This window comes from Tachyglossus aculeatus, chromosome 23 (assembly GCF_015852505.1).
Source record: "Tachyglossus aculeatus isolate mTacAcu1 chromosome 23, mTacAcu1.pri, whole genome shotgun sequence".
Lineage (NCBI taxonomy): Eukaryota > Metazoa > Chordata > Mammalia > Monotremata > Tachyglossidae > Tachyglossus > Tachyglossus aculeatus.
This window is the reverse complement of record NC_052088.1, coordinates 25,380,146-25,524,324: the sequence shown is the minus strand read 5'-3', so window position 1 is coordinate 25,524,324 and position 144,179 is coordinate 25,380,146. Positions and strand designations below refer to the sequence as shown.

Genomic DNA, 144,179 nt, shown 5'->3' with positions numbered 1-144,179 from the left:
TTAGTTTTTTTAATAATAATAATAATAATAATGGCATTTCTTAAGTGCTTACTATGTGCAAAGCACTGTTCTAAGTGCTGGGGAGGTTATAAGGTGATCAGGTTGTCCCATGGGGGGCTCACAGCCTTAATCCCCATTTTACAGATGAGGTAACTGAGGCACAGAGAAGTTGAGTGACATGCCCAAAATCACACAGCTGACAATTGGCAGAGCCAGGATTTGAACCCATGACCTCTGACTCCAAAGCCCGGGCTCTTTCCACTGAGCCATGCAAACTTGTACAACTGCATAGAATCCCACTGACGGTAGAGTTGTATCATACACAAAAGAGAGTTCTCTTTCCCTACGTCATCTCCATCTTTGTCTTTATTATACTTATAGGGAAATTGTTGGTGAAGCCAATAGTCCAGTCATCTTTGAGAGTCGCAGAACTTTATTTCTGAAACTGTTTCAAAGAACAATAACACTTGGGGGGGCTCAAAGTCAGAATGATTGATCAGTAATTCAGTTTGCCTGTTTGAAAAAAATATATAGAAAAAAATCCTGGAAATGCCTAAATTGAATGGAACTTATTTTGTGACTGTATACTGTAAAATCCAGGGCAGGCTGAGACATCCCCTAGTCAGATGCACTAAGGGAGGCCGAAAGACCACATGAAAATTCATTTTATAACTGGAAAAAATTCTGCTTCCTAATCTTTGGCAACATAACAAATTTTAAAATAAATGCACAGCTATAAACCTTAACCCCAGTGTGAAGCGTAGAACCCAAATAATATAGCTGGACACTTAGAACCAAACCAATGATAAGCCGATAGAGCATTGTATATCTCTCATTTTGAGCTAACAGAAGGGGAATATTTTTAAGATACTGTCTTGAACTAGAATGTCAGAGTTATTGAACTGCCAGAAGGGGTGAAGGAGCCAGACCCAACAGACTTCCTTGAAAAATGGATCCCTAAGGCTCTTTATCTCGATGTGAGAAGAGACCCAATTTACTTAGGTACTTAAATATTCCAAGAAACAAAGGAGCAACTACACAAAGCAAAGTAGAGCTCAGATTTTTAAAGTCTCCAAATGGAGAAAACCTGAATTATCATCACTGCATACATCTGCACTGTCTAAAGAATACAAGGCACTTTGCGTTCTCTCTGACACCAGGCATGCACTGTAGGTAAAAAGGACAAAGATTACTATCAGAGTTTCATAGTGGTTAGAGAGAATGGTTAGATTCTAGGCAAGTGCTGAGCTAAATCTTGATAAAGAGAACCCTACAGAAAAATGAGGTAAGCCACCCTAGACGGCAGTTCCAAAATATTCCCCACTGAATATGGAGATCATACACAGAGCTCTTGTTACAGCTGGTCTTGGATTTAAAGTTAACAGTTCTGAGAATCTTCCTTGCAGTACTGACAACAAAGGGAACGGCGATAGTCTTCTCATGTGAGCTGCTCGTAGGCATGGAATGCATCTACTACCTTTTTTTTTTTTTAATGGCATTTATTAAGCGCTTACTATGTGCAAAGCACTGTTCTACGCACTGGGGAGGTTACAAGGTGATCAGGTTGTCCCTGGTGGGGCTCACAGTCTTAATCCCCATTTTACAGATGAGGTAACTGAGGCACAGAGAAGTTAAGTGACTTGCCCAAAGTCACACAGCTGACAATTGGCAGAGTGGGGATTTGAACCCATGACCTCTGACTCCAAAGCCTGGGCTCTTTCCTACTGAGCCACACTGCTTCTCTGCTTCACTACCTCTATTGTGTTGTACTTTCCCAAGCACTTAGTACAATGCCCGGCATAGAATAAGCACTCAAAACATGCCATTGATGGACTGAGTTACAAGGTATGATAACAGCTGACAGTCCCATACTTGCATCCCTCTAAAAAACTACGACAACTACATTCAGTTTTGCCGTGACATTTTCTTTTCAATGCAGGTGTGGGCTAGAATACAATTAGTAGTAGTCAAGGTATTTACTGAGTGCCCACTGACTGCAGACTGTGAGCCCACTGTTGTAGGGACTGTCTCTATATGTTGCCAACTTGTACTTCCCAAGCGCTTAGTACAGTGCTCTGCACACAGTAAGCACTCAATAAATATGATTGATGATGATGATGAAATGTACAACAGGAAGAAGAGACACATTTCCTGACCACAAGGAGCTTGCAGGGGGAGGCAGACACTGGAGAATTTGGGAAACAATGGTACTTATTAAGTGATTTTTAAAAATCGGTACTTGTTAAGTGCTTACTATATGCCAGGCACTGTAGAAGGCTCTGGGGTAGAAAGAAGCTAATCAGGTTGGACACAGTCCACGACCGCAATGGAGCTCAAAGTCTTAATCCACAAGTCACTTAATTCTCTGTGCCTTGGTTTCCTCAACCGTGGGGATTGTTGCCAACTTTACTTCCCAAGAGCTTAGTACAGTGCTCTGCGCACAGTCAGTGCTCAATAAATATGATTGAATGAACGAAGGAATGATTAGATGGCTGTGCTCCTCCTTCTTGGGCTGTGAGCCCCATTAGGGACAGGGACAGTGTCTGATCTTGTTTGGTGTCTACCTCATTGCTTAGTAATGTGCTTCACACATGGTAATGTTCAACAAACACTACAATTATTATAATTATTGGTTAGTTTTGATGTGCTGCCTTATTGAAAAAAACCGCTCGTGCACATTTGAGCGGGTCCTTGCACTTAACATGAGAAAGGGTAAACACTACAGCATGAGGTTTCCTTAAGGTGAGCTTTTGTTAGAACACAACTCTCACGTTATAAATAGGAGAACTGCATGACTGACTCTCCTTTCCTGGTTTTTCATTGCTATATTGTTGTGCTTGCCATTTACAAAATTGTTGCTTTTTTCAAATCAGGCTTAATAGGGCCCTGGGGTTGGATACAATTGAGATGCTCTTAAAATAGTGACTCTATTCCAATTTTCAAGAACAGCCTGAATTTCTCTTCACCGATTGCAATGTCATGCACCAGGGTGCGTACCAGATGAAAATTAATTGACTGACCCTTGATTGACTGCTCTTCAACCAATATTTTGTGGATGGTCCCAAGTATCTGAAAAAGCCCAGTCCAACTATTCACCTTGGTTACATATCATAATCTGTTATCATCATTAGCCCAGAATTCTCTGGCCTAATCAGTAGGCTGTTGCAATACTGTCTGTCCTTTGTGTTTTGTTTACTAATTATCTTCAATTTCTTCCTAGCAGATTAACATTGTCTACTAAACAGAGCTTGAAACTCTTATCACACTAAACAGTCAAACGTTTTTCATGTCCTATGACATGCGTCCAAGAAAAAGGATGAAGTGAGAGAAGGCGGTCCACTTTAAGCCTAATTTATGAGTGTGCCTCACCACCTGTGAAGATTCAATTCTTCATTTCTGTAAACACATTCAATAATTTAGAGCTTCTTTGATGTCCTTACTCTAAATGCACTAAATACCTCTATTTTCAAATTATCAATGGTATTTATTGAGCACTTAACTGTGTGCGGAGCACTGGACTAAATGCTTGAAGAAGTACAATAGAGTTAGTAGACATGATCCTTGCACAGAAAGACCTTACAGTTTTACATACAATCCATCTTCTTTTTGAAGTCAATGGATTTCCCAAACCATTTTTTTTTGATGTTCCATCTGCTTTGCACACAGTATGCTGAACATGAAGATCTGTTGGTTATTTATCATTTCTTATCATCTGTGTTTGAGACATGTGTTTTCAGAGGATGAGCATCTATTTATTTACTCTAGAACAGAATAATCTTACGATGAAATAACATGTTGTAACTCAGTGGTGTTATTATATGTGTTTCAGGATGAGACATTGGATGCTGCAGTTACTCCAGACCAGGAAGAGGACAATGCAAAACTTTACCATGTCTTCCCAACTGACCCCCTGACCACCACATTCCTGTGTCTCCTCTTGCCACAGTTCCAAACTACCAATCCTCAGTTACATATCCTGTTAAATAATAATAATAATAATAATAATAATAATGGCATTTATTAAGCACTTACTATGTGCAAAGCACTGTTCTAAGTGCTGGGGGGCATACAAGGTGATCAAGTTGTCCCACGGGGGGCTCACAGTCAATCCTCACTTTACAGATGAGGTAGCTGAGGCCCAGAGAAGTGACTTGCACAAAGTCACACAGCTGACAATTGGTGGAGTCGAGATTTGAACCCATGACCACTGACTCCAAAGCCCATGCTCTTTCCATAAAATGATCAGGCTGTCCCACGGAGGGCTCACTTTAAAGATGAGGTAGCTGAGGCCCAGAGAAGTTAAGTGACTTGCACAAAGTCACACAGCTGAAAATTGGTGGAGTCAAGATTTGAACCCATGACCACCGACTCCAAAGCCCATGGTCTTTCCATTGAGCCATGCTGCTTCTCCAATCACTCCCATTCAATTAATCCCATTAATCAGTGTTTAATCACTCCCATTCAACTTGGGAAGCAGCATGACCTAGTGGATACAGCACACACCTGGGAGTCAAAAGGACTTGGGTTCTAATTCCAGCTCCTCCACCTGTCTGCTCTGTGACTTTGGGAAAGTCACTTCACTTCTCTGTGACTCACTTATCTGTAAAACGGGGATTAAGACTGTGAGCACCATGTGCGACATGGACTGATTACTACCTGATTACCTTGTATCCATTCAATTGTATTTATTCAATCAATCAATCATATTTATTGAGTGCTTACTGTGTGCAGTGCAATGTACTAAGCACTTGGGAAGTACAAGTCAGCAACATCAAGAGGCTGTCCCTACCCAACAACGGGCTCACAGTCTAGAAACGGGCTCACAGTCTAGAAACGGGCTCACAGTGTAGTATCTACTCCGTGCTTAGAACAGTGGCTGGCACTTAAGAGATATCGTTAAAAACAACAACAAAAACCAAAACCTGTCTCTCCTTCCACACCATCCCATCCCTATTCCAATGCCCCATCCCATTTCCTCATGAAGGTGCAAAACAGAGATCCCCCCACTCCATCATGGAAAACTCCCCTTCATCTTCAACCTTGCATTCATATTTAGGTAATAGAGCCTGGGCTCAGCCTATTCCTTTCCTGCTAGATTGTTACCCAGATTAATCATGTCAGCTAATTATATTGCCCAAGTACTTAGTGTAGGCCTATGCACATAGTAGGTGCTTAATAAAATCCTATCGATGGATCCAGTCAAGAAGAAGCCAGGCTGCTCCTACAGAGGGAGTCCTTTAAGAATATGTCCAATAAAGTAGAAATGTACAAGCCTAGAGAATAAGATAGAAACATCTATCTATGGAGAAGATGTATATGTTTGTACATATTTGTTACTCTATTTATTTATTTATTTATTTATTTATTTATTTATATTACTTGTACATATCTATTCTATTCATTTTATTTTATTTTGTTAGTACATTTGGTTTAGTTCTCTGTCTCCCCCTTTTAGACTGTGAGCCCACTGTTGGGTAGGGACTGTATATGTTGCCAACTTGTACTTCCCAAGCGCTTAGTACAGTGCTCTGCACACAGTAAGCGCTCAATAAATACGATTGATGATGATAGAAATCCATGAGGCCTAGAGAGATGAGGGAGCACCAGCTCAGTACTAGTGAACTTGATTCTTCCAGGAGAGCGGCAGGAGAATCTGCACGGTTAACAAAAACACAAGGTGACCTGAAAAAGGGTAATTCCTCCTCCCTATCTTCTTCTCCAGTACAGTGCTCTGCACACAGTAAGCGCTTAATAAATATGATTGAAGGAATGAATGAATAGTGACATTCCTGGGTGTATCAATGAAATACATAATAATAATGGCATTTGTTAAGTGCTTACTATGTGCCAGGTACTGTACTAAGTGCTGGGGTGCACACAGGCAAATTGGTTCTTCGATAACATGTGTTTACATTACACAGTTGAGATAACTTTAAGCTCATTGTGGGCAGGGAATACACATTCCCTGTTACTGTTGTATTGTACTCTCCTAAGCCCTTATTACAGTGCTGTGCACACAGTAGGCACCCAATAATTCTTCTAGGCTGTGAGCCCACTGTTGGGTAGGGACCGTCTCTATATGTTGCCAACTTGTACTTCCCAAGTGCTTAGTACAGTGCTCTGCACACAGTAAGCGCTCAATAAATATGACTGACTGAATGAATGAATAATTATGATTAAATGAATGAATAAATGAATAACTTGCTCTCAGGAAATGAGGGAATGTTCTTCCAGAAACCTGAAATTGAACCTGATTAAATATCAGAATAAAATATGTATGTGCAAACACATGGTGTCAGTCAAGCTACACAAACCGTTACATGAACTTTCCTAAACATGGAATGTAACCCCTATGATTTAGGAGATCTGACTATCTTTTGTATAGAACTTGGTTTTCCTGAAGTCCTTTCACATCTATAATCACATAATCACACCTATAATCCATTTTACCCTCAGACCATCCCTTTGACATTGAGAGGCAGAATATATCATGTTCTCAAGTAAAGTAGTCACAACCTCAAGATGAATCCTGGCAGTATCAGTTTCAGCTTTTATACCTTGGGAGCGTTGCCGGCAAGGAAAGAAGACAGAAGCCAAGTGTTTTAGTGGACCAACTCTACTTTCTACCCTCTTTGCATATTGGTGGAAGGATGAAGTTGGTAATCTTGGACCTCTAGTTTTAGCTGCTGCCAGGATACACAGTGTAATGCAGCTTTAAAATATTTCCTAGGTTCCATCTTGTCCTGAGCAACCAGTTATGATGATTGATTCAAACATCCTTTCAACAGCACAAAATAAATCAGTTATTTTCAGGATCAAGATACTGCTTCATTAGACACAGGGTCTTCTAAAAAAAAATCTGTTTTTAAGGATGCCAAATGTATCAGTCGATCATCCTCGAGATGCCACTTTTCTGTGCTAGAAATCTGTAAAATATATTCATTTCCATACATTCATGTTTTCATTCTCCTTCTACAATTCCAATTCGGACTTTTCTTCTAAAGTTTTCTGCAATACTTTTCATTCAAGTATTTGGGCTGGATTATAAATGCTATTGTATACTGAACAGCTTTAAAATTAGGTACTGTACAAATTTATCCATCCACTCATTAATCCATGAGGTGGAAGTTGGCCATCACTTTAATTCTTTGAGTGGATCCTTTTGGTGGTTTGTGGACTCATGTCATCTGGCGGGTGGAAGTTCCAAGAATAAATCATTAATGGGAAATACTTACGTAAAATTGCTTAACTGAAAGAGATTTTTTGGAAAATAAAATAAGAATTACATCCAGATGGAAAATGGTTCTCTAGCATCCTAGGCAGTGCTTTTTACTGAAACAGTAATTTATTACTCCTTTCAACAAGTCAATCCTAGAAGGATGGCAACGAAAGGCCTTTTTAAAGGTAAACATTTTCTGTGTGAAAAATAAAATAACTAATGAAATTATTGCAAAGTATCCTGATAACATATGTTGCTTATTCTTGTAAATCTAAATATTTCTGGATGACTTTCACGTAGTAGAATCCACTCTGTAGCTTTTATTCATGCATAAATTACATTTCAGTAACTTGTAAAGTAATTAGCCCAAATCTTCCCTTGGCAGTCGGGGAACACAAATGATCAGAGACAAGTAGAGGGATGAGGCATCTTACTGTGCATTTAGAAGACTATCTCTGGCTTATGCATAGTATGATCTTGAACACTGCTTGGCTTTATGTTAGGGAGTGGATAAGGAATGGGAATGGGAATGGGAATTCTACCATTTACTGACACTGCTTTCCCTCCAAAAACTGTAGGACAACTGTTAGGGTGGTAAGCTTATGAGCTGAACTCACTTTGGCTACCAACCTCTACTTCAGGTAGAGAATACGATAGATAGAATATGAGTAGAGCTAAAATATAAACATTCCTCTCCACAAGCCGAGTTTACAAGATGAATGACTGTGAAGTTTAACTATCCAAACTTCATTCATCTAAACTTTTCCCCAATTCACACCATCCCATATTACAAATCAGAAAGTCTCACTTTTGTTCTTGTTTTATATTATCACCAAATCCATAGTAAACAAAAGATATTAAATCCCATTTTATGATTATGTCATATATCTCTATACTAATGATTAAGGCACTTACTAGATGTATATTGCGTTCTTAGTCTTGGGATATGCAGTTATCAGATTGGACATAGTTCCTGTGCCACACAGAAATAATTATCCCTAAGCACTTAGTATAGTGCACTGCACATAGTAAATGTTTAATAAATATGATTGAATGAATGAATAATCCATTTTTCTCCATTTACAGATACAGAAACTGAGGCTCAGAGAGGTTAAATGACTTGCCCAAAGTCACACAGCATGTCTGAGGCCAATCTGGACTAGAATATTGGTCTCCTGATTCCCAGTCCTCAATCAATCGATTATTCAATCGTATTTATTGAGTGCTTACTGTGTGCAGAGCACTGTACTAAGCGCTTGGGAAGTTCAAGTTGGCAACATATAGAGACAGTCCCTACCCAACAGTGGGCTCACAGTCTATTCATTGAGTGCTTACTGTGTGCAAAGCACTGTACTAAGCGTTTGGGAGAGTACAAAATAGCAATATAACAGACACACTCCTTGCCCAAAACGAATTTACAGTCTGGTGCTCTTTTTGTTAGGCCAAGCTATTTTTCTTTCTCAAAAGTTGTTTAGGTTCTCTCCATGTGGAAAAAAAAGGGATAACTGTGGGATCCAATACAATTTTCCATGTACAGATTTATTTACTAGCTTATCTGAGTAATAATTTGACCAAAGGCTTCCCTGCTCAGTCCACTTTAATAGGATGCCTCTTGTTCATTATTAAGCTGATTCAATTTCCAACAATATCAATAATATATGTCAATGGTAAATATAGGCAAAAAGTACAATGTTCTTCCTTTTAAATTCTCTAGGGATATTTAATAAGTATTAAGTCGTCATATCTCCGATAACTGGGTTTTTCACTACTTCCTCAGCAACTTTTGTTTAATGTTACTTGGTTAATATCCATCAAGGCCTTTCCAATAACGCAATGAAGTATTGGTTATAGCTTTAGAATACATTATAAAACTAACTTTGCCTTGACCACAGCCACCACAAAAGCTCATCTGAACTTCCTCTCTTTCCTTCCATCAGTCAGCAAGTACTAATATTGAGTAGTCTAAAAAGTTCCGAAGACACAGTCTTGCCATTATATACACTGGCACATTCACCCCTGAAATATCGTATTTAGGTCTGGTCACCACATTTCAGGAAAAAAATTATAGACCTTAGGGTTTAATGATGAGGAGCAATAACTACAAGAATTTTAATCAGTTTTCTTCTGAGAATGCAAATAACTGACCAGAATCTTTTTGTCGGGAAAGAGGATTGTGGACAGAATCTCTGTGAAGTTTTCCCAATTGTGACTAGTGCCTTTAAAGAGACAATGGACTTGTTAGGCAACAAAGTCTATGAAATCAGATGATGGGGAACCCTTTGAATTTTGAAGATGTTCAGTTCCAAACCACCCTAACAAGCATTTCTTCAACCAGTGGATAAGAGGGGTATGGGATTTATTATTACAGGTAGCTGTGCAGACCAAAAATATCATACAAATGCACGGATGAAAAGACTAGAATGGGTTTCTAGAAAGCTAGGGATGTTACAGGGAAACTCGATGATAATAATAATAATAATGGCATTTATTAAGCGCTTACTATGTGCAAAGCACTGTTCTAAGCGCTGGGGAGGTTTCAAGGTGATCAGGTTGTTCCACGGAGGGTTCACAGTCTTAATCCCCATTTTACAGATGAGGGAACAGGCACAGAGAAGTAAAGCGACGTGCCCAAAGCCACACAGCTGACATGTGGCAGAGCCTGGATTTGAACCCATGACATCTGACTCCAAAGCCCGTGCTCTTTCCACTGAGCCACGCTGCTTCTCTGTATAATAATGATGGCATTTATTAAGCACTTACTATGTGCAAAGCACTGTTCTAAGCACATGGATACAACATAATCAGGTTGTCCCACGGGGGGCTCACAGTCTTAACCCCCATTTTACAGATGAGGTAACTGAGGCCCAGAGAAATGAAGTGACTTGCCCAAAGTCACACAGCTGACAACTGGTGGAGTCGGCATTTGAACCCATGACCTCTGACTCCAAAGCCCATGCTTTTTCCACTGAGCCATGCTGCCTGTTCCTAGATGATGTTTCATCTAGACTCTAAGTTCCTTTTTGGTTTTTTTTATGGTATTTGTTAAGGACTCACTAGGTGCCGGGCATGATTCCAGGTGCTGTGGTAGATACAAGATAATCAAGTTGGACACAGTTCCTGTCCCACTTGGGGATCACAATCTTAATCCCCATTTTACAGATAGGCAACCGAGGCCTAGAGAAGTGAAGTGACTTCCTCAAGGTCTACCAATTTTATCATATTGTACTCTCCCAAGTGCTTAGTATAGTGAGCTAACACAAAGTAAGTGCTCAGTAAATCCCATTGATTGATTAATGTTGTTAGAGAAGCAGCATGGCTCAGTGGAAAGAGCACGGGCTTTGGAGTCAGAGGTCATGGGTTCAAATCCTGGCTCTGCCAATTGTCAGCTGTGTGACTTTGGGCAAGTCACTTCACTTCTCTGGGCCTCAGTTACCTCATCTGTAAAATAGGGATTAAGACTGTGAGCCCCCCGAGAGATGACCTGATCACCTTGTAACCTCCCCAGCGCTTAGAACAGTGTTTTACACATAGTAAGCGCTTAATAAATGCCATTATTATTATTATCATTATTATCCATAAACATTAGGAAGGCTATAAAGTGATTAACCATCACATTGTTTCTGCAGTCATCTGTTACCCGTGCTCAGAGACAGAATGCTGGCCTAATCCCCCAAATCTGGTCAATTACATTATTATTACTGATAATACACAGTAATAACAGTTATTACTAATAATAACTAGGAGAACAACTGTTATTATTAGCATTTAATAAGTGCTTAATATGTGCCAAGCACCGCGTTGAGTGCTGGGGCAGAAAAAAAAATCACACTGAACTGTCCCTGCCTTACCCAGAGCTCACAATCTAAGAGATAGGGGAGTAGCGATCTTATCCATATTTTACAAGTAAGGAAACCAGGGCTTAGAGACATTTGGAGATTTGCTTAAGATGACCTGGCAAGGCAATCTATCAATCAATCAGTTTAATTCAGTACTTGCTGTGTGCAGAGCACTGCACTAAGTACTTGGGAGACTACACTAAAACAGAGTTGGTAGACATGCCCCCTGCCCAAAAGGAACTTACTGTCTAGAGGGGGAGTTTATAATGGAAGAGCTGGGATTCGAACCAGTGTCATATCCCTTTCACTATAATAATAATAATGATAGCATTTATTAAGCACTTACTATGTGCAAAGCACTGTTCTAAGCACTGGGGAGGTCACAAGGTAATGAGGTTGTCCCACAAGGGGCTCACAGTCTTAACCCCCATTTTATAGATGAGGGAACTGAGGCCCAGAGAACTTAAGTGACTTGCCCAAAGTTGCACAGCTGACAAGTGGCAGAGCCAGGATTTGAACCCGTGACCTCTGACTCCAAAGCCCGTGCTCTTTCCACTGAGCCACGCTGCTTCTCTTAATCAGGTTGGACACAGTCCCTGTCCCATTTGGGGCTCACACTCTTAATCCTGATTTTACAGATGAGGTAACTGAGGCCCAGAGAATTTAAATGATTTTCCCAAGGTCATGCAGCAGACATGTGGCAGAGCTACACTGCTTCACTAATTGTAGACTACAAACCTTGTTTAATTCCCAGGATATAATATTCAGTTAGACCCCTTGGCTAATTTTAAAAACTGTCTGACTGGCAGACTGTGGATACTTTGATCTAGAGATGACTCTGTAATGGGGCAAGTAGGAAGGCAGTGTGGCTAGCAGAAAGACCACAGCCCCTGGAGTCAGAATATCTCTGTTCTAATCCTGGATCCATTACTTTTCTTCTGTGTTACCTTGGGCAAGTGACCTAATTCTCTGTGCCTCAGTTACCTCACCTGTAAAAACTTCTGCCCCAAGGATTAACGAATGGATGGATAAATTTGTACAGTACCTAATTTTAAAACTGTTAAGAATACAATAACATTTATAATCCAGCACAAATACTTGAATTAAAAGTATTACAGAAAACCTTAGAAGAACAATCCTAATTGGAATCATAGAAAACATGAATGTACGGAAATGAATATATTTTGCAGGTTTCTATCATAGAAAAGTGGCATCTCCAGGATGATTAACTGAAATATCTTGCATCCTTAAAAACAGTGTAAACATTTAACAAATGCCATTAAAAAATGGAAATTCTTCTCCTTATTCTGCCTGGGAGGATGCATTGTTTGTGGGAAAAGAGGGGAATTGAGTTCAAGTATTTAAATAGGTGAAAACACCACAGTGCTCTCTTTTTATTTCCTGGAGCTGAAACTTCCTCTATGGCAAGCAAAAAGAAATGAACATGACACCAGGGATTAAGTAAAGTTTAAATTAATCAATGAGGGCTATTCACTGAGTGTTTACTGTGTGCAGAGCACTGTGCTAAGTGCTTGGGGAAATACAGTGAAATAAAGTTGGCAAGCACAGACCCTGCCCACAAGGAGCTTACAGTTTACAGTTTAATCAGTAAGGCTGATTTACAAGGTGAAAAATAAAGTTTGGGAGGCAGACTAAAAGGTCACGCCTAAAGTAGAAATTTGGCCGAGAATATGAAAAAAAATACCTTAAGGAATATCCCATTTCAATACATGAAAACTGTTGTAGAAAGGTGGCTAAATGTCAGTATATAATCGCATAATGCACAGGAAATTGAAGATACAACAGGCTACTTGCAGATGAATGTCATCATTTAGCAAATTTTCCTTAAACTATTCATCCACGTTTTGGCAAGCACTGAACCGAGTTACGCTGTTCTTTCCCCACGTGTTCTTTCGAAGAGCAGCTGTTCCACAGCTTTGAAAAGCTATGGACATAAGACTAATGTGGGATCTAAAGCAAACCCAGGGGTGGTCAAATGGTCGATTACAAGTCAGTTAAAACACACTGGGCAATCTTCCAGTCCACCAGATCTGTGGAGCCTAACTGCAAAACAAGAATCAATGGGAAGAGAACTACTTTTGCTGCACTGCCTTGGCTTGGTGTTTTTTTAATCATCTTTTAATCTACAACATGGGAAGCAGTGTGGTCTAGTAGAAAGAGCAGGCCTTAGGGCAGGCCAACCTCAAATCTTCACTCCCTTCCTACAAGGAGTTTATAATCTAGTTTTATTTGACACTGATAATATATAATCTATTATTTGATACTGAAGATGATGTCACCCCTGTATAGAAAAATCTTGACCCTAGTCCAAGGAGATGAAAGAACATGTATGCTCAAACTCTAAAAAACATTCCTCCACGTGGCTGGTTGGTGAGGTGAATTAATGAGGAGGTAGATTAGGCTTCACAGGAGAAAGTTAAATTCACAGTGCTGTGCATGCTATAACTAACCAAGACCTTCTTTTCAATTTCTTCCACTCAGCAAATTTCCTCCCGTTTCTGGTCAGCCTCAGATCAGAGCTTTGATCATCCATCAGAAATTAAATTTACAGCCCAGGAAAATGATAAATAATTGTGCTTGTTAAGCGCTTTCTATTTGTCGAGTACTGTAATAAGCAGGTGAGACACAGTCCCTGTCACTGTAGAAGGGGAAGGAAAACCCCCCAAAAAAGTCTAGATCTGACTCAACCAGAGCAACAAAGAGCATAATCCCAGAATCTACTCCTGCTAGGGTCCCCTTTTCTAGGACACAATATGCTAAAGATGATCCAAAAATCCTTTTGCCCCACATTTAGGCTGTACTGGAAACCCCTCCAAATCGTAACCTCCTGGCTGAGACGGAAGCACAAATGACACAAAGAAACACAAGGCCTTTTTCAAGTTCCCTTCTCCAAGGCCTTTTTCAAGTTCAGTTAGTGGAGTGATTCCCAGTATCTCCAGGGTCTCTTTGCTGTCTCCCTTCCTGATCTTCCTCTATTTTAGAATACTTAGTAGCAAAATCTACAGAGAGCAGATCAGATGAGGATCTTTGGATGGAAGAAAGCTGCAGTTTTAGTAGTGCAGTTTATTGACCCCTGAGTTTAAGAACCTGGGAAAGTACAACAGAATGTAGAGTGATGAATCCCATCAATTTCATCAATGTGGAGTTTTTTCAATTACTCTGCCACAAACATGAGCTATGTAGTCTTGGGGAGCTATTGCATGTAGCTGGGACTTCTCAAAGTGAAGGAACTTCATTCATTCATTCAATCGTATTTATTGAGCGCTTACGGTGTGCAGAGCACTGTACTAAGCACTTGGGAAGTACAAATTGGCAACATAACTTGATAACTTGGAACTTGATAAATACAATGCAGCTAAGTGGACATAAACTCCCGAAAAATAATCCATTTTTTTGCCCATGAACAGAAATTACTTTGAACCCTATAGCTGCTTGCTAATCAATCAATCAATCATATTTATTGAGTGCTTACTGTGTACAGAGCACTGTACTAAGCGCTTGGGAAGTACAAGTTGGCAACATATAGAGACAGTCCCTACCCAACAGTGGGTAATCTGTTTCAGTAGTTAACGCTCCTGGTTGTTAAATCTCAGGTGATTTTAAACTTACTCCATAAGCACATCTTGGAGGAACTGTAACGGACATGAATGTCAACCAAAAGTGAACTATACGACAATTTGAAAAAAAAGAGTAAGTTAATGGAGTCCATATTTTTCAAATGTTAGTTTGAGGTCATGGTGACAGGTTTTTGGGTTTTTTTTTTTACTGGAATGTTCTTTCCCTCTGATCAAATTTGAGTAGAAGTGGTTTGCTAAGCCCTTACTAGGGTAAAACTCTATTCTAAGGACTATATACAAGAATGTCAATTCAGATGCAGTTCCTGGCTTAAAGGGGGCTTTCCCTCTAGAGAGGTAGATTGTAAGCCCATTGTGGGTAGCGATTGTCTCTATTGCTGAATTGTACTTTCCAAGCACTTAGTACAGCGTTCTGCACACAGTCAGCACTCAATAAATATGATTGAATGAATGAATGAATAAATGAAAGGATAGACACAGAGGAAAATAATAAATTGGGAAAATTCAGCAAAAACAACCACTCAAGAAAAATAGGAACAATTCAACTAAGAATAGCAGAATAAATGCCAGTACGGAATAGTGCTCAGGCTTCATATGGTTCAAGTCAGGGTTATCTCTCGTCTAATCATGATCAAGCAGTGTGCCCTGGGATAGCATGAGCCTGGGAATCAGAAGGTCATGTGTTCTAATCCCACCTCCACCACCTCTCTGCTGTGTGACCTTGGGCAAGTCACTTCACTTCTCTGGGCCTAAATTGCCTCATTTGTAAAATGGGGATTGAGATTGTTAGTCCCATGTGGGACAACCTGATTAACTTGTATCTATGCCGGCTCTTAGAACAGTGTCTGGTACAAAGTAAGCACTTAAGTACCATAATAATAATAATAATTATTATTATTCTAAATTACGGGGATATAAGGCCTTGCCCATTCCAAATCTTTGGTTCTTGAAGAGAAGTGAGGCCGCACCATGATAGTATGTGCCAAAATATGGGGATAATGGGGGATCAAGGATCCAAAGTTGTAGAATCTCTTTGAACATCCCAGTTCTCCTCCTACACCCTCTACATGGCTGATGAATTTTTCCTGAAAGACAGATCATTGACAGTTGTTGTCCAGGGAGTCCTGGTGGAGCTGTTTTCCTTTCCTTAGAGTGTAGTGATAACAATAATAATAATTGTGGTACTTGTGAAGTGCTTACTTTGTGCCAAGAACTGTTCTAAGCACTGGATTAGATACCAGCTAATCAGATTGGAGACAGTCCCTGTCCCACACACGGATCACAGTCTTGATCCCCATTTTAGAGATGAGGTAACTCAACCCCAGAGAATAATAATAATAATAATAATAATAATGGCATTTATTAAGTGCTTACTATGTGCAAAGCACTGTTCTAAGCGCTGAGGAGGTTACAAGGTGATCGGGTTGTCCCACGGGGGTGCTCACAGTCTTAATCCCCATTTTCCAGATGAGGTCACTGAGGCACAGAGAAGTGAAGTGACTTGCCCAAAGTCACACAGCTGACAAGTGGCGGAGCCAGGATTTGAACCCATGACCTCTGACTCCAAAGCCTGTGCTATTTCCATTGAGACTTGTCCAAGGTCACACAGTGGATCAGCGGCAGAGCAGGGATTAGAACCCAGGTCCTTCTGACACCCATGCCCACACTTTATCCACTCCACCACGCTGACATCCCTCTCAGTAAGCCAGATGGCTACGTTATCGGGTGGCTCCAACCTGCTTTTCAAATGGCCTAAGATGTCACAGTGTGGTGATGCATCACATCCTCACCAGGAAGAGAGGGATGGTTGTAGTGCAGCCAGCTGAAAGGGGAGGCTGCCCAGACATCTTCTTCTCTGTCTTTCCTTCAGCAGCAGCAGCAGCTCTTCCCGGTTCCTGCTTAGATGGAAGAGTTTGGAGCAGCTGAAACAATATGCACCTGGCTATGAATGCCACCAGGAAGATAAAATAGATAATATCAAAATCATAAAGGACAGGCTCAAACAACATGATGTAGCCGTGAACTACTGGAAGACAGCGGCAGGAGTCAAACTATTTTGGCAGGCAGCAATTTTGGAAGGGATTGCATTCCTGTGAATATTGGGATAATAATGATAATGATGATGATGATGATAATAATAATAATAATAGTAATAATAATGGCGTTTGTAATAGTAATAATAACTTGGCACTTATGTGCCAAGCACTGTTCTAAGCACTGGGGTAGTACAACGTCATCAGGGTGTCCCACGTGGGGCTCACAGACTTAGAGAAGCAGCGTGGCTCAGTGGAAAGAGCACGGGGTTTGGGGTCAGAGGTCATGAGTTCGAATCCCGCACCACCACATGTCTGCTGTGTGACCTTGGGCAAGTCACTTAACTTCTTTGAGCCACAGTTCCCTCATCAGTAAAATGGGGATTAAGACTGTGAGCCTCACGTGGGACAACCTGATCATCTTGTATTTCCCCAGCATTTAGAACAGCACTTTGCACATAGTAAGTGCTTAACAAATGCCATTATTATTATTATTATTATTATTCATCCACATTTTACATATGAAGGAACTGAGGCCCAGAGAAGTGAAGTGACTTGCCCAAAGTCACACAGCTGACAAGTGGCAGAAGCGGGATTAGAACCCACCACCTCTGACTCCCCAGCCAGGGCTCGAGACAGGCTTGGAAACAGAGTCAGACTGGCTAAATGAGAAACAGCGTGGTGTAGTGGTTAGAACCCGGGCCTGGGAATCAGAAGATCATGGGTTCTAATCCTGCCTCCCCCACTTGTCTGCTGTGTGACAATTGGGCAAGTCCCTTCACTTCTCTCTGCCTCAGTTATCTCATCTGTAAAATGGGGATTAAGACTGTGAGCCCCAAATGGGACAGGGACTGTGTCCAACCTGATTACCTTATATCTACCCCAGCACTTAGAACAGTGCTTGGCACAAAGTAAGTCACTAACAAATACCATTATCATTATTTACCCAGCAAGGATCTGTCCTTAAGGACAAGAAATGTGACAGGGTGTGCTAGTCTTTTCAAACCACCCTTAGAAACATATAAACTCGTCCCCCTAGGCTGTATGCTCGTTGTGGGCAGGAAATGTGTCTGTTTATTGTTATATTGTACTCTCCCAAGCACTTAGTACAGTGCCCTGCACACAGTAAGTGCACAATAAACATGATCGACTGACTGATCTTACCACTAATAGCATCAGCATCAAAAACAAATGATAGTTATATTATTATATTTCCTTGGTATATCAGTTCTTGTATATTGCCAGGGTTCAATCTTGAGCAATTTGTCATTAAGGAGCACAGGATTGGGATTCAAGATATAATAATGACATTTATTAAGCACTTACTATGTGCAAAGCACTGTTCTAAGCGCTGGGGAGGTTACAAGGTCATAAGGTTGTCCCACGGGGTGCTCACAGTCTTAATCCCCATTTTACAGATGAGGTCACTGAGGCCCAGAGAAGTTAAGTGACTCGCCCAAAGTCACACAACTGAAAATTGCCAGAGCGGGGATTTGAACCCACAACCTCTGACTTCAAAGCCCGGGCTCTTAGCACTGAGCCACGCTGCTTCTCATGATATCTGGGTTCTAATCTCGGCTACCCCATTAGCCTGCTGTGTGACTTTGGGCAAGTTATTTCTCTGGGCCTCAATTTCCTCTTCTGTAAAATAGGCACTAATGCCTGCTCTCCTTTCCCACTTAAGCCGTGGTCCCCATGTGGGACAGGGATTGTGTGATCTGATTGCATTCTCCAGCATTTAGACCAGGGCTTGGCACGTAGCAAGTGCTAAACAAATACCACAGTTATTATTATTAGGCTATAGCTCACTGTGACTAGCTTCCTGGACATAACCATTTACTTGATGTCAAATTTCATTCGATTCAGATAGATGCACATTATTAGAGGAACATTCTCAAGTTTTGTAAAATCATCCTATCCAAAATGTGTAGTGAAAACTTTGCTATGGAAAAACAGTATACGTGTTTCTCAAAAAATCAATATAATCTTTGCAAGTTCTGCTCACATGGCAAGAAACCTTCAGTGTACAATTGGATATATGTCTATAGGCATATATGTGTGCTAATTCTGGCATTTTGAGTACTTACTGTGTGCCAATCACTGTGTTACATACAAAAAACAGTTCATACATAGAGTAGGTAGCTATTTTGTCTGCATAAATGTGCCACTGTATTATGTCCTCAGAAGATATATAACTAACACACAGAGCCGGCATCATTACCAGAAGTACCTGGGTGTTTATCAGTTTCCTTATTATTAAGACTTAATTTCTTCATTTTTATGTTCAGGGTCACTGAAAGACCATTTTCCAAATGGGGGTGACGCTGAAATAGATTCCTCCAAGGAGGAAAAATAAAACAGGAACATTTTCCATTCACACTAATTATAAAAGGGTTCCAGGTCACTGACCTGCACCGAAGGGTGTAAATTAAACTCCGCCTCTCCTTTCATGATACATTTCTTTCCTGAGTACTAAATCTCCAGCGTTTCAGTGGTAACCTAATACACTGGGTAGTTCATCTCTAGGTGGGGGAAAAAAACAGCCTGAAGTAATGTAATTCCAGCGAAGCCACGGACCTATGGAAATATGAAAATTGGTGCTGTTTAGGGATGTTGAAGAAGGATGCTTCTTTGATGATCATGTGAATTCAGAAGGGAATTCCTGATGGTCAGCCATCATTAGCTGGAGAGGATGGAATACTGGAGTACAGTTTAGCTTACTAGAAGGGCAAAGGTTAAAATTTAAGTTCCAAATATTTGGCAATGGTCTCTCCCATTCAGTAATGATCCCACAGCTGTGAGTGAAAACACGACTTTATCTGAGAATTCTCTATCTCAAAAACTTGATAAGTTATTACTACAAATGGAAAGCACGATACTTAAGCGGTGTGATGTGGGAAAGGCTTTCATTTTTTTTTTTTAGTTTTTAATGAGATCGTTTCAAAGGATTACTACTACCTCCTCAACCTAACCAACTTCCCAACCACTGCTCCAAGGGAATCACATGAGTACTTGACCTCAGTAGGTTTTTAAGAAGAAAAACAAACTTCATAAAACTTAATCACATTAGTTTAAGCTGTAAGGATGTTTTAATGCCCTATCTAAACCACCAACTTCCATTACCTGAAACCCATCAACATAATCCTTCCTAAGGAAGAAGAGAATGAATCAAATTGAACAGATTTCTAATTGAATTATCCTTAGTCTCAGGGCCAATTAGTACCATTTTTTATTGGAACACCTAGATATAACCTTGACTGTTTCTAATTAGCCCATCAACCCTGATAATAAGAAAAGGCAGAAACTCTTTTACGGTGTTGTAAATTGAAAGAAGTTCATATTGTTGACTGCATGAATGCTACGTACATAGTTGGAGGGAGAAATGGAAGAGAGGAATAGCTGGAAAAGGAAGAGAACACATTTCTGCTAGTGAGTGGAGATGTAATATTAAAATATTTTCATTAGTGAGCAATGAGGATCATTTCTTATATGAAAAGGTTGTTTTCTGTTCTCCTCCACTGCGTATTATTTGTAAGCCACTTGGCACTTAGTCTCTAAGAAAACAAAAGTCCAATGAAACTGTGTCAAGATGTATGAAAAGCAAAATGAAAAGAAGGTGGTGTACTTTAATGGAAGGAGAAATCTAATAAACTCAGGTAGCTAGAGTCATTCTTTGGTGGGCTTTGGGTTTATATCTTAATAGTACTATTACTACCCAGCAGCATAGGAAATTTTGAATTTCAAATGTTATAACCAAAAAAAAATTCAGGAATAATACAGTAGCCAAAATGTAATAAAATAAGAAATAATCACCTGCTTTCCTCATTATCCCTCTTCTCAAAGCAAGAAAGCAAGTTTTTTTTTCTTTCTCTACTACTTGTCTTCTCTGCTGCCTGAAATACTTGGTGGTACACAGATGTAATCTTATGGAATTTGATTTTAATGGATTGATTGCTTTACCTATTGTTACTGGAGTGAAAGTGATATTTCTTACAATTAGAGGTCTGAAACCAGTGTTGGGTTTGAAAACACAATTTCCATACCATCAATTTCACTGGAGAAGATGGGATTTTAGAAGGGCTTTGGAACTGGGGAGAGCAGTGGTCTGATGGATACGAAGGGGGAGAGAGTTCCGAGCAGGAGGAAGGAAGTGGTGAAGAGGTTGATGGAAGGAGAGATGAATAATATAAAAAGTATCTGGTGCAATTTTACTAGTTCATTGAGCCCGTGTTTACCTACACCTCATGAACTGCCAGTGATTGCCCATCCACCTCCGCATCAAACGGAAACTTCTTACCATAGGCTCTAAAGTCCTCTATCACCTTGCCCCGTCCTGCCTCACCTCCCTGATTTCTTACTACAACCCAGCCGACACACTGTGCCCCTCCATTGCCAACCTGCTCACTGTACTTTGATCTCATCTATTTATCCTCTGACCTCTCATCCACATCCTGCCTCTCGCCTAGAACTCCCTCCCTCTTCGTATCCAACAATCACTCTCCTCACTTTCAAAGCCTTATTAAAATCAAATCTCCTCCAAGGGGCCATCCCCGACTAAGGCCTCATTTCCTTTTCTTCCACTCCCTTCTGTGTCGTCACCTTTGCAGTTGGATTTGCACCCTTTATTCACCTCTCTCACCCCCACAGCACTTATGTAATATCCATAATTCACTTACATTAATCTCTGTTTCTCCCTCGAGGCTGTAAACTCCTTAGGGAAGCAGTGTGGCTTAGTGGAAAGAGCCCGGGCTTTGGAGTCAGAGGTCATGGGTTCAAATCCCAGCTCTGCCAATTGTCAGCTGTGTGACCATGGGCAAGTCACTTAGCTTCTCTGTGCCTCAGTGACCTCATCTGTAAAATGGGGATTAAGACTGTGAGCCCCACAGGGGACAATTTGATCACCATGTATCCTCCCCAGCGCTTAGAACAGTGCTTTGCACATAGTAAGCACTTAACAAATGCCATCATCATCATTATTATTATTATTTGTGGGCAGGGAATGTGCCTGTTATACTGTTACACTGTACTCTCCCAAGGGTTTAGTACAGTGCACTGCACAAAGTGCTCAGCAAATATGATTGACTGACTAATCATTGGGTAGAAACAAGACATTCAGGTTGGACACAGTCCCTGTTCTACATGGGGCTCACAATATAAGTAGCAGGGGAACAGGTATTTAAACCCCATTGATAAGGAAACTAGGGCACAGAGAAGTTGAGTGAGTTCAGCCAGAGGAGCACCATGATGTAATGATGATGATGGCATTTATTAAGCGCTTACTATGTGCCATGCTCGGTTCTAAGCGCTGTGGAGGATACAAGGTCATCAGGTTGTCCCACGTGGGGTTCACATCTTCATCCCCATTTTACAGAGGATGTAACTGAGGCCCATAGAAGTTGTAACCTGCCCAAAGTCACACAGCTGACAAGCGGCGGAGCTGGGATTTGAACCCATGGCCTCTGACTCCAAAGTCCAGGCTCTTTCCACTGAGCCACGCTGCTTCTTGTAACAATGCCTACAGCATGGTCTTGGGAGTCAGAAGATCATAAATGCTAATCCCGGCTCTGCCACTTTTCTGCCGTGTGACCTTGGGCAAGTCACTTAACTTCTCTGTGCCTCAGTTATCTCATCTGTAAAACTGGGATTCGGACTGTGAGCCCTACATGGGCAGGGATTGTATCCAACCCACTTTGTTTGTACCCACTACAGTGCTCAGTACAGTGCCTGGCACATAGTACTTCAGAAATACCTTAATTATTATTATTCATTCATTCATTCTATCGTATTTATTGTGTGCTTACTGTGTGCAGAACACTGTACCTTAATTATTATTATACATTCATTCATTCAATCGTATTTATTGTGTGCTTTGTGCAGAGCACTGTACTAAGCGATTGGAAAGTACAATTCAGCAACAGATAGAGACAGTCCCTACCCAGCAACGGGCTTACATTATTATCACACAGCTGGAAAGTTGCGTGGGGAGGGGGGGAATGTGCTCTTTCCACTAGATCTCACTGACTTAATAATAGTGATAATAATAATTATTATGGTATTTATTAAGCGCTTACTATGTGCCAAGCACTGTTCTAAGCACTGGGAGTAGAGGTACTCCATCCTGGCAACACCGTCTTCACTGTCCTTCAGGCCAAAACTATGGCCAATTCCAGAGCAGGTGAAGCAATGAGGATTCTAATCTAGGGTACATTCAAAGTTAAATGAAATGTCTCTGAGCACCATTCAAGTTTTGCAGCCTTGGTGTCCAATCTCTATTTCCAAACAGGAAAGGGACAAATTGGGAGTGGGGAATTGGGAAGGAGAAAAAAATGCAAAGAACTGGCTGAATGACCCCACAATCTTTGGCTGGCAGCTCTCATCTGTTGAAAGAACTTGCAGTGACGAGACAACAATTCCAGGTCATAGACCTTTCCTCCTCCTGACTCAAGATCTTTTAGCAAAGAATCTGTTCACACTAGGCCATGCCCTTTCCAAGGAGATAAAGGTCAAGTTCGGCCTCCTGATGTCATTCCCTGGAGCCTGATTGCCATATATGTCAATTATGGAGCATGAATTCATAGTTTGCCCTTGGGGACGGAAAAGAAATATGCAGAGATATAAAACTGAAATGCACTTTCCTCATCTCCTTCCAAGGGAGTGGTTCCATTGCGATGGATGTGTTTGGCCCTACAATAGCTATCAGTAAGGCAACAACTTCACCCCTTATCAGCCTAGGGACATGAATTGCCTGAAGCATGTTTCCTCAAAAAAAGGCTTTTAATTTTGCCAGTTACACTTACTTCATCAAAGAGTAGATATTCGTTCAGAATATCAGTAATACCTGTAAATAAAAATAGGCATTAAAAAAACTTAAAGAGGCAGCTCCTCATATCGATGTTAGCCCTTTACAGACCTTAAAGGGTAGAATACAGTTTATTGAGTAAATGATATTTCTTGACTGCTTACTGTGTGTGTAATAATAATAATAATGGCATTTATTAAGCGCTTACCATGTGCAAAGCACTGTTCTAAGCACTGGGGAGGTTACAAGGTGATCAGGTTGTCCCATGGTGGGTTCACAGTTTTAATCCCCATTTGACAGATGAGCTCACTGAGGCACAGAGAAGTGAAGTGACTTGCCCAAAGTCACACAACTGACAATTGGCAGAGCCAGGATTTGAACCCATGACTTCTGACTCCAAAGTAAGAGCTCGGGAGAGTACAGTACAACAGAGTTGGTAGCCACATTGCCTGTCTGTCACAGGAGCTTTACATTTGAATCCCTGCCAAAAAGGAGATTAATAATTAAGGAACTTATTAAACACTTACTATGTGCCAAGTACTGTTCTAAGTGCTGGGGTAAATACAAGGTAATCAGGTTGGACACGGTCCCTGTCCCACTTGGGGATCACACTCTTAATCCCCATTTTACAGATGAGGTAACTGAGGCCCAGAGAAGTTAAATGATTTTCCCAAGGTCACACAGCAGACATGTGGCAGAGGTGGGATTAGAACCCAGGTCCCTCTGACTCCGAGGACCATGCTCTATCCACTGAGACACACTACTTCTCTAGATTACTGATGGATGACAATATCACTGGGCAGCAGAATTTTCAGAATGGATGTGAAAAGTTTCTAGGGCAAGTCTCTCATTAGCCATTGGTACTTTAATGTCTAGAATTTGTCTGTATAGTACAGGAATTTCCCAAGGAAAAAAAATGGGCTTAGGAAAAAGTCCATTTTCTAACCAGAGAAACATCAATATGCCACTTTTATTTTCCTCTGCTGACAAACTGTAACGTGCCAAAAATACCTCATTGCAATAAAATCTTACCTTGAGGTTAGATGCCATCTATCTGTAGCTAAAACATGAAGAAACAATATAGTCCTTACCAGTACAGAAAACAGAAGTCAGACTGCTGATGCCCTGTTGACATTTTTCATATTGATATTAGAGTTATCATTCCCTTCCATCTGGTAGTCCAGCCAAGGCCCCTACTTCTTCATTAAGGGTGAGGTTATTAATAGAACCAGGCTTCTTAATGACACAATCAAGTTACAGTAAAATAGCATTGAACACAATAGAGATGAGGGAATAAATACTAATAGCTTATGTTGATGAGAAATGGTTGAAGAGTAAACATGTTGTGGAATTTGTGTGATGTTTAAGGTCCAGGGTTTTGAGATCCATATCAACATAAAGCAAAATACAGATAGCCCATGTCTTCTCAATTTTAAGAGGCCGCATTTCTATATGCTTAGGCTTGAAAGGAGACAGACACAAACTGACAATATAGGTTTAGTGTGCTTAATGAGTATTTCAGGGCCTTAAAATTTAGGGCATTTTTGCAGGAGAATTTCAGAAATGGTTTTGTTCTCATTCTGGAAAGGGGAATTAGGATAAGTAGGTTGGTGGATTACTTGAACATTCTCCCCTCCCCTTCTAATTTAAACTGCTGTCTGTGAGGAGGCATTTTTTGTAAATTGTGGATAAGGTTGAGGTACAGCTCAATGGAATCAATGCTCCCATCTTTACCACTTAGGAGGGAAAAAAGGAAAACAAGAACCCCCTGACCGAATTACTTTGATATATTTTATGTAGTGAATATTTTACCCTACCATGGCTGCAGTAACATTCTTTTTTTTTTTTGAGGCATGCTGACTTGAGGCCTAAATAAAATATATTAAAATTCCACGAAATGCAAGCTCTGATTTCAGGATTGAGTCAGAAAAGAGATACACACACATCTATATGAGCGGGACAGATAAGTAGATCATAAAAAAGTCAATACACATCATAACCCTGAACACCTAGCCCAGAGATATGGGGACAGTTACAGATTATTACAGCAAGGAAAGCACGATAATCTATGATAAATCTATGTCAAATCTCAAATTATAATGAACACAACAACTTCTTTTAGGAAAGCAAAAAAATACAAAGTATAAGACAACAGTTGGAAGCATAAATTCAGGTGTACTTTGTGCCACAGAGACAATATAGTTCAAAGTCAAACATTATGTGAAGTGCTTTAGATTGCTCTTGTGAAAGGCACTACAGAAATGTCACCTTATTATATCCCACTGTATTTAAAAATTAACTACAGTAGTACTGGCCCTGGAGATGAATATATACCGATGCCATCAGCCCTATCTATTCCTCACCAGCAGTTAATACAAGGCACTCTTCCGAAAAGAGCTTGAGAGACAAAGAAATAAACACATTATTAGACAGGATTTTATTTAATACCAGGATTTTTTTTCCCTCCTAACAGACTCTTACACTATAGTATTTTCTCCCTAATAATAGGAGCCTTTCATTTAAATGATTCAATCAGTATGCCATAAGCAAATTCTTTCTTTGGGAGGAGGAGTTAGCAGTCCTAACGTTCAATTGACCTGTTTCCAAATAATCTACGGGGAAAAAATGAAGATTAAGTCCTTTAACAAGAGCAGTTTTCACAGTCTAGCATACAAAGAGAAGGATTCGGTAAAAAGATGACAGAGCAAGCCGCATTGTGCTGGCCCACTTAAATCTTATTTCCAATTCACTAAATGTGTTATTTGACTTGGCAAGTGAGCTGGTATGTGTATTAAATCAGCAGGGAGCCCAATCAAGGAGTTGCCAAGTTTGCTGCAGTCCTGTGCTGCATTAGCCTCAACTGGTGACCTTCCACAAAGTGGGTGGCTGAATCCAAAAGAGAATAGCATTAACTTTTGCTTGAAGTTCAGCCTGATTTGAAGTCTCCTTTTGTGCATTATCCCCCCCACCCCCAAATGCAAAAAGCATTTAACAAAATTGAATCTAGTCTGCTCAGCAGCATCTTCACATGCAAGGCTTTATAGACGTTTGCCTCCATAATGCTGACATGCAAAAGAAATGAAAAGCATTAACTCAGCTAAGGCCCTTGATTTTGCAGCTGCAGAACAATTCACTTTGTAACTCACTAACTCAGATGGTTTTTCTCCATGCAGAGAAACTGCTCATTTGCTAATTGATACAAAAAGTATTTTCAAATATTAAATAAAGTGCACATAAAGCAAAAAAAAGGACATCAAATTATAGAGCAATGGGGAAGATTTGCTCTTTTGTCCAAAATGCTATGTGGCACAGAATTCAGACCTATATTTTAAGACTTCTTCTGTCTCATATTTTTGGTACAGTTTAGTGTCGCTGCTCGCCTCGGTGTCTAGTTTTGTGCGATAGATTCGAGAACAAGGGAATTGAACAAATCCAATTGAATACTAAGCAAACAAACCATAATAATTCTGCACATCAAATGCTTTTGATAGAAATGCAGTTGATTTATCACCCAAACACAAAATTATCAATCATCTTAAACAACGTATCTCTGGCTTTAATTTCAATTTAGTTTTGCTCAAATAAGTTCCTTAGGAAAAATTTTGGATCCTTCTTTTTACTCTTAAAATCTACACTCAGTGTCTTACTGAATAAAAATGCACAGATTTGAATGCATGAGATTACAATCAAGATTCATGTAAGAATGATTCAAGGATTCTCCTAAATACTCTCCGGGCTCAAACATTTTTCTCTCAAATATTGCTGGCCTATGGAGGTTACCTTTGATTATTGTCGTCAGCCTTCTTTAGCGGTTCTTCTCAGGTCTCAGTCGAACTGTGGAACTAAGAATCACCACACCTCTGGAGAGAGTCTGACAGTAAGAAACGGACATCATTTTTCCCACAGAAGGCTAGCATTTTTGCTACATAATTCTACTTTAGAGGCTGTGGTAAGTTGAAGAGGGATTTTACTGGAGCAATTTAAACCCCTGCCCCTCAGAAACAAAAACAACAAAACAGCCCCACCACCCACATCAACCAAGTTCCCAGTAGGCCAAAGCCACCCCTGAATGTTTTCCGGATAATGACAAAAACATTCAGAAAAGTGAAAACTGATTTATAAGGGGGAAGTATGGCTGGCCAGAAATCTAATGCTAAAACATAATTGACCCTGACATTGCTCTTTTTACTCAGCCATCTCCAAATATTTTCCAAACATTAATAGTAACAGGACTCTGGTGGGGTGAACATTATTATGCCTATTTTCCAAGACCATAAGCAGGCAATACAGGGCCCATTTCTTAGTAATAATAATAATGATGGTATTTGTTAGTACTTACTATGTGCCAAGCACTGTTTAGTCTTACTCCTCATCCTGTAGAGCTCCCTTAAAACTCCTGATGCTTTCTTTGGTGACACACAGAGTGATTGGCTCTCGCAGATTTAAGTGATTTCTTAGGACATATGGCAAATTGGTGTTGGAATTTGAGTGGAATGTAGGATTAATTCCAATTTTTAGTTTGATTAATTAATCTCACAGACACATTGGTGGGGTACGAGGTGGGCAAATTAACATTAATTCGTAGAAAATTCCAGCAGCTTTATATATGAATCAAGCTTTCTTGTGTTATGAAATCTGAATATTTAAAATACATAAGGGGTCATCAACAGCCTGCATCTACGCCATATTTTGTCAAGAGTAAATTGCCACACCAAGTGTTAAGAATGTGCTGAAAAATTCTAACAGTTTGACTTACCGTGGTTTTCTTGGATACCACTCCCATATGAGACAGCATGTTATAAGAGAGAGCCCTATACAGAGGGTAAAGAGAGAGGCTAAGAGTCACACCAACCATGCTGGAGAGTCCCGCAGGCTTCTCAACCTTTATTCTTTAATTGGGAGGAGAAGAGCTTTTACTAAAGAGGAAGTTTACAATGGAGGCCGGCAGGCCTACTGGGAAACACCCTTGATTTGAACACTTTGCAGCGGTTCTATTCGAAACTCTTTATATAGATCCTCTTTCAAACCTGGTACACTTTTTTTTAGGCAGAAAAGTATTTTACTAATTTTTTAATGAAGCTCTGACAGCTAGGAATACTTGAAGTAGGTAATCATTTGCAGACTCCTTTCCTCTTCTGCCCTGCAGGATTGAGGGATGTTGCCCAGCTGGTTGTCAGCATAGGTCTTATTACCAACACCAATTATTAGTTTAAAAAGGCACTAAGTATTATGTTACAGTACTTCACACAAGATATCTATTTTTTTTTGTAAAGAGACTCTTCCATAGGTAATACCCATGTTTTTAAAATGCCCCTGTTTTTAGACTTTATCCCAAACCAGCAAACTTAGTCTTATTACAAAATTTAATTTAAGAAAAAAATCCTCTACTCATTTGATTTTCCTAGCATGTATTATAGGAGAAAACAAATGAAGGTGGGAACAAAAAGGAGAGAGGGATATAAATAATAATAAAAATGGCACGTATTCAGTAATTACTCAGAGCCAGGTTCTGTTCCAATTGCTAGCATCCACAGAAGATAATTGTATCAGACCCAATACCTGTCCCACATGGGTTCAAAAATCTAAGAACAAGCAGTGTGAGCATTATGGGGAGGCAGAGTGGCATGATGGAATAATAGTAATGGCAATAATGATGGTATTTGTTAAGCGCTTACTATGTGCCAAGCACTGTTCTAAGCACTGGGCTACATACAAGATGATCAGGTTGTCCCACGTGGGGCTCAAGGTCTTAATCCCCATTTTACAGATGAGGTAACTGAGGCACAGAGAAGTTAAGTGACCTGCCCAAAGTCACACAGCTGACAAGTGGCGGAGAGGAGATTAGAACCCACGTCCTCTGACTCCCAAGTCTGGGCTCTTTCCATTAAGCCATGCTGCTTCTGGACCTGAAAACTGGAGGTCCCTGATTCGAGTACCGGCTCTGACACCCATTTCCTGTGTGGTTTTGAGCAAGTCATTTAACCTCCCCATGTCTCGGTTTCCCCAGCTGTAAAATGGGGATAATACTACCTGAACCCTACCTCAGAGGGCTGTTGTGAAGGGTAAATAAGTAGCTCATGTAAGGTGCTTTAATAATAAAAGCACCACATAGGAACACAGGTAAGAGAAGCAGCATAGCTTAGTGGACAGAGCACGGGCTGGGAGTCAGAAGGTCATGGGTTCCAATTCAGCCTCCCCCTGTCTGTTGTGTGACCTTGGGCAAATCACTGTACTTCTCTGTGTCTTAGCTACCTCATCTGTAAAATGGGGGGCTAATACTGTGAGCCCCAAGTGGGACAGGGACTCTGTCCAACCCAATTTGCTTGTATCCACCCCAGTGCTTAGTACAGTGTCTGGCACATAGTAAGCACTTAACAAATACCACAGTTATTATGGACCTTCTCCAATCAATCAGTGGAATTTATTGAGTGCTTATTGTAGGCAGAGGACTGTACTAAATGCTTGGGAGAGCACAATGCAACTGTCAGTTGAAGAAGCAGGGTAGCTTAGTGGAAAGAGCATGGGCTTGGGAGTCAGAGGTCATGGGTTCTAATCCTAGCCCCATCCCTTGTCAGCTGTGTGACTTTGGGCAAGTCACTTAACTTCTCTGAGCCTCAGTTACCTCATCTATAAAACGGGGATTAAGACTGAGAGCCCCATGTTGGACAACCTGATTACCTTGTATCTACCCCTGAGCTTAGAACAGTGCTTGGCACATAGAAAGTGCTTAAAAAAGACCATCATTATTTATTACTCCCAGCCCACAGTGAGCTCATTCTGACCTTCATTCCTATGTGATTTCTAATCCAAGTTGTCTGAACATCAGTTTTCCACCTCAACCTAGTAAATATACCTGCTTTCCTCTGTCAGCTAAGGGTTGACCTAACTCTTTGAACTTCATGTGCCACACCTCTTCTTTCATTAATATTCTTTTTGCATGCAATACTCTGCTCAATACTCACTTAAATGTTTCTGCCCCAGAAAGACACTCACTAAACAGCAGAAGTGAGGTGGAGGAGGGTCATCTCTCTGCAGGCATTGCTGACAAGCCCACCTGGCTCCAATTATACCAGTCATTTCAAACTCCATCATTTCCACTTAACCCTGAGAGAGGTATTATATTTCTGTTACTTATGTTTAATATAAGCTTATCTTAACTCCTACCCTCTCAGGGTCACACGTGGTGAATTGCCAGTACTATACCATTCATTCATTCATTCAATCATATTTATTGAGCCCTTACTGTGTGCAGAGCACTGTACCAAGTGCTTGGTAAGTACAGGTTGGCAACATATAGGGATGGTCCCTACCCAACGACGGGCTCACAGTCTAGAATGGGGAGACAGACAACAAAACAAAACATGCAGACAGGTGTCAAAATCATCAGAGCAAATAGAATTAAAGCTATATGTACATCATTAACAAAATCAATAGAATAGTAAATATGTACCAGTCTCCACTACAGGAGGGAGAGTCAAGCAGAGGCATAACTATTTCATTCCTAGTTTGGGCAGTGGATAGCGAGTGGAAGGCAACCTGCTACAAGTCATGACTCCCCTATGCTGGGCAGCATCGGCACGGGAGAGAGTCGAGCGCGGAGACTCAAGTTTACAGCACGGAAGGAGGCAATGGTAAACCAATTCCGTATTTTGACATAGAAAAGGCTATAAATACACTACCAGAACAATTTCAGATGGAGGTGGGGCATTCTGGGAGAGATGAATCCATGCTGTTACTATGGGTCAGAGATGACTGGACAGCCTAAGACAAAGATCCTTTACTCCCTTTTTTTAGACTAAATCTTCCGCCTCTAGACTGTAATCTTGTCCTCTAGACTGTAAGCTTGCTGTGAACAGAGAACATTTCTGCTAACTCTGTTGTACTGTACTCTCTCAAGTGCTTACTACAGTGTCTGTACATAGTCAGTGTTCAATAAATACCATTGATTGATTACTGATTTAATAATTCTCCATCTTGTTTAATATGTTCTCTGGACCTCATGTTTACTTGTTGAGCATTTTTGACAGACTGAAAAAGCCACCATTTTGTGTCTCTTAGAGGATGAAGGGTAAAGGGGAAAATGTAAACATCAGAGTAATAGCTCAACTTTCTGCTTTCAAAAGTCAGGACGATAGATTGCCAAAAAATTGAGAAAATAACAAATGAAAGTCCAAAACAGAGTAGAGAACTGAGCTACAATGGAAGAGCCTGATTCTGAATGAGGATCAGATACGTTGGGCTATTTTTTTCATTGAAATTTTTAAAATCAGTGCCTTGTGATTTAATCAGAAAGAAATAACTATTATTCATGAAGCATTTCCTTTTCTGGAGCTATCCTGGAAAATGATCTGAGGACCAGCAAGCTGATCCATTGTATTGGAAGAAAATTAGGGAAATATCACTTTAAAGCTTAAAAAAACCTGTGCTCATCTCCAAGAACACGGCACCAGTGTTAATACCACCTGCAAGGTCAAACTAGTGCCTCTTTTTTCCAGTGCTTTTAGTAAAATGTCAGCCTGATGTTTTAGTGTATATAGAATGGCTACTTTGGCTGTAAAAGTGGCAGCCAGCCCGTGTCACAATGAGTTGGTATGTCAGATCTTAACTATCATCATGATGAAGAAATTAAATACTCCAAACTATGAGACTGCTAGTTTATGGGCAAATAAGCCAAATGAAAGAATTGCTGCTATAAAACCTTTTTCATGCTAGAACTGGGGCCAAAATATTTTGTAGTTGTGAACTTGTAAGATTTACCTCTGTGGACACACAGTAAGGGCTCAGTAAATGCCACTGATTGATCGATTTAACTATTTTTCGTTCCAAATTGCTACAACACCAATCCTATGGAATTTTCATTGCCTTGTTCCAGAAATAGATCCTGAAGGCTGTGTGGGTTTCAAGATTTTAGATAGAGCATACATCTGAGAGAAAGGCTTTCATGAATAAGATTATGTCTTGAACGCATTCAGAATCACTGCTACAAAAATGTTATTCTTTAAATAATGAGGATGTTGACCATTTAACTTGACAGTCTCTGTCACAATTTATCAAAGACAAATTAGCATAGTTAAGGTCACCTAAAGGAAATTATTAAAACATAAATGTTTTCACTTCTTGTGATCTGGTACTTTCCCTGCAGCACTATATATCACGTTAGGGCGTCCTAATTAAGAGTGATGTCTTCTTCTCACTCCAGTTCTCAATGCGAGTATTTGCCTGTGCTGTGGGTCTTTTGATTTACAGAGTAGGAGGATATAAGTCTGGATTCTATTATCTCATAATCAAATCAACACTTATTTGTTGATGTTTGGAATTGATTTCACAAGCAATACATGTCCAGGTGCATTATTTGTTCAAGTGTTATAAATTCTCGTATTCGCCTTCAGTATGCATACATGAATAACACACTCCTTTATAGTCAATCAATCCAAGTTATTTACTGAGTACTTTTTGTGTGCAGAGCTCGGTCCAAAGCTCTTTAGAAGAGCACAATTACTAGTGTTGGCACATACTAATCCCCACCTACAAGGAGTTTACCAACTCCTTATATTAAGAAATAAACCACCCAAACACAACTTGCCTTCATTCTACTGACTTTAGGAAATATTTGCATATCATATTTCATCACATCGTATATTGCTATCAGATTTTGAAATCATATTTTCCTACCAGAAACTTTTCTTGGTGCTTATACTTTTGAGTGTTCAACATTGAAAGAGATCCCTCAATTTCACACCTTAATGGGAATTCACAAAATTAAAGGATAATTGGTGACCTATATATCCATTAGCTTTTTTATAGAGAATATGAAAATAGGCTCACTATTATTACTTTTCCCATGGATTCTATCCAACTAAGAAAGAACCACTTCTTTCTCCAAAAGACCCAATTCATAAAAAAAATCTAGAAAATACCAACTCATGAATTCACACCATCACTTCTAATTATACGTTCAAATAAGGTTGAGAAATATGGATCCTTTTTCAGAGTTTGGAGTATCAGCTCATTAAGAATAATATAGAAGAACTCCTGTTTGAAAAAGGCACTGACTCAAATCTGTAATGATTTCCCTTTCAAATTTCTTTTATCTCAGCTGCTCCTACTCCAACAAATACAAGTGCTTCAGATATAATAAGAAGGCTAATGAGCATTGCATCTGATTACTAAAATATTATAATACTTCTCAAGGCATAACATATTTTTCCAAATTAAGAAAAAGGAGTATTTTTTTTCTTTTTGGAAAATACACTGCCAGAATATGACCTCAATCTAAACTTCACGTCTCTGAAACAGAAAGCATTCTCCGAACCGATGATTCAGTTTCTAAGCAAACTTCTGTAAAGTTGAGCTAATTCTAAATAGTCATCGCAAAGTCACTGTCTTTAAAAATATACACTGGAATGGCTTGCTCATAATCTGGGTATCACTAAGGGGTCATTCTGGTAGCTTCCTGATCCGTTCACCATGAATTTTTGGATATTCTTTCTGTGAAACTGATGCGAGTCCAGAACTTTTGACATTATAGTTGGGTGCAATAAATGCAAGTGTTGTTTTCTAGAGAATACCTTGAGTTTGAGAGTCAGAACACAGAAGCTCTTTCATCATGGGCAACTTCAGAGTAGTATATCTTATGGGATGGAAAGGATGCAGGGAAACTGACTCACTCCAACAGCCAACTTGTTGTTTATGTACAGGATGGTGGCAGGAATAAGAAAAGAATTCCTAACCCTCATTTTACAGCATAATTAAAAGAAACAAAGAAAATCTCTAATATGACCCACAAAGGAGACATCTGTGGCCCACTACAGCAAAGAGTACGGCTAGCGGTATCTCCAGGGTCCAGTCATATAATTCATAGTGCTTTTTTCTTTTTTTTTTGGCTCTCCTTCATTCTAGGTTTAAAGACTTAAAGACGGATTGCTTTACAAGGTACATCAGCCTTCAGGGAATAGTAATTTCCTTTTTCCTCCACAACAAAACAAATGTAACTTTTTAAACTGTCTATCTTTGATCAAAAATATATTACTTAGTGCACTAAGTAAACAGCCCTATAATTTGTCCTAGAAATTATGGCTTCCTATGGCTATTCTTAGTGTTTTTCCATTTGCTGGGCAATTGGTAATGAGAGCTGATAACCCTACCATTTGTTTTTTATTTTTGTAACGATCTCAGAAAAAAACAGTTTTGAAATATGAGCTGTTCTTTAATGTAATGGATAAATGACTATGCTGCCAGGAATTATACCCAACTTCCTCCCTCAATAATCATGGGAACTCAAGCAACAACCACAACCCACACACATAATGCAAGAAGCCATACGAAACATATACATTACATTTTGGTGGTAATGTGTTTACTAAAGGATCCCTCTTCAGCATTTCTTGAATCTCTCAACAAATTCAACCATGTGGAGTCTGATTCTGGAATCACCAATATACTTCAATTTTTATTTTATGGAATTTTAGGAAAAATGTCATCATGCATCATGCTGATAGTAGTTGGGACTGCTTTTGGGGGATAGTGAAAAATGTATAATTATTAGACAAGAGTACTTAAATTGTCATTAATTATCTTTAAGATGAATTTAACACATAAAACAGTTGTGGGAAGCTGTGTGACCTAGTGGAAAGGACTGTCTTGGGAGTTAGGAGACCTGATTCTAGTCCCATTTTTACCACTTACCTGCTGTGTGACCCTAGGCAGGTCATGTAACTTGCCTGTGCCTCACTTTTCTCATCTTTAAAATGGAAGTAAGATACCTATTCTCCATACATTTTAAATAGTGAGCCCTGAAGGGGACAAAGACTGTGTCCAACCTACCCTGTATTTTCCAAAGAATTTAGCACACTTCCTGAGTCATAAAAATCACTCAATAAATACATCATCATCATTTTTATTATTATTACTAATAAGTTGAATTACTAATTCAACTTGTACTTCCCAAGCACTTAGTACAGTGCTCTGCACACAGTAAGCACTCAATAAATAGGACTGACTGACTGACTGAATGAATAATAATACATATAAATTCAAATATCCCTTAAAATTTAACCAGACAAATCTAGTTCATCTATGAGCCCTTTTTGGTACATATATCAAATGGAATGTAACCTTTTTATCCATGTCACCATGGTCTTAGATTGTGAGCCCCATGTAGGACAGGGAGGGCTCATTATCTGATTATCATGTATCTGCTCCAGCATTTAGCGCAGTGACTCGGACCTGGAGAGAGAAGTAGGGATGGGAAATTCCCAAATCCTTCAAATAGAGACTGTGTTCCCCTTGAGGTCAGGAATCCCACTTTACTACTACTGTATGTTTCCAAGAGTCCAGTTCCCTGCTCTTCTCATATACTAATTACAGAGGAAGTAGTGTTGTTGATGAGGTTGAGGTTGATGATAATGACGAGTAGTCAAAGAATGATACATCAAAAGGATCCAATTGACTATGAGCTAAACCACATCATGGAGATCGTGCTTGGCATGCAGTAAGTGCTTAACAAATGCCATAATTATTGATTATCATTATTATTAGATAGGCCTACAAGGGAGCATTTATATCTAGAGCTTGAGAAGTCAGCTAAAATTGGTGGAGCCAATAGCATGGATGGAATGAGCCTAGAAAGAAGAAGATGATGGAAGTTGTCTTGGCCAAAGAAATGGAAAATTGTATAAAAAGTCAGGTCAGTTGAACAGTTTACCTGATTTGGCAAAGCACTGGAAATAACAGGTAGTTATAGGCTTAGTAAATGCTTTTGATAATGATGAGAGTGATTCCATGTAACTTGCCTCGCTTCTGTTCAACATCAGAACTCTTTTATTCCAAATTACTGATTTTGATCAATTTCCTTTAGGAAACAGAGTTGACAAGATGTGTAATATGATAATGTCTTTATTTTCAATAATAATGAGTTGTCAAATTCTAATGAAGGGTATTTTCTCTAAATCCACATCTACAGATTAATTGCAAGCACTGTTTTTTTCCTAGGGAATTCCCAATTTGGTTAGCTCTAGTTCATTTATTTACTTGGTTGCCATTTATAAACCTAGATCACTAATCTTCAATTGGGTGAAATAAACTGGTTCTATTTTATTCTTATCGCTGAAAGAATCCTTAAAGTGCATCTTTGAAGCTTGAAAAGACTGAGATATATAGAAACCTATGTGTATCACTGGGTAATGATTCTAGACATTTTGAATGATATTTTCTATGTGAAATGATGAGGTTATGGAAGAAAATAATCACATGTATTCTGCAACATATTTTCAAAACATATTCAATAATGCATGCTCACTTTTTCAGTGGCAAGGGAGAAAAAAATTAAATCATAATGCCCTCTATTTTTGCTACACAAGTCTCCTTAGAACCTCCTGACATTTCTGCCTTTTCAGCCTTCCCCATTCCCTCTGACCTCAAGGGAAAAAAATCACAATTTAAGGGGCCTCCATTGTTTACTTTTTTAAAATACGGTAGAGAAAGTAGTATTCCTTCTCTTTCAATTAACCATATACACCTTGCTGTCCTTTATCACACGTTTCTGTCACGTGATTTATCTGGAACACAACTGAAGAACAAGGAAATGTTCTAATCTGGACAAATCAGGGCACCAAGAGGTCGAGATTGTCAGTTCTGGACTGTAAGCACTAGACTATAAGCTTGTTGTGGGCAGGGAATGTATCTACCAACTCTGTTGTATGGTTCTTTCCCAAACTGTTAGTGCAGTACTCTGCACAAGGTAAGCTCTCAATAAATACCACTGATTGATTGATATGTGCAAGAAGAGGTGACTGTGCTCTGGGTGTATGTCCACCCAAGTTTCGGGACTATGGCATTTTTTTTCCATCATGAAAGGTTCTTCAAGAACACACTGTGTTTTTGGATAATTGGCTATATTCTCATTTGGCTTATGTGTGAAACTGACCTATAGACCTAAGAAAGACCTCTACAAAAAATGTAGTACTGAAGGACAAAAATAAGTATTATTTCTATCAGGTCATGAAAGAAAAGAAAAGAAAAGAAAAGAAAAGAAAAGAAAAGAAAAGAAAAGAAAAGAAAGGAAAAGAAAAGAAAAGAAAAGAAAAGAAAAGAAAGGAAAAGAAAAGAAAAGAACTGCATCCCAGAATAGGTTAAAATTTAAGACCCATCCACTGCAATCCATCAGTCAAAGAGTCAGTAACATTTATTAAGGACCAACTGTGTAAAGGGGGAAGATGTTCAAAGGTATGAGACTACAAGGAGTTTGCAATCTACTGGGTGACAGAATTTAAATAATTTACAGATAGGAGGAAGAGGAGAATAGATATTATTTCATGAAGAAAAAGCTGAGGAAGTGAAAGCACAATGAGGTATCACTTCTAAATGGTGTGTACCAATAGCGTGTGAATCATTAATAATGTACTAATGCTATTTATTAAGCTACATTCTGGGGTAAGTATGAGATCATTAGATCTAATACTTCTAGACTTCTAGACTGTGAACCCGTTGTTGGGTAGCAGTTGTCTCTCTCCGTTGCCAAACTGAACTTTCCAAGCGCTTCGTGTAGTGTTCTGCACACAGTAAGTGCTCAATAAATATGACTGAATGAATGAATAAATGAATCTAGTACAGTCCTTTTTTCACAGTCTCACAGTCTACGAACAAGTCTTTTATGCCCATTTTACACATGAGGAAATTGAGGCACAAATAAATCAGATGATTTGTCCAAAGGCACATAGGAAGAGCCAGAACTACAGCCTAAATCTCCTGACTCCCAACCTTATTATACTCTTTCCACTATCACCATTACTTAGGATGCTGACAAACCCTAATGAAAAATTTGATTGAAACACTTTTCAGTGGAAAAAATTAATAAAACAAGGCCTTAGATCAAGGTTTTATAAAATTAGGAAGAGAACACAATATTTCACATCTGTTTATCTCCACATGAAGGCATAAAAAAACAAATTAAACAGAACTTCAATAAGGAATAAAGACCCATTGAGATATATGTCTGGGCAGAATAGTCCAAAGTCAAAAACCTCAACCCAAGGCAACAGAAATTTATGAGTAAGTGAATTATGGTCAAGTGAATCCTTATGGTTTCTGGACTCTCCAACTGTGTCTTGTGTAAAAGCCTAGGAAATCACAGCTCCTAATTGTCAAAATGTCTTAATTTTGCAGCATTTTCTGTTTCTCTTACAGTCTTTGTAATGAAAACAAGAATGTGTATGAAAAATTTTGCAGCATTTTCTGTTTCTCTTACAGTCTTTGTAATGAAAACAAGAATGTGTATGTCATGAGTGGAGCAAGGAGACAGTAACATTCAAAGAGAATGGCCAAATGAGGAGAACAGGGTGTACAAACAGGCTCTGGTCTAAGACAGACATAGAAAGGGAAGATGTCATAAAATTAGTTCATTTCCTTGATTGCTTTCCAGTTGTTTCCTTAACTCAGCAAGACCCTTTTACGACCTGCTTGCTCCACTCTAGAAGTTACTTTCAGCAGCTTCATTGTCAGAAGATTTGGGAAAATTTCTTAAATAGGTGAAGTCCAATTTTTTTTTCAAATCACTAGGCATTAAGGCTGTCATGCAGAATTTCAAGAGAGAATATGACTCTCCCATATTTTTGCTTCCAGACAACCACTCTTTTACATTCAGAAACATAAAAATAGATATATTTGCAAATAAAAATACTAATGTAGGTATTTATAGAGTTCTTACTCTGTGCCAAGCACTGGGGTAGATGCCAGGTAATCAGATCAGTCACAGTAGCTGTCCTACATGAGGTTCACAGACTATTTCACATCTGTTTATCTCCACATGAAGGTATAAAAGGCAAATTAAACAGAACTTCAATAAGGAATAAAGACCCATTGAGATATATGTCTGGGCAGAATAGTCCAAAGTCAAAAACCTCCAAGGCAACAGAAATTTATGAGCAAGTGAACTACAGTTTGAGGGAATAGGTATTTATTCCCCATTTTACGCATGAGAAAACTGAGGGACAGATAATTCAAGTGACTTACCCAAGGTCATATAGAGAAGCAGCATGGCTCAGTGGAAGGAGCACGGGCTTGGGAGCCAGAGGTCATGGGTTCTAATCCCAGCTCCGCCACTCGTCAGCTGTGTGACTTTGGGCAAGTCACTTCACTTCTCTGGGCTTCAGTTACCTCATCTGCAAAATGGGGATTAAGACTGTGAGCCCCATGTGGGACGACCCGATCACTTTGTATCTCCCCCAGTGCTTAGAACAGTGTTTTGCACATAGTAAGTGCTTAACAAATGCAATCTTTATTATTATTTATAAAGTAGGGCAAGTCATGGAGCTAGGACTAGAACCCAAGTCTCCTGACTCCCAATCATTTCCTCTTTCCACGAAGCCAAGTTGCCCTCCGTAAGTGTCACCAGTCATGCTACACTGCCCATAACAAGACTATAATCTGATTTTTTTGGTAATACAATTAGCCTTCAAAGATAATGAGTGGATGAAATCATTGGGAAAAAAATGGTAATGATTCTAGGAAAACTTGACAGAGACCGGTAGTGGTTTATGAATTCAGTATATTTTGTCTACGCACACAGCACCTCTTTCACAGATGGCATAGCCAAATGATCCAGGCAGAAGAGACCCAGGCAGAAGACTGGCTTTGGTTCTACAAACAGCTGCTCATCTTCCCACTTAGCTGGAGGTAAGTTGTCACTGTCAGCAGCTGCTAAAAGCGAGGAAAGGGATACACCAATAAGCAGACACAATAATGGTGATTAAAAAAGGAGCAGCAATCTCATGTGTTTCAAACAGATTGGGTGACATAACTTCTAATTTTCCTAAAATGAGTCAGTTGACTGCAAGTTAATTTGGAACAAATAAATGCTTCGAAATGTAATTCAGAAAAGCTAAAATCAAATAGGTCACAAAAATAATAAGATTCCCAGAAAATTATGATCTCATCGTTGGTTCTGTGCTCTCAGAGCCAAGTTCTTGCAATCATAGTTATTTGTTCTTGGTTATCTTGAAAATATGAATCTGGTTCATGTGAATAACATGATCTAACCTGGTTGTTACTCATACTTTGATGAATTTTAAGTGCTGCATTTCTTATTGTGCCACAATATGAAGAGATAAGTAGTGACCACAGCACAAAGATATAGAATTCTCCATAATGCTTTTTTCTGGACTGTCAGCTGGAAATGGTTGGATTGCCAGAAACATTGAAGGCATCATTGCACAGTTCCTAATTATAACAGATATTTGAACTCACTCAATAGATGGGAACACACAGTAACAGCTTCGGACTTTCTCCTGCATCACTTCATCCTGCTTTCAACTTTCAGCCAGGGTTATGACCCTTAATCCTGTTAAGTGAAAGAGTCTTGAGTTTCAAACTAGAAAGAAGAAATACAGAGAAGAGAAGACCAGAGTCTGGACTCACAGAGTGGAAAAATTACATCGGAGGCACCTTTGGCATTAGTGTTCTCCTGATGGTTGAGTAAAGCAATTGCTTCGTAGATCATTTAAAGAAATATTCAACCAATGATTTTATTACTTTAATGGGCCTTTCACCGCGTTCCATATGCCCCAGTAGGAACAAGAGTGGCAGGGATATAAGAGTGGAGATTGTTAATGGCCCTGTATCACTATACTTAGAGTGTCCCTTCACACAGGTTCTTATGCATGGATTTTGATGGGATGGGATACTCTATCCCGGGAAAGGATTTAACAGTGAAAATAGGACTATTCGTTTGAATTTAGGCTGGGAAACTAACCCTAACCCTAACTGTCCAGTGACAACGAACACACTCTACATGTTCTCTCCTCTCTTACCATCAACCTCTAGTTCATACCCTCCCTCCTGCTTGGAACTCTTTCACCCTTCACTTTCAGCAGACCACTGTTTTTTCTTCTACTCCAAGTCCTATTAAAATTGCTCAACTGTAGGAAACCTGTAACTGATCTCTCATCTCCCTGATCTATTTCACCATCACCCCATAACCCTATCATGTATGTACTTCAGCTCTTGAACCCTGACCACTTCCCCCCACCCTCCCCCAACCACAGAAATTTTGTTCATATATTTAAACTCTGTAGTTCCTCCCTAACTGGAATTGGTTTACTGTCTCTCTCCCCCACTAGACTGTAAGCCCCATGAGGGTAGAGATTGTGTCTACTAATTCTAAAGATTGTGTCTACTAATTCTAGAGATTGTGTCTACTAATTCTATTGAACTATCCCAAGAGTTCAATACAGTACTCGGCACAGAGTAAGCACTCAGTCAATACTACTGATTCATCCTGTAACAATTATATTGCTAATGTAACCCATAACCTTGGCATTATTCATTCTCAACTCATCTCTCTCATTCAATCCACTTTATTCAATCTTTCAGCAAATCCCATCAGTTCAGCCTTCACAACATCACGAAAATTGGCCTTTTCCTTTCCACCCAAACTGCTATCATTAATCCAGGCATTTATTCTATCCCTCCTTGACTATTGTATCAGCCTTCTTGCTGACCTCCCTGCCTCCTGTCCCTCATAACTCCAGTCCAGTCTCCACTCTGCTGCCCAGATCATTTTTCTGCAAAATCATTTGGTCCATGTTTCCCCACTCCTCAAGAACCTCTAGTGGTAGCCCATCCACCTCTACATCAAACAGAAACTCCTTATCAGAGGCTTTCAATCACGTTACCCTCTCCTACCCAGCCCACACATTATTGCTCCTCCAGTGCCAACTTAATCACTACAGCTCAATCTCTTCTATCTCGCTGCCAACCCCTCCATACATCCTGCCTCTGGCCTGGAACTCCCTCCCTCTTCACATCTGCTGGATAATCACTCTCCCCACCTTCAAAGTCTCATTAATCGTACATCTCCTCCAAGAGGTTGTTCCCCGACTAAGAGCTCATTTCCTCTCCCACTCCCTTCTGCATCACCCTTGCACTTGGATTTGCACCCTTTATTCATCCCTCCCTCACCCCCACAGCACTTACGTACATACCCAAAATTTATTTCTTTATATTAATGTCTGTCTTCCTCTCTAGACTGTAAACTTGTTGTGGGCAGGAAACATTCATTTATTCATTCATTCAATCGTATTTATTGAGCACTTGGGAAGTACAAGTCAGCAACAAATAAAAACGGTCCCTACCCAATAATGGGCTCACAGTCTAGAAGTCTAGAAACATTCATTCATTCAATCGTATTTATTGAGCACTTACTGTGTGCAGAGCACTGTACTAAGCGCTTGGGAAGTACAAGTTGGCAACATATTTAGACGGTCTTGTCTATCAACTCAGATATATGGTACTTTCCAAGCACTTAGTACAGTGCTGTGCAAACAGTAAGAGCTCAATCTCTCTGTTTGATTGATTGATGATATATTTTGTACAACATTTAATTCAACATTTGCTCTAAACTATTAAAACAAACTGAATGTGAATCCCATAAATCTACCCGATAGTATATTCAGTTCTAGGTCTACTAGTTTGGATTTTGCAGGAGATCCTAAATACTGCTGCTGCTGATGATGATAATGGTATTTGTTAAGTGCTTACTATGTGTCAAGCGCTGTTCTAAGCGCTGGGGTAGATACAAGGTAATCAGATTGTCCCACATGGGGGCACAGGCTTAATCCTCATTTTACAGATGAGGAAGCTGAGCCACAGAGAAGCTAAATGGTTTGCCCAAGATCACACCACAGACAAGTGGTGGAGTAGGGATTAGAACCCAGGTCCTCTGACGCTGAAGCCCATGCTCTAGCCACTAAGCCATGCTGAATGCTTATCATTAATTGGCAAAACATGATTGGTTTTTTAAGGAAAGAATTCGTCCTTGGATCAAAACCCAACTATTCTCCACCTATAGAAATGAAAGCCTGCTTGAGTGAGGGCAAAGCTGGACAACTAACTCCAAACCAGCTGCCTGAGTCTGCTCCAACACCCAGTGAGCCACTGGATTAGCAGATTCACACAATGGGAAGACACATCAGGAGGGAATAATGCTGAATGGTTCTCAAATGGACCTGCTTTCTATTTCCCAGTTATTGCCCCCGAATAAGAGACACATAGCTAACAATCTCGTTCATTCAAAAATACAACTGCTCCAAAAGAATGTAAAATATTTACTCTCCTGCAAATAGGCGAATATGTGCCATAATTTCTAGTCATTTCTGGTTTCAGTCAAGTGCCTGTAGAATTTTGCATCCTTAGGGGTTGTTTCTCATTCTATTGATTTTTATTTGTGAGCGTATATAGATACATACCCTCTAAGACAATACTTTACGTAAAGCAGAAGAAAAGAAACTGCTTTTTGAGCCTAAATGTTGCTCACTTTTCCTGGCCACTTAGAGCTAACCAGACACTCCAGATTCTGCCCCCCTGAGCAATACAGGAAGGGACTCTCCTGTGCTATTCTCCCCCAACTTAGAACACCTGCCCCCAACTCTCAGCCCAACTGGCTTTTCTCCCTCTTCCCTCTCTCTTTATGCTCTCTCCCCTCTTCCATTCCCTGCATGGAAACTCGAATGTGAAGAGGGCTATTAGGGTATAAAATTTTTATGCTGAAAGTGGCATGTTTCCATTTAGAACAATTCACCCAATGTGGGAAATTTGGAGAGGGAAGAAAAATAGTTTCAATACAGATTTGCCCATTACATGAAGACTTGTAAATGGGTTCCTGCAGCCGCTTGGCTTCATTGACTCCTAGTACTCCAATAACCTCTTGGCTCACAGACTAGACTGGATCATTTTAAATGTTCGTGGTATTTCTACCATTTGTACTCCCATCAACACTTTTCCATTTTGTGCCATGTCCTCTGTTAGATTGCAGGTAACCCAAGTTTAAGGATCACAATCAATCAGTGGGTTTTATTTAGGGCTTAATATGTGCAGAATACTGTACTAAGTTCTTGGCATAGTTCAATGCAATAGAGTTAATAATGATGGTATTTGTTAAGCACTTACTATGTGCAAAGCACTGTTCTAAGTGCTGGGGAGGTTACAAGGTGATCAGGTTGTCTCATGGGGGGCTCACAGTTTTAATCCCCATTTTACAGATGAGGGAACTGAGGCCCAGAGAAGTTAAGTGACTTGCCCAAAGCCACACAGTTGAAAGTTGGTGGAGCCTGGATTTGAACCCATGACCTCTGACTCCAAAGCCCGGGCTCTTTCCACTGAGCCACGCTGCTTCACACTGTTAGCAGACACAATCCCTGTCCACAAGGTGGTTACAGTCTAGAGGATCACGTGTTATAATGCAATTCCCAGCAGACGCTCAATTATACAACTAATTAGTCATCACTTTAATATTCTGTCATATTCAAATATATATCTTAGGTTTACAAATTGCTGTGTTTCAGATTTTCTATGTGAAAGAAGAACTATAAGAAAGGAGATAATTATTTTACAGAAACATCAAATCTGTCTGTTAATATGAAAATCAAGGAAAAATATACAGTATTTTTCGTTGCAGATAATGCTCCTGACAGATAACTTTATACATTTATGATGGGTGTGGGTAAAAATACAATCATCTCTTTTATATGACTGTAACTCCAGTGACTGTAAGCTTCTTCAATCAATCCATCAGTTGTATTTATTGAGCGTTTACTGTGGGCAGAGTAATGAAGTAAGTGCTTGGGAGAATACTATAAAACAGAGTTGGCAGAAGTTCTCTGTCCACAACAAGCTTACAGTCTAGGCAGTAGCTCTGATTACCAACTCTATTTTACTGTACTCTTCCAAGTGCTCTGCACACAGTAAGTTCTTAATAAATGCAACTTATAGATTATAACACAGTGGCTTTATTTTAAGATCACATCTCCCTCAAGAGGCCCTCCCAGATTAAGCTCTCTTTTCCCCATCTCCCTCTCACTTCTGCATCATCTATGAACTTGGATCTGTGAGCTTTGGACATTTAATATCCATCTCACCCCCAGCAATTATGTACATATCTTTAAATTATAGATACTAAATTATTACTTAATATTAATTCTGTCTTCTCTCCCTATACAGTAAAATCATTAGGGTCAAGGAACATTTCTGCTAATTTTGCTGACTTATACTCTCCCAAGCACTTAGTACACATAGTAAGTGCTCGATAAATATGATTGATTGATGGATTGATTGAAGAACTCTACATTTATAAAATTTATTAAGCATCTGAGGTGGGTGCAATGCACTGCACTTACTGCTTGAGAAGTACAGAACAAAGTAATAATAATAATGATGGTATTTGTTAAGCGCTTATGTGCAAAGTACTGTTCTAAGCGCTGGGGAGGATACAAGGTGATCAGTTTGTTCCACGTGGGGCTCACAGTTTTAGTCCCCATTTTACAGATGAGGTAACTGAAGCCCAGAGAAGTTAAGTGACTTGCCCAAATTCACACAGCTGACAATTGGCAGGGCCGGCATTTGAACCCATGACCTCTGGCTCCCAAGCCCGTGCTCTTTTCACTGAGCCGTGCTGCTTCTCTAAAGTGACAGGTAAGCTGCTTCAAGGAGCCTATATTTCAGTGAGGGAGAACAGCAACAAAAAATTGCAAATAGTGTAGTCAAAATAAATAATCAAATAGTCATACAAATGGGCTGTGGGTGTATATAATTAAGTACACAAGTACTAGAGTGGCGTATGTGTTTGTATAATTTAGTGTGCTGGGACTGAATCTGGGAAGGCTTTGTTAGAGGAGCTGAAATTTTAGAAAAACTTTTAATATGGGAAGAGCTGTTGTCTGCTGGATGTGAGAAGGAAGAGTGTTCCAGTGGGTTATCATGAGGGAGAGGATGGAGGCAGGAGAACAAAAAGCAAGGTACAGCTAGAAGGTTAGCTAGAGAGGATGAAGAGAGAGCATAAGCCAGAAGGACCTGAGTTTATTTATTTATTCATTTAGATGGTTTTTGTTAAGCACTTACTATGTTTCAAGCACTGTTCTAAGTGCTGGGGTAGATACGAGATTATCACGTTGGACACAGTCCCTGTCCCACGTGGAGTTCACAGATTTAATCCCCACTTTACAGATGAGGTAACTGAGGCACAGAGAAGTGAAGTAACTTGCCCAAGGTCACACAGCAGATGCATGGCAGAGCCGGGATTAGAACCCATGTCCTTCTGGTTCCCAAGTCAGTGCCCAATCCACTATGCCATGCTGGCTTCTCAATCCTGGCCCTGCCATTCGTCAGCTCAGTGGTGTTGGGTGAGATACCTAACTTCTCTATGCCTCAGTTACCTCATCTGTAAAATGGAGACAAAGATTAGCTTGATTAGCTTAATAGAGTGCCTGGTACAAAGTAGGGACTTAACAAACAGCCCTAAAAAGTAGCAGATGAAGACAGCAGATAGGCAAAGTGGAATGAGTTCCTGGAAAGCCGTAAAGCTGAATGAGAGGAATTTTTCTTCATGAGGAGAGGTGACATGGGAAGTCACAGAAGGGCTTTTACGAGTGGAAAGATGGGGGCAGAGTGAAACTTCAAAATGATCTGTACCACAGAGTTTAGTATAGGTTGGCCAAGGGAGAGGCTGGAAGCAGGGAGACCAGCAAGGAGGCTAAAACAGTAGTCTAGTCATGATATTACTAGATCTTGTACTTGAGTCATAGCAGTTTGAGTAGACAGAAAGGGGCTGATACGGAAGATGTCAGGTAGGAAGAATTGGCAGAATTAGGCAGTAAATTGAAAGTGAGAGTGAAAGGAGATGAGGATCAAACCAAGGTTACAGGCTCCTATGACAGAGAGGATTGGGGGTGTTATCGACTGAAATGGGAAAGTGGGAAGAATGATTAGACTTAGGGGAAAGATGAATAGTTATTCCAGACATATTGTGTTTGAGCTGCTGGGGGAACATTGAAGTGAAGATGTCCTGGAGGCTAGTGGAGGTGCAGAACTGCAAGTCAGATGAGAGGTCAGAGCTAGAGTTGTAGATTTCAGAGTCACTTTATTCATCAATTCAATCGTATTTATTGAGCACTTACTGTTTGCAGAATACTGTACTAAGCACTAGGGAAAGTACAATTAGGGACCGTCTCTATACGTTGCCGACTTGTACTTCCCAAGCGATTACTGTAGTGCTCTGTGCACAGTAAGCGCTCAATAAATATGATTGAATGAATGAAAGAATGAACAATAAACTGAGACATTCCCTGCCCACAGTGAGCTTACAGTCTGGAGGGGGAGACAGACATTAATATAAAGAAATAAATTTCATATATGTACATAACTGCCATGGGGCTAAAATGGGGGATGAATGAAAGGAGTAAGTCAGGGTGACACAGAGGGGGAGGGAGAAGAGGAAAGGAGTGCTTAGGGAAGTCACCTGCATAAGAATGATAGCTGAAGCCAAGTGAGCAGATGTGCTTCCCCAAAGAGTGAGTATAAAACAAGAGTACAGTACTCAGACGATGCCTACAATAAGAGGATGAGATGCAGAAGTGCAGCCAGTGAACAAAACTTGAAAAGAGTGGTCATAAAAGTAGAAGGAGAACAGGCTTGCTGTTTGACACAGTCAACTTGCTACAAGGTTAGTAAATGGGATCCAAGCACTAGAATGTTAGGATTGATACTTGGCAGTCTGCAAGACTCTGGGGGCTTTCTATATATGAGGTTTACTAGGAGATGAAGATGCTAGTTTCAACTTCTTTTTTATATTCTTCCTGTTCATCAACTACTGGTTGTTTGAACAGCTTGAGAACTGTTGACCTGAGAACTATGTCTCTGTGATCTAAGCACTTGGCTTAAAATGTAAGCATTTCAACAGCTTGATATCCAACATCCCTTTTAGACTTCCACTTGCCTCCTGGGAGTCTTACCACAACACCGAGTTCTATCAATCCAAACCTCCTGCTTTGCCCTTCTTTATATATTTACCCCCATTTTCTTTTGTATATATCAATATACAGATCAGTGTTGCGAATCAATCGACAAACCCAATTTATTCATTTGTGAATTTACTCATCTATTTCATCTCATTATCCTCTTTTTATTATCAGCTGCATTCTTCTGCTCCCATTCTTTGCAAATAATCTATCTGCTTTTTTCCCCTCATTAGACTGTAAGGTCTTTGAGGGAAGACAGCAGTTCTTTTGCTCCTGTTCTACTCTCCCAAATAGTTAGTATAGTGTCTGCACACTTAGGTGGTAAATACATTCTGACGATCATGACTTTACTGACTCTTTGTTCTAACCCCTTTTCTGACTGCCATGACCTGGGTTGCTGCTGTTAATCAATTAATAGGCAGGCCACTTTGTGCCAGTTCTTTGGAGGTTGGGCTTCATAGTGCTTGAGTTTACAGTTGCCATTCCCTCGTCATATTTCATGCTCTCCTGAAGCTCTTCTTGATAAGAATTATTTTAATGCTGGGATGCCGATGGTTGTGTTCTGAGACCCCATCAATTGAAGTTTGGTTATCATTTGTTGTAACATGAGTCACAGGTGAGGCTAATGATTAAAAAGTGGGATGTGACATTTCTGGTAGGGGCTGGTCTCAAAGCCATCTGGAGAGTTGGACTTAAAAGCTTTGTAGACTTTGGGTTTGCTCTGAGGAGTGGTCTCATACTGTTACCACATTCTGTCAGCAGTTTTCCTTGGTTTGTTTTTCTACATCTCAATCTGTACATGGTCGAATAATGAATGATATTCTGACTAAATAGCAGAATTCTGCAACAGCACATAATGACGACATCAACAATGATAATAATGATAGTAACAGTATTTATTAAGGTCTTACTATTTGCCAACCACTGTACTAAATTCTGGGGTAGATATGAGATAATCAAACGCTACACAGTTCGTGATCCTCATGAGGTTGACAGTCTAAGTAGGAGGGAGAACAGATATTGAATCCCCACTTTACAGATGAGAAGATTGAGACAAAGAAGTTAAGTGACTTGCTCAATGTCACACAGTAGGCAAGTGGCAGAACTGGGATTAAAATGCAGAGCTTTTGACTCCAATGCCCCTCCTCTCTCCAGTAGGACACACTGCTTCCCAGTTTAACTCTATAACACTGAAGAAGATCCTAGTTGCATAATGTTTCCTTGGTAAATATCAGGATATTGCCTCAGGCTTTATGATTTTGGTTAATCCAAAGCACTTTTTGATCAGAAACATAGTGTAGCATTTCCTAATTGTGTCCTCAAGTAAAGCTGCATTGAGTAGGTTGAATAAAAGTTCACATCTCTGCTTTACTCTGTAAGAAATTATGAAAAGAATAGATAAGAACTGTGAGCCCACTGTTGGGTAGGGACTGTCTCTATGTGTTGCCAATTTGTACTTCCCAAGCGCTTAGTACAGTGCTCTGCACATAGTAAGCGCTCAATAAATACGATTGATTGATTGATTGATTGATTGATAAGAACCTTCCAATTCTGAAACAGCTGGCCATATGACCATCAAGAAGACTTCAGACTTTCATGATCTTCCGGGAAGCCGGTTGGTTTAAAATCAGGTCTAATACTGGTTAAATAGTTTTGGAGAGTCTACAAACAAATTATGGCTATTTTGATTGATCTGAACTATATGTTTCTTTGCAGCAGGGATCATCTTGTGTCACACTGCGTTCTAAAACCAAGCTGCACTGTAAATAATTTAACTCAGAAACTCCCTTGTTCCCAAAGAAATCCAATGATTCTGCAAGACATCAAATTTCAATTGGGGAACAATGGGAAAATAAGTACATTTCTAAAGAAATGTAAGTACAGCTGAGCAAGTATGCACATATACACATATTCACGTGGAGGGAGAAAGTGAGAGACTTTGGATTATTTAGTACAGTTCATTTGAATGATAAATAATTTCTGAGAGGCACTAGTGCTTTCTGACAAGTCAATTAAAATTGATTTTACCAAAATGACCTCAAGATGAGCTCATGTTTGAATTAGGTGATAGAATTAGAGGGAGAGTCTTCGAGTAAAGAACAATAACTCTATTCAAATATGAAAATACAAAATACAATATCTTTTCATGCTGGGTGTCCTGGGTATTTTAGCCTGAGGATAGACCACTGACTATGTTCCTGTCTTTTGGAACCAACCAAATCTCCATTTAATAATAATAATAATGATGGTATTTGTTAAGTGCTTACTATGTGCAAAGCACTGTTCTAAGTGCTGGGGGGGCATACAAGGCGACCAAGTTGTCCCACATGGGGCTCACATTCTTAATCCCCATTTTCCAGATGAGATAACTGAGGCATAGAGAAGTTAAGTGACTTGCCCAAAGTCACACAGCTGACAATTGCAGACCCGAGATTTGAACTCCTGACCTCTGACTCCAAAGCCCGGGCTCTTTCCACTGAGCCACGCTGCTTCTCTATTTAATTCTCTACTATCCATTTTGAACCCTAACATATCTAAAATCAAAAACACTGCCCAAAAGTTGCTTTACGACCCTAGCTTAGTGTGACCAATAACCTCACTGGAATGGATCACCCCTGTGCCAACCCAAAATAATGGGCACCTCTTGTGTCTACATCAGTATCCTATGTAACATAATGATGTCACATGGAACCTATATTAGTCAATCAGTCCATCAATCATATTTACTGAGTGCTTACTGTGTGAAGAGCACTGTACTAAGTGCTTGGGAGAGCCACCGACCCCTAGCCCACATCCTGCCTCTGGCCTGGAATGCCCTGCCACCTCAAATCCAACAGACGATTACTCTCCCCACTTTCAAAGCCTTCCTGCATGCAGCACACCTCCTCCAAGAGGCCTTCCTAGACTAAGTCCCATCTTTCCTCATCTTTCACTCCCTTCTGCATCACCCTGACTTGCTCCCTTTGCTCTCCCCCATCCCAGCCCCATAGCTCTTATGCTATTATTAAGTGCCACCTAGTCGTTTCCAATTCATAGCCACTCTATGAATATATTTTCTCCAAAACGTCCTGTCTTCTGCTATGATCCATAATCTTGCTAATGTTTGTTCTTCCATTATTGTTGTTACAGCACTTATGTACCTATCTGTAATTTATATATTCGCATTGATGTCTGTCCCCTCCTTCCCCTAGACTATGGGCTGGCAGTGAGCAGGGAACATGAGCGTAGATTCTAGAGGAGTGACAGACATTAATATAAATAAATAAATAATAGATATGTACAAAAGGCCTATAGGACTGGGAGGGGGATGAATAAATGGAGCAGGTCACGGCAACTTGGGAGGGGGCTTAGTCAGGGAAGGCCTCTTGGAGGAGGTGTGTCTTCAATAAGACTTTAAAGCGGGGTTGAATAATTGTCTGTCAGATTTGAAAAGGGAGGGTATTCTTGGCTAGAGGCGGGACGTGGGCCCAAATGCTGGAGGCGAGATAGACAAGATTGAATTCTACAGAACGTAGAGTGTTTTTTCAGAGGGACATCCCCTTTTTCCAGGAGCCACTGCAATCCCCTTCCAGGCCTTTGCTAAGATGGATGCCAACCCCGAACAGAGAAGGCTGGGAATTTCAAGTGAATAATCCAGATATAAAGGCAACTGACACCTGTTCCCATGTCTGTACCAGGCAGGGGATGGGTCATCTGAAAACTAGACTGTCCAGTATAAAAACCAGATGAGTGGTCACATTATCCAAGCTCTAGGCGTTGGAGGTCTAAAAGGGATGATGGATATCAAGCAGCTGAAATGCTTACATTCTAAGCCAAGTGCTTAGGTCACAGAGATCTCAGGTCAACACAGCTCAAGCTGTTCAAATAACCACTATCCACCTTTGTGCAAACAGGATGTATTAAAAAAAAGAAGTTGAAGCTAGCATCTTTAGCTTCTAGTAAACCTTCTACGTAGAAAGCTCCCACAGTCTTGTAGCCTGCCAAATAGCAAACCCAACATGTTTGTGTTCAGATTCAATTTTCCAACTATCAAGCTAGTTGTACCATACAGGAAAAATAAATAGCTATTGCTTTTCAGGTAACAAAGGTAAGCATAGAATATGTGACTCATCATTCTAGAGCAATGGCTTATAATGTGCCAGTGAGATATGGTGAGTTTGAAAGGTTGAATAAGGGGGGATGTATTTTGTCAAAGGGCTTGTTTCCTTCTATAATCCTAAATATTGGTCACACCTTTTAAACCTGAGATGTGAGCAACCTGAAGGTCAGTAAGTAGAGTCATGGTCAACAATGCTCCTCTGAACCAGAATAGTAGTTGGAATATGAAGTTCTAGCCATTTCCACCATTAGGTACAATCATGTGACCATACGCAAAAGTTTAACCTTCCCACAGCAAAGTCTGGTTGGTAATGGCATCACTCTCCACGACACATCATTTCAGAAGCAGCATGGCCTAGTCAAATAAGAATCGACTTGGGAGTCAGGAGACCAGGATTCTCTCCTTGGTTCCACCACTTGCCTGCCACGTGACCTGGAGCAAGTCACTTGACTTCTCTGTGCCTCAGTTTCTGTATCTGTAAAATGGGGACTTAGTTCCTGTTCTCCCTCTATTTAGACTCTGAATTCCATATCAGACTGGAACTGCTTCCATTGTTTTCATCATCCCAGAGCTTAGAACAGTGCTTGGAACGTGGTAAGTGCCTAACAAATACTATTATTATTATTGTTGTTGTTATTATTATTATTATTAGAGTTGTTAATATTTGGGGAGATACCACCTAAGATATTTGCAAGACATAATAACTCAGTTACTACCTGCAGCATGGCCTAGTGGATACAGCATCGGCCTAGGAGTGACAAGAACCTGGGTTCCAATCCTGTTTCTGACACTTGTCCAATGCATGACCTTGAGCAACTCTCTTACCTCCTCTGTGCCTCTGTTACTTCATCTGCAAAATGGGGATTAAGACTGTGAGCCCTGTGCTGAACAGGGAGTGTGTCCAACCTGATGAACTTGTATCTACCACAGTGCCTGGCACATAGTAAGTGCTTAACAAATACCATAAAACAAACAAAAGGAAAAATCTATTCTGAACTACATACATTTATTTTTTGCTAAATCTTCCACTGTAAAATTTCTATTTAGTAATAGGGAATCAAATAAAAATGAAGCATGGTTGCTGGGAGTATCAGAAATTGCATGAAGGGTTATCATCTTTTTGAGGTAAGACTCGTTTATCAGGAGAAGTCCTCCAAGATAAGTGGATAAGCTGCCTTCATACCTCACTAAGGTATGAAGTATTCAATAACTAAGTGGTTTAAACTACGTTAGTCATCGGCCTAGCAACAAGGTGAGCAGGAGAATAGCAAAGTGAGACAGTCCCATGAGCCACTTCCACCCTTCCTGGAGCCACTTTCTGTCCCCTCCACCATCTTCCCTAACAATTTAGCCCACTGCACCCTCTCTATGGCCCCCAGAGGGGCCTCGTGGTGGTGACTTTGGGGCTGATGGGCACCCCTTTCCTTGTGGCATACCTGGGGGCGGAGGGGTTGAAGAGCACTGACATCCCTCAATCTGCTGTATGGATCTCTGGCCCGCCCATTTGACAGTGTGGGGCTTCCCCAGTCTGAGGCTTTATGGCATCCCAGAGTCCTCCGAGTCCTCACTGTCTCCCTGGCAGCACCGTCCTGAACGATTCTCTCTGGCTTTCTCTTGGCCTCTGTGCCCCACTACAATTTTACTGTGTCAGATGATTGGCAGATCTTCCAATCAATCAAATCATGTCTGCAGAAAACAAAACAATCAGAGGACGAGGCCCATGACCATGTCATAAATCAACCCCTTTAACTGGGTGGAGGACAAATCAGATGGAGGTGCCCAAGGACGGCTGTAATCTAATCAAACGCAGGCAAGGCGATTCATTTCCGTACCATGTATCCTTGTCAGCTTGACTCAGACCTAAACCTTGCTTCTTCACTTCCTACTGCCAGTAAGGGGGGGCCTCTAGAGATGAAGCAGAAAGGACATTACTCTGGACAAAATGCCCAAGGCATGCATTTGATTATTAATATCATTGGAATGATTATTATCATTAATAATCATGATAATATTCATTTATTCATTCAATCATATTTATTGAGCACTAACTGTGTGCAGAGCACTGTACTAAGTGCTTGGGAAGTACAAGTTGGCAACACATAGAGACAATCCCTACCCAACAGCGGGCGATAATTGAGGTATTTGTAAAGCACTTACTATGTGCCAAGCACTGTACCAAGCAATGTGGGAGATACAAGTTAATCAAGTTGGACACAGCCTCTGTCCTATGGGGGGCTCACAGTCAAAGTAGGAGAGAGAACAGACAATGAATCCCCAATATACCCCTTTTCCTCTGCTCCCCCTCCCCTCCCCATCACCCCGACTGGCTCCCTTTGCTCTCCCCCGCTTCACCCCCCAACCAAAGCACTTGTGTATATATGTACATATTTATAATTCTATTGATTCATTTTGAGGATGTGTATATATCTATGATTACATTTATTTATACTGATGTTATTGATAGCTGTTTACTTGCTTTGATGCCTGTCTCCCCACCTTCTAGACTGAGAGTCTGTTGTGGGCAGGGATTGTCTCTATCTGTGGCTAAATTGTATTTCCCAAGTGCTTAGTAGAGTGCTCTGCAAGCAGTAAGCGCTCAATAAATACAATTGAATGAATGAATGAGGAGGAAGTTGTGGCACTGAGAAGGACATACCCAAAGTCACACAACAGATGAGCGGAAGAGTGAAGAATCGAACTCAGGTCCACGATCTTTCCACTAGGCCCCACTGCTGCTTAAGGCAACACTCCATAGGGAATAGTCCTAAGAAATTTGTGGTGGCAGACGGCAGACCCATACACTACACTTAACAGGAGTATAGAAGTGATGGTATATCACTAATCTCCCTTCTACTGAGATCGTGAGCCTCACATGAGACAGGGACCTTGTCCGACCTGCTTAACTCGTATCTACCTCAGCACTTAGGACATATAGTAAGCGCCTAACAAATATCACAAGTATCAATACCAGGATGGAGCAGGAGTCTTGGGTAAGGAATGGGTTAGGCTAGTTTAATCAGAGCAGAAGCTGCTGAGAGCAGCAGGAAGGGGAATGGATATGATCTGGCATTTTGATAATCCAACTCCCAACCACCCAACCAATATAAATTCAATGTCAATATAATTCGTGCAGCCTACTCGTTTTTCAAAACAATTTTAACGAAAGATTTCTCTATTGTACTTTCAACAATTTGCTCTGTATTTCAAACCTACTGTTTCAAGAAATCAGATTGGAAACTGCACACGAAGAGGTTATCTGGTTCAGTTAAGAATTATCCATCACACAGTTACAACCCTTCCAATCACAACAGGAAACAAATTCCAGGCTTTAGAAGGATTTTATTCACCTCCTTCAAAGAAGGAAACTTTAAAAGTTTAATTTGCCGTTAAGCCACATTGTGACTTTTTTCAAGGGCTCAAGAAAAGAAAACAGAGTAAGTGCAAGAATGCCGACTTAGTCAACTGGAGTTTTGTAGAGTCTGGTTTGACTGTTTTATAGAATAATATACTGAGATAGCCATGTTTTTGTTAATTTTGATTTCTGATTTACTGTTGTTTTTAAACATTACCACTTTTTTCTGGGCACTTTTACAGCCAAAATCTTTCCAGAATCACCTTAAACTAGCTCATGTCTCTTTCAACATTGATATTCAATTATTCCTTTTTTCTTTAAAACTTTGATTTTAAAAAGGAAAAATGGCAGGACAGGCTATAGTAAAACCATGGATTTACCCAAATCTTTAAGCTCAGGCTATTTTCTTTTAGGGGAAAAAAAACACAGGGAGAAGAAGAAGGAGGTACTACATTCTCTTCAACTTCAAACTTAACGGAGGGTGTTTCTGAGGCCCCATTTCCTCCATCAACCTAAAAAGAGCAGAATTCATGCTGTTTAACCTAAATCCTACCGGATGTAGATAAATCCTACATTCCCCATACATATTGCTGTGTTCTAGGAGTAGGGCAAGTCAAGGTTAAGTCTGCTCAGCATCTTGAATTGGTTTCTATATATCACATTCATGGGTCTGTCCAGCTAAGTCTGAATTTCCAAATAAATATCTTCTGAAGGAATTTCTGTCACAAGGTGTGTCTTATTTTTTATCTCCTTTGGTTACTATTTTGTGTGCCTATTCTGGCTAGGTTGGAGACTGAAAGTGGTCAAAAAGTCACATTATGTCGGGACTTAGGCATTTTTCAGTGGCGCTGAACCATAATTAATGAAGAAGATGGTGCTTGAAGGAAACTCTTCCTCTCCTTGCAGCAGTGTGACTCAGAGCAAGAGACAGTGAAGAGGCAAAGGTTTTTAAGAAGATGAGGAACCATAGCATATATGTTTTTGGTCTTCTGTACTTCCTCAGGCTAAGTTACGCTTTCCATTCCCAACCAGGGACTTTGCCAGAGAGATATGGGTGCATACTCAGGAGGAAACAATGGGGAAGGAAGAGGAATGAAGAAAAGACAAGTCTCTAAGGGAAGCAATAGTGTTTAACAATAGGGCCCTGTTAGTAGATCTGTAGATCCACTCAATCGCCACTATAATGAGTTTCAATGTTGCACTGTTATCAATTCAATCAATTAGCCAATCAATAGTATTTTGTTTATTACCTATTGTGTGCAGAAACTCTGTAAGGAGCACTTGAAGAGAGCTCAGTACAGGAAAAACAGTTCTTGCCCTTCAGAACTTTACAATCTAAAGTAAGATACAGATGTAGAATGAATCATTGACAAGAAGAAAAAGAGAAAGGAAGACTGGATAGGTAAATAAATTAACGCTTTATCAATAGAGTAGTTATACTGATACCTACAACAATGTAATGGGTACCTGCAAATGCATATATTAGTAGTTCCTATTTGGGAGGATGTGATCTCCTGAGGAGGAAATTAATGGAGAAACAATTCCTGAAGCAGGTGAGATTTCAGAAGATGCGGAAACTGTGGCCTGACAGATTTGAATGAATGAATAAATGAATGAATGAATGAATTTGAAGGAGAAAGGAGTTCCAGGCAGATGGAAATACGTGAGCAAGGGATTGGACGTGGGATATATGACAGTGAGATACCGTAAAAAGGCCAGTTTGGTGGGAACCAAATTTGTAACTTGGGGTGAGGCGGGTTAAGAGAGTTCACATGTAAGAGCTGGTGTGCTGCATTAAGACCAGTTATCATGAGTTTCTGCTTGATGTGGAGAAGAATGGATAAAAGCACTGCCACTTTGTACGGGGCATGAAACTCTGCGCACTGAAATTTAAAGTTTATGGCCTCTCTCAAATGGGACTTGTTCTAATGAACTGTTACAGACGCATATGATTATTTTATGGTTTTGTTTTTGACACTTACTACATGCCAGGAACTGTACTAAGCATTGGGGTAGTTGGGCTAATCAGATTGGTCATGGTCCACGTCCCACAACTGGGATTAGAACTCGGGTCATCTGACTCCCAAGACCATGCTCTTTCTACGAGGCCACACTGCTTCCCACACTTTGGTCTGTCATCTCCCACCTCATTTTCCCCTCGGCCTCTCTCTAACACCCCATATATTGTTGCCCTAGTTCAGAGAACCAAGTATGGTACTCTTTTATAATTCAGAAACTAGCAAAATCAGCATGGTTTAGTCCCAGATTTGATCCAGGTTCATAGTAGGATTAATTTATTTAAATTTATGTCTGTCTCCCCCCCATAGACTGCAAGCACACTGTGGGCAGGGAACTTGTCTACCAACTCTGTTTTATCGTACTCTCCCGAGCACTTAATACAGTGCTCAGCACACAGTAAACTCTCAATAAATACCACTGATTCGTTGATTTCAGTTAGTCTCCATTTCTCAGTTAGTGAATATGGGCATTAATCAATCAAACACTAAGTGCTGAATAAATACCACTGTACCATTGATTGATTGACTTCAGTTAGCCTCGATTTTTCAGTTAGTAAACTTGGGTAATAACAATCAATCATCAATAAGTGCCCCTTGTCACATAACACTGTAACAGACACTGGGGAAATTGAAGACCTGGTCACCGATCTCAAGGAGCTGACCATATAAAGGAATAGACCAATTCATCGCATGGACAATGTGACAAAGTTTCTGGGATATCATCATGTAGAGAACAAACAGAGTAACACAATAGTCGAAGGTCAAAGAATAAATCTCTTTTAATGCGATTGATCAGTGGTGTATTGTACCTTTGAAAGACAGTTGATTTGAAAATGTCCCTGAACTGAAGCACTCATCTTGAATGGGTGTAATAATAATATTCCCTGAATAACTGTGGTATTTGTTCAGCGCTTACTATGTGTTGAGCACTGTTCTGAGCACGGGGTACTCTTAATCTCCATTTTACAGATGAGGTAACTAAGGTACAGAGAACTGAAGTGACTTGCCCAAGGTCACACTGTAGACAACTGATGGAGCAGGGATTAGGAGCCAGATCTTTCTGACTCTCGTGCTCTATCTACTAGGCCATGCTGCTTCTAGCATATAGTAACCGCTGACCAAATACCATCATCATCAATAAATACGATTGATTGATTGATTGATCATCATCATTATTATTATTATTACTAAACATAGTGGTGGGTATAATAAAATCGGGTCCCAAGTGGGGCTGACAGTCTAAGTAGGAGGGAGAACAGCTATTGAATCCCCATTTTGCAGATGAGGGAACTGAGGCACAGGGAAATGAAGTGACTTACCCAAGGTCACACAGCAGGTATGTGGCGGATCTGGGATTAGAACTCATGTCCTCGGACTTCCGGGTCTGGGCTCTTTCCACGCTGCTTCCCTACACTTACCTGAATTTAGGTAAGTAGTATTCCCTAAACATTTTCAGGTAAAGCTATTTATAATTTAATAAAAATTTAAGTACTTACTAAGTGCCAGCCCCTGCACTAAGCACTGGGGTAGACACAAACTAATCAGGTTGGACACAGTCCGTGTGCCACAGCAGGAATCTTTATTTTACAGGTGAGGTAACAGAGGCACAGAAAATCTAAGTGACTCGCCCAGGATCATACAGCAGACAAGTAGCAGGGCTGGGATTAGAACCCAGACCCTTCTGACACCGAAGCCTGTGCTCTACCCACTAGAGTATCCTGCTTCTTGTGGCTTAGTGTTTTATGTCAAATCTTCTCTCTGAATTGATGGTTTACAGTTTAATGTAATTGTGGAACTTGTTTAGCATTTAGAAAGCACGGTTCTAAGCATTGGGAGTGATGTAAGAGGATCAGATAAGACTCAATCCCCATCCAAAATGGGACCATAGCCTAAGTGGGAGGAAGAACAGGTATTGAGTCTTCATTTTACAGATTAGGGAACTGAGACTTGGAGAAGTTAAGTAATTTGCCCAAGGTTTAATAAATGCATGAAGCAAGTTATGAAAGCTTTGATTTTCAACTAAACCGAAAGCTCTTCTTAGTAGAAGCTTTCCCCTTTAATTTCAAAAATCATGTTTATTTTAAGAGAATCACAAACCATGTGTTTCTGATTCTCTTCACTGAGTCCATCTGAAATGTTGTTTCCTAAGATTGTACTAATGGAAAAGAAGCTTTTTTATTGGGTGCTTAAAGTGCTTTAAAGCTGTAGCAATTTGCCAAATGCAAAGTAACTCAATTCTCAAAAGAGTGAAGTTCTTGGTACCTACCGTATTTTCCTACCCACAAAACACATTTCACTGAAGTATCCAAGCACTGAATGTGTCATTCTTTGCAAAGCAAACTTGGCAAAGTACATTTTCTAAGCTGTTAGTTTAGAAAGCACTGAATTCTAAGTTCTGCAAAATTGAAGACTTTAAGTGATGAAATGAGCAATCCTTTCACTGCCTATCTACTTCCTGCCATTAATGGACAGTTAATTTGAGGCTATTTGAGGAATTTAGGTGAAGCGACAAGATCACATCAGGGAACGTAACTATTGTTGCCATGACTCAGAACGTGGGTGAGTAACAGCATTTATACAAATGTATAAGCATTCCTATTGATATCAAGTATATGTGTCTGTGTATTTCAGTGGAGAAAAGCAGGGGAGGAAAAGGAAGAAGAGAAAAAAAAGGAAAGAAAGAGGAGGATGAAAGGATGGGAGGATTAGGAGGAAAGTGGGAGAAAGGAAAAGATAACAAAGAAGAAAATTAGAAGTCAATCAGAGCGTGGAATTTATTTACTATGTGCAGAGCACGGTACTAAGTGCTATACAAAAGAGCTGGTGGACACATTCCCTGCCCATATGGAGCTTATAGTCTAGAGGGGGGAGAAAATTATAATTTATTCTTTAAATTAAAATGAATTATGGGTATGTTCATAAATGCTGTGGGGCTGAGGGTGGGGTGGATATCAAGTGCTTGAAGGGTACAGATCTCAGAGCAAAGGCAATGCAGAAGGGGGAGAGGGTAGGGGAAATGAGGAATTGTGATGTGATTTTAATAAGGCTTGAAGAAGGAAGAGAAGGCAGAAGAGGGAGCCAGTCCTCGGCTGCGTTGCGGCCGGAGACAGTGGGAATGCAGGGACGGGGATGGCGAGACCACAGGCAGCTTCAGTTCACTCATTCATTCATTCAATCGTATTTATTGAGCGCTTACTGTGTGCAGAGCACTGTACTAAGCACTTGGGAAGTCCAAGTTGGCAATATATAGAGACGGTCCCTACCCAGCAATGGGCTCACGTCTAGAAGGGAGAGACAGAGAACAAAACAAAACTTATTAACAAAACAAAATAATTAGAATAAATATGTACAAATAAAATAGAGTAATAAATACGTACAAACATATATGCATATATCCAGGTGCTGTGGGGAGAGGAAGGAGGTAAGGCGGTGGGGGAGAGGAAGGAGGGGACTCAGTATGGGAGGGCCTCCTGGAGGAGGGAAGGCCTTCCAGTTGGTAGACTGGAAGCCTGGGTGGGGGCTAGCAAGAAGCAGATGGACTATATGTACAGTTGCAGTTGGGATTCCTATATAGAGCCGGGGACAGCTCAGAACATAGGGGACGGAGGGGTGAGGGAAGGGACCAGGTGGAGGTGGGATGGAGGGCAGGGGGGCAGATCTCCAAGGCGGCAGCAGCTCTTTATACTTGCCCAATGCTTAATAAGGTACTCTGTACACAGTAAGTGAGAAGCAGCATGGCCCAGTGGCTGGAGCACAGGCTTGAGAGTCAGAAGGACCTGAGTTCTAAGCCTGGCTCCGCCACTTTTCTCCTGTGTGATCTTGAGCAAGTCACTTCACTCTAGGAGCAGTGTGGCTTCGTGGAAAGAGCATGGGCTTGGAAGTGAGAGGTCGTGGGTTACAATTCCGGCTCCACCACTTGTCAGCTGTGTGACTTTGGACAAGTCACTTAACTTCTCTGGGCCTCAGTTACCTCATCTGTAAAATGGGGATTAACAATAATAATGATGATGGCATTTGTTAAGTGCTTACTATGGGTGAAGCACTGTTCTAAGCGCTGGGGTGGGGGTGGGATAACAGGTGATCAGGTTATCTCACAGGGACTCACAGTCTTAATCCCCATTTTTTTACAGATGAGGTAACTGAGGCCCAGAGAAGTTAAGTGACTTGCCCAAAGTCACACAGCTGACAAGTGGCAGAGGCGGGATTAGAACCCATGACCTCTGGCTCCCAAACCCGGGCTCTTTACACTGAGCCACACTGCTTCTCTGTGACTGTAAGAAACCCCACATGGGGCAACCTGATTCCCTTGTATCTACCCCAGTGCTTGGCACATAGTAAGAGCCTAACAAATACCATCATTATTATTATTATTGTTAATACTTTTCTGTGCCATAATTACCTCATCTGTAAGCTGGGGAACAAGACTGTGAGCTCCATATGGGATGTGGACTGTTTCAACTTGATTAGCTAGTATCTACCCCAATGCTTAGTATAGTGTGTGGTCCATAAGTGAATGCTTAACAAATACCATTAAAAATAAGAAAAGACCAACTACATATGAGGAGAATACAGCAAATCTCTCCAATCCACTTGGTACCATTATTAGCTTTTGCTAAGGAGAGTCAAGGACGAATCCATACAACAAGATCAAGGAAGTTGCTGGTTCGTGTGTGTGTGTGTGTGTGTGTGTGTGTGTGTGTGTGTGTGTGTATTTTATTAGGAATGGGTCTACCAACTCTGTTATATTGCATTTATTCATTCAATCAACCATATTTTTTGAGTGCTTATTGTGTGCAAAACACTATACTAAGCACTTGGGAGAGTCCAGTACAACAACAGACACATTCCCTGCACACAATGAGCTCATAGTCTAGAGGGGGGAGACAGACATTAATATAAATGAATATATAAATAAATTACAGATATTTACATATGTGCTGTTGGGATGGGAGAGAGGATGAATGAAGGGACGGATGAATGATGATGAAGTCAGGGTGATGCAGAAGGGAGTGTAACAAGAGGAAAGGAGGGCTTAATTAAGGAAGACCTTTCATTCATTCATTTATTCATTCAATCATTTACTGAGCGCTTACTGTGTGCACAGCACTGTACTAAGTGCTTGGAAAGTCCAAGTTGGCAACATATAGAGACGGTCCCTACCCAAAAGTGGGCTCACAGTCTAGAAGGGGGAGACAGAGAACAAAACAAAACATATTAACAAAATAAAATAAATATAATGAATATGTACAAATAAAATAAATAGAGTAATAAATACATACAAACATATTTACATATATACAGATGCTGTGGGGAGGGGAAGGAGGTAAGGCGGGGGACTTCTTGAAGAGTCAGGAAAGCCTTCTTGGGATCTCCCAAGTGCTTAGTACAACACTCTGCATACAGTAAGCTCTCAATAAATATGATTGATTGATTCTTTGTTATAGAATTGAAAAGGACAGATGAGACATGGAAAGATGTATCCAGATATGACCCTTATGTGAACCTCAATTGCTCTGTGTGTGTAAATCCCTGTTTCTTTTGTGCAACTCTCCAAGTCTTTGATATATACTATATCAGTGGTTTTTCCTCTTTGGATCTTCCTTTTTCTCATTCTCCTCCCAGTCTGTTTGGACCAGGAGTTCCACTCCCAGGAAATCCTATCCCCTGTAGGTGGAGGATGAGGGCATTCCACGTTCAACTACAGAAGAGCTGGTCCGTTTACATGTGGGCTAATTTTCCCTCCTTGTTGACTATGCTGATTGGGTTGATTTTGTCTCATGACCAAATTGGGTAAATTGCTTCTTTGCCTTGTTTGCTTTCAAAAGGGTTTTACTAATTGGCCACTTCAGCCTAAGACTAGTTGCATTCATGTGCAGGCATCCAAAGGATTTATTTCATCCCACTTAAATTTCATTAGGATATTTCCATCAGTTGTGTCTCATTTTTGCAGTGAAAAACATCCAGTCAAGACTGAAAACTTATGGGTCATTCTGTAGATGCTCCAAGTCACATTTCCTAAAATTAAATCCTAGTCATTCTTTATGGCATTATCTGTAAAGCACAGAGAAAGGGCCCTCAATCAGCAGCTGCTTGGTGATTTCCAAACTCCTGATTTTTAATCAGATTAACTCATTTTCCAGGATGAATTCCAAAACAGCCCCAGACCATTTAGAGAGTTCACAAACTACACAAAAAAGCAATCCAAACTATTGCTGGTAGTCTCCTTCCAGTAGCATCTGACTCATTAAAATGCTTCATGATCAAAGTGCTGGCTTTTATTCAGGATTCCCATCTCTAAAAAAACATTTCTTAATCTATTTTGGGGGATGGTCCTTTAATCTACAGTGATATACAAATTACCTGATGACTTTGAGCAATCTATTCTCTTAGACTGTATATCATCACCTTGAATGCTAACAGTACACATACACCATTTGGAAGAAATATCTCATTAGTCCTCAAATACTCAACACAATATGAACGTAAAGCAAAATATTTCTTTAATTTCTCTTTTATATCACATATCTATTCTTTGTATTCAATTCTGTCACACTATCACTATTCTATTCCTTCTACATTATTTTTCCTGATAGTTATATGTCCAGTCATTTTTCTCTCCACTACTATCTTTTGCTGCATGAATTTCCTATGTGTTTCAAGATCTGCATCTCCAGAAGAGCAGTCTAATCACAACATCACCTAATCTTTGAGGAAAAATATTGTTTTTCTCTTTCAGTTTGCTTTATAGTTTCATTAGTGGATGTAGTAGTAGTAATAATTTTCATATTTACTGACTGTTCACACTGAACCTTTGAAAGTACAAATATGAACATGAGAGACTTTGCCTACAAGAATCTTACACTTCAGTGGGGAAACAGACAGAAAACTATATGCAGTCAGTCAGTCATATTTATTGAGCACTTACTGTGAGTTGAACACTTTTCTAAGCACGTGGGAGAGTACAATATAACAATAAACAGACACATTCCCTGCCCACATGAGGTTACAGTCTGGAGGGCATTGAGACAGATAGTAATATAAGTAAATATATTAGAGATATATACTTAAATGATGGGGGGCTGGGAGGGGAGACGAATAAAGGGAGCAAGTCAGGGCAATGAAGAAGAAAGTGGGAGAAGAGGAAAGAAGGGGTTAGTCAGGGAAGGCCTCTTGGAGAGATGTTCCTTCAATAAGGCTGTGAAGTGAAGGAGAGATATGAGGATGGAGGGCATTCCGGGCCAGAGTCAGGACATGGGCGAGAAGTCGGCGGCAAAATAGACAAGTTCGAGGTACAGTGAGAAGGTTAGTATTAGGAGAGTAGAGAGGTGACGTAGGAGGGGACAAAGTGATTGAGTGTTTTAAAGCCATCGGTGAGGAGTTTCTGTTTTATGCAGAGTTGGATGGATAACCACTGGAGTTACTTGAGGAGAGGGGAAACATGGCCTGAGTGTTTCTGTAGAAAAACCATCCGGGCAGCAGAGTGAAGTATGGACTGGAGTCAGGGCAGACAGGAGGCTGGGAGGTCAGCAAGGAGGCTGACACAGTAATCTAGGTGGGATAAGATAAGTGTATCAATATGGTCAGTGGTGTCTGAAATACATACACAACTGCTGGGGATTGACATAAATAAATAAACACTTAAAAGTACAAGAGATGGCTGAACTGCTAAGAAGATTTGGGGTACTGAGTTAATTGAAGGCTTTTTGGAGGAAGTAGGATTTTAAGACTTTTTTAGTGTAGAGGGCTGATATCTGGCAGCAGAAGCAGCGTGGCTCGATGGAAAGAGCCCAGGCTTTGGAGTCAGAGGTCATGGGTTCAAATCCCTCCTCTGCCAATTGTCAGCTGTGTGACTTTGGGCAAGTCACTTAACTTCTCTGTGCCTCACTTACCTCAACTGTAAAATGGGGATTAAAACTGTGAGCCCCCCCGTGGGACAATGTGATCACCTTGTAACTTCCCCAGCACTTAGAACAGTGCTTTGCTCATAGTAAGCACTTAACAAATACCATTATTATTATTATTATTATTATTATTATTATTATTATTATCTGGCAGATTATGGGGGGCATATTAAACCTTTAACATTATTAATTCATATTTCAATGAAAATATATAGATTTCAACATTCAACTAGTTCTTGCTAGTCATTTTGTTGCATTGTAAGATCACCCCAAATCCTTGTGACAATGAGAACATGAGCTACTATTTGCTCGGTAACTATTCTTCCTCCTTATACACAAATTCTGCTTAGTTGGAAAATATAAATATCATTCACTTTCCAGTGTATTCACTTCACGTACATGGCAAATGGATGTACTGGCTAGATATTGCTGACCATGCCACTGGAAAATTTCCTGTTGTTGCCTGCTAAGTTAGGATGGGCTGGGGATTAGGGAGGAGGGAGAAAGGGAATGGGAGGTAGCTAGTAAAGAAAATTTACCCAGGGAACAGCTAGCAATAACATGATGACAAATATCCTGACCAGTGATGACTAAAGATGGTACTCTGAGCTGCACCTGTCTACAGGTACATTGTCTTCCGCCAAAGGCAGAGAGAAGTGCAAGAGAGGAATATAGTTATCCATCTCCTTGGCAAACTGCTGGTCAAAGGATTTCCTGATTCGCAGAGACTTGGCACCAACTAATAACCTAGGTATCATATACCCTGGACCTTGAATCTGGTGATGACTCTGAGATGTTCTTGAACTGATTTTAACCCTACTGGTATACTGACAGTGATTTACCTACTCCAAGGATCTCGAGAGGGAGCTAAAGGAGGTTTGGAGTGAGTGCCCTGATTAAAGACTTCATGGTGATTTGTGCCACCAGACCTATAATCTACAGAACCTATGTTGATGCTGAATCCTAGGATGTGGGACAGGGAGTAACCACAACTCCAAATGATGTGGGTATCAGACTAAGAGAGTAATGCATCCTATTATGTTGGCAAATCATCAGGATTTCATTTTATAAGTGGTTAGATAATCAAATCATTTGCCTTTAGGAACAACTGTAAATTATTATTATCCCTGGGCAGGTAAATGGGTGTTGGAACAAATGACAGATTCTGCAGTTCTGCATCTGAACTCTTTCCACAATGTATGCAAGCCCCCTTGGATAAGGAAATATCCCCTCAGATGTATGAAACCAGAGGCAATAGACAGGGTGGTCATGAACTCAGCAGACACTCAAATACAGTTATTTTATTGTACCCTATAAAAGATTTGAGAGTTCCAATGGAAAATTTTAGCTTTAGAGACATTTGACAAGTTTCTCCTGAGTCCTTCTTGGGAAGTTGAAAATATGAAAGACAAATTGAACTTCATTCTCCCTGGTATAGCTCTTGGGTCTCCCTGTCTTTGACAGTCAGTGAGGAAGTTAGAATGGCACATTAATTCTTTCAGTTCTCTAGAACTTTGTGTACTGCATTTCTGCAGCAAACATTTTCTCAGTGACATTTGTTGAGCACTTACAGTGCCAAGCACTGTACTGAAAACTGGGGTAGAAACAAGATAATCAGGTCATCCCACATGGAGCTCTTAATCCCTATTTTGCAGATGAGGTAACTGAGGCACAGAGAAATTAAGTGACTTATCCAAGGTCCCGCAGTAGACAAGTGCTGGCGCCAGGATTAGAATCCCAGTCCCCTGTTTCCCAGTCCCCTGACTCCCCCAGTCCCTTCCCCAAATGCAAAAATGAAGGGGGCAGAGAAGAGGTGAGGAGCTGAGAGTGGAAGAGGAGGCTAATTACTTACCAGTAATTTAACGGTATATTGAGTGCTTACTTTGTGCAGAAAAACTGACCAAGCATTTGGGAGAGTACAATACAGTAAGCAGACAAGAATCCTGCCCTCAAGGATCTTACGGTGTAACAGGGGAGACACATATTAAAAGAAATTACAAATAAGGGGGGCAACTAACTGCAAAGATAAGTACATAAGTGTGGTGGGGAAGGGGGAGAGTACCTAAGTATTTAAGAGGTGGGACCAATAATAATAATAATAATAATAGTGGTATTGGTTAAGCACTTAGTATGTGCCAGGCACTACACTAAGTGCTGGGGTGGTTGCAGGTAAATCAAGCTGGGCAGAGTCCCTGTCTCACCTGAGCTCACAGTCTTAATCCCCATTTTACAGATGAAGTAACTGAGGCACAGTTTAGTGACTTGCCCAAGATCACACAGCAGATATAGGGGTACAACCCAGGTCCTTCTGACTCTGAGTCCTTCTGAAGGCCACATTTCTTCTAGGTGCATGGACAGACAAATAGAGAGGGAAAATAGGGTGGGGGGATGAGAGCTTAGTCTGGGAAGGCTTTTTGCAGGAGATATGATTTCAATAGGACTTTGAAGATGGGGAAGAGTGCTTGTCTGTTGGATCTGTAGGGGAAGAAAAAGTGTGCGCAAGGGGTTGATGATGGGAGAGGCTAGAGCACGGCACAGTAAGTAGGATCTATTAGAGGAGAGAAGCGAGTGATCTGGGTCGTAGTGGGAAAGGGGTGAGGAGAATTAAGGAGAAGAGAGATGATTGAGCGTCTTGAATCCAGTAGTGAGGAGTTTTTGCTTGTTGTAGGGATGGATGGGTAACCATTTGAGGCACTTGAGTTATGGCATGTATCAATTAACCTTTTACTACATGCAAAGAACTGTTTTAAGGATTTGGATAAACAGAAATAAATATATCAGTCCCACAAGGGCCTCACAATCTAGGTGAGGGTAGCCAGATAAAGGAAACAACAGCAATTAAAAACAACAACAAGACATCCTGTCAACAAACCAAGACAGAAGCATCAGGTCAGAGGAGTTCAAAAATGGAATTCTCCAGACTCTCCACTGCTTTAAGTCCTTAGTTAACAACAACCACCACTTTCCAAGGTTCTAAAGGTTGTACAGGTTCTGACATTGCTAGTCTGTGGTCCTGAGGGAGGAGGGAGAGAGAGAGACCGAGAGAGACCGAGAGAGAGACAGACAGATAACAAATTATAAAGACAGTACACAAAGCCCTGTGTGAGGATACAATTTCATTCTGTGAAACTTTCATTTTCTTGGAGATTAGGAAATTATAAATAGCAGCCATGGTGGTGGTCCAGAAAGATATTTGCTACTGGGGACTGAAAAGTTTTATACATTGTGCTATTTGCTATCAGAGAACAGACACACAGGCATGCAAGCTAGGAAGCTGCTCTGACCTTCTCCTCTTTGTTCTCCAGGAGGCCCCTTTTTTAAAGTAAAACCATTGATTATTTTTTTACTTCAGAAGGATACATATCACAACTAGTAGTAAATTGCCCATGATTCCCCATATTAGGTTCCCCAGGGAGCCTTCTGTAAGGGGAAACCAATGATTTCAACTTTTCAGGTGTGAGTTTGCCCTTAAATTATCTCTTTAATAGTCACAATCCATACCGTGTCAATAACAGGAAAACAAAGAGCCAGCCCTGGGTGGGCCAGGGAACAACAGATCCTTGTTTGAAAGGCTCAAGAGGGTATTTTTAACTACAAAATTTCTCTCTAGGTATCAACGTGCTACAAAAGTTCCCACCAAAAGGAGCTTTACAATCCAGTGACATATTGACTAGGTAATTGGACCCCAAACTGCATTTCACATTTATAAAGTTGAAATATTGGAAAAAAATATATATGTGATTCAGCCATCATGACCTAGTGGAAAAAGCTGAGTCAGAACAACTCGGTTCTAATCCTAGCTCCACCATGTGCCTGGTGTGTGACCTTGGACAAGTCATTTAACTTTTGAGTACCTGTTTCCTCATTTTTAGAATGGGAATTAAATATCCCTTCTCCTTGGACTGTGAGCCCCATTCGAGACGGTGACAGTCTGATCTGATTATGTTATCTTGAGAAGCAGTGTGGCCTAGTGGATGGGCCTGAGATTCAGAAGGAACTGGGTTCCTAGTGCCATTTCTGCCACTTGGGCAAGTAACTTCACTTCTCTGTGCCAAAGTACAGTGGGGATTGAGATTGTGCCAACCTGATTTGCTTGCATCCATCCCACCACTTAATACAGTCCCTGGCACATAGTAAGTGCTTACCAAATACCATAACTATTATCGTTATTATCATTATTATTATCATTTTATATATACCCCAGGACCTAGGCACTGTCTGGCACATAGTAAGCACTTAAATACCATTAAAAAATATGTAATCCCCAGCACTTGGCATGTATTCCCCAGTATTTAGCATAGTGCTTGGCTCATGGTAAGTGTTTAACAGAGAAGTGCTTAACAGAGACCACAATTATTCATTTATTCAATTGTATTTATTGAGCGCTTATTGTGTGCAGAATACTGTACTAAGCACTTGGGAAGTACAAGTCGGCAACATATAGCGACGGTCCCTACCCAACAATGGGCTCACAGTCTAGAAGGGGGAGACAGACAACAAAAGAAACAGTTCAGTATTTTCCACCCAGCTTGGGAAGCACCTCTACATCCTCCTCTCCTACATGCTGGTGACCGTTGTTTAGGTTTTCTCTTAAAGTAAGAGAGCTTGGCATAGGTGAAGATGGATATGAGAGTAAATTTGCAATTTTGGCTAGGTGGATTAGGAATCCAGGAGTAACGGGCTATAACACTGAAGAATTTAGAGTTTCAAGGAACCTACAATTGGACTTTCTTCTCAAAAGCAGGGATAGTGTCTACTAACTCTGCATCATACTCTCCCAAGCACTCACCTCCTGCAGATGATGTCAAAGTTAATAGTGATATGTATGAAATAACACAACTGAAATATTGTTGCAGATGCCAGGATAAACACCATGTATTCCCTCACCACACAGAGTATTTATTATTTAGTACTAAGAAGATTTTTAGAGAATGAAGAGAATTTAGAGAAACTGTTTCGAGTAGCAGTGTTGCCAAGTGGATAGAGCACAAGCCTGTGAGTCAGAAGGACCTGAATTCTAATCCCGGCTCTTCCACCTGTCTGCTGTGTGACCTTGGGTGAGTCACTTCACTTCTCTGGGCCTCAGCTACCCCATCTGTAAAATGGGGATTAACACTGTAAACCCTATGAGAGACAACCTGATCCCCTTGTAACCTTATCCGGTGCTTAGAACAGTGCTTTGCACATAGTAAGCGGTTAATAAATGCCATCATTATTATCATTATTATTGAACTGTGTCAAACCTGATTAGCTTATATCAGTCAATCAATCAATCAATCACTGATATTTATTGGGCACTTGACTATGTGCAGAGCATTGTTCTAAGTGCTTGGGAGAGAATGATACAACAGAATTAGCAGAAACATTCCCTGCCCATAATGAGCATGCAGTCTAGAGGTTGAGACGGACATTAATGTGAATGAATAATTTATAATAAATAATTAAAAGATGTGTACATAAGTTTGGTGGGGTTGGAGGTGGGGTGAATATCAAACATCCAAAGGTCACAGATCCAAGTGCACAGACTATGTAGAAGAGAGAGTGAGTCAGGGAAAAGAGGGTTTAATCAGGGAAGGCCTCATGGAGAAGATTTGGCCTTAACTGTACTTTGAAGGTGGAGAGAGTAGTGGGATGGCGTACATGGAGGGGGTGGGAGTGGGAAGGAGAAGGCAGTGAGATAGACGAGACTGGGGCACAGTGAGTAAAATGGTGACAGAGGAGCAGATTGTGTGGGCTAGACTGTAGTAGGACATTAGTGAGGGGAGGTAGAATGGGGTGAGCGGATGGAGTTCTTTAAAGCCAATAGTAAAAAATTTCTGTTTGATGCAGAGGTGGGTGAGCAGCCATTGGAGGTTTTTGAGGAATGGGGAAACACGGACTGAACATTTTTGTTGCTAGATGATCCGTGCAGCAGAGTTAAGTATGGATTGGAGTGGGAGAGGCAGAAGGCTAGGAAATCAGTGAGGAGGCAGATGCAGTCGGATAGGGTAAATGTTTGGATCAGCATGATAGCAGCTTGGATGGAGAGGAAAAGGTGGATTTTAGCAATGTTGTGAAGGTAGAACTGACAAGGTTTGCTGACAGATTGACTGTGGGTGGAATGAGAGAGATGAGTTGAGGACAATGCCAAAGTTAAGGGCTTGTGAGACTGTTGTACTTCCCAAGTGTTTAGTACAGTGCTCTGCACACAGTGAGGATAGTGGCATTATTTACAGGGATGGAAAAGACAGGAAGAGGACAGGGTTTAGTTGGGAAGATAGAGAATTCAGCTTTAGTCATGTTTAATTTGAGGTGTTTTCAAGACAAAGTAGTTATGTCTTGAAGGCACAAGGAAATTTGAGATTTCAGGGAAGGAGAGAGGTCAGGGCTAGGGATGTAGATTTGGGAATCATCTGGAAAGAGAGGATAACTAAAGCCATGGGAGCAAATGAGTTCTCCAAGGGAGTGGGTGTAGAGGGAGAATAGAAGGGGACCTATAATGGAGCCTTGAGGGACCACTACTATCAGAGGGTGGGAAGCAGAGGAGGAGCCAGGGAAAGAGATTTAGAAGGAGCCGTCAGAGATAGGAGAATCAAGAGAGAACAATGTCAGCTAATCCAAGATTGGTTAAAGTTTCAGGGAGTACGGGGTGGTATACAGTGTCAAAGGCAGCTGAGAGGTCGAGGACAATTAGTATGGAGTTGAGGCCATCAGATTTGGTGAGAAGAAGGACATTGCTTACCTTAGAGAAGGCTGTTTCTATCGAGTGATGGAGGCAGAAGACAGATTGGAGGTGAGCTGTTGTAAACAAGTTTGGAGAGAAATGGTAGGAGGGAGTTAGGGCAATAACTGCAGGGTGCTGTGGAGTCAAGGGAGGGGTTTTTATGATAGGGGATACATAAGCACGTTTAAAAGCATTGGGAAAGAAGCAAATTGAAGTGTGAACAGTTGAAGATAGCAGTCAAGAAGGGAAAAAGGGAGGGGCACATATTTTAAAAAAGTATGAAGGGATGGTCAGAAGCACAGGTAGAGGGGATAGATTTAGAGGGGGGTGAGAGATTTCATCTTGAGTTACTGAAGGGAATAGAGGGAGAGTCACAGAGGGTGAAGGAGGAGGGATTGGAGAGGAGCAGGGGAGCTTTTACGGAGATCACGCCAGATGGTTTCAAGTTTGTTGATGAAGTATGTGGCCACATCATTAGGGGAAAGATGGTGGGGACAAAGGGGGTCAGAAGATTTGAGAAGGGAGTTAAATTTCTGAAACAGCTAGCTGGGGCAGTGGCTATGAGAGTGAATAAGGAAGATGTATTGTTCTTGGGCAGTGGAGAAGGCCAAGTTGAAGCAGCCAAGAAGGCATTTAAGGTAGACAAGGTCAGAGAGATGTCTGGATTTCCTCCAACAGTGCTCCACAGCTCGGGCACAGGAGGGGAAAAAGCCAACTGTAGAGATGACCCAGGCTTGTGGATTAGTGGTATGAAACAGGCAGAGGGCCAGGGGAGCAAAGGAGTTCAGTTCAGTGGAGAGGGTGGTGTTGAGTGTTTTAATTTGCGTGTCACAAGAAAGTAGTTGAGGTATGGAGACTAAATGGGGTAGGATGGCTGTAGAATATTGTATCTACCCCAGTGCTTAGTACAGTCCCTGGAACATAGTAAGCACTTGAAAAATACCATTTGAAAAAACAAAAACAAAAAAACTGACCCCCTTTTGAGTAAAACTACCCTTTTCTGTCTTCTCCACACCCGACACCTCAATGTAACCTCCTCTACCTTTGGAAGTTTCGTAGCTCTGGTTCTCCATTACAATCCCAAATACATCCTCCAGAAATAATTTTAAAGTTGAACAAGACTCAGATGTTGTGGTAGATATGGCTGATCTGTGAGAATTATCGATCCCCCTCAAAGCAGGTGAGCCCAATATTACATAAGATTGCACACGAATTACTCTTAACTGTAAGCTCCTTGTGGGCAGGGAACATGTAGACCAACTCTATCATATTGTACACTTCCAAGTGCTGAGTTCAGTGCTCCGCACACAGTAAGCACTCAGTAAATCCGACTGATATGCAGAATGGGGAAAAACAACACAGGTTGATCCCTTTAAGAAATGGGCACCTAATAAAGACTATTCTTCATTAAAAACTTACCATTATTACTCTCTTCTTGGAGGTAGGTGAACCCAATTGGTGGTCAAGGAAAGTGGGAAGGATGAGGGTCAGTGTTCACGAGGGATGAGGAAGCAGCCTGTTGACTTTGGGAGAACTCCAAAAGGACTGCATATCCTAGGGGCTCACATTCTGTAGTTATTTATGTTTTCCTTGTAATTTACTCTAATTACTCAAACCACTTAAAACAACACCAAAAAATGTGTAACGCAGCATTGCCTTTTCAAGATAAGTTGTCTTACTATTGCACAACTCAAGAAAAATAAATGCGAACCTTGAGAAGTTGCCAACTCAAATACTGCACACCTGGCTCCCATTTGTTATGAGATTACCATGGAAAACAAAGATTCTTGACTTTTACACAAAAATTGTGTGGCCTTTCTCAGAAGTCCATTGTAAAACACTGTGACCTGACCTGGAAGAAACTGAGTAAAGAAGGAAAGCCCAAAGAGATATATTCAAAGATCTCCTGATCATCAGTGTCTCCTTCCCCTGGCCCTGAACTCCATGGCAACATTTTAAACAAAAGTGTAAAAAAAAAAAGGAAATATGACAGCAACCAAAAATGTTGGGTCTCTTCCATACATCCACCCATGTGTAGTGATAAAATGAAAATATGACAAAAATATTTTTCTTAAGCAGAATAATGTTGCTTTTCATCCTGAGATACCCAGGACCCATGAAACAAAACATTGTTCCTCCTATGCTCTTTGTTTTAAAATGTGTTTAAATACCTTAAATATATGGGTGAATTAATAGCCATGAAGAAAAACAAAATAAACATTCTAATAGCAGATTGCTTTGAGAGTCTATCCACACTCATCCAGAGCTAGTCAAGTAAAAAAAGTATTCCTCATTTCTGTAATCTTACCAATTCTTCAAAAATTAAGAAACTCTGGACAGAAGAAAGAGAATCTTTGGCTTGGAAGAGGCATGAAGTCATTTAACGTAATCGCTTCCCTCCAGGTAGGAGTGGAGTGAAAGCATTTTGGAGGTATTGCTAGCTATTTGAATTTTGAACATCCCCAAAGAACATAATGAGCCCGTTGTTCGGTAGGGATTATCTCTTTTTGTTGCTGAATTGTACTTTCCAAGAGCTTAGTACAGTGCTCTGCACACAGTAAGCTCTCAATAAATACAATTGAATGAATGAATAAATGAATAATAAAAAATAAATAAATGATGATGATGACAATAAGACTTCCCTTTGCCCCACTGCAATGTGTAAATTCTTAGGGCAGTTTGGTTCACTTCTTCCCATGACCCCAGTGCTTTGAAGAGAGACAGGTTTCCATTCTCTGGATTAGATACAGGCACAGCTAATCCGGGGCAGACGTTACAAAAAACATGATATCGGCAAAGATTTGTGGAACTGTTCCTAGCTCCACCTCCTCTCTTTAGTTAATCCTCTTACTAAGCTTTCCTTCTCCTGTTAGACTAGGTGATCTCTCAAGATACATTATTCTATGATATTATCATTCTCCTTCTTTGGTAAAGGGAACATAAGCACCAGTTACCAGGATATACACTCAGAGTGCCTGTGACAGCATTGTTTTGAAACTCTCGGACGAACTGCTTTCCATTAGTATATATGGCACTCATTTGCACTGATGGTATGGCTGAGGTACACCCAGGTTTCACAGCCAGAAAGAAGACAGGACACTATAAATGCACTTTAACCTCTGTTGGACTTTTACAACTATTTAATAGGGTGCTTTGCATCCAGGGAATGTCTGTTATATTGTTATAGTGTAATAATAATAATAATGATGGCATTTATTATGTGCTTACTATGTGCAAAGCACTGTTCTAAGCACCGGGGGTGGGGGGGATATGAGGTGATCAGGTTGTCCCATGGGGGGCTCCCAGTCTTAATCCCCATTTTCCAGATGAGGTAACAGGCACAGAGAAGTTAAGTGACTTGCCCAAAGTCACACAGCTGACAAGTGGCGGAGCCAGGATTTGAACCCATGACCTCTGACTACAAAGCCTGAGCTCTTTCCACTGAGCCACACTGCTTCTCTAGCAGATTGTCTGGTGGATTTGAGGAGGGAGGGTGATCCAGGCCAGAGGTAGGATGTTGGCCAGGGGCTGGTGGCAAGACAGGCGAGATCGAGGCACAGTGAGAAGGTCAATACCAGAGGAGCGAAGTATGCAGGGTGGGTTGTAGAAGGAGAGAAGGGAGGTGAGGTAGGAGGTGGCAAGGTGATAGAGAGCTTTAAAGCCAATAGTGAGGAATTTTTGTTTGACAGGGAGGTGGATAGGCAACCACTGGAGATTTTTTAGATTGTGAGCCCACTGTTGGGTAGGGACTGTCTCTATATGTTGCCAACTTGTACTTCCGAAGGGCTTAGTAAGCGCTCAATAAATACGATTGATTGATTGATTGATTGATTTTTTAGGAGAGGGCTGACATGCCCTGAGTATTTCTGTAGAAAGATGATCTAGGCAGCGGAGTGAGTTTGGGGCTGAAGTGGAGAGCAGCAGGAGTTGAGAGATCAGAAAGGAGGCTGATACAGTCATCTAGGCAAGATAGGATGACTGACTCTACTAACAAGGTAGCAGTTTGGATGGAATGGAAAGGGCAGATCTTAGCGATGTTGCGAAGGTGAGACCGACAAGATTTGGTGACAGATATGAGGGTTAAATGAGTAGTATTTCAATTATATGTATTTAGATTTAGAGGTATATAGATTTAGATGTATTTAGTTCTTTGTATTTAAATGACACAACTGATCATAATATCTTAGCCATCTGTGCAGCTGGGTGGGGCAACCATTTGGGTTGTTTATTCTGACAACCATTCAGTATTGAATACACAAATATCTTGTCCTCCATATCTGCCTCTTAGTCCTCCCAAAGTCTCCAAATTCTAGCTCAAGAAGACCAGCCTTCTGTTCCTGAACAGAATACTGCCCCATCACATTATTTGAGACTGTGCTTCGGGAGATTTTTAAAGAACATGTTCCACCATCCATTCTTAAATATTCTATTTTATTTCATATTTGGGCATCTGAGTGAGTATCCAGCAGTCTTTTATTACACCTTATAGTAGAGTATTCTGGTGTAAGATGACACAATATTTCATTTTTCTTTAAAGCTTCTCAGTTCATAGCGTCATGCTGACTGCAAGACAGTTCATAATAATCTCATCTGTTCATTGTTTTTGGGTGTCTTCCTCAAGGACAGACTCATCAGCATTCCCTAGTTCCTGGATGACTGTCTCATCCTCCTAACCCATTAAATTGGAAGGTCTTCTGTTGGAATATATGCATATTCTAACACGCTTTTACAGATCCTTTGTTGCTTTCTCAAGCAGGAAAGGATAAAATAGTTATTAGCTAGTGAATCAGACAGCATTAACACTATTAAAACCCAACCCATTCCACAAACCTTTTTCAGCCTGACACTTGGTCTATGCTAGTTAGACAAAGCCTTAGAGACAGCATAAAACCATGCATTCAGTGAATAAATTAGATAAGAAACTACTGTTATGATGAAGGTGCATCAAATATGAGTGTCCTAAATAGAAGAAAATGTGTCAGAGCAGTTCAACCTACCTCACCCATTTATCCACATTCTTGCTCCCTAGTGTAGTAACTTGCCTGTCTGGTTCATTGTGGTTCAAAAGTTGCCTTTATCTCTCACAAAACGATCTTGTTAAACACAACCTTGATATTGAATGCCTTCATCAAGGAAAAATCTTGTTCATAGCATGCATGTCTAAAGATGTTTCACTTCAAATCTGTCTTGTATCTGGATCCCAGATACATATAAATTCCCCTATCATCATCATCATCATCATCACTCATTCAATCATATTTATTGAGTGCTCATCTCTTTCTCCTCCTATTTCTCCTCCTCCTCCTTCTCTTCCTTCTTCTTCTCAGCTCAGTCTTAGAGTAATGATGCTTCACAAAAAACTGACTGGGCTAGCAGAGCTAATCACAAGAGAAAAAAGGGATTTTACAGATTTATTTCCAAGCCCATCATCTTCTTCACTCTGGACTAGGTAGTAGCTAGTTTTTGGTTGAACCTGAACAGTGTTACCCATTAAACTCAGTTCAGATAAAAAAAAAAACAAAACATTGATTTTTCCATCACCTTTTAGAAGTTGGGTCAATTGCTATTTATCATTATTAAATTTTCATCTTTGCCATCCAAAATGGAAGGCACATTCTGCAGCTAATGCAACCATAAAGTGAGCAAGTTTCAGTTTCAAGGGAAAGTTTCTTTTGATCTATATGCAAAAAAAGGGGAATTTATAAATTTATATATATATATGTATTATATATGTATATATACATATATGTGTGTGTGCATAGACACATATATTCTCATATCTACATATCTACATACCTATACTATTGCATCTGCCCCTTCTCCATCCACATAACTGTTAACCTAGTTTATACTGTGACTAGGCTTTGACATCAACTTCCTCACTTGTCTTCCTATCTCCAACATCTTCTTTCTCCAGTCTAAACTGCTGGCTGGGTCATCTTCCTGAAATGCCATTTGGGACGTGACTTTCCACTTCTCACCAAACTCCAATAGTAACCTAATTTTCTATGAATACAAAATCAAGAGATGTGACACATCTCCTGCCCAGAGGAAAATTAAACTCTAACAAGAAAGACATAGAAATTTTTACAAATAAAAGAAAGATAAATTTGTGCAACTGAATACAGATATACTAAAATGCCTCTGATGACCGCAGACAAATTCATAATTGCTAGAGATGACTGATGGTTTTTAAAAAACTTATTAATAGATGAGGGTTAACCAGAGAAGGCTTTCTAGAGGACCTGGGATTTTAGGATTCCTATAGAATGTTCAATTTGGAGAGGGAGAGAGTTCCAATCCAGGGGAACAGAAAAAGTGAGGGAATGGAAGTGGGAGAGTCAGTAATAATAATGTTGGTATTTGTTTAGTGCTGACTATGTAAAAAGCCCTGTTCTAAGCTCTGGGGTAGATACAAGGTAATCAGGTTGTCCCACGAGGGGCTCACAGTCTTCATCCCCATTTTACAGATGAGAGAACTGAGGACCAGAGAAGTGAAGTGACTTGCCCAAAGTCGCACAGCTGACAAGTGGCAGAGGTGACATTTGAACCCACATCCTTTGACTCCAAAGCCCGTGCTCTTTCCACTGAGCCACACTGCTTCCCCTGAAGAATAATGAGGTTCTTCCCATGGTCAAGTGGGAAGAACAAAGAGAGTGAGTAAGGGAATAACAGGTGAAATCAGGGGGGAAAGGTTTGGAGAGTGGGTGAGGAGATTTGAATATGATTTTGAGGTATGTTTGATATACACGGACACAGAAAGCCAGTAGAGGATTTTCATGAAAGGAGAGCTGTAGACTGAGTGCAAAATCAAGATGACCCATGTGTAGAGGAGAGGGGAGGGGAGAGGGGAGATGCTGGGGAACACCAGCATGGAGGCTGATACAATAGTCTGGCCATGATATGACAAGAACTTACATCCCCCTTTTAGACTGTGAGCCCACTGTTGGGTAGGGACTGTCTCTATGTGATGCCAATTTGTACCTTCCAAGCGCTTAGTACAGTGCTCTGCACATAGTAAGCACTCAATAAATACGATTGATTGATTGATTGATCATGATAAAACTGATAGAACGACTAGGTGATAGTGAGGAAAGTGTATATTTGGGAGAAGTATAGGAAGAACCAATCAGTAGAAGCAGCGTGACCCAGCATGGGCCTGGGAATCGGAAGGACCTAGGTTCTAATCCTGACCCCGCCACTTGTCTGATGTGACCTGGGGCAAATCACAACTTCCATTGCTCTCAGTTACCTCATCTATGGATTGTGCCCAACCTGATTAGCTTGTATCTACCCCAGCACTTAGTACAGTGCCTGGCACATAGCTTAGAAAATGCCACAAAACAGCCAGAAGATTTGGAAGTAGATTGAAAATGAGAAATGAAAGACAGCTAGGAGTCAAAGATGCATAGGTTGCAAACTTCTGACACAGGGAGGATGGTAGCATTAGTGACTTAAATGAGGAGTAGGTTTAGGGGAGAAGATGGGGATTATGTTTTTTATGTGTATGGCAACTTCCCAACTTAGTATAGTGCATTGCCCACAATAGGTATTCAATAAATACTGCTGGTGATGATATTTCAGGTCTATTTGTCTCACAGAAAGTACTCTATGATAGAGTCCACCACAGTTCAGCCTGAATCATGTTTCCAATTCAAGATAGTTAAATGTAAGCTTTTTAACCTAAGATTAAAGACAAAAAAATCTTTTTCAATGATGTAGACCTCTCCTCAATAGAGAATGCTGCACTGATCTAGTAACCTCTGATTAATTTCATTGATGGCTTTAGCAAGAGCAGCTGAGCTCCATTGGTAAAACACAACCATAACACAATCTTGAAAGTGCTACTCTGACAGTGAGGAAAGACTATTAAAAAATGAGTTTTCTGAATATCTGTCTTTTAGACTTTTGTTTTTACTTAGTTTTTACCCAAACCTATTGTGAAGAAATGATGTATTTCTTTCTACATTTCTTGTTTGGGAAATAATCATTGTGCAACTCTCTAATTACTGCAATTAGTCTGTGTAATAGTGAAAAAAATGAAGTCCTTACTATAAGCAGATGCACATCACAATTATGTGGTATATCTTAAAACAAGAAGTGAGTCAGAAGCGGGTTGGAATGATTGACTGTGTCTTTAAAGGAACACAGAACTGACTCAGGATTTTCAAAAGCAAATTGGAACTAATGTGCAAACTTCAAGTCACTTTTGGAGCAGTGTTCAAATCAGCAGCTGAACTTCCCAACACATATTAGAATTACTCAAAGCTCTTCAGTGTGCATAAGGACACTACATTACAATCAGAGCCACAACCAGGAATTCAACCATGACAATTCATTTGGAAACAGAAAACAGATCTTTGCTGCTTTCTGGAAATGGATGAATTGGAATTTGTGAGGGAGAAGGAGATAGATTTGCATGAAATTTATAAATGTTATTCCAACTCAGTTCTTTGGTATTTTCCCTGCTTGAACCTCTTCTTTTAGAAAAATCCATTGAAGATCCCCAAGTAATAATTTTAAATTAATCAAATAAAACTCTATAGATAGTGGCATCATTTCCTGGCTGTCATCCCCTTCCCATTAAAAGTTACCATTGCCTAGAGCCAATGAAAATTTAGCTGCTAATCCCAGTTTGTGAATTGTAATCCCAGTTTGTGAGTTGTCACAGCAGCCCCTCCACTTCAAAGAGTTCACAGCAGCATGTAGAAGAAAAAAATTGATCCTTAAAATCCGGTCATATTTCAAAGGGGCTTGATTTTTGCTTTTATTTTAGTTTACTTTTAGTTATTTTATTGTACTGTGTCCATTCCTCTATTATTTCCAGTGTTGGATCCAAATAATTATTGAAAACTATATAAGGGAATAAATGCAACAACAGTTAAGCATTTTCTACGTGCCGATCACTGAGGTAGATATAAAAGTTATCAGGCTGGACACAGTCCCTATCCCGGTTGGGGCTCAGAGTAGGAGGGAGTAGGATTCAATCCCCATTTTACAGATGAGAAAACTGAGGTGAGAGGATTTAAGTGACTTGCCCAAGGCCAAACAGCAGTGAAGTGGGGGAGATGGGATTAGAACCAGGGTCCTCTGACTCACAGGCCTGTGGTTCTTCCACTAGGCTACCCTGCTTCTTTAATCAAAATGGACACTACCTCCTTATTCTTCATACACCAAACCTTCTAGACTTTGAGGAGTTTGGCTCTGCCCTATGTAGTATCTCACCATAGGAGAAAATGCCCCTCAAATAACAATCCATATTTAAACACAACTAAATTTAGAAGTCAACATTCTGGAAACAGAGGACTGAAAAAACCACTATGGTGTTAGGCTTTACAGAGCCTATCATTGTACTCAATGTAGGAGTTGAAGACAACAGGCAATTTATTCTGCAGCTGGTTTAGAAATAAACACAGCAAGGCAAGATAAGGAGTGAAAGAGGAATAAATCCTCCTGTAGCAAACTTGATGGACAGACAGGCTGCCATTAACAATGCTGTTGCCTTTGTAAGTACAGAGTGATGTGGAGATACCCTGGCATTTATACTGTAGACATGGTCCTTAAAGATTTTACACCTCCAATTCCTCGGAATTATCAGCTATCTCCAGCCTGTCAGTCATCCCAGCAATCTTAGATTTTTAGCTTGCAGGCCAGGCAGATTATTGACAAAGCAATCCAAGGTGATATAACATACTCTGACAAACAATACTGAGGGGATTGTATTCAGTGAACCAATTCAGCTAAATTAATTCTCAACACCGAAAGTAAACTTTCTCTTGATAACAATTCACTCCCTGCACAGCATGGTTTTGCAGTACTGCACTAGCTCAAGTGAAGTAATATAGTTCTGGTGCATTTTGGGCACTACTCGAAATAAAGAAAGTATCGAATCTGTAGCAAGCAGCCAACTGAATGCATCTCAAAATATTCCAACCTGTGTCACAGTGGAGGTAGACATCTGACTTAAATGTATAAAATCTGGAAAATTCCAACTCTATGGTGTCACTTTGTCTTGAACGCATGCTGTGGAACTACAGGGATTGTGGCAGATACCGAAAGCTGCATACTTCAGAGTTGTTCAGAGGAACAAGTACAATGGTGAAAAGCAGATACAACAAAATTGGTGTTGTGTTGGCAATTCTTACCATGTTTTTGTCCAAAGGCAACTTAACATTGAATTATAAACTCTTGGAAAATAATGAGCTTTAGAAGAGGAAACATAGGCATTCCCTACACTCCAGCAATGGCTCTGGGCAGTGTTAAAATTTGAGCTAATTACTTGATCTGTGTTTATTTTCTACAGTGTGTTATATATTAAATCATTTGCAGAACATAAAATACCACGTGTGCTGTCATGCTGTCATGTTGAAATCATCCATTTTACCATTAGTTTTTCCAATCTGTAAAGGATGTGGTGATGTCAATGTACTAAACTCCATGTGCTCTGCGTTTAGTAGAGAACAATGTCTTGGTTACATAATATATTTCATTTTTTGGATTCTTTCATTCAGTCATATTTATTGAGCACTTACTGTGTGCAGAGCACTGTACTAAGCGCTTGGGAAGTACAAGTCGGCAACATATAGAGACGGTCCCTACCCAACAATGAACGGGCTCTCAGTCCAGAAGGGGGAAATCTAGAAGCTTTACATAAATCAAAAGCTTTCAGCACCCATTTTGGGGCGGGGGGGGGGGAGGGGGGAAAGATGAGGAAAATACTATTCTGCTTGGAAAATTCCTTCAAAATTAAAATTCTATAAATATATCCTTAAATGAAATCCATTTTCACACTAAATATCATTAAGAATGCATCTGACAAGAAGCAAAGTACTACACAAGCAGCCTTGAAATAATGAAGAATCATCCCTCCAATGAATTCTGATTTCTGGCCTTAGATCTAAAATTGACTAATTTTCTAAGCCTTGCAGCAATAACCTCTTCAAAAAGCTAATTTCAGCATTCCTAATCTCTCCGCCCTTATTTGGAAGCATTCATTCATTCATTTAATCGTATTTATTGAGCGTTTACTGTGTGCAAAGCACTGTACTAAGCGCTTGGGAAGTATAAATCGGCAACATATAGAGACTGTCACTATCCAACCACGGGCTTACAGTCTAAGAAGGGGAGACAGACAACAAAACAAAACAAGTAAACAGGTGTACCTAAAACTCCCTAAAGTAACCACAGGTAATCAATGAAGACTTGCCCGCTAAATATATAAAACAAAACACTATGAGGTGTGCCAAATTTTTAAAGTGAGTACTTAAAAATAATTTTAGTCAAAGGCATTAGGTCTCGCTAATACACTGAAGTATATTTTTCATATAGAACATTTCCACTGGGCATTACATTCAGTGACAACATTTCATCTTTTACTGTTCATTCTGTCCTATGCATTGCATGAAAAACAATCAGGAACATTTAGATTCGGAAGGGATTCTCGCAATGTCCTAATTTTTTGTCCAGATAATATCATCTCTTTTCTTTGGTCCTCAACTGTGCATCTTCTCATGGCAGAATCTATTACCTACAGCCTGAAGAATATGCTGCAAGTTAACTAAATATTCTGCAGAGAAGCAGCGTGGCTCAGTGGAAAGAGCACAGCCGTGGGAGTCAGAGGTCATGGGTTCAAATCCCGGCTCCACCACTTGTCAGCTGTGTGATTTTGGGCAACTCACTTCACTTCTCTGTTCCTCAGTTACCTCACCTGTAAAATGGGGATTAAGACTGTGAGCCCCATGTCGGACAACCTGATCACCTTGTATCTACCCAGTGCTTAGAACAGTGCTTAGCACATGGTAAGCACTTAACAAATACCATTGTTATTATTGTTATTCTGCTGTAAAATGAAAGAAGGCACTAATCCACCAGTTATCCATTATTTAATATTCAATTGGTCACCAAATCCTGCTGGTTCTACCTTTACATCATGTCTCAGAACCCCCAGGCAGCCAGGTTGGTAGGTATTTGCAGAAACCAAGTGTCTTTGTGTACTACTGAGCAGCAGTTCTGTATCCTCTTATCCAATCTGTACCCTGTGGTTGAGGGAAACCTTCACATCAGAATTACAAATTGTTTGGATCTTGGCTGAAAACCCTGTGTCTCCCCTTTTTAGACTGTGAGCCCACTGTTGGGTAGGGACTGTCTTCATATGTTGCCAACTTGTACTTCCCAAGCGCTTAGTACAGTGCACTGCACACAGTAAGCGCTCAATAAATACAATTGATTGATTGATTAATTGAAAACCCTGTAATTGGAAATTGGTGGATGTACACGAGAGGGACAAATTTTAAGGGTAGGGTGAGTGGGGGGAAAATGAGCAAAATAAAAATTGAAAACAGAGAAATACTAAAGAAAAGATCATTTGGTTTTCTTGTTCATGCTAGCACACCCTTGGAATGCCCTATTTTCCACTCTTCATCTGAAGAAGAAACTCACTCAGGTATCTTGGATATCTCGGAATACCCTTCCCCAAAAGCTGAGCCAGTAGAAAAACACATCATATTGACTGGCCTCCTTCTACTTGTTTGGGTCTCAATCTGAGTTCCCTTCCCCTCCCCACAGCACTTGTGTATATTTGTATATATTCATTACTCTATTTATTTTATTAATGATATGTAGAGGAGCATCATGGCTTAGTGGAAAGAGCACGGGCTTTGGAGTCAGAGGTCACGGGCTCTAATTCTGCCTCTCCCAATTGTCAGCTGTGTGACTTTGGGCAAGTCACTTCACTTCTCTGTGCCTCAGTTCCCTCATCTGTAAAATGGGGATTAAGACTGTGAGTCCACCATGGGACAATTTGATCACCTTGTAACCTCCCCAGCGCTTAGAACAGTGCCTTGCACATAGTAAGCGCTTAATAGATTCCATCATCATCATCATGTATACTGCTATAATTCTATTTACTCTGATGGTACTGACACCTGTCTACTTGTTTTGTTTTGTTGTCTGTCTCCCCCTTCTAGACTGTGAGCCCGTTGTTGGGTAGGGACCGTCTCTATATGTTGCGATTTGTACTTTCCAAGTGCTTAGCACAGTACTCTGCACACAGTAAGTGCTCAATAAATACGATTGAATGAATGAATGAATGAGTTAAACTGAAGTCCCCACATCTTCAAATACAGACATAGCTGCACCAGCACACCACATCACAAATGAAGGGCTTTGTGTGTGAGTGAAGTTGGAACAGTGAGCATCTCATTGACTTTTTCTGCCACATATGCGCCTTCAGATGGAGATCACTGTTAGTAACACTTTCAGCGTTAAGACCCCCGCCTCACAGCACTCATGAACATATACTCTAAAGACTGTTGTTTCCCCTACCTGTTTTCAAATTTTAGGGTCTTTCTCCCCCACTAGAGTGTAAGTTTCTGTGGGCAGGGATTGTTTCTACTAATTCTCTTGCACAGAGTAAGTATTCAATAAATACTGTTGACTGATTGACAAAAATCTACACATTCACACTTACAAGCCCCTAAATGTCCAAGAAACAATAACACCATTCCTCACTTCTCATTTCCTTAGCTGGGGGAAGACGATTCAGGAGTTTCACGCACACTTTAAAGCACTCCCTTATGATACCACATCAACAGAGAAGCATATTTCATGTGCTTCTGTTCCTCTGTCCATCTGGGTTGCTAAATAAGCTAGAATGGTGCCTTAATAACCTAAAGGCAAAAAAAACAGCCTGAGTGTCAGACAAGATGGATAAACTTGATAATTTTTACTGGATATAAATATTAAATGGCAAACAGTGGGGAACCACCATTTTCAAAAAGAAATGAGATAGCAGTAATCACTAGAGAAAGACTGTATTAAGAAAGACCAAACAGCATTTAAGTTAGAAGTAAATGTTGGGAGAGGTAGATGATAGACTGAGTGGGTAACAAAACAGTATCATCTAGGGAGAGGCAAAAATATCTGGAGAACGTTAATTCGTTTATTCATCCAACACCAAATAAATCATTCATTCAATGTTCATTCATATATTTATTCATTCTCATTCATTAATTTACTGATCATTCTTTCATCCATTCATTCTTCACTGATTGACTGATCGAGTCATTTATTCATCAGAAATTATTGATCATACGGAGAATCGTGGATAAAATGGAAACTTCTACTGGAAAATTCAGATAGAAATATTCTCTTTCCTGATGTGGACAAGTGGAGAGAGAGTCTCTTTAGCAGTTTCTTATAAAATGACGTGACCTAATGTCTTGAAAGGCCAGATAAAGTCAAAATAATATCTGAATTTTAGGAGATCTATCCAATTATATTTTTCCTTGGAAGGCATTTTTGCAAGGTGATTGCACAAACAAATAACACTGGTAAATTTATTTTCAGTATTATGCATATTTAAAAAGACCCTTGATTTAGAGGTTTAGATGAATATGTTCTAATATTTTCAATTCTTAAATTTTCAAAATAAAATTTGGTATATGTAACATCTAGTCATGCAAATTGTCCAGACAAGTTCAAAATTTCCCTAAATCACACTTTTATCTTAATAATCCAAATTACAATAATGGAGAATTAAAACAATTACACCAAAGCACACTTTTAGCTTTTGCGACTATGGATAATTTTCATTAGTAAAACTAGGTAAGGAAGTACAGCCACTCAGGTACTTATTCCTGAAATATTTACTCCATTCAGAAAGTAAATCAAACTGTAAGATCCTAGTTGCCTGTAACACCCTTTCACGGGCACCGAAAAAATATATTAGGTAATTAATGCAAAACGGACACTAGCTTAGTGGATACTGGTTTCAGATGTGCAAGTGTGACTAAAAAAAATTTAATCTGTTCCCTCAGTTTGATGATGAGTGATACTCACCAGTTTGTAAAGTGGGTTCAACTCTTCCCCATAATACACAGAATAAATTACTTTTAAACATTGGGTTGTCATAGCAACTGAAAAAACTAAGTCAATGCTAAGTAATTAAAAGCAAATAAAATTGTGTTTCACTAAAAATTTCATTAAAACAATTCAAATTGTCAAACAAATGCGTATTATTCATCATTACCTTAATGAGTATTTGCCTTTTAGTATTTCTATCCTTATTTAGGAAACATCAAGATGCTTGGTCAGGCTCTTTAAAAGCTGTTAAATCTTGATACAATTTGGGATTTCAGTTTATAACTTTTTATATACTTTGTTGTATCATCAGGAGCAAAAATAGTAATAAAAATGTATGTCAGGTAATAATCCATTCCAGAGCATGATATTCCGTGGAGCATTCATATACTATCTATCTATCTATCTATCTATCTATCTATCTATCTATCCATATATATCTATATACATAAGTATATATATATATATGTATATATATATATATATTTAAATTTCACCAGCTTCCATTTAATCTTAAGACTCAGGAAGCAAAGATTTCTCCTCGATATAACATGGTACTGCACAGAAAACCTTTCTCTTTGTACCACAAGGTTAATTTGAAGGCAGGTTTTCTATTATTTCTGACCTCTGAATAATTTCCTGATGCGATTGGTAAATATTCAGGCACAGTGAAAAATGCTAGAAACGCCCCCAAAGAAATCTATCCTGAACTGTGCTAGGAATGCTCACAGGAAGGGAAACTGGCTGTATTATAACAATGATAATTTGTAAGTTTAATTATTTATAAGGATATGACGGCTGAGTTCCCAAAAATCTTTCCATTAAAAATTCTCAGTATAAATCTCTCTGATATACTGCAATACTGCTTCATCTTTGCTGCCAACTGCGCTGCAATGCATGAACCCCCTCATTAGTACACGCCTTCACTTACGGGGATCGCTTGAACAAAGGGCTCCGGCATGTCTTAATGACTTTTAGAGTTAAGATATATCTGTGGCAAAATAATAAATACCCCCATCTTATTAAGATAAGTCAGTTGCAACAGTGCAAAGCTGCTTTGTATTCGGTTTCTTCCACACACAATTTCAGTTCAGGCAGAAACCCAGAGATGCACTCCAGAGAAACACATAATGAGGTCAGATGGAAAATCTTCTCTTGTTTCCGATATGAATTCAATCCATCCTTTCTTTCATGTGAGACAATACTCACAGAAGGAACTGCTGCTGACATGTTTTAACTTCGGTGACATTGAAAATCTTTTCTCCTTAGTTGGTGCTTTTAGCTCTCACTTGAAACACTGCCTACAGAATAAGATTACTGGGGACGGTCACAAAAATATTCGCATTGACTTATTCACCTCTTGTCATTCATTACTGCTCTATTAGTGTAACTACAAAACCTCCTTTTGATTATCTTGTCAGAAAATTTATATTTGGTGCCTGGGTAAAATTCTTCTCCATACTAGTTAGGCACCTTTACTCTTTCTTTCACAACACAGATTCACAGAGAGAATTTTTTCTGTTTTTTAAATAAAAAGAGAGATAGGACACTGATAGAGGAAGGGAAGGAAACTGAAAAACAATAATAATTCTCGTTTTACATTTTAAAAGCCAGGGAAGTGGCATTCACCTGTCATAAGCAGGTGTAGTGGGTTAAAACCATTCCCTGGAGCCCTGCTTTGCTGTTGAGCGTAAGTCAGAGCAATGTGTCAAAGCTTAGAGCAGAAGTATTAAAGAAAGAGCTAAAGAAATTAGTTTTCAGCATAATTGGAGTCAAAATAATTTTAAAGGAATGTTTAATTCCCAATTAGCCATTTTATGGCATTACTATGTAATTCAAATCCAGCTGAAGGGAACCCAAAATAACCTGTTTGTGAAATGCATCAAGGCTATAACAATCTGTAAAAGAAACAAGGGAGAGGCCTGGGTCACTAAACCAGCGTGTTACTATATGGTATGCAAAACATGGAAAGGTCTTCATAATGGTTAAAAAATATTAGGTCAAAATTTGCTGCAGGTTTTGTTCGCCCAGTCTCTGCTCCAGAGGGAGACAAATATGTTAAAGCTTCCTTTCTACCAGAGGGGACTGGTTAGAAAACGAAGGTTCCACATTTCACAATGCTGCAGCATTTCAGCTTTGGCAGAAATATCTCATTTGCCCCGGAATAGGTGGAATTAAAGTGAAATATATTTTTTCATTTAGAGAGGAATGACTTTAATGGCTGGGAGGTAATGTGGTCTTGTGAATAGAGCACTGAGTTGGAAATCAGGTGTCCTGGATTCTAAATTCCTGGTTCTACTACTAACTGACCGACAGTGATCTTCAATAAGTCACTTATGCTTCCTGTCTTCTCTGAAAATAAGAGCAAGATGGTCTATTTTGAAGTTTTGTTCTAGAGTTCACTACATACTCTCTGCAGGGTAACATGCTTTGTGCTCTATGGACAAAGTGCTAAGTAAACATAAAATGTTTTTTCTTTATCTTTTCATGGTGAATGTTACAGTTGCAGGCTTCCATAGGACAATGGCCTTAACTAATTGAATCATGGAAAATGTTATCATTTATTTGGCAGTTCTTGGACATACCTGATAAGTTGTCTTACAGATCTCAAATGATTTCTATGTCTTAGCAGAATTGTGAAAGTAAATGTGGATTTTCCAGTGCATTCTTGTAGAGCCCCCAGGTGAAGAAAACTCCCATCATAATACTCCATGTGCATATGCACAACTGGTTCTTCTGACACTGCAATACACTCTATCCAAATAGATGCTCATTGTCAGAAGAACATTCTCTAACCTTTCCCTAACTTTCTAGTCAAAAAAATTGTTTATGTTCTGACTGAGATCATTTGTCTAGAATTCTATCCAGTGTACATTTGCCATAGAAATGTTTTTAGATTATAGAAAGCATTATCAAACGTTAACACAGAAATGTTTGATGAGTAGGACAAACTACTACAATGACTTTGTCCAGAAGTTCAACATTTACAGAGGTGTGGCAGAATATTTGAATGTTGTATTCATGCTAGTGAGACAATTTCACTCCACTGAAAGGAAATCATAAAAATCCCTACCATCCTTGTATTCAAAATCAGTGCTAGAATTCAGATTTTAACAAACTTAAGCACAGGTAAAGAAACATGACACTATTCAGTGAAAAAATGGAAACTAAAGTGGAAGGGGAAGTTTCTCCTCTTCATGAATCACCATCTCTTTTCCCTTCTACCTTTTCTTCCCCTCTCAACCTCCCATTTCAGCAAGGATCCAACTAGCTATGATATTATGTTCTATTCCATAGCTTTCTGAAATCAGGAGGGCAGTGAGAACCATGAAAAATGGAAAAAACAAGTAGAATTTGGGAACTGGAATGATTTCATCCCTAATTTAACAGGGAAAGGTCTTGACATGAGTCATCTCAACTGTTTACTGGCTGTTACTGTCAATTGCATCGTATAGGATTTGCAGTGTGAGTTGACATTGTTGTGTGGACAATTTAGTCTTTTTAGAATATCAACTACTAACAAAGTATAGTGCAACATTTGTTTCAGGGTCTTTGATTAATCTCATAATCGATTTGGAATTTGGGGCACTTCATTCTGTTGTCCCTGATATCTACAAAATTTTGATAGTATTTCTATAAGGGATCTTTGGGAGATTTAGTATTGCAAAACAATTTAATTTCACATCACACATGATAGTATACTGGATTGCCAACTAGTTTCCCTCTTCTGGGAAGCAACTGTATTCTAAAGACACACAGGAATCTAGCATAAGGGATGTGTCAAGGCCACTGAAGAATACTGTACTGCCACAGATATGTTTATCCATGACTAAATTGAGGATGTCATTGAGAAGCTACTTTATGTGAATAACTGTGTCCCAAAAGATTAAATGGACAGCAAATCCATTTGCAAAGCCAGGAAAGACTAATTGGTAAACATCTTGGAGGAGGTTACAATCAAATATCACCCTAAAGTAGGTCCCTTATACAGGCACATTTTGTGGCAGAAAAATTTCACCGGTTTTGATTTTTATTGACATGTACACCTTTAACCATTCCTTTCCTTTGCCTTTATTGTAACTGAACAATTATTTCAATTATGCTTTTCAGTTAATAATATTTCTATGAGGGGTCTGCAGGGGAAAATCTAATGGATAGTTGAAAACAGTTGATGGGATTCTTTCAAGCCTGACTGGCATTGTTGTGCTACCTTCTCAAAAAACCACCTTGGCTGCAGTTGCCCCGTTCTGTTGCTGCTGTTACTTTCGACCTCCCGTCTATCAGGCTAGATGGAGGACAACTCGTTTCTTTGTTGCTGGTTATTTTGTTTCCCTTTTTTTAATTTTCCCCTAATTTTTGCAAGATAGAAAAGATCCCCTTTCCCCCCAACCATTACTCGCTAAGCCGCACGGCACCAGCCTGTTGGTGTGTGCCAAATGGTTGAGACCTCAGTGGGGTCAGCTGATGCGTAAGTCTCAGAGATATTCTATTTTGGGACCACAGGCTACATACATTCTTCCTACCAGTTATATTGCCACACATGCCACTAGGCACCGGGCGACGACCTAGGAGATTGTGGGTGGCTCAGAACAAAATTTTTCATCTGATAAAATAAATTAAACACATGAATCGATGTGGGACTTGTCTTATGCTGTCGTGTTGTTTCCGACCCATAGTGACACCACAGACACATCTCACCCAGAACTCCCGGCTTTCCATCTGCAATTGTTCTGGTAGTATATCCATGGCGCTTTTTGGTAAAAATAAGCAAGTGGTTTACCACTGCCGCCTTCCGCGCAGTAAACCCAAGTCTCTGCCCTCGACTCTTTCCCATGCTGCTGCTACCCAGCATGGGTGAGTTTTGACTTGTAGCAGACTGCCTTCCACTCGCTAGCGACTGCCCAAGCTAGGAATGGAATGGGTAGACCTCTGCTTGACTCTCCCTCCCATAGCCGAGACTGGTAGAGTACTGGAAACTCTCCAGGTGTGATCCTGAGAGGGATTGATGTGGGTAGGATACAGTTTTCTGGGCTAAGCAATGCTCACCTGAATATCAAGGGGCCAAAAGGGGTGCAATGTACTTTCATGGACCAAGTGTGTAAGAGTGCAAGAGATTTTCTCTCAAAGATGCTTACATCAATGAATCAGCAGCAGCATTTTTGAACTGAAGGAAAACTCAATTACTATGTGCATTAACAGTGATTCTTCACTAAAGCTTGAGAGAGTACAGTACAGTAGAGTTGGCAGACATGTTCCCTGCCACAAGGAGCTAACAGTATAGAGGGAGAGATAGGCATTATTTTAAATAAATAAATGAATTACAGACATGTACCTAAGTGCTGTGGGGCTGAGTGAGGGGTGAATGTCAAGTGCTTAAAGGGCATATATCCAAGTACATAGACAATGCAGAAGAGAGCGAGAGAATAGGAGTATAGAGGCCTTAAATGGGGAAGGCTTCCTGGAGGAGATATTTTAATAAGACCTCAAAGTGGAAGAGTGGTGGGCTGTGAAACATGAAGGGGTGAGGAGCTCCAGGCCAGAGGAAGGACATGGACAAAGGGTCCTAATTGTAATAACAATAATAATGATAATTATGCCTTGGCATCAGCCACAGAACCATCTTCTTCCTTACTTTACAATACAAATTCACCAGCCATGGCACCTTTAAATTTAACGGACAGAACCTACACCTGGTTCAGTTATAACCCATTTTTTCGTGGTATGATTTGGATATAAATCAATGGAAGGATTAGGGAATTATTTTCCCACAAAAAGACTCTCTTATGGCATAACAGGTGGGTTGTGTTTTCTAAATATATGTCCTCTCCCAAGTACTTAGTACAATGTTCTGCACAGAGCAGATGGTCAATAAATACTAATGGTTGATTGACTGGTATTATATAATCTGCAGATTGGTACAAATAATAATAATAATGATGGCATTTACTAAGCGCTTACTATGTGCAAAGCACAGTTCTAAGTGCTGGGGAGGTAACAAGGTGATCAGGTTGTCCCATGGGGGGCTCACAGTCTTCATCTCCATTTTCCAGATGAGGTAACTGAGGCCCAGAGAAGTGAAGTGACTTGCCCAAAGTCACACAGCTGACAGTTGGCAGAGTTGGGATTTGAACCTGTGACCTCTGACTTCAAAGCTCATGCTTTTTCCACTGAGCCACACTGCTTCTCTTCTCTTCTTCTCTTCTTCTCTTTCCACTGAGCCATGCTGCTTCTCTTCTCTTCTTCTCTCTTCTCTTCTGAGAAGCAGCATGACTCAGTGGAAAGAGCACAGGTTTTGGAGTCAGTGGTCATGGGTGCAAATCCCGCCTCCGCCAATTGTCAGCTGTGTGACTTTGGAAAAGTCACTTAACTTCTCTGTGCCTCAGTTACCTCATCTGTAAAATGGGGATTAAGACTGGGAGCCCCCCATGGGACAACCTGATCACCTTGTAACCTCCCCAGTGCTTAGAACAGTGCTTTGCACATAGTAAGCACTTAATAAAAAATGTCATTATTATTATTACTATTATTATTATTATTACAAATAGCTTTCATGTAGGAAGAAGTGGTGGTGCAAAATTATGAGGCAGTGGTGAAGGTGTGAACCTGCTAATCTTCCCATTCTCTTTACCGCACTGAATTGTACAGGGTTCTCTTTGTGTTACTTTACAATATGTAATTCAATAAAATAACAAGAAATAGCAAAGGTTTAAATGATTCTGCTAGTAGCGAACATAGCAATAATGTAGGAATTTTTATCAAGAAATGTCAGTCATGGTGGTATCTTTGAATCATCAACTATGTGTACTATTAATTACTATTTAATCACTGTTTATTTAGGATGCATTTTTTTACCACTCAATGTGTTCTTCAAGAACACATTGTAGAATGCCCTGCATGTTCCCAACTCATTCAGAAATTAAATGTTTCAGATAATCCTGAAAATTTGCATCCATTACTTTCCTAATAATAATAATAATAATGGCATTTATTAAGCGCTTACTATGTGCAAAGCACTGTTCTAAGCACTGGGGAGGTTACAAGGTGATCAGGTTGTCCCACGGGGGGCTCACAGTCTTAATCCCTATTTTACTGATGAGGGAACTGAGGCACAGAGAAGTTAAGTGACTTGCCCAAAGTCACACAGCTGACAAGTGGAGGAGGCGGGATTTGAACCTATGACCTCTGACTCCAAAGCCCATGCTCTTTCCACTGAGCCATGCTGCTTCTCATAAGTAATTCTACTTAATTCTACTTAAAATAATGCAGTTCCCTTTGAAGTTGTGCCCATGTTTGTGGCTATCATTCGACAAGCTTAATTAGAAGAGCAATATCCTAAAATGGAGATCATGAAAAATATGCAGTCTCATCTGGCTTTTTCGCAGGAAATCCCAGCCCATCTGATTAAGTTGCAGCTCTTAAAGGATGATGTAAAACCTGATATGTAGTCTGCCATTCACCTTCTTGAACTACTCAGGCATAAGTACCTTAGGTGGAATGTGCAAACTGCCCAGAAGAAATATACAATTAAAAAGCTACTGTGAAATGGAGAGATCAAGAAGTCTTTTTCTCAGCTTTTTCTAGGAAAATAAATCCCTTTTACAGCCTATTTTTTCAACTAAACCACAGGGAGATTTTCATGGGCCCTTTACACTGTTTATTGGAAGATATAGCTATCACCATAGTTTCTCCCAAGTGCTTAGCACAGTACTCTGCACACAGTAGGTGCTCAATAAATACTGTTGATCGATTGATTGCCATTCACAGAGTTATGACGGCCTTTGCTTTTCTTCTACAAAATGAAACAAAGATTGCACATGCTCCAAAGGAAAAGCAACCTAACAGTAAAATATAAACCTGGACAACTAATGTTCTCCTTCCACGACCCTACAGAAATGTATTATCACAACCCAATACTCTCTTAGAAGTCTAGTGCCAGTCACTTCTACCAGCCTAATACCATTACATTCTGAGCTCCTCCGAGGCCAGGATCCTCGTGTGCAGGGATCACGTCTACCAACTCTGCTGCATTGTATTTTCCCAAATGCTTAGTAAAGTGCCCTGTCCAAAGAAAGCATTCAATAAAAGCATTCCTTCCTCTCCCCCTCACCCCCTTCTCCATCCCCCCATCTTACCTCCTTCCCTTCCCCTCAGCACCTGTACATATGTATATATGTTTGTACATATTTATTACTCTATTTATTTATTTATTTATTTTACTTGTACATATCTATTCTATTTTATTTTGTTGTTTGGTTTTGTTCTCTGTCACCCCCTTTTAGACTGTGAGCCCACTGTTGGGTAGGGACTATCTCTATATGTTGCCAACTTGTACTTCCCAAGTGCTTAGTACAGTGCTCTGCACACAGTAAGCGCTCAATAAATACAATTGATTGATTGATTGAATAAATATCACTGGTAGATGGATTAATCATGTCTTGTTTTCCCCCTTCTCCGCCTCCACCCCCAGTGTATCCTTTCCCAGTCAGTTCTTAGGACAGGGCTCTGGACACAGGAAAGGCTCAGTAAATACGATTGATTGATTGACATTACTACTACTTTACTACCCAGGCCATCCAAGGGATTCATTCATTCATTCAATTGTATTTATCGAGCACTTACTGTGTGCATAGCACTGTACTAAGCGCTTGGGAAGTACAAATCGGCAACATCTACAGACGGTCCCTACCCAACGATGGGCTCACAGTCTAGAAAGGATCCCAAAGGATCTTCTTGGTGGGCAATTTTATGTGGTATGGGATGAATAATGGGGTATCAGCTAGAGTCCTACCCACTGGAAGCTTTCAATCAACCAAACAACACTGCTATATTAAGACCTATTGAAGCCGCAGGGCAACTGAACTCAGTGAATATAAAGTGAATTTCCAAATCATACAAGCACAAAGATCCTTGTATTTGCTAAGTGGTGTGTGAGGACTAGACCATGAGAATGGTGTATTTAGACAGGAAAACAACTGGGGATATGAACATTTATCTCCTATTGAGAGAAGGCAGAATTAAGAAATATAAAGGACTTTCAGGATTTGTTTGACTGCCTAAAAGAAAACAGCAGATTAAACCAGCCCGAGGAGTTTCCTGGGGATTATCTGAAGCCTGGGGTAAGGCTTGATGTCAAGAATGAGTTGAAGGGATAACAGGGCATTTTGAATTTGCCCAGGAGGACAGGCAGAACCTGGGGGAGGACCAGGAAAAGATACAGAAATGAGGTGATTGGCGGAGGTCCGGTGAAGGATTTAGAAAAACAGCAGGAAGATCTCAGGCCTGTTAATTCCAACCTTATGACAAGGTTTTCAACTTGAAACATTTTTGGAAGGGTGGATTTCTACATAGCCAAATGTGAACAGTATTTTTTACGACATTTTATAATCATCGGGCTAAAAAATCTCAGTAGGAGAAAATTTCTTTCAATCTATTTTAGAAATATATATGAAATCATAGGACCCCGTAGCCATAAGCTATGGAAAAAGAACATCTTGATGTGAATACCTAATGACCCCAAAGTCTTTTCAGTCTCTTAAGAACAAAGGGAAGCATGAATAGTAGTTTTCAGACAACTCTATGTATGGAGATTACCTAATGAGCACAGTATGAATCTATGTAATGGGATGACTCCTGATACAGGGATTCCATTACATCTTTTAGCTATTACTGCCTCTCTAGAGCACCTTTTAACATTTCTCTACAAAATGAACTGTTGGAAACTGACATACCATTTCTGGTTCTCCAAGTTTGAATAATGAAAATTGAGGTAAAATATAAATAATGCTTTCCTCAATAAATGCACATTGCCCATAGGATGTTTGAATGTATTTGCACATAAAAACTTTCAGTCATTTGCATGTTTTTATCAATCTATGGTTGATTACTGAGCTAGTACTTTATGAGGGCAATTACTAGCAGCCACTCCTATTCATCAGTGAAAAGAATGCACTCAGTAGGGGGTATGATAACAGTCCCTTTTCAATGATACACAGTCTATAGAGCTATACAGGTAAAATATTGATAGATTAAAAGGTCATAACAATCAGACAAATGCTTATCATAATGATGAGCCCACTCTAACCAAAGATCAACTAAAATTAGGCAGACAAAACAGATAATAGGATTCAAATAAGCATTCCCTTCAGGGTCCTTCTGTTTTACTAAAGAGGCTTAATGTATGTTCTGAACTTTCTTATCTCTAAAGATTAATTAGGGGGGCAATTTAGATAGTTTACTAGAGCCAGTGTACAAATAAGAGAAAGGATTAAGAACTATGTGTGACCTTAGGCAAGTCACATCACATCACTTCTCTGTGCTTCAATCACCTTATCTGTAAAATAGGGATTGATTGTGAGCCCCATGTGGGACAGGGACTATGTCCAACCCAATCTTCTTGTATCTACCCTATTTCTTAGTACAATGCCTGGCATAGAAGAAATGCTTAACTAATACCCCAATTATTATTATTATTGTTATCATTACTGTGGGTTTAGAAATGTTCTCTGAACTGCGTGTGTCATGCAGCAGTATGGCTTAGCAGAAAGAGCACAGCGCTTGGGAGTCAGAGGTCATGGGCTCTAATTCCGGCTCTGCCACTTGTCAGCTGTGTGACTTTGGGCAAGTCACTTCACTTCTCTGTGCCTCAGTTACCTCATCTGTAAAATGGGGATTAAGACTGTGAGCCCCATGTAGGACAATATAATTACCTTGTATCTACCCCAACGCTTAGAAACAGTGCTTGGCACATAGTTAATGCTTAATAAATAGCAGGATTATTATTATTATTATTATTATCATTATCATTATTATTATTATTATCTGTGGAAACACTAAGAGTCTGTTTAATTAAGCTTCTCATTACAATGAGGTTTTGGAATTTGTGGATTCCATAGGATGCTTTCTAGGAAAAAAAAAGTCAAAATCCTCCTGCATATATCAGCAACCAAGTAAACGTTTAGAAATAGTGAAAACATTTTTCTTATTTTCCTCAGAATTACATCAGAAATTGTGGATAACAGTTCATCCCATTGGCACAGTTTTTACTGAGATTTAATCACATCCTGTCAAATATGAATCACTCCATCCACCAGTGGTATTTACTGAACATTTACTGTGTGCAGGGCACTGTACTAAGCACTTGGAAGAGTACAATACGACAGAATCGGCAGATGTTCTGGCTCATGGCAAGCTTATAGTCTAGAGGGGGACACAGACATTATCATGAAAAAATAATGACACAAATATTATTATTAATATTAAAATTTGTAATACATAATTTGAAGATATGTACACAAAGTGCTGTTGGGTTGGGGGTTGGCTGAGTATCAAATGTCTAGACTGTGACATTTCTAGACTTCTAGACTATGTCTAGACTTCTAGACTCTGAGCCAGTTATTGGGTAGAGACCGTCTCTATATGTTGCCGACTTGTACTTCCCAAGCGCTTAGTACAGTGCTCTGCACACTCAATAAATACGATTGAATGCATGAAATGTCCAGAGGTCTCAGATCAAAGAGTATAGACTTTGCTCTTGATTCTCCTGCTCCCTTTCCCTTGCTCTTGATGTTTCCCCACCTTGGAACTCCTTCCCTCCCCACAGACAAACCACAGCTCTACTCACATTCAAATCCCTCCTAAAATCCCACCTTCTTCAACAAGCTTTCCCAGGTAAATTTCCCCAGCCGCCTGAGTCATATTATCAATCTCTCCAGTCACCTCTAGCACTTATTTTATTTACACTTTCCTTAGCACTCCTGTATATTCATTTATTTATTCATTTTTGTACCCCCCACATCACCTGTGAATCTGATCTCATCAGAGCAATTGCCTTTTCATTTTTGCCCTCCCTGATTACAGTCTTCCCAGTGGTTCCTTCCCCACTGTTTATGAAATTGCAGGGTAAGAGACGGGTTTTGCCTGGAGATGTAGATTTGGGAATCATTGGTAAAGAGATGTTAGTTGAAGCCAAGGGAGTAAATGAGTTCTCCAAGAAAGTGGGTGTAGATGGAGACTAGAAGGAGACATAGAACTGGGTTTTGAGGGAGGGCCCCCACTTTCAGGGTGTGGGAGGCTGAGAAGTAACAGTGAGAGACATAGGAGAAGAGCCAAGAGAGGAAAGTGTAATCATCATCATCATCAATCATATTTATTGAGTGCTTACTATGTGCAGAGCACTGTACTAAGCGCTTGGGAAGTATAAGTTGGCAACATATAGAGATGGTCCCTACCCAACAGTGGGCTCACAGTCTAAAATGAGGTCAAGGTTAGATTGTCTCCTTCCAGGGACCCCTTGCCCCTTTTCTCTCTCGGACATGAAACTCCCTCCCTCTTGAAAACCGACAGTCCACCACTCTCCCCACCTCGAAACCATCCTAAAATCACATCTCCTCCAAGATGCTTCCCCAGACTAAGCTTTTTTTTCCCCCTATCTGTCCTCCTATCTGTGTCAACTATGAACCTGGCTGTGTACCACTTAAGCACTCTGATACTCACCCTAGCCTCACAATTGTTGTTGTTTTATGCTGTCAGGTCGTGTCTGACCCTTAGCGACACCACAGATGCATGTCTCCCAGAACACCCCACTTCCATCTGCAATCGTTCTGGTAGTGTATCCATAGAGTTTTCTTGGAAAAAATATGGAAGTGGTTTACCACTGCCTCCTTCTGTGCAGTAAACGAGTCTCTGCCTTCAGCTCTCTCCCATGCCCAGCACAGTTGAGTTTTGACTTGTAGTAGATTACCTTCCACTCCCTAGCCACTGCCCAAGCTAGGAATGGAACGGGTATGTCTCTGCTTGACTCTCCCTCCTGTAGTCAAGACTGGTAGAGTACTGGAAACTCTCCAGGTGCGACCCTGAGAGAAGCTTCATAATACTTTTGCAGATATTCTTATACTACACAATTTCCTCCATCCCTAATATATTTTAAAGTCTGTCTCCCCTGTAGACTTTTAGCACCTTGAGGGCAGGAATCATGTCTATCAACTCTTTTGAATTGCACTTTCCCAAGAGCTTAGTACAGTGTTCTGCTCACAGTAAGCAATGAATAAATATCACTGATTGATTGATTTTTGACCTCTTTAAGTTGCAATGGCTTTATATGTCTCTCCCCTGTTAGAGTATAAGCTCCTTGTGTTTGCGGAACATGTCACCTCATTATTGTGAATGTCTAAGTGCATAGGTGCTCAATAAGTTCGGCTACTACTACTATTTACTACTACTACTGCTGCTGCTACTAACTACTGACATATTATTTACTAGTAGATGGCATATTCAACAGTTATATTTACTTCAAGTACAGATACAACCCTTTAAATAATAGCCTCATTTCATCTTCAGTTGACAGACTGTAGTTTCACAAACACGCTGGACTGTCTTTCGTGGGGTCATATCTTATTTTATACCAAACTGCCTTAAATGAAAACATACAAATTAGTTATATTTATCTTTTCCGAGGAGAAAAATTAAGGCATTAATTTAGGCTTCTCCATTCAAACATTCAGTGGGAGAGATTTATGACCAACCGAAAAAAAGCCGGGGACAAGAATCCCAGTCCATGAATACACGGCCTTTTTGTGCCTGAATTCCGTTCTTGATAATAATAGACAATCCCTCACAATTCAAAGGCAGTTCTGCACTTTCTCAGCCTGACAACTGTTGTCCTTGTTGGGGTAGTACTCTCAAGATAAATTATGAATGCAACGTGAAAGCTGTAAAATTTGTTGTATCTTCTATTATCTCCATGTTAAAGGCCACAAAAGCTCTTCAGTGAAGTCAGCCATTAAGAAATGACAGGTATTGCTATCAGCCTTCTTTATAGCCTATTACCTGCAATGACAGCAGCTGCTATACTAGCACTGTACAGCCTATCACATTATTTGCAGCTAAAGCCAGCTACTGTGTCATTTCGGCTCATTTTCTTGACAGTGGCATCATAAATCCATGCAGCTGCAGGGTAACTGTCGGCTGCCTCGATTATCTTCATAGCCCGAATGAATCTTGAAATGTGTGTAACAGGCAATGACTGTTATGGATCAGACACAAGGGCCATTCTCTATCCATTTTGTCAGGTCTGTGAAGCAATGCCTACCACAGAGAGAGTTCCTAAACTACTGTCATGTAATCGAGTAAAGTACCTGAACTTTGAGAAATCTTGCGGCTCTGCTCCCAGACCAGAAAGCTTATCTGCCCTAACGCGGAGTCTCTAATGGAAAGTCGCACAGGGCTTTGATACTGTTTGGGCCCCGATATTGGCTTCCAGTGGGTTTCATAGAAACATGCCGTTGAAGTACGACAGCCCACGGTAGGGGAAACCCAGATCTACTCATATGTCTTTCCATGATGGAGTGGAGACTGTGATCCAGAGTTTCCCCACTCTAAAGCTGTTCCCATGGAACAGCTTTTATAGTAAAAGGGGCCTTTGGACAAAATGTGTCCCTTACAGTCTGAAAGAATGAATGCACCTATTGTATCACTCAGATTTATTGAACCCTCACTGTGTGCTGAACACTTGAACTAAGCACTTGGAAGAGTATCCAATAACAGAGTTAGTAATCGTATTCTCTGTCCACAAGAAGCTTATAGTCTAGTGCCCATCTCCTTCCAAAAATTGGATTAGCAGGTCTCCGTGAAGTTTGGTATTCAAAGGGAACATTACTGGTGAATCACCTTATCAAATTAGCTCATTTTGGGCAGGGAATGTTCCTGTGTACTGTTCTATTGTACTCTCCCAAGCGCTTAGTACAGTGCTTTGCACAAAGTGCTCAATCAATACAGTCATTGGGTAGGGATTGTCTCTATCTGTTGCCGAACTGTACTTTCCAAGTGCTTAGTACAGTGCTCGGCACACAGTAAGCACCCGATAAATATGATTGAATGATTGAATGAATGAATGAATGAATGAGTGAGTGAACGAATATTAGCTACAGAGCACCTTAAGAACAAAAGAAGCTGATAGGGAAAGTAGATTTTACTTTGTTAAATTGGCTCTCAAGGTCACTCTGCATTTTCATGCCAAGGGAAAGAGCAGAAGTAACTGCTGCAATTGACTACCTCTAATTTCCTCTTTTGCTCCCTCAGTGGCCACCAAGACAGCCTTGACTCAAGGACATTTTGGTCACAGAGTCAGTGGTGGGATAAAGAGATAGGGCTGAGGGTGGAATGGAAAAGCTTTTTATTTTGTCTTTAATCAAGCCGGCGTGCTGATGTTGAGTGTTCTGGGTGGGCTGGGATTGACATGGGGTTCCAAAAATATTGCCTTTTTCTACTTGGCCAATACCTGCTAACATTAGCTGGGCACCTAAAGCTAATTTTTCCCTGTGCAGAGTGGACCTAAAATACAACTTTTCATAAGAAAAGTCCTTTTAAAATATGTCCATCACTGCTATTGTAACCTTTGAGACAAGGATTTCACTCTACGTTACATTTTACACCCTCTCAGTTTGAATGTGGGAAGGTTATAGTGAAAAAAGATAATAAAAGACAAACATAAAGACCAGAAAACATGCAGAAGATAAAACTCAGGAAGTGAACAATCCAGTGCAGTTTGCGGTCTTGGCCTCAGTCACTGACACTCAGGGCAATAGAGATCAAAATTTTATGCTTTTCAATTGCTAAGCTTATGTGATTGGAAGACCCTCAGGATAAAGCACTCTAAAAAACAATTTCTGTTTTAGTTGAAATTTTTGACAACTAGACGTGAGTATCCGCTGTTTACTGGTAACAGCCCCCAACCCGAAATTCTGAAAGTGAATGAGCAAAATGCAAGACGGAGTTGCTTATATTCAATTGCCAGTTGCATAGCCCAGGACACAGATAGGTAGGATAACCAGCTATAGTCACAACGATGAAAGCCAAAATGTAGTTTGTTGCATCAAATGGCAATAGAGTTGAGAAACTCGGTTGCTACTGGAAGATGATCTATGATGAAGGTTTAAAATCAACAATGAATGAACAATACATTGCTGGATTTCCACCTCATCGTGGACAGGCAATGTGTCTGTTATATTGTTGTGTTGTTCCCTCCCGAGAGCTCAGTACAGTGCCCAGCACATAGTGAACATTCAATAAACACACTTGATTGATCATCCATAGGATCGTGGGTTCGAATTTCAATTAGGCCCTAAAACTATCAATTCGATTTGGTTGATGCATTCCCATATTGAAATGCTGACTTTTCAATGTATTGATTCCTTCGAAAGCAGGCTTTTTTGAAAGTCTGCCATTTTACGTTAGTATTGACTCCAACAAGATCTGATGGGTTCATCACATACGATCAAATCATATTTTAAGATGTTCTAGCTATAGGCTTGGGAATTTTAGAGCTACAAGAAAAGAACTACAAACTTTCTAATGAGAGTAAGGTGCATGTCAGAACAAAGGGGAAAATGACATACAGCTGTGGCAATGAAGGTGTTAGAAATGTAGAATAGAAACACGAAATATAGTAAAGATGCAGGTGGAATAAATATAGGAATGGAAGAATTTGGAATCATTCTTGGAATGAATCTTACCTTGAAATTGAGCATTTTAAGATAGGAAAACTTTTTTTATATTTTGTTCTGTGACATTTACAAGAAAATAAAGTTTTTAGTGTCACTGCTGTACTTTTTACATAAAATAATATAAAACATAGTTAAGACATAAAAATTCCATGTATCACCAGGAGATGTGGGATGCATATTTAATTCCTACTCTTTCAAATATGGGTATCCGGGGAACATTTTCATCTGAGAGTATTTTCGTTCTCAAGGCAGAAGTTTATACTTACTATAGTAGATATGCCAGACTTTTTTTTATAATTATGAGGCCTTAAAGTTTAAAAGGTTTTTCTTTTTCCCCTTTAACTAGGACATTAAAATTGAAAGGTTTAGTATAATTTTAGAACTGGTCTTTGTTTGAACTCATAGGCTTGTGAGTAATAAGCAAGTGATCATATTTTTAAGTGAATTATTCTTTTCCCATAATTCATCTGAAGAAAAGACATAAGAAAAAGGACAAAAAGATGGAAATTGATGGAGCATAATTCAACCTATATTATGTCATACAGAAATGTCAAGGTCAAGATCAAGCCGATAAATGTTGCATTGAGTACTAGCCCACAATGAAAGGGTAATAGATATATTTTGACTGTTCTTGTTGATGATTATGACAGCAATAATAATAATGATATTTTTAAGCAAAAATTCAGTTCCCTGTTTAAGCATCCAAAGTGTTTACCAGTAACATGTGTTTTGTGAGAATATATTTTACAGAATTAGCTAAAACAGAACTGGTTAAAACTCTATTAGATTCTCCCTATATCCCTAAGGCAGTGTCCATGTATCAAAGACCCTTGAAATGTTGACAAAGATATAATACAAATACTAGAGAAGGCAGTGAAAGGGAAAATGTATAGATGTACATATGAAATCTCATAGTGTGGGTAGAGTAATGTTAGTCATAGTGTGACTGAAAGACACCAGTTTAGGTCGATGAGTTGTTTATAACACTGCCTCTACCCTGAGTGGGTGAATAGTAAGACTAAATGAAAAAGAAAAACACAAAAAACCTGAGTTCTTTTATTCTGGCACCTGGGTAACTGGAAACCTATTTAATCCAGTCATCTCAACCCCATAAAGCAAGGGAATTTTCTAAACAAAATATGATCCCTTGAAAAGAATGGCTTCTGATTGAATTTAAGTCACACGGAAAGACAATCTGGCTACTCCAGGGAATGCTTTTCCCTCAGTAGTGGTTTTTCTACCTGAATTACCTGGATCATTTTCTGAACTTCCCAATTCTCTCTGTCAGATAGCGAGTCCACAGTTTCTGATTCACCACGAGGAGGTAATTTGTAATCGGGAGACCTGGGTTCAAGTCTCGGCTTAGAGTTCTTGCTTCTCCACATCCTTACTGGATGACATTGGACAAATTATCAATCTTCGGTCCTCAGTTTCATCGGAAAATGAAAATGAGAGATTTTTAGCTCCGTTTGAGACAGGGATTGTGTCTCTTGGCCTTATATCTACCCTAACACTTACCACATTGTAAATGTTTAAGAAATTTCATTTTCAGTATTAACAGTAATATTGATAATAATAGCAATAATAATAAAAATATTTAAATGGCATTTTAAGTGCTTTCTGTGTTCTAAGCACTGCACTAAGCGCTGAGGTCGATACAAGTTAATCAGGTTGGACACAGTCCCTATCCTACATGGGGCTCACAGTATTAATCCCCATTTAACAGATGAGGTAACTGAGGCACAAAGAGTCTAAGTGACATGCCCAAGGTCGTACCACAGACAAGTAATAGAGCTGGGATTAAAACCCAGCTCCTTCTGATTCCCAGGCCTGTGCTCTATCCATTAGCCCACACTGCTTCTCAGTGAATTATTAAATTGGTCCATAGCTCACAGGTGGCCTGTGACACACTTAAGAGCAGAAGGGTAAGAGTTACAAGGAAGCTTCTTGTGACTTAATGGTAGCAATCAATCAATCAATCAATCATATTTATTGAGCACTTGTGTGCAGAGCACTGTACTAAGCGCTTGGGAAGTACAAGTTGGCAACATATAGAGACAGTCCCTACCCAACAGTTGGCTCACAGTCTAAAAGACTGTGACATCTGACATCTGATGCACTAGACAGATAACACTATTCATAATTTTTGTTATAGAGCAGAAGATTTGAAAAATGAAAGGTTAGGGTAGTGAAAACAAGCTGAATTTGGCGCCGAAATTGTCCTTTAGCACATTTTCTAATCATCTGGGAAGCGCATCTGACTGTTAGCTTCTGTCAGGAGATTTGGCAACCTAAACTTTTTTCCTCAGCATCTTGTCACCTGACTGACCTGATGGCAACCAGGCAGATAGTGTTGTGAGGAAATACAGGTTGTGGGTCAGTCCAAGCTGTACTTAATCACATTTGAGTTCATGGAGTGGGAGTCAAGTGAGCAGAGATATGTAGTGGTACCTAAGCTACTTACCTTCTCTGTTCACTGCATTCCCACTACTATCCGATTAGGTTTGTCCCCTGAATAATACTAATAATAAGCAGAGAAGTGGCATGGCCTAGTGGATAGGGCACGGCCTGAGTGGGTGAATAGTAAGACTAAATCCCAGCTCCGTCACTTGTCTGCTGTGTGATCTTCAGCAAGTCGCTTCACTTCTCTGTGCCTCAGTTACCTCATCTGTAAAATGGGGGTTAAGACTGTGAGCCCCACGTGGGACAGTGACTGTGACCAACCTGATTAACTTGTATCTAACCCTAGTGCTTAGTACAGTGCCTAGCACATAGTATGGACTTAGCAAATAACATTAAAGAAAAAAACAACTGTGTTATTTGTTAAGCATTTACAGAGCCAGGCACTGTACTGGATAATTAGATATGACATAATCCCTGCTCCATGTGGAGTTTGCGGTCCACGGGGGGAGAGGGAGAACAGGTATTAAATTCCTGTTTTACAGATGAGGAAACAGAGAAGGTAAGCGACTTGCCCAAGGTCACACAGCAGGCACGTGACAGAGCTGGGGTTGAGAACCCAGGTCTGTGCTCTTTCCTCTAGGCCATATACTAAATTGCAATAAGCAACATCAGTTTAATGAACTGCAGGACTGAGGATATATGTAGGGTGTCCAACCAGTTTTCCATTGTCTATCCCATATAGCACTGGACATCCCTTTGTCCATAAAACAAAACAAAGCAAAAAAACCCAACCGCCATTCGCTTAACCAACTACTGGCAGTCGCATGGCTTGGAAGTGTCAGTCATGATTGCTGGGATCTAAGGGATCACAATAGCTCTGGAACACAGAAGAGCTCAGGGTCTCCTGGAGACAACCTCTAGGAGCTGTGGGTTTCCTTCAGAAGTTCTGCATATCATCATGACAACAGGTTGCTTCACTTGTGAATACATGAAAAGTAGCATATTTCAATTACCCCTGGGCTAGCAAAGGCACATCCAGTACCTGAAAACATCTTCAGAGGCCACCTTAGACCTGGACATGTTGGAATCTGATGACTTTGTGACAGTGAGAAGCAGTGTGGCCTAGCAAAAAGAGTGGGGCTTTGGGAGGCAGAGGACCGTGGTAACAATCCCAGCTCTGCTACTTGCCTGCAGTTTGATGGTGGGGAAGACACTTAAGTTCTCTGTGCCTCAGAGTCCTCATTTGTAAAATGGGGATTCATTCGTTCAATTGTATTTATTGAGCACTTACTGTGTACAGAGCAATGTACTAAGCGCTTGGGAACTACAAGTTGGCAACATATAGAGACGGTCCCGACCCAACAGTGGGCTCACAGTCTAGAAGGGATTAACTCCTACTCCCTCCTAAGTAGACTGTGAGGTCCATATGGGACAGGGACTGTGTCTGACCTGATGATACTGGAACTACCCAAGCACTTAGTACAGAGCTTGGCACATAGTAAGTGCTTAAAATACCATGAAAGTATCCATAATAATAATAATAATAATGCTTCAAATGAGAATCAACATTGAGAAGCAGCGTGGCTCCGTGGAAAGAGCACGGGCTTTGGACTCAGAAGTCATGGGTTCAAATCCCGGCTCTGCCAACTGTCAGCTGTGTGACTTTAGGCAAGTTCACTTAACTTCTCTGTGCCTCAGTTACCTCATCTGTAAAATGGGGATTAAAGAAAAACACTGTGAGCCCCCCATGGGACAACCTGCTCACCTTGTAACCTCCCCAGCGCTTAGAACAGTGCTTTACACATAGTAAGCGCTTAAAAATACCATAAAACAAATTGCTATCAAGCATAAAAATCCTCAAATATCTCCAGTGGCTGCCTGTCAATCTGCGAATCAAGCAAAAACTCCTCACTCTCGGCTTCAAGGCTCTCCATCACCTTGCCCCCTCCTACCTCACCTGCCTTCTCTCCTTCTACAGCCCACCCCGCACCCTCCGCCTCCGTACCCTCCTCTGCTGCTAACTTCCTCATGATACCTTGTTCTCGCCTGTCCTGCCGTCGACCCCCGGCCCACACCCTTTCCCTGACCTGGAATGCCCTCCCTCTGCACATCCGCCAAACTAGCTCTCTTCCTCCCTTCAAAGCCCTACTGAGAGCTCACCTCCTCCAGGAGGCCTTCCCAGACTGAGCCCCCTTTTCCTCTCCTCCTCCCCATTCCCCCTGCCCTACCTCCTTCCCCTCCCCACAGCACCTGTATATATTTGTACAGATTTATTACTCTATTTATTTTATTTGTACATTTTTGCTGTTCTATTTACTTTGTTAATGATGTGCATATAACCTTAATTCTATTTGTTCTGACGATTTTGACACCTGTCTCCATGTTTTGTTTTGTTGTCTGTCTCCCCCTTCTAGACTGTGAGCCTGTTGTTGGGTAGGGACCGTCTCTAGATGTTGCCGACTTGTACTTCCCAAGCGCTTAGTACAGTGATCTGCACACAGTAAGTGCTCAATAAACACGATGGATTGAATGAATAAACAAATCCTTAGGAATTGACTTTTTTTTTAAATGGTATTTGTTAGAGAAGCAGGGTGGCGTAATGGATAGGGCATGGGCTTGGGAATCAGAAGGTCACGGGTTCTACTCTTGACTCCTCCATTTGTCTTCTGTGTGACCTTAGGCAAGTCACTTTGCTTCACTGTGCCTCAGTAACCTCATCTGTAAAATAGGAATTAAGACTGTGAGCCCCATGTGGGAAAACCTGCTTACCTTGTATCTACCCCAGTGCTTAGAACAGTGCTTGGCACATAGTAAGTGCTTAACAAATACTCTGATAATAATTATTATTTGTTATTATGTGACAGAAACTCTATTAAGCGCTGGGGTAGATGCAAGCTAATCAGGTTGGACACAGTCCAGGTCCCACATGGCGCTCACAGACTTAAATCCCCGTTTTACAGATAAGGTAACTAAGGCACAGAGAAGTGAAGTGACTTGTCCAAGGTCACACAGCACACAAGTGGCAGAGCCGATTAGTTCCCAGGTCCTTCTGACTCCCAGCCTGGTGCTCAATCCACTAGGGCACTCTGCTTCTCAAATTAGCACCATGATTCTTATCCTAATGAGCATATCTACAGGAATTGAGGTGTTAAGGGCCTATAAGGAGCTTCAATAGAAGCAGTATACACCTTAAAAGAGTGGTGCATATTCACTAGCAAAATATTTTCTAACAAGGGTCTAATCAGAGGAGGAGGACTCAATAGAGAAATGGGAAATTCACAAAACATTGCAGCCCACAGTGCCAGATCTACTTCTCTCTCAAACATTACAAATTAAGATTACTCACCATGTGGAGAAGCCTACTTTCAGAGACAGTGGGAGCTTGGATCATACCTCTAGTGGCCAGCTGTCTGGCTTTATACCACACAGTCTGCTTCTGGAGGGCTCTGTCCTCTGTCAGGAATTAAACTGGATTCTTCCATTACCCCCGCTTTATTTTCACGACTCCTGCCCTCAGATTCAGCAGCTCAATCTCCATGCCCGTCTTCGTAGTGACCATCTGAGTGGAACGCAAGGGCTCTGGAGCAAGTGGAGCATTCAGGGATATCCCTCAAGAAACATTCGAAGATTGTATACTTCCACAAAACGGCACCCGTGACCTCATCACATCATCCTGCATACCTGGGCTAATGCAAGTGGAGTCAAGTGAATCTCCTTATCTGGACCTCAGGAGGGCCATCAGTGGCCACCCTGTTCACAGCTGACAAACCCCAGGCTCCAAGCAAAGAGGCCAGGAGGTAGCATTAGAGCCAAAGAGCAAGGTCTCAGTCAATCCAGCCACTTTTAAAGCTCTCACCCCTGGTGATAGAGTGAAAGGCCTTCTGGAAAGGCCTTGGGACTTCCTGTTCTTGTCTAGGAGAAGAAAATAGTCCTTAGTCTTCCCGGAAATATATGCTCCTTAGGAAGGACTTCTCATGCAAAATTCTCTTCCCTTCAGTCTCTCAGCTTCTTCTCCAACAAGAGGTTTGAGTGCCTGTGTTGCCAGACCACACATTTCCATTTTTTTTTGAAAATTGACACTTAGTTGTAAACTGATCTTTTCCCAAACAGGACTAATTTATTTCTGCCTGAGGTAATTAGTGTGACTGAATTTTCCTGCCGAAAACCCATGATTAGGATCTAGAGAGTCTGTTTTAAGCCGAGTTAGCCTTTAGGTAAAACTGGATATGGATGATATTGCTGATGATGCAGGAAAAGCATCCCTGAAGGTTGAAAGGGAAAAGGAAAATCATCCATTTGCCATTCAGGAGGAAAAGTAATTTATTTTATGAAATTTCATGTTTTTATCTTTTTCATTATAATCCACTAAAATTTACAATGGAACCATTCCAATCTCTGTTTTTTTAAATGTTGCATAAAATTGACATTCAACCAATTCAGCCATGTTCTAACATTTCTGAAACTGCCAAGGTCTAAAAGATGCCTCAGTTTAAATATACATAGTGCATACTTGTGGATTCCTTGCTGTCAGGCTAGCATGTGTGCTTCATATGCTTTGGTGTAGTCTACCAGCACAAAATATGTCAAAATCTTAAAAAAAAAATTGCCTTAGCTGCATCAAAAGTACAAAACTTATTACCCCAAGACTTGGGATATTTCTGTTTAGGAAGATACCCACTGAGTCAGACACATTCATTTGAAAAGAATTGATAATTTGGATGCAATGCATATTTAGGAGCAAATAGAGCCACAATCCAGGAAGAAAGCATTTTCCCAATTCTTCCCTATGATTCTAAGATGTGCTAAATTGAGTAGTTCTGATTCCTCCTTCCTTACATCCTTAAAATCCTCTTTCTCCAAGAAGGTCATGCAAATTACTTCTTGCCCATCTGGTATGTCCACGGCCTTTAAAATCAGGCAGAACAGTCACACAGTATTTAGCTAAAGGAAATTTGTATTTGAGGGTGTTCGGACTGAAATTGTTGGCAGGCGCATATTCGGTGTCTTCTAATTCATTCAATTGTATTTATTGAGCGCTTACTGTGTGCAGAGCACTGTACTAAGAGCTTGGGAAGTACAAGTTGGCAACATAGCTCTAATGGTTCCACAGCGGGTTGGTGCATTTTGCTCTATGAAACATCATTCGGGTGAAATCCTTCAAGATGATATGGCAACAGGTGTTTTTTAATATCTACTCATTGATCCGTCTCATAGTTTGAATTACCGGGTCTACTGACCTGGTGAGCAGGGGGTGCTGCTGGGGAATTCGGGTCAGGGGAGACCTTACACGAGGCTTGGGAAGAACCTTTCCTCTGCTGTCCTGGCTCATTTATCCAGGGTCTGCAGCAGAGGTGGAGCAGGGGAAGCAAGAAAGTGCATTTTCCTCCACTGTCCTGGATTAGTTTCCCAGGTTGATCCCTTTTCAGAGGCAGGGGGATCCCAGGCTAGACCTCAACAGCCGGGGATTTCCTGGCTCATCGCAAAGAACACCTGCTTCTGTGGCCAGAATTACGACTGCCATGCTTTGGACTGAGGAAGGCTTGTGTGAGCGAAGGGAGATGTGCATGCAGATCTGCCGTTTCCATCACTGAGGACTGAGAGGCCTCTCAGGCAGGGGAGGGTTCTCTCTCCCCCTCTAGGCCGTAAGCTCACGACAGGCAGGGAATGCATCTATTTACTGTTATACTCTCCCAAGCGCTTAGTACAGTGCTCTGCACACGGTAAGACCTCAATAAATATGATTGACTGAGTGACTGATGCCTCCCCACTCATCAGTCTTTTCCAAAAACCTGGAAAATGGTGTAAGTCAAAACAACTCTGTTCCGCCCCCCAGGAGGGTTCATGCTACCTGAGGTCTGTCTTCCCACGAGGTGGACAGAGGAGGCAAAATGAGAAGCCTGTTTGTTTCCTAAGAGGGTTTTTTATGGTATCTGTTAAGTGCTTAGTATATGCCAGGCACAGTAGATAAAAGTTGTCAGGTTGGACACAGTCCCAGTCCTGCATGGGACTCACAGTCTGAATCCCAATTTTACAGATGAGGTAACTGAGGCACAGAGAGGCTAAGTGACGTGCCCAAGGCCGTACTACAAACGAGTGATTAAAACGCAGGTCGTTCTGACTCCTGAGGCCATGCCCTATCCATTAATAATAATAATGATGGCATTTATTAAGCGCTTACTATGTGCAAATCACTGTTCTAAGATCAGGGGAGGTAACAAGGTGATGAGGTTGTCCCACGGGGGGCTCACAGTATTAATCCCCATTTTACAGATGAGGTAACTGAGGCCCAGAGAAGTTAAGTGACTTGCCCAAAGTCACACAGCTAATTGGCGGAGCTTGGATTTGAACCCATGACCTCTGACTCCAAAGTCTGTGCTCTTTCCACTGAGCCACGCTGCTTCTCTGTAGCATTAGGCCATGCTACTTCTCCCTGCATCCCTGGTTCTCCCCTTAAGCCCTACAACCTGCCCCCTTAATGTGGGCATCTCCCTGTGGCCCCTTCCTTCCCCCTAAGACTAGGGCTGGGGGGAAGGTGAGGGACGGGACCAGACTGGGCATATCCCTGCTCTTCCACTTGTCTGCTGTGTGACCTTTGGCAATTCACTTAACTTCTCTGTGCTTCAGTTACCTCATATGTCACTTAACATCGCCGTGCTTCAGTTACCTCAAACGTAAATTGGGGATTAAGACAGTGAACACTACTTGGGACATGGATTGTTTGTGCCAACCTGATTATTTTGCGTCCACCCCAGCACTTAGCGCAGTACCTGGCACATAGTAAACTCCTAAAAAATACCATAAAAAAAAATACCCTGGGGTCCAGTATGGCCAGGTTTCAGGAACAGTCACCAGGCTGGCTGTTGAGTCATAAGTAGCAGTGGGTCTAAGTCATAAGTTGAGTCAGAAGTCAGAAGCAACATATCTCAGTAGAAAGAGCATGGGCTTTGGAGTCAGAGCTCATGGGTTCAAATCCCAGCTCCGCCAATTGTCAGCTGTGTGACTTTGGGCAAGTTACTTAACTTCTCTGGGCCTCAGTTACCTCATCTGTAAAATGGGGATGAAGACTGTGAGCCCTCCCCATGGGACAACCTGAAAACCTTGTAACCACCCCAGTGCTTAGAACAGTGCACATAGTAAGCACTTAATAAATGCCATTATTATTATTATAAAGTATAGCAGGGGGAAGCAGCACCTAGTTGGATCCTAGTTCAACCCCTTCACCTTGAGATTGGTAGCACTGATAGGAAACCCAGACAAATTCAAAAGCCAAACCAACACTTCTTATGCAAATTCCACCCCGGTGGGGGACCCCTTTTAATGTTACAGGTATTAGTCAAGACAGTATCAGCAGGAGGGAAGTTTAGTGAATTAGGGAGGGAGGGGTTGTGAAGCTCCTGGTGGAGGACAGATTATATTGGGCTGTTCTTCCACCACTGATGGACTAATTTCTCAAGGGATTTTAATCCATCCTTTTTTCTCATTCAGAGCATATGAAGTCTTCACCCCCTTCATCCTCCAAAACATTAGAATACTGTTCTCACTGCTGTCCTCCCTCTTCTGAGTTTTTGCTGCTAAATATATAGATCAGCCTTAACAATTAGCCAGCTACAATCTGCTTAAGGTTTCATATAAAAAAATATAAAGAGGCACAAGTCAATATCATGAATGTTCTCCTCCCATTTTGCTCCCACCTCCATCAGTCAAGGCAGCAAGGCGTGTATACTTATTTATACTTATTTAAAATGCCCAGTAGAAGGCTTCTATGCTCCTACATACCCATGATGATCTATCGGCTGCCAGATTTAATGCACCTCAGGATGACTGGGGAACAAGAGTGACCAGGAAACAGTGTGATCAAGTGGAAAAAGAATAGGACTGGGAGTCAGAAGACCTGGGTTCTGATCCTGTCTCTGCCACCTGCTTGCTGTGTGACCTTGGGCAATTCACTTAACTTCTCTGTGCCCCAGTTTTCTCAACTGCAAAAAAAATGGATTAAATACCTGTTCTGCCTCCTACTTTGACTCTGAACCTCATATGGCACCAGGACTGTATTCAACCTGATTAACTTTTACCTACCCCAGTGCTTAAAACAGTGCTTGACACGCAGTAAGCACACCACAAATAACTTAATTGAAAACCCACAGGTACTGGGAGAAGTGGATTAGTAACGATGGATTGGAGCTACTTCTCTAGCACTCTCACTAAAGTAGGGAGACTCCAACTTCGATCACTTCTAGACTGTGAGCTTCTAGTGGACAGGGAACCTGTCTTCCAGCTCTATCGCATTGTACTCTCCCAAGCATTTAGTACATTGCTCAGCACACAGTAAGCGCTCAATAAATACCATTGATCGATTGATCGATTTAAGAAGTGTTTTCCACCTGACGGTCACAGAAATTACTCAAGTTTCTTAACATCACAGCCTGCCCCAGCTTCTCAGCTAGGCCAACTCTCCACCTCTTTTCACTGTCTCTTTTTTTTACTCCTAAGCCTCCCGGCTGTTCACTCGTGCACCTTTAATAAGGGAACAGACGGCTACCAGTATTAGACGATGTTCGTTCTCCTTACACATAGAGGGGATGTAGAGTCTGGGAATTGGGAAAAGTACAGTATTCATGAGGATCTGTTGCAAGCAACTTTATACCCGGGGCAGGGCCTGACTGAATCATGATTCGAATCGGCCTAAATTCGGAGACAAACTCTCTTATTGGTCCCTGAAAGGGATCACAGCCAAATGCCTCTCAAGGTCACTAAATAGGCTGTAATGGAGTACAATAATAAAGCCATCACATGCTCATGATGTCTTTTCCGCTTTTCATGTTTAAACATGATTTTCGTTGCTACAACAGGAAAAGGCAGATTTGAGCACAACACATAAAAGCATACCAAGTGGAGGAGGGGATGAGTGGTGAGTTAAAGGACAGATTGAGTGTATGTATTTTGATCTGGCAGTTGTCTTGTGGAATTTTTTTTTGCCAAAAGACTGCTAATTTCATACAAAAATTTAAATATTGTAGCAGTCACCCAACTTAAACATTTGGCAAATAGTTATCCTATCTTAAAAATGGAAATATTTCTCCAGCACTTCTGTTTTCAAAATACTGTCTAACGCAATTCTCCCACCTCAAGTCTTCATGTTCATTTGATCTTACTTGTGAGCAAAATCCTCATCCAGGTGTCAGAAACTGAGAGGATAGGTTATGGTGATTATCTCAGCCGTTTAGATCTGGTGCGGTCTAACTAGGTAGCCAAAGTCGCACAAATTGTGTGTGTAAATGCTGAAAATGTTTTTAAGCTTTTGCAATGAGAAACCAAATCCAAATAAAAAATCAGTACCCTGAGAGAGGTACAAAAAAGAAAAAAAATACCCTGGCAGCTGGGGAAAACATGAAAAATGTGAAACCTCTTTTATATTTGCCTCAAATTAAAAAAAATCAAATTGAAATGCACTTTTCACAGGAACATGGAAGATCTCACTTTTGGATGTGAATTATCCCAGGAGGAAAATTGTTAGGATCACACAGCTCCAGGCTTCATATTCACATTCCCCTGAGTGGTTCTGGATTTTTTTCTTCTGCCCTTACACTGACTTTAGAAGGAACTTTTTGTAGCTAGGAGACAGGCAGGGGAACATGAGGAAGAAAGGATGGAGTGGTGGAGTTTTCCAACCTTCTTTATTCCACCCGACCATAGTGGGGACAGATTACGTACGTAAAGCAAGATAATGAGGGGATTTTCTATGACTATGTATGACTAGGTCATCGATCAATGGTATTTATTGAGCACTTCCTGTGTGCAGAGCACTGCCAAGTCATGAGACTTCACATCTTGCATTTTAGTGTGAGACATCATATGACACATCTTAGCAGCTTTAAGTATTGCAAAGAAGAAATTTACTGAGAACTTCCAAAAACAACTTCCAAAAGGTGACCAAGAAGGAAAAATTTATGATTTTTGATCTGTTAAAAGGTAATGGCATAAATGCATACTCAGAAAATGACAGGAGGACATTTCTCCATACAGAAATAGGTATATTGAATTGAAGGGCCTCATTTCAACAAATATCTTATCATTCTTTCCCATGATAGTTTATGGTTCCCGTAAAAGCATTTTAAAATAGGGATGCCTTTTTTCAATTCTAGGAGTACCTCACAAAGTAAATTCCTACAATTATTTGAAAGAAGGTATTTTTCAATCTGAAATTTTAAGACGTGAATTATTGGTGATGAGAGACTAAGTGATATCCGCGGTTCACCGAGTCTTTCATTAAACCAGCAATTCCTGATTACAATAACACCGAAAATAGTCACACGTTCTCCACAGATCACCTACAAGATGGAAATTCTTTAAAACCTGAAACCCCATTTTAGAGGTCTTAAAGCTCGATTCACAGAGGACTCCTTTTATCCAGTAATGCAGCAGACAAAATTAGACACTATGGAACAATTAATCAACGGTATTTGTTGAGCACTTACTGTGTGCAGAACACTGTTCTAAGCACTTGGGAGAGTGTCACAGATCCGTGACCTCAGTGAGTTTACATTCAAGTCAGTGATACTTAAATTAAAATAAATTGCAGGTAAGGCAGATAACTGACTATAAGGTTATGTACATGACTGTGGGGGCGTGTACAGATTCTAATTTATAGGTGATAAAGTTGGCAAGGAAAACAGGGCAGGGTGACACGAGATTATTTAGGGATACATCCTGCAAGAGGTATGCTTTTAGTAGGACTTTGAAGATGGAGAGAGTAGTGATGTCAGATAAAAGGAAGGGGGGAGAATGTGAGCAAAGAGTCAATGGTGAGAGAAATGAGAGACAAGAACAGTGAGTTGGTCAGTATCAGAAGAACAAAATGTACAAGCTGGAGAGTAGGGGGAGAGGAGTCAGGATAGCTAAGGAAGAAAGAGTTTATCAAGTGCCTTAAAGTGCCTTAAAAGTGTGTTAAAATCGAAGGTGAGGAATTTCTGCACTACCAGTTCTGTTAAATTGTACTCTCCCAAGCACTTAGTACAGTGCTCTAAACACAGTTAGCGCTCGGTAAATCCCGCTGATAGATCGAGCGATTGATATAGAGATGGATGGGCAACGATTAGAGGTTTTTGAGGAACGAAGAGACTTGTACAGGACGATCATTCAGAAAGATAAAATGGGTAGCGGAGTGAAGTATGGAGTGGACAGGGGAGAAACTAGAGGCAGGAAAACTTCATGTCTTACCAGAGTCCAATCTGTAAAAGAAGCATAAAGCTTCTGGCTCTAACAGTATACCAGGAGGAAAGATGGTATGAAACAGAGGATGGAAGTAAGATATTGCTGAAACAGCTGCTTGAATTTTGCTTAACATATGGAGCGATGAGAAAAAAATGTTGCAGGATTTCAAAGATGCAACCTTCATAAACCATCTGTAAGAGTAAAAATGAAAAATATTCAATTCATCCAGGAGCAAATTTATGAGCCTAAAGTTGCCAGAGGCAGTCATTAGACTGTGAACTTCAACAGATCCCGAGTTTCCCAAGTTACTAAGAACTTGAAACAACTCCATGTGCCTAGTAGGTACTTGGTACATTTTTGAATTGCTATAATAACGATGATTGTGGTGATTCTGATGAGGATGTATCCATAGATTTGTGTTTTGCTTTACTCCATGTAATGATTGTTTCTACCCACTATCGTTTTCAACATTTGGGTTTATGTTTTTGTCATTTTCACTCTTAGGGAATAATGTCTGTCTGCCTTTCTCCCCCATTAGATTGGTACGCTCCTTGATGGTAGGGTCCGGAACTGTTGTGTTCCCAAGCTTCCAGGATCATATTCCCAGCATGCAGTAAGTGCTCATTAATCCCTGATAATGCCATCGATCATGACGATAGCGATGAGGATCACAAATCACTGAATAATAATATAGTTGGTTAACACTTTGGCTGCAAGAGGAGAGATACATCGAATGACTTTCCCAACCCTTTTAACTTCTTGATTCTGTGACTCTATAAAGGTTGCACAACAAAAGTACCCATAGATGAGTAACAGACAAAATTTTAAATGAAGTTTGTTTAGTTATAAAAATATGACATCAAAAGTCCTGAGGCCATGCAGATATTTTTTGACTTGTTTTTGTATGAAGGTTAGCTTCTTGCCTTCTAGGGAGCTCTGGCAGTGGGAGGGAGGGAAAAATGCAGTGTTCCATAGCTGTTATAGGTATTCAAATTCTCAGGGGTTTTCCCCATTTATTCTTCACTCCCCGGGGAAAATGCCAGAGAAGAAATTGGCCTCATGGGGAAAATCTCAGACCCAATCAATCAGTGGGATTTACTGAGTGTTTGCTAAGTGCAGAGCACTGTACTAAGCACTTGGGACATGTTCCCTGCCCATAATGAGCTATGTATTAATAATAATAATAATAATTATTATTATTATTTTAATGGTATTTGTTAAGCATTTACTATGTGCAAAGCACTGTTCTAAGCGGGGGAATACAAGGTGATCAGATTGTCCTATGTGGGGCTCACAGTCTTAATCCCCATTTTACAGATGAGGTAACTGAGGCACAGAGAAGTTAAGTGACTTGCCCAAAGTCACACAGCTGATAAGAGGCAGAGCCGGGATAGAACCCATGACCTCTGACCCCCAAGCCCGGGCTCTCTCCACTGAGCCACGCTGCTTCTCTATTTGAAAGGCCAACCTACTTTGTTGTACTTTCCCAAGTGCTCAGTACAGTGCTCTGCATGCAGTAAGTGCTCAATAAATATGATTGGTTGATCATTTAAACTAAAAACAAATCCCACAGGAAATCCCATGTAGCCTCCTCAAATGCTTGGACTGGCTCCATGGAAAGAACTACTGTATCCCCTAATTTGTTAGCCTGCAAAAGGCTAATCAATCAGTGGCATTTATTCATACAATCATATTGAGCACTTACCATGTGCAGAACACTGTACTAAGCACCTGTAAGTTGTTTGTTTCTTTTATGATGCTTGTTAAGCACTATGTGTCAAAGTCTGTTCTAAGCACTGGGGTAAGTATAAGTTAAGTAGGTCGGACACAGTCCCTGGCCTGAAAGGGAGCTCACAGTCTTAAGTAGGAGGGAAAACAGGTATTGAATCCCCATTTTACAGTTAAGGAAACTGAGGCACAGAGAATTGAAGTGACTCATCCAAAGTCACACTGCAAGCAATTCGCAGAGCTGGGATTAGAACCCAGGTTCTCTAACTCCCAGGCCAGTGCTGTTGTATTCAGAAGCTGCATGGCTTAGAGGATAGAGCGTGGGCTTATCAGAAGGACCTGGGTTCTAATCCTGGCTCCACCACGTGTCTGTTGTATGACCAACTTCTCTGGGCCTCAGTTACTTCATCTGTTAAATGGAGATTTAAAAATTAAAAATGTGAGTCCTATGTGGGACACGGACTGTATCCAACCTGATTAGCTTTATCTATCCCAGCGCTTAGTTCAGTGCCTGTCACATAGTAAGTGATTAACAAATTACCCCCCCCCCCCAAAAAAAAAATGCTACCAGTGGTTTAATCTGCCTGGGAACTTCTATCTTGGTCATATTATCATTTTGCATTTTCTCCTTTGCTTTCTCGTTATCCAGTTCACAACTTGCAAAGTCATCAGATTCCTGCAAGTAAGAGCAGCGCAGAAGGAAGTGGGAGAAGAGGAGAGGAAAGCCTAGGAAGAGGAAGACTTCTTGGAGGAGATGTGCATTCAATAAGGTTTTGAAGTGTGGGAGAGCAACTGTCTGTCTGATATGAAGAGGGAGGGCATTCCAGGCCAGACTAGGATATGGGCGAGAGGTCGGCGGTGAGATAGACGAGACTGGGGTACAGTAACGTTAGCATTAGAGTAATGAAGTGTGCGTGCTGGGTTATAGTAGGAGAGTAGATCATCACCATCAACATTCATTCATTCATTCATTCATTCAATCGTATTTATTGAGCGTTTACTGTGTGCAGAGCACTGTACTAAGCTCTTGGGAAGTACAAATCAACAACATATAACGACAGTCCCTACCCAACAATGGGTTCACAGTCTAGAAGGGGGAGACAGACAAAAAAACCCCAAAAACAGGAAGACAGGTGTCAATACCAAAAGAATAAATAGAATTATAGCTATATACACATCATTAATAAAATAGAGTAAGAAATATACGCAAGTGCTGTCATCATGATGTGGCCTCTAACACAGTTTCTGTTCACCCAATCAATCAGTCATGATGATGACAGTATTTGTTAAACGTTTACTATGTGCGAATCGCTGTTCTAAGCATTGAGCAAAGTCATATGTACTGACTCCCTGATGAGTATAAAAGAAGCAAAACAAACATTCCCTGCACACAAGGAAGAACTGTATATACCAACTGTATTGAACTCTCCTGCTAGACTTTAAATTCGTTGAGGGCAGGGAAGATGTCTTTTAACTCTATTGTACTCTCCCAAGTGCTTAGCACAGTGCTCTGCATACAGTAAGTGCTCAATAAATACCACTCATTGAATGAATGATTGTTTAATTGATGGATTCACTCTCACAAGTTTGTTGTAGATGGGGAATGTGTCTGTTATACTGCTATATTGTACTCTCCCAAGCGCTTAGTACAGTGCTCATCACATGTAAGTGTTCAATAAATACAACTGATTGATTTATTGCAGCACTTAGTACAAAGCTCTGTAGACAGTAAATGCTCAGTTTATACCACTTATTAATTAATTGATTGATTGAAAGAGTTTACATTCTACCTCCATCTGCCCTGGAGATGTAATTTCATTTGCCAGGAAAATTCATTACTCTAGGAAAACTTGGTCCCAATCCATTCCTTTCTACTGGCCTAACATAAATTATGACCAACACTGGACAGTATGAAAAAACCAGCTGGGAACATCATGGGTGTCTTGGAAATACTCAAACATGTACTAAACAAAGTCATTTTTAACATTGACTTATGATTATTTTTGGTGATAAGCACTGATTAGGATCTTACTGAGGATAATTTAATATTCTCTCTGCAGTTCTGCCTTGAATGGAAATGTCTTGGATTGAATCTGTGGTAAGGCAATGATTGAAAAAACCAGCCAGTCAGGCAGCAAATATTTATTGGATTCATGATGCAACCATATTAGTTGCCATGGGAAATGACAAAGAGCACAGAAAAAAAGGGTCTCTTCCTTCAAAGAGTCTACGTGATTTTGAAGCATTGGCCCAGGAATCAAACTTTTGTGACTTTAGGGTGTGGGCAGATACAATTTTATGTAATAGTTGTTTTGCCTTGTACATTTGGTTCAAGGTCAAAAATACATAGAAAGAAGTCTAGTGAAAAATGAAAGATAATTTCAGTCATATATCGGAGAGAAGAGCCCTGTACGGCACATCTCCTTAAACTGAGCAATACTCGCCAAGGGAAGAGATCAAGGGTCTTGAAATGTTGTTGCTTTTAATTGTTGTTGTTGAATGAATTGAAATTCAGTGTTTTTAGAGAAGTAATTTGAATCGCCAGATAGCCCACAACCACTTTCTACCCTACAAACCACAGTCAAGCAATTATGGAATCAGTATCATGGACCCTAGTAGCTTTGTTGCCATGACTACATGGCCATAGATCACGTGGCTTTTTGATGGACCGCATCATTCATTCATTCATTCAATTGTATTTATTGAGCGCTTACTGTGTGCAGAGCACCGTACTAAGCACTTGGGAAGTACAAGTCGGCAACATATAGAGACGGTCCCTACTCAGCAATTTCTACATCAATGGTAACTGGAGATGACACCAGCTATTTGTTCTTTGTGTGTTCCTTCTTTTTTATTTCAAGAATCCAATACAGAATTCCTGTTTATTCATCCAGTTATATTTTCTAAGTGTTCAATAAATAACATCGATTGATTAAGCACTTTCAGTAGTAGTAATAGTATATATTAAGTAATTGCTGTGTTCAGAGCATTCTCCTAAGCACTGGGAGAAAATACACAGGTCGGAAAACATGGTTCCTGTCCCTCAGAATATCTTACTATGTAGAGGGGAATGTACAGTACAGGTTAAAGATGCACTCCCTGCTATCCAGGAGCTTCAAGGTAATGGGGTTTTGCTTCTTCTGGAGGGAGTATTTGAGAAAGGATGAAATAGCACTTAATTTGATACATTTTGAAACAAACCAAATGTAATATGCCTCATGTGGATTCTCTCATCGACGTCAGTTCAACCCTATTTGGGTAAATGGGAAAAGCAAAACACCAGCAAGTGATTTCCCCATGTGTCAAGTGGAATTAAAAATAGAATCCTCAATAATAACTAAGGATCCTGTACCTTAGAACAGTGCTTTGCACATAGTAAGTGCTTAACAAATGCCATTATTATTATTATTACCTTGATGAAACCTCCTTCAGAACTTAAATTGTTTTAAAAATTCCATTTGTTATTATCAGGGAATGGTAAATACAAAAAAAAATCCTCCTGATTGTTGGCTTCAATATTCTCCACCCATTCTCTCTCTCTTTCTCACTTGCCCTCTTCATCTGTTACACATTAGCCTATTCTCCACATTTTTCCCAAGGAAATCTCATTATCCCTCACTTTAACCTATCATGCCAACAACCTTTTGTTCATGTCCTACCCCTTGCCTGGAACTCCCTCACCCTTTATATCCTAGAGATCCCATCCTCTCCAATACTAAAACCTATCTGAAATCACATCTCATTCATTCATTCATTGTCAGTCATATTTATTGAGCACTTAACTGTGTGCAGAACAATGTACTAAGCACTGGCAAGTACAAATCGGCATCATACAGAGATGGTCCTTACCCAACAACAGGCTCACAGTCTAGAAGGGGGAGACAGAAAACAAATAAAACAAGTAGACAGGTGTCAATACCATCAGAATAAACAGAATTATAGCTCTATACACATCATGAATAAAATAGAGTAATAAATATGTACAAATATATACAAGTGCTGTGGCGAGGGGAAGGGGGCAGGGCAGAGGGAGGGAGTGGGGGCGATGGGAAAGGGAGGAGGAGCAGAGGAAAAGGGGGGGCTCAGTCTGGGAAGGCCTCCTGGAGGAGGTGAGTGCTCAGTAGGGCTTTGAAGGGAGAAAGAGAACTAGTTTGGTGGATGTGCGGAGGGAGGGCACTCCAGGCCAGGGGTAGGACATGGGCCAGGGGTTGACAGTGGGACAGGCGAGAATGAGGCCCAGTGAGGAGGTTAGTGGCAGTGGAGCGGAGTGTCCGGGCTGGGCCGGAGAAGGAGAGAAGGGAGGTGAGGTAGGAGGGGGTGAGGTGATGGAGAGCTTTGAAGCTGATAGTGAAGAGTTTTTGCTTCATGCAAAGGTTGATAGGCAACCACTGGAGATTTCTGAGGAGGAGGGTGACATGCCCAGAGCATTTCTGTGCAAAGATAATCAGGGCAGCAGAGTGAAGAATGGACTGAAGCGGGGAGAGACTATCTTATAGTCCCCTGAGCAGTGTTGCACTGCCCAAGTTCTTAGGTATTCACAATTCCATTTAGCACTTTTGCATATATTTGACAGGGACTGTGTGCCACCTCAACAACTCTGATGAGCCACCACAGTGCTTAGGACAACGTAAGTGCTTATTACATGCCATCATTATTATTACTAATACCAACGCAATACTCCTATCAAGTGTTTTGCAAAAAACTGTGGCGTCTTAATCAGCACCCCTGGTAGTCCGATCTCTTGTTAGCATGAAATCGGCAGGATTAAAATGTAAGATGATGAGCAATAACCCAACTGCAACAGTGCAATAGGAACGGTTCACCACTTCATTATGCCTCAATTTAGGGCTCCCGTATATCTATAGTCCCTCTAAAGACATAAACCCAACTTAGGGCAGGGTCTTATATGGTTTCTTTATTGTCACCCTGGTCACATTTTCCCCTCCTTTCCCACTAATCCTATTCTTTGGATCTTTAAAAAAAATCTGCTGAAGACTAATTATTTAACCGTCCCTCCTACCTACTTACTTTCTTTATTCTGAGGTTCCTTAAGGGCTATAATGAGCTGTCCCCACACAAACAGGCCAAATTAGTGGCTAATTACTACTGGGCTTGTGAAGGTTCTCACTCCTTCTTTCTTCCAGTTTCACAACATTACCAGAATGGTCTGTCACCTCCCCACCAATTAAGTACAATTACTACTTTAGTGCATTAGTGGCGGGCTTGTTGGTTGGAGGGTATTTGGAGTAAGGTCAGAAGGGGGAGGTGGGGAAAGTAGCCTGGAGCAAGTCCAACTGAGGTCATTATAACATGAGGCCCTTCTAGATTTCATATTCCTATTCAACTTTAATTCCGTTGTGGGAGATTTCTGCTGCACGGATTTATATTAACACTATTAGAAGAAAGTGAGCATCATTTATGAACAAGGTTGTGTTTTTCTCCTTTGACAAACAGGATCATATCTCATTTTGATGGTTTTAGTTTTCAAAATCATGGGAATAGCTCTCATTCATTATTTAAGAGACCAAAAAAAAATAAAAAAACAAAAACCCGTAGATTATTTATTTTTTGGTTTCCTTGTAAAGATGTCTTTTGTGAGAAGAAAATGTTCCCGGTGTCTGAATTTAGAAGGCTGAGGTATATCAAGTGTGTCATGACGAAGGAAGGGTTGTAACCCAGAAGAGCAACAAAACATTCCTTTCCAATCTGTATTTAAATAGGAAAGTTCAGGTCAAGATAAATCTAGGTCAGACATTCCGAAGGAAGCATTTTAAAGCTTTTTAAACCCCACATTGCTGTATGTGTAGTTAACATTTGCCCTCTCTGTGGAAAAGAAGAAATCATTCAGGCTCCTATGCCTTAGATTATCTGTAGTCTCCCCCCGGCCCCTCTACTGCTTAGTTCTAAAGAAAATTTTGCAGTCTGCAAGGCCTTCTGCTCTTGGAAAGAGTGAAAGTCTTCTAATGTGATGTATGTGAATGTATTCGTTCATTCATTCAATCGTATTTACTGAGCGCTGTGTGCAGAGCACTGTACTAAGCGCTTAGCACTGTATGAGTTGAGGCAGGTGTGCTGAGGACATCAAGAAGTATCTGAAAACAACTTGGCTGGCATGCATGGGCACGGCGAACCGCTGCCGCCTTTTTAAAAATGTGTGGATGAGGAAGGGTAGGATTAGTTTTCACTCAAAGATTTTTAAGTTCATTTCCAGTGTTATGTTAAATATGGTCTTCGGTAGTAAGGGGGGAGCAGTACCTCGTTCACACCACGAGGGGGCAGTCATGTGCACGGTAGTTCATTCATTCATTCATTCATCATCATCATCATCATCATCATCAATCGTATTTATTGAGCGCTTACTGTGTGCAGAGCACTGTACTAAGCGCTTAGGAAGTACAAGTTGGTAACATATAGAGACAGTCCCTACCCAGCAGTGGGCTCACAGTCTAAAAGGGGGAGACAGAGAACAAAACCAAACATACTAACAAAATAAAACAGAATAGATATGTACAAGTAAAATAAATAAATAAATAAATAGAGTAATAAATATCTACATTCATTCATTCATTCAATCGTACTTATTGAGCGCTCACTCTGTGCAAAGCACTGTACTGAGCGCTTGGGAAGTCCAAGTCAGCAACATATTGAGCCGGTCCCTACCCAACAATGGGCTCACAGTCTAGAAGGGGGAGACAGACAACAAAAACAGGCAACAGACAGACAAACAGACTTAGTTCAGCACTTAAAACAGTGCTTTGCACACAGTAAGTGCTTAATAAATGCCATTATTAAACAGACAGACAACAGTTGGTGCATGAGGTAGCCAGCAGAACACTACATGTTATCCTTAGTGGCTCCAGGGAGCCCTAAATCTTCCAAGGAGCATGTTCAGCCCGTGAGAATTGGCATTATTAAAATCAATCAATCGTATTTATTGAGCGCTTAGTGTGTGCAGAGTACTGTACTAAGCGCTTGGGAAGTACAAGTTGGCAACATATAGAGATGGTCATCATCATCATCATCATCAATCATATTTATTGAGCACTTACTGTGTGCAGAGTACTGTACTAAGCGCTGGGAAGTACAAGTTGGCAACATATAGAGATGGTCCCTACCCAAGAGTGGGCTCACAGTCAAGACATTTACTCTCAGATATTCAGGGCATCTTATCCAGTGACCAGATATACCAATTGCAAAAAGCAATCAAACTTTTGGGGGATGTATCCCACCATCTGAAAGGCCTATGTTAGAACCCATCAGAGACAAGGGGGTAACACAGATTCCCTCAGCTACAGCAATGCTCTCCCAAGTATTGAGTACAAGCACTTGGTAGATTTGATAGAGTGATGGATTATTTTGTGTCCATATTAATCCAATGGTCCAGTTTGGAGTTCAAGTGTGAATTGTTTGCTGCTTTTGAATAAACAGTTTGCCTTAATGAGCTGAGTTTAACTAAAGTGGAGTTTGTGCATTCTATAGTAAACTAACTTCAAAGTGTGCTGGATTAACTCTACTTCTTTAAGCATAGGCTTGGGGAAGCAATCCTTATTTTTTTTTTGGTTCATTGCTTTCCCCACAAAACAGAAAACAAAAGCTAAAACAGGCAAGATGTCTGGTAGACATCTTGGGTAGACATTAGATTACTTATGGTGAAAAGATTAAGATAAAGTCAATGGATCAAGGGCTTCCTGCTGAAAATTTTATAATCATGTTGGCAACCTAATAAAAAGGAATGTGATAATAATAGTGATAATGATGGCATTTGTTAAGTGCTTACTATGTGCCAAGCACTATCCTAAACGATGTGGTAGATACAAGGTAATCAGATTGTCCCACGTGGGGCTCACAGATATAATCCCCATTTTGTAGATAAGGTACCTGAGGTCCAGAGAAGTAAAGTAAAGTAAAAGTAAAAGTAAAGTAAAGTATATACCTGTATATATGTATATATGTTTGTACATATTTATTACTCTATTTATTTATTTATTTATTTTACTTGTACATCTCTATTGTATTTATTTTATTTTGTTAATATGTTTGGTTTTGTTCTCTGTCTCCCCCTTCTAGACTGTGAGCCCACTGTTGGGTAGGGACTGTCTCTATATGTTGCCAACCTGTACTTCCCAAGTGTTTAGTACAGTGCTCTGCACACAGTAAGTGCTCAATAAATACGATTGATTGATTGATTGATAAAGTGACTTGCCCCAGGTCACACAGCTGGTAAGTGGCGGAGCCAGGATTAGAACCTCTGACCTCTGACTGAGTACTGGGATTTTTTTGTTCCCAAAGAGCTGTGAGGTCGTAAGAAGGGAAGGATGAATTGAGGTGAGAAGTGAGAAAGTGTGAATTGGGAAAAGGAGAAAGTAGGGAAGTGGACTCTGGTCTAATAATAGCCCTGGTAGACTTCATCCACTCTCCTGAGCATCCTCACTTCCTTATCTCCTCTCTTCCACTAAACTGGAAGGAAAGCCTTCCACGAGTCAGAAATGTGGCTGACTGGAAGCAACACAGGTGGGTGCCGGGGGAGGGAAGAGAGAACTGAACGGGAGCAGCAACTCACTGCCATCACGTTCAAATCTCTGAGGAAACCAGCACAGGTGAAGACTTTTTTTTTTAATGGTATTTATTAAGCGCTTACTGTGTGCCAGGCACTGGACTAAGCGCTGGGGCAGATACAATCTAATCAAGTTGGACACAGTCACAGTCTTAATCCCCATTTGACAGATGAAGTAACTGAGGCACAGAGAAGTTAAATAACTAGCCAAAGGTCACAGGGTAGACAAGTGGCAGAGCCGGGATTAGAACTGAGGCCCTTCTGACTTTCGGGCCCACGCTCTTTCCACTGGAAAGGGCATGAAAGAGCATGAGCCTGGGAATCAGATGACCTGGGTTTCTAACCCTAGCTTTGCCAGTTAACTTCTATGTGACTTTTGGCTAACACTTAACTTCTCTGTGCCTTTGTTTCCCCGTGTGCAAATTGGGGATTAAATATCTTTCTCCCTCCCATGTCCCGGTTCCCCATCATGGCCCGATTATATTGAGCCTATTCCAGAACTTAGTACAGTGTTTGACACATGGTAGACACTTAACAAACACAACAATTATTGTGGAGGAAGGGGTGGGAGGCAGAAATAGGATCTAGATCTGACCCTCTCTCTCTCTGCTCCTGTCAATCAATCAATCAATCAATCGTATTTATTGAGCACTTACTGTGTGCAGAGCACTGTACTAAGCGCTTGGGAAGTACAAGTTGGCAACATATAGAGGCAGTCCCTACCCAACAGTGGGCTCACAGTCTAGAAGGGGGAGACAGAGAACAAAACCAAACATATTAACAAAATAAAATAAATGTCCTTTCTTTCTCTCACACTCTATATCTGAACTTCTGTCTGTGCTCTATGTCTGTTCCTCTCTCTCTTCTCTCTACCTTTCCCTTTCTCTGTCTCTGACTTTATTGGGCCTTATTCCTGGAGTCCTTGGCCTGTTATTTCCCCAAAATAAGGTTTGTTATATCTTTATCTCTCTTCCCTTTGTTACTCATTCCACTGGCCTGTAAACTTGTCAAGGACAAGCTTTCATTTCTATTGCACTCTTGCATGAGATTAGCACAGAACTGCACACTGTTAAGCAACATGTATTGATAACGATTCATAAGGGTCACCAGGGTCCCTCTCCCAAGGTAGCGCCACCACTGCACTGTTGTGGGGGAAAGAACATTTTTAATTTATTTCATGGCCCTCCGAAGCATAGAATTCAAGACCTTGACAATTATTTGCCCTGTGATAAGATTAGCCCAACAAAAGGCCATTTACTGTTTAAAGAACTCATCCAAAAGTTTTTGGAAAGAAACAACTGCCAAACGGAACAAACGTCAACAAATCTAAGTCTCTGTATTTTTCTCTCTCTATATATATATGTATATATCACACATAAGATCATTTTATATTTTGGTTTTATCTTTTGTTTCCACTCTTCTTTGTTTCATTCATTCATTCAATAGTATTTATTGAGCGCTTACTGTGTGCAGAGCACTGTACTAAGCACTTGGGAAGGACAAGTTGGCAACATATAGAGACGGTCCCTACCCAACAACAGGCTCACAGTCTAGAAGGGGGAGACAGACAACAAAACAAAACATGTGGTCAGGTGTCAAGTCATCAGAATAAATAGAAGTAAAGCTAGATAAATAGAATAGTAAATATGTACAAGTAAAATAAAAAGAGAAATAAATTTGTACAAACATATATACAGGTGCTGTGTAGGGAAGGAGGTAGGGTGGGGTGATGGGGAGGGGGAGAGGAAAAAGGGGGCTCAGTCTCGGAAGGCCTCCTGGAGGAGGTGAGCTCTCAGTAGGGCTTTGAAGGGAGGAAGAGAGCTAGCTTGGTGGATGTGCAGAGGGAGGGCAGGCCAGGCCAGGGAGAGGACGTGGGCTGGGGGTCGACGGCGGGACAAGCGAGAACGAGGCACGGTGAGGAGGTTAGTGGCAGAGGAGCGGAGGGTGCGGGCTGGGTTGGAGAAGGAGAGAAGGGAGGTGAGGTAGGAGGGGGCGAGGTGATGGACAGCCTTGAAGCCCAGGGTGAGGAGTTTTTGCTTGATGCGCAGGTTGGTAGTCACTGGAGATTTTTGAGGAGGGGAATAACATGTCCAGAGCATTTCTGCACAAAGATGATCGGGGCAGCAGCATGAAGTATAGACTGAAGTGGGGAGAGACAGGAGGCTGGGAGATCAGAGAGGAGGCTGATGCAGTAATCCAGTCGGGATAGAATAAGCGGTTGAACCAGCAAGGTAGTGGTTTGGAAAGGGCAGATCTTGGTGATGTTTTGGAGGTGAGAACGGCAGGTTTTGGTGACGGATTGGATGTGAGGGGTGAATGAGAGAGGAGAGTCGAGGATGACACCAAAGTTGCGGGCTTGTGTTTCCTATTAGTCTCTCAATAAATGAATCACTATTATTTATTGGGCACTTTTGGATATACAGCATTACACTCAGCACACAGGGAAATAGCATGTCCTAATGATGATGATGATGATGGCATTTGTTAAGCACTTGCTATGTGTGAAGTACTGTTCTAAGCGCTGGGGAGGATACAAGATGATCATGTTACCCCACCTGGGGCTCACAGTCTTAATCCCCATTTTACAGACGAGGTAACTGAGGCACAGAGAAGTGAAGTGACTTGCCCAAAGTCACACAGCTGACAAGTGGTGGAGCCGGGATTTGAACCCATGACCTCTGACTCCCAAGCCCGGGCTCTTTCCACTGCGCCACCCTGTTTCTCTTCTAATGGAAAAAGCAGGGGCCCGGGAGACACAGGACCTGCATTCTAATCCTGGCTCTGCCACTTCTTCCACAGTGTGACCTTGGGCAAATTACTTAATGTCTCTGTGTCTCAGTTATTCCATCTGTAAAATGGAGATTACATCTTTCTCTTTCCAGTATAGACCTTGATCACCATGCGGGACAGGACTGCATCCAACGTTGCATCTTTTAGGAGAAGCAGCATGGCTCAGTGGAAAGAGCACGGGCTTTGGAGTCAGAGGTCATGGGTTCAAATCCTGGCTCTGCCACTTAGCTGTGTGACTTTGGGCAAGTCACTACACTTCTCTGGGCCTCAGTTACCTCATCTGGAAAATGGGGATTAAGACTGTGAGCCCCACGTGGGACAACTTGACTACCTTGTATCCTCCCCAGCACTTAGAACAAGTGCTTTGCGCATAGTAAGCACTTAATAAATGCCATTATTATTATTATTATTATTATTGTATTAATCTCAGCACTGAGTACCGTGCCTGGCACATATTACCAGTAATATATATACACCACTTATCAACAGCACTTGTGAGAGTACAGTAGCTTTTAAAAGACACCATCACAGTCTTCCAGGACTTCACAGTCTGGAGGGGAAAACAAAAGGGATAAGGTAAAGGGAACATAAACATGAGTCAGAGTTTAGGTAATAGGGTATGTGAAACAGGAACAAAATGCTATGGGAGGTTGTAAGTAAGAGCTGAAGTGGTACAGAAATGTGGAACTAGTAGTGAGGGAGATAAAAGATGAAGAGATTAGGATTTTAATCAGGGGAGGCCTCCTGAAGGAGATGCACTTTCAGAAGAGCTTTGAAAATGGAGAGAGTTATGGTATGTTGAATTTAAAGTGGGAAGCAGTTCCAGGAAGGGAGGAGGATATGAGCAAGAGTTCAGGGAGTGGGGATATGCTTATGATGTACAATTAGTAGTCCTTAACCTGAGAGGAACAAGTTGGGTGAGCTGGGGTGTAGTGGGAGAAGAGAGTGGATAAGTAAGAAGGAGAGAGTTCATTGAGTTTATACTCCTGGTAAGAAATGCACAGTAAGCGCTCAATAAATACGATTGACTGACTGAAATGCAAACTGCTGCAAACCTTTACACTATCTGTGGTCCAAATTCCTACTTGGGGCTCCAAAAACGATGGCGATAAACATCTAGTGGGTAAAAAGCATCTGTCCTTTTAGGATATTTTTCTTATAATTCCGTAACTCCAACATGCCCATCCCTGGCCCACAGCAACTCTATATTTTGAGTGGGCTAATGGCCTCACTGACAAACATGTTCCAGAGAGACCAAATCTGGTAAAACAGTGGTGAGGCTTCAAGTGGTCAGACTAAATTCTTCAGTGAGGCAGAGTAATCCCGGGTCTTCCCAGCAGCAATGGCATCGTCCTGATTTTCCCCTAACAAGCAAATCTGCCTTTTCTAGGGACCCACCAGCTCCTGCTCCAATCGAGGAACACCTGCAGAAACCCCATTTGCAAGTCAGCCATATGTTTTTGACAGAAAGCTTACACTTCGTTCCCTGAAGAGCAATGTGCTAAGTCTTTTTTTGTAGGTTGGTGTTTACAATGAAGTATTTCATATGATTTTAGGTTTTTGATATGTCACATTAAATCTTGAGAAAGGGGTGGATAAAAATGAGCAAATATAAACCAAAAGTGGACAGACTCAGAACTGCTTCTGTTTCTCGTTTATACGCATGGATGGGTGGGAGGGGACTGGCAACGGTGGTTGGAACCCAAGTGGTTCTTAAACATTTTTTTTTTAAGTATTTAAATGGTTGGAGTGTCTGACCTATTTATTTCAACATTTTGGATTGGATCTTTTTAGGTAAATATTTCCTGAGAGCAGGTTTGTGTGGTTTCAGTACTTCTGCTAATTTGTAAAGACTAGACATAAAAGATATATTCATAACATATAAATACAGCATTTCCATTTTCAGGATATGTTAAAGAGAATAGAACAATAGAAAACTGATCTCTCAATATGAGTGTCAAAGAAACAATCCTGCATTTTTTTTTGAATGCTACATTAGAATTTTATTTAGAAGACTGCAATTGATAATAAATATACAAATATATACAATATACAAAATCTGATTTTAGTTATTACAAATTGCTTTTTGAACGAATATATGCTTATATATGGATGCATACATATATTATATGTACATTATAAACACATACATAGGTGGCTATATATTATTATTAACAGTAATAATAATAATAATGCTATTTGTTAAGTGCTTACTATGTGCCAAGCACTGTTCTAAGCACCGGGGTAGATCCAAGGTAATCAGGCTGTTCCACGTGGAGCTCACAGTCTTAATCTCCATTTTACAGATGAGGTAACTGAGGCACAGAGAAGTTAAGTGGCTTGCCCAAGGTCACACAGCAGATAAATCGTGGAGGTGGGATTATATATATAATTATATTTATATAATATATAAACCAAATATATAAATTATAGTACTGTCATATGATGATGATAATAATAATAATAATAATAATAATAATGGCATTTGTTAAGCGCTTACTATGTGCAAATCACTGTTCTAAGTGCTGGGGAGGTTACAAGGTGATCAAATTGTCCCACGGGAGGCTCACAGTCTTAATCCCCATTTTACAGATGAGGTAAATGAGGCTCAGAGAAGTTAAGTGACTTGCCCAAGGTCACACAGCAGACATGTGGCGGAGCTGGTATTCGAACCCATGACCTCTGACTCCAAAGCCCATGCTCTTTCCACTGAGCCACGCTGCTTCTCAAATCATATATATATAATCCATGTATTTATGTATCTAAGTATATCTAGCTTAGATGTATGCATTTATGCAGAAACGTTCCTTTGAGAATGCAAATTTTCTTAGAAGTTTCCTTCTTTCACTCTAGATTTGCATTAAGAAGCAGACTGTGAGCCCGTTGTTGGGTAGGGACCGTCTCTATATGTCGCCAACTTGTACTTCCCAAGCACTTAGTACAGTGCTCTGCACACAGTAAGTGCTCAATAAATACGATTGAATGAATGAATGAATATTCAGACATCTGAGAAAGAACGGGGAAGTTGGTTGGCTAATCAAAATCTCCTCAGTATTGCCCCTGAGGCACAACAGATGAACCTGAGAGAGAGAGATCTTCACAGATGAGCAGCAAATGAGACTGTCGGAGAGCGAGAGAGACAATGGAAGGAAGCAGTGTGGCTTAATGGAAAGAGCACGGGCTTGAGAGTCAGAGGTCGTGGGTTCCAATCCCAGCTCCACCACTTGTCATTTGTGTGACTTTGGGCGAGTCACTTAACTTCTCTGTGCCTCAGTTCCCTCATCTGAAAAATGGGAATTAAGACAGTAAGCCCCACGTGGGACAACCTGATAACGTTGTATCTATCCCAGTGATTAGAACAGGGCTTGGCACATAGAAAGCGCTTAACAAATACCATTATTATTATTATTATTAAGGAAGAGTGACTGAAGAGAAGCCTTCCAAAGACAATCAATCCTAATTCCTGAGTGCTAACTATATGAAGAGCACTGTACTAAGCACTTGGGAGAGTACACTACACACAGAGGTGGTAGCCACATTCCTGTCACCAACGAGCTGAAAGTCTAGAGGGCCAAACTCCGTCTCTGGGTCTCCATTCCCATTCTGCCCCTCCGCTCCTCAATCCACCTCAAGCCCTCTTCCTATGGCATATTTTGTTCCTGCAGCCATTAGCTCAGTCAAGTCATTGGGTCAGTCAATCAGTCCGTCTCTCTCTATCTGCCCTTCTTGCTGGTAACTAAACAATCTTTAATAAAAATCTGCCAAAAGGGAGCCCATTACATTTTCTTTCCCCAGAGCGGAAAACTGGCAAAGTTCAGGTGGGTTTCTCAAGAGGGGAATAGCTACTGCATGCAGATCAGAAGCAAGCATGCTGGCCTCCCCAGCTCCTATGTTTCTCAAGATAGAATATCGTTGCCTCTGGCGTGCGACACTCTACGGTAGTTCCCTCCGCGGAATAAGACTCTCTGTTTGAAAAAGAAAATATTTCCTCTGGGAACTTTGACTTGTTTTGTGAAGTCATTTGTACCTCATTAGGTAGTTTTGCATTCTGCTGGGGTTGGGAGCTGCTCAAACCACATCACCAAATACCCCAATTCCCCCTTTCTCTTCCCCCCACCTCCTTTCCACTTCAGCTAATAATTGAAGGAGTTATTCTGCACTTGTTCTTTATGGTCACGTTATTTCTTATTTATTCCCTAGAGTAACTTAGTCATGAATATCAATCATGGAATAGGGTCGAGGGTGACCTTGGAAAGTTACTTATGTTTAAGGCTTCAGGGATTGGTAGGGGGGAGGAGAGGAAGGAGCTGGGAAGACGGCATATCTTCGGCCTCTTGTTCACCAAGGACCAATCAATGTCCCCAATGGAACACTTCCAGGTCAGAGATCCGGCCCAGGTCAAACCCCACTTGTGCCTTCCTGCAGCCTATGGATCCACATCTTTTTAAAGACAGCTGCCTCCTTAATTCTGTGCTTATTTGCCAGTCTGAGCTCAAAAAAACAAAACGCTCTTGGTGCTAGTCTGGCTGAGAGGATGGCTTTGTCATAGTAATGGAGAAATTCAGAGTGATTATGGAACTAATTTGATAGACTGACAGTTGAATGTTAATTTTTATACTTGTTAAATGTGTTATTTTCATTTTTAATTGGAGGAATGATAACAGACCATTGTGAACTCACCATTGTTGTAAGTGGTGTGGATTGTGAATTAATCATATAAATGATGGTAATCTTGTTACAATCCACAGTTCCCATTTTGGTTATGTAAAATCTCTACCAAAATGGTTCATTTCTGTATGTCCCTGAAGAAAAGATATTAATGTAGTAGTCTGCCTGGAATGTGGAAATAGCTAATTATTTGTAACACAGGCTACATACAGATTTTGAAGTACAGTCTAGCCAGAATTTTTCTCCCGTAATTTTTTTTTTTTGTCATTCTTGAGACAACTCGGTATATGTGCAGATATGCCTACATTTAAAGCCAGTACTTGGAAATACAACTTATTTTAATAAAAAACTTCTTCATATGTCATTTTTAATATGAGGAATGTAAATAGCCCTCCCCCCCCCCGCCCTTTCCTCACTAAAGCATCTTTTCTATATATTAAGTTCAGGCAAGAACTATGTTCTGCATCCCAAATAGTGACAGATTATATTTTACAGCTTTTAATTTTATTATACATTTTTAAAATACTAGGTCTTATCTGAAGCAGCCTCAGAGGTATAAAGTTGATTTATTATATGTGCGTTTGCTTTCATCCCCTTTTAACAGCATCAAAATGACAATTTACTACTGTTTAGCATGCTCATTTTCTTGATATTTAAAGGTTGCCTCATCCTTGCTAATTGTTAAGATTAAATACCAAGCTCTTTTCATTCTTAGCAGCAGAGATTTTATTCACTTGTGTGCGTGTGCATATACATACACATATACACGCGCGTGCATGCACGCTAAGGCTATGTGATACCCCCAATTTTACCTGGGGATAGTTGAATAGCCCAGAATGCAAGCAAGGGGGGAGAAGCATTCCAATAGGGAAAGAAAAATAAAACCCAGCCATTGTTTTGGAGGCTCTACTGCAAATATTTTACGTACCGGTGTTGACCTTGCTGTTTTGAAAAGGAATCCACAGCCCATGTTTTGGTCATTACACATTCTGTCAAGCTCTTTAGCTTAATACCAGAAGGAATTATTTTCAGATGTTCATGTGAGAATAAAATGCAGGAGTGGTACAGTGTGGGAGGAGTAACTACATTTCACCTGAAAGTTTCTTCTCACTTAAAACAGAAATTGGATTTATATTCAAGCATTTCAGCCATGCAGTTGGCTGTTTTGGGTATGTTGACATGGAACGTGACCCCTCTTAGCTCATTATTTTAAATTTAGTTTCCACATTTTTTTCTAATATCAGGACTACCATACATATAATTGTGCAATAAAGAGTGAAAGTAATACATGGACTGCCCCGAAACTTGTTTCACAAGTTGTTGCATTAAATACCATATGTTGGGGTCAAGATTGTAGTATTGCTTAGTCAACTGTTACGAAATGTTACATGGTCTTAAATGATCATCTTAATTATTGGACAACTAAAAATGAAGCTTTTAAAACACTGGGCCTTGTTCTGGAAAAGTCTACTGCAATAGGCAATCAAAGGAGATACAGTATTTTAAAACAGATATATGGCAATTCCCGTAAGAAAAAAACTCATTTTTTAAACAATTTGTTGAATTATTTGAGCTGAACTCTTTCACCATCTAAAGCCATTCCCAAGAACTTACAGCTTTGTTATAAATACCTGAATCCTGAGGAAAGGAACAAGACACAGGCCAACCTAGGACTGTGGTGAAGTGAAAGTAATAATAATAATGATGGCATTTGTTAAGCACTTACTATGTGTGAAGCACTGCTCTAAGCGCTGGGGGGGGGTGATACAAGGTGATCAGGTTGTCCCACGTGGGGCTCACAGTTTTAATCCCCATTTTACAGATGAGGCCCAGAGAAGTTAAGTGACTTGCCCAAAGTCACACAGCTGATAAGTGGCGGAGCCGGGATTAGAATCCATGACTTGTGGCTCCCAAGCCTGGGCTCTTTCCACTGAGCCACGCTGCTTCGATAACGTATAGGTTTCAGTGGTGGACTTGCAGGAGGAATAGTGCCTGCCTCCCTAAATGAATATTGTGATTCCAAAATCCCCAGTTCAGGAATTTTCGGACCTCCTTAGAATCTGCTTGTCTTATGAGGAATCAGCATTAACATGGAAATTTATGTTGTAAAATGAAGTTGGAAAGCAATCCAATTTTTGAAGAACCCAAGATCTATGTGCTACCTAGACCTCCCCAAAGGAATCAGTCAACCAATAAATGATATTGAGTGCTTACTGTGTGCTTGGGAAAGTATAATTTAACAGAGTTGGTAGACACAGTCCCTGCCCACAAAGACCTTACACTCTAAGGGAACCTGATAACTAGAGATTTACAGTGGATCTGCCTTAAGGATTCAACAAGAAACTAATTATGAAGCTATGCACAGACCACCTTAACTTCATTCAATTCATTCAATCATATTTACTGAGCGCTTTTTTGTACAACTGAGTGACCTCTCCAGAAGCTTAAAATGTATTCTACAACGGTTACTTGTATATTTACTCCGAAAATCATACATTTTTCCATGATTGCAATTTCAGCCACACTATTGATTAAAAATTCAAACCTACACTTAAGGAACTGTGTTCTTTTTAACTAACCCGTTGTAAACTTGAAGTCATTTTTGCTCGCTTCATTTTTTAAGACGATCAAAATAATAATGGAATGATATATTACTAAATCATTGGTAACCAAAGGTGTAATCATAATTCCAATGCTATGTTTATGCTCTTGTTAATTCAACTTCACTGTGATTTGGGGATTCATATTTTGCTCCTTGGGGGATATATCTGATGAGAGCATTCATGCACAGGTGTAAAAACTATAGAAAATCAGATTTATACCAGATCTGGAAAGAGAAGAAAACGTGGCAAACCATGAGGGAAAGAAAAGTCAGGAAATGGCAGTAACAGATATAAGACTATCTGCCCTAAACATTCATTCAATAATATTTATTGAGTATCTACTACATGCAGAGACCTGTCATAGTAACTTGGGAGAGTACAATAGATTGTGCCCACCTCAAGGGACAGGGCCCATATCTAATTCCCACCTCTATATTTTTTCCCAGTCCTTATAAAGTTCTTAATAAATACAACTATTATCACTACTACAATGTAAGCAAAAAAACCCTCCACTATCCCTGACGTCAAAGAATTTATAGTCAAATGGGGAGTCTATCTGCCAGGACAAATAACATAAAATAGATGATGGAAATGGAGAACAAGGAATGAGAAAACAGCCATGAAAAGAAAACAGCAGGAAACACAAAAGAAGCTGAGGGAAGATACAGAACGATAGCCCAACAGTTACGCCGCTCCTAAAATCAGTAACTGATATAGGTCCATTTCCTATAGCAAATACTATTATTATTATTAGCATTTCTATAGAATCTCTCCTCTTTGATTATGTAGTCTTTCACTCTTAACTGCTGGAGACGAGTGCATCAGTGATCCATAAAACCCTACAGGAGAAATCCTGGCTGTGGAGTTCTCTGTGAACCATCTCTTCAACCTTCACATCCCACTAATGGTCAAGAGTGTTCCTAGTGTTGCAAAGGAGAATAAGGATGTACATAAACTTTCCTTCTGCCTGGATTTTGGGAAACTAAAATGGGTTGATGGAAACAGTTTGTTGGCTATTTGGCTCTTAGACCTCAGAGTCATTCTCGTAAACCTAATCTACTAAATTCACAGTATCTCACAGAGATTTGTTCGTACAGTTATCACTGAACAGGTTATTTGCTTCATAAGGCATCTCTGTTGTTGTTATCAACCATCTTCCAGCTCCTTAAGAGGGTATCCACTGGGATCACTGCATGTGCAGGCCTGAATATCCATGAAATTGAATAGGTTCACCTAGGACCACCTGAACTCTTAAAATCTCCCCATGAGATCTGCACCATTTCTAAGGATTTTCATCTCCCTTTTTAATAAGGGCAAAGCTGCTTGCTCGGATTTCTGCCACATCCTGAAACATAAGTTAAGTGACTTACCCATGATCACACGGCAGACAAGTGGCGGAGCCGGGATTAGAACCCATGACCTCATATTCCCAAACCCGTGCTCTTCCCACTGGGTCATCTTTACATTATACCTCAGGCCTGGAACACGAGTCCAACTTGTACTTCCCAAGCGCTTAGTACAGTGCTCTGCACACAGTAAGTGCTCAATAAATACGACTGATGATGATGATGATGAGAAACAACTCGTGCATTTTGCACTCTAGGGAGGGGACAGATATTTTTCCCCACTGCAGGGTGGTGAAAAATAGAAGCCATCCCTGAGCTCCACTTGGATCAAATCCCTTTTTCTCTATTTCCATATGTTTGTCTTGCCTCCCTCAGCAACAATTTGGTCAAGGAACACAAACTAAGGTCCCTGTGGGCAGGGAATATGTTAATCCTTTATTCTGTACTTCACGAGTGAATAGTACAGTGCACTGCACCAAGTGGGTGCTAAAGAAATACCATTACTACAGTACTATTGCAATTACTGAAGTAAAAAACTTTAGTTTTCTCACCCATTCTACAAAGATTTACATGAAAAGACAAACCAAAAAAGGAAAGAGACAAAATATGAAGCACTTCTTCTAGATTCACTATCTGATTTTATGACCTTGGGCAAGTAATTACTCTGTGCCTCAGGTTTCTTATCTGTTAAATAGGGATTATATACACATTCTTTCTCCCCAGGAGCCCCATGAGGGAAAGGGACTAAGGTCCAGTATAATTATCCATTATCTGCCCCAGTGTCTAGCACATAATAAACATTTAACAGATACCATAATCATTACAATTATTTAGTCCCCTGCTTTAATAATAATTGCGCTATTTGTTAAATCCTTATCTCCCAAGCACTGTACTAAGCACTGAGATGGATATTCAGATCAGACACAGTCCATGGACCTCCCTGGGCTCACAGTCTAAGGGGGAGGGAGATCAGGTGTTTAATCTCCAGTGCACTGGAGTGGATACAAACAAATGGGGTTCCTTCATCCATTCATTCGATCGTATTTATTGGGCGCATACTGTGTGCAAAGCACTGTGCTAAGATCTTGGCAGAGTACAAACTTACAATAAACAGGCACATTCCCTGCCCACATCAAGCTTGCAGTCTAGAGATGAGCTCACATTGGATACAGTCCTTGTGGCAGATAATGATGGCATTTACTAAGTGCTTACTATGTGCAAAGCACTGTTCTAATCCCCACTTTACTGATGAGGTAACTGAGGCCCAGAGAAGTTAAGGGACTTGCCCAAGGTCAAACAGCAGAGAAGCGGTGGAGCCGGAACTGGAACCCACGTCTTTCCAACTCTCAGGCCCGTGCTCTATTCATTAGGTCACACTGCTTCTCTCATTGCCCTTCACCTTCTGCTGTGATGTCAAAAGATGGTTTACCACACAAAACGTTGAGGATTTCAGCGACCTCGGGATATAAAGCATGGCTCAGTGGAAAGAGCCCGGGCTTTGGAGGCAGAGGTCGTGGGTTCGATTCCCACCTCTGCCCATTGTCAGCTGTGTGACTTTGGGCAACTCACTTCACTTCTCTGGGCCTCAGTTCCCTCATATGGAAAATGGGGATTAACACTGTGAGCCCCACGGGGGACAACCTGATCACCTTGTAAATTCCCCAGCGCTTAGAACAGTGCTCTGCACATAGTAAGTGCTTAATAAATGCCATTAAAATAATAATAATAATAATGGCATTTATTAAGCACTTACTATGTGCAAAGCACTGTTCTAAGCGCTAGGGAGGTTACATGGTGATCAGGTTGTCCCACGGGGGGCTCAGTCTTCATCCCCATTTTACAGATTAGGTCACTGAGGCCCAGAGAAGTGAAGTGACTTGCCCAAAGTCACACAGCTGACACTTGGCGGAGTTGGGATTTGAACCCATGACCTCTGACTCCAAAGCCCGGGCTCTTTCCACTGAGCCACGCTGCTTCTCTGTATGAGCAGGCATGTCCTATGTTACAGTGCTGCTCAACACGATGAAATTTTAACTGCAACTCAGGGCCATGGAGAGAACTTCGTGCCATGGGGCAGCTCAGGTTATGTCTTACCTATTTCTGGCCAAGATTAATTTCCCTCCTGATTTTACGGCTTCCTCTCTTTCATAATGTATACAGAAAGAACTCTTCCTAAGAGTATCTGATCTAGGATTTGGGCTGGAGTTTTCTTGGAAGCTAGGATTCATTTCCATCAGTCCTGATGTTGAAAGGCCTTCACAGGGCAATGTCCAAATATGAGAAATCGTGATAATTAAACTTTTTTTTTTTACACAGAATAACTAATTGTAAAAATTGGCAGTCAGCCTGCCATTTGAAAGTGAAGAAAACATCTTGTTTTAACATCTGAGCAGGGATTTTTTTTGTAATCTGTAAACAATTGGACCATATGTAGTGTGATGGGAAACATGAAGGCTGTGATAGAACATCATTTAAGGAACCTGGCGTTTAATCACTGTTCTTTGATTAACTGAAATAGAAATCAGCTTTAGAAGGTCCATTTTTTCATCTTTTTTAAAAGATAAAATTTTCTTCAAACACCAAAAAAAGCCAATAACTTCAGAATGATTCCTGAGACAGAATTAATTCAACTACAATAATAATAAAAAACATACCTCTTTAAATAACCCCAAAGCAGGTAACAGATGCAGCTTCAAGCTTGTTCAGCCTTTGGTTTTACCCTGTGACACTCTTGAAACAACACAAAGAGTCTTTGCAGACTATGATGTCACATTCAGAATACTAAATACATTTTCCACAATACAGTCATTTCAGTTGATGGGTCTGAAGTAAAATAGCACTGACAGACCTCCCCTTTCTTGTTTTCCTTTAAGAACCAGAAGTTCTGCATCTCCTCCAATAAAAATACACTTTTAAAAGTGACACAGGATTTCAGATTATGAAGAATTTAGATTTCTACTATTCTTGACATGTCTTTTCTGTATAAGTGTGGCCTCAAATCTTTTGGGCTGATAGAGCTTGAAACTGTGCAGGTACCAATTTTGATCATTTATTATTTAGCTTACTAGATCATTTTTCCCAGCCTGAAATCCAAGAGGAAATGCAGTATGAACGGATATTTTGCTTACATGCACTACTTTACACCTCAACTGGTTCCCAGCATAGGTGCTTTTTTGGAAATTTGCACTCAGAGGTCTCAGGCAGCAAGCAGAAACTGACAAAGGACTGATCCACTTCTCTGTTGTAAAAGTTGTACTTACCTTGTTTTCGTGAAGCCAACCTCTGTTTCCATGGAAACAGGAACAAAAAGGCAGTTGGCAGCCAGCATCTGGGACTTAGAAGAACTCTCACATGTCAATTTCAACTGCTGGCTGCCTGCTCAGACCTAAAAATGTGGAGTTTTAAAACCACCTTCACACTTGTCGAAGAGGGAAGAGCGAAGCGAGTTTGAGGGAAGATATTAAAAAAAATGAATAAATATTTTAAATAGTTCTGAATTCAAAATCCTTGCATGGGATGTGCTTTCATTTAAAAGTGACTTACAACCTTTTCATAAGTATCCTATCGAACTTTTCCAGAAGTATTTGTAAACCTAGATGAAGCCCCAGTGCAGGTTCTTGGAGAGAGGTATGACTTGCTATTCAACACCCATCACCGTTTTTCACTGGATATACGTACTTCTTCCTCTCTGTGTCCCTTCATCACTCCCTATTTCCATCTACTATATGCTCTTTCTGCTTGCAAAGGCATCGTATTCCTGAACGTTGGTTGTAGTGTTTCTGGGACGTTTTCCACATAGGATACCTGTTCAGCGTTGTTGTAGAGAAGAATTTGAGTTCATTTTTAAATTTACCAAACAAAATAGGTAAGCAGCGAGGCTCAATGGAAAGAGCACGGGCTTGGGAGTCAGAGGTCATGGGTTCAAATCTCAGCTCTGCCAATTGTCAGCTGTGTGACCTTGGGCAAGTCACTTCACTTCTCTGTGCCTCAGTTACCTCATCTGTAAAATGGGGATTAAGACTGTGAGCCCCACGTGGGACAACCTGATCACCTTGTATCCTCCCCAGAGCTTGGAACAGTGCTTTGCACATAGTAAGCGCTTAACAAATGCCATTATTATTATTATTATTATTATTATTAAATACACTTCAATCTGAAAAGGCATAAAATCAGAAGGGGTGTGATTGAAGTTAAAAGCCCATGAAGGGTGTATACATGGAAAACATGTAGTTGCTCTTTACTGATTCCTACATCAGAATGTGAAGCGCCCATTGAAGTTAAAAATAACCAAAGTTCTCCCTAAGGAAATGGTTTTTCAACCAGTGGGTCATAAATATAGTGGATTCTAGCCCCCAGAAATTTGTAGAAGCTTGAAGTAGCAATAGGTTAAAGAAAGGAGGGATAGGTTTTCATCAGTAGACTATATTTAGAGTGTGCAGAACAATGTACAGAGCACCAGCCCTCAAAGAGTTTACAGTCTAGCAGGGGAAGTAAACACTCGAATAAATTACAGATGGGATGAAGTAATAGGGTCTAAAGTTATCTACCCAGGTGTGTGGGGGGATAAAAGGGAAGGTAAATGCTTAGGTGGGTGCCGAACTACTGAAATGGCAGTAAGGTGGGGAAATGAGGAACATGTGAAGATGGTAGGAAGGGGGACCACTGAATTAAACTGAGGAAAAGATTTCATTACTCTAAACCTCAATGCCACATCACAACCCTAGGCCACCATGACAACGACTCTATTCCAACTTCCCCACGGACAGTCTAGCTCCTGCTCCAAGTCAATTCATTCATTCAATTGTATTTATTGAGTGTTTACTTTGTGCAAAGCACTGTATTAAGAGATTGGGCGACAGATACATTCCTTGCCACAACGAGCCCACAGTCTAGAGGGGGAGACAGACATGAATATAAATAAATAGGTAAAACAGTGAATGCATAAATAAGTAAATCACAGATCTATACAGATGTATACATATGTGCTGTGGGAATGGGAGGGAGGATGAATGAAGGAGCAAGTAAGAGCTGCACAGAAGTCGGAGAAGAGGAGAGGAGGGCATAGTCAGGGAAGGCTTCCTGGAGGAGATGGACCTTTAACACAGTTCTGAAGTGGGGGAAAGCAATTATCTGTCTGATATGAGGAGGTAGGGCGTTCCAGGCCAGATGAAGGATGGGTG

General features: G+C 40.5%; 1 long non-coding RNA gene and 2 other non-coding genes across 3 annotated transcripts; all 3 read right to left on the bottom strand.

Annotated features, from left to right (window-relative positions):
- Positions 1-40,039: 40,039 nt before the first annotated feature.
- On the bottom strand, positions 40,040-141,704 carry LOC119944511. The gene is made up of 3 exons (XR_005455926.1): positions 141,654-141,704; positions 40,725-40,818; positions 40,040-40,178 (listed from the first exon to the last, which is right to left on the bottom strand). It is a non-coding gene; the product is annotated as an uncharacterized LOC119944511 (long non-coding RNA).
- Positions 92,062-92,199, bottom strand: LOC119944968. Its single transcript, XR_005456106.1, has one exon. It is a non-coding gene; the product is annotated as a small nucleolar RNA SNORA7 (small nucleolar RNA).
- LOC119945002 lies at positions 99,921-100,058 on the bottom strand. The gene has a single exon (XR_005456138.1). It is a non-coding gene; the product is annotated as a small nucleolar RNA SNORA7 (small nucleolar RNA).
- Positions 141,705-144,179: the final 2,475 nt, after the last annotated feature.